The following is a 144,179-nucleotide window of genomic DNA, read 5'->3' on the forward strand; positions in this document are numbered from 1 at the left end:
GCGTTCAACACACGTACAGCCCGACGACGTCTCCCATGCCTTGATCCAGCAAGGGAGAGGGAGAGGTTGAGGAAGACTCCATCCAGCAGCAGCACAACGGCGTGGTGGTGATGGAGGAGCATGGTGATCCAGCAGGGCTTTGCCAAGCACTGCGAGATATGAGGAGAAAGAGAGGGATAGGGCTGCGCCAAGAAAGAGAGATCGAATCGCGTGTCTTGGGCAGCCCAAAACCCCCAATATATATAGGAGGAGGGGAGGAGGGTGCGCCCCCTCTAGGGTTCCCACCCCTAGGGGGGCGGCAGCCCTAGATGGGAAAGGGGGGCGGCCAAGAGGGGGAGAGAGGAGGAGGCACACCAGGGTGGGCCTTAGGGCCCATCTGCCCTAGGGTTTGCCCCCCTTCCCACTCCCTTGCGCCTTGGGACCTTGTGGGGGGGCGCACCAGCCCACCTGGGGCTGGTCCCCTCCCACACTTGGCCCATGCAGCCCTCCGGGGCTTGTGTCCCCACTTGGTGGACCCCCGGGACCCTCCCGGTGGTCCCGGTACGTTACCGATAAAACCCAAAACTTTTCCGGTGACCAAAACAGGACTTCCCATATATAAATCTTTACCTCCGGACCATTTCAGAACTCCTCGTGACGTCCGGGATCTCATCCGGGACTCCGAACAACATTCGGTAACCACATACAAACTTCCTTTATAACCCTAGCGTCATCGAACCTTAAGTGTGTAGACCCTACGGGTTCGGGAACCATGCAGACATGACCGAGACGTTCTCCGGTCAATAACCAACAGCGGGATCTGGATACCCATGTTGGCTCCCACATGCTCCACGATGATCTCATCGGATGAACCACGATGTCAAGGACTTAATCAATCCCGTATACAATTCCCTTTGTCTATCGGTACGATACTTGCCCGAGATTCGATCGTCGGTATCCCGATACCTTGTTCAATCTCGTTAGCGGCAAGTCTCTTTACTCGTTCCGTAACACATCATCCCGTGATCAACTCCTTTGATCACATTGTGCACATTATGATGATGTCCTACCGAGTGGGCCCAGAGATACCTTTCCGTCACACGGAGTGACAAATCCCAGTCTCGATTCGTGCCAACCCAACAGACACTTTCGGAGATACCTGTAGTGTACCTTTATGGCCACCCAGTTACGTTGTGACGTTTGGCACACCCAAAGTATTCCTACGGTATCCGGGAGTTGCACAATCTCATGGTCTAAGGAAATGGTACTTGACATTAGAAAAGCTTTAGCATACGAACTACATGATCTTTGTGCTAGGCTTAGGATTGGGTCTTGTCCATCACATCATTCTCCTAATGATGTGATCCCGTTATCAACGACATCCAATGTCCATGGTCAGGAAACCGTGACCATCTATTGATCAACGAGCTAGTCAACTAGAGGCTTACTAGGGACATGGTGTTGTCTATGTATCCACACATGTATCTGAGTTTCCTACCAATACAATTCTAGCATGGATAATAAACGATTATCATGAACAAGGAAATATAATAATAATCAATTTATTATTGCCTCTAGGGCATATTTCCAACAGTCTCCCACTTGCACTAGAGTCAATAATCCAGTTCACATCGATATGTGATTAACACTCAAGGTCACATCCCCATGTGACTAACACCCAAAGAGTTCCGGGTTTGATCATGTTATGCTTGTGAGAGAGGTTATAGTCAACGGGTCTGAAACATTCAGATCCGTATGTACTTCGCAAATTTCTATGTCATCTTGTAGATGCAACTACTATGCTACATTTGGAGCTATTCCAAATGACTGTTCTACTATACGAATCCAGTTTACTACTCAGAATAATCTGGATTAGTGTCAAAGTTTGCATCGGCGTAACCCTTTACGACGAACTCTTTTACCACCTCCATAATCGAGAAAATTCCTTAGTCCACTAGTTACTAAGGATAACTTTGACCGTTGTCCTGTGATCCATTCTTGGATCACTCTTGTACCCCTTGAATGACTCATGGCAAGGCACACTTCAGGTGTGGTACACAGCATAGCATACTGTAGAGCCTACGTCTTAAGCATAGGGGACGACCTTCGTCCTTTCTCTCTATTTTGCCGTGGTCGAGCTTTAAGTCTTAACTTCATACCTTACAACTCAGGCAAGAACTCCTTCTCTGATTGATCCATCTTGAACACCTTCAAGATCATGTCAAGGTATGTGCTCATTTGAAAGTACCATTAAGCATTTTGATCTATCCTTATAGATCTTGATGCTCAATATTCAAGTAGCTTAATCCAAGCTTTCCATTGAAAAACACTTTCCAAATAACCCTATATGCTTTCTAGAAATTCTACGTCATTTCTGATCAACAACATGTCAACAACATATACTCATCAGAAATTCTATAGTGCTCCCACTCAATTCTTTGGAAATACAAGTTTCTCATAAACTTTGCATATACCCAAAAACTTTGATCATCTCATCAAAGCGTACATTCCAACTCCGAGATGCTTACTCCAGTCCTTTAGAAGGATTGCTGGAGCTTTGCATACTTATTAGCATATTTCAGGATTGACAAAACCTTCCGGTTGTATCACATACAACCTTTCCTCAAGAAAATCGTCGAGGAAACAATGTTTTGACATCCTATCTGCAAGATTTCATAAATAATGCAGTAATCGCTAATATAATTCCAACAGACTCTTAGCATCGCTACGAGTGAGAAAGTCTCATCGTAGTCAACTCCTTGAACTTGTCAGAAAACATCTTAACGACAAGTCGAGCTTTCTTAATGGTGATACTTACCATCATTGTCAGTCTTCCTTTTAAAATCCATATGTACCTAACAGCCTTATGACCATCAAGTAGTGCTTCCAAAGTCTACACTTTGTTTTCATACATGGATCCTCTCTCGGATTTTATGGCCTCGAGCCATTTATCGGAATCCGGGCCCACCATCGCTTCTACATAGCTCGTAGGTTCATTGTTGTCTAGCAACATGACTTCCAAGACAGGATTACGTACCACTCTGAAGTATTACGCATCCTTGTCATCCTACGAGGTTTGGTAGTGACTTGATCTGAAGTTTCATGATCACTATCATAAGCTTCCACTTCAATTGGTGTAGGTGCCACAAGACCAACTCTTTGTGCCCTGCTATACACTAGTTGAAGTGACGGTCCAATAACCTCATCAAGTCTCCACCATCCTCCCACTCAATTATTTCGAGAGAAACTTTTCCTCAAGAAAGGACCCGATTCCAGAAACAATTCCTTATTGCTTTCGGATCTGAGACAGGAGGTATACCCAACTGTTTTGGGTGTCCTATGAAGATGCATTTATCCGCTTTGGGTTCGAGCTTATCAGCCTCAAAAATTTTCACATAAGCGTCGCAGCCCCAAACTTTTAAGAAATGACAGCTTAGGTTTCTCTAAACCATAGTTCATACGGTGTCATCTCATCGGAATTATGTGGTTCCCTATTTAAAGTGAATGTGGTTGTCTCTAATGCCTAACCCATAAACTATCGTGGTAATTCGATAAGAGACATCATGGTATGCATCATGTCCAATAGGGTGCAGTTATGATGTTCGGACACACCATCACAGTATGGTGTTCCAGGCTGTATTAGTTGTGAAACAATTTTCACAATGTCTTAATTCTGTGCCAAACTCGTAATTTAGATATTCATCTCTATGATCATATCATAGATCTTTTTATCCTCTTGTCACGACGATCTTTCAACTTCACCCTGAAATTACTTGAACCTTTCAATAATTCAGACTCGTGATTCATCAAGTAAATATACTCAACATATACTCAAATCATCTGTGAAGTAAGAACATAACGATATCCACTACACGCCTCAGCACTCATTGGACTGCACACATCAAAATGTATTACTTCCAGCAAGTTGCTTTCTGGTTCCATTTTACTGAAAATGAGGCTTTCAGTCATCTGGCCCATGTGGTAGATTTGCATGTCTCAAGTGATTCAAAACCAAGTGAGTCCAAACGGTCCATTTGCATGGAGTTTCTTCATGCATATACACCAATAGACATGGTTCGCATGTCTCAAACTTTTCAAAAATGAGTGAGTCCAAAGATCCATCAACATGGAGCCTCTTCATGCGTTTTATACCGATATGACTTAAGTGGCAGTGCCACAAGTAGGTGGTACTATCATTACTATCTTATATCTTTTGGCATGAACATGTGTATCACTATGATCGAGATTCAATGAACCATTCATTTTAGGTGCAAGACCATTGAAGGTATTATTCAAATAAACAGAGTAACAATTATTCTCCTTAAATGAATAACCGTATTGCGATAGACATAATCCAATCATGTCTATGCTCAATGCAAACACCAATCTCGATGGTAGAGGGAGCGTGCGATGCTTGATCATATCAACATTGGAAACACTTCCAACACATATCGTCAGCTCACCTTTAGCTAGTCTCCGTTTATTCCGTAGCTTTTACTTCGAGTTACTAACACTTAGCAACCGAACCGGTATCTAATACCCTGGTGCTACTAGGAGTACTAGTAAAGTACACATCAACACAATGTATATCCAATATACTTCTATCAACCTTGCCAGCCTTCTCATCTACCAAGTATCTAGGGTAATTCTGCTCCAGTGGCTATTCCCCTTATTACAGAAGCACTTAGTCTCGGGTTTGGGTTCAACCTTGGGTTTCTTCACTAGAGCAGCAGCTGAATTGCCGTTTCATGAAGTATCCCTTCTTGCCCTTGCCCTTCTTGAAACTAGTGGTTTCACCAACCATCAACAATTGATGCTCCTTCTTGATTTCTACTTTTGTGGTGTCAAACATCGTGAATATCTCAAGGATCATCATATATGTCCCTGATATATTATAGTTCATCACGAAGCTCTAGCAGCTTGGTGGTAATGACTTCGGAGAAACATCACTATCTCATCTGGAAGATCAACTCCCACTCGATTCAAATGATTGTTGTACTCAGACAATCTGAGCACAAGCTCAACAATTGAGCTTTTCTCCTTAGTTTGTAGGCTAAGAAAATCGTCGAAGGTCTTATACCTCTTGACGTGGGCACGAGCCTGAAATCCCAATTTCAGCCCTCAAAACATCTCATATGTTTCGCGACGTTTCAAAACGTCTTTGGTGCCTCAATTCTAAACCATTTAGCATTACGCACTGAACTATCATGTAGTCATCAAAAACGTGCATGTCAGATGTTCGAAACATCCACAGACGACGTTCGAGGTTCAGCACACTGAGTTGTGCATTAAGGACATAAGCCTTCTACTGTCTGCATAATTGCTACTATCAACTTTCAACTAATTTTTCTCTAGGAACATATCTAAACAGTAGAACTAAAGCGCGAGCTACGACATAATTTGCGAAGACCTTTTGACTATGTTCAGGATAATTTAGTTCATCTTATGAACTCCCACTCAGATAGACATCCCTCTAGTCATCTAAGTGATTACATAATCCGAGTCAACTAGGCCGTGTCCGATCATCACGTGAGACGGACTAGTCATCATCGGTGAACATCTTCATGTTGATCGTATCTACCATACGACTCATGCTCGACCTTTCGGTCTCTTGTGTTCCGAGGCCATGTCTATACATGCTAGGCTCGTCAAGTCAACCTAAGTGTTTCGCGTGTGTAAATCTGTCTTACACCCGTTGTATGTGAACGTTAGAATCTATCACACCCGATCATCACGTGGTGCTTCTAAACAACGAACTGTCGCAACGGTGCACAGTTAGGGGGAACACTTTCTTGAAATTTTAATGAGCGATCATCTTATTTACTACCGTCGTTCTAAGCAAATAAGATGTATAAACATGATAAACATCACATGCAATCAAATAGTGACATGATATGGCCAATATCATATTGCTCCTTTTGATCTCCATCTTCGGGGCTCCATGATCATCATCGTCACCGGCATGACACCATGATCTCCATCATCATGATCTCCATCATCGTGTCTTCATGAAGTTGTCTCGCCAACTATTACTTCTACTACTACAGCTAACGGTTAGCAATAAAGTAAAGTAATTACATGACGTTTATGTTGACACGCAGGTCATAAATAAATTAAGACAACTCCTATGGCTCCTGCCGGTTGTCATACTCATCGACATGCAAGTCGCGATTCCTATTACAAGAACATGATCAATCTCATACATCACATATCATTCATCACATTCTTCTTGGCCATATCACATCACATGGCATACCCTGCAAAAACAAGTTAGACGTCCTCTAATTGTTGTTTGCATGTTTTACGTGGCTGCTATGGGTTTCTAGCAAGAACGTTTCTTACCTACGCAAAAACCACAATGTGATAAGCCAATTGCTATTTACCCTTCATAAGGACCCTTTTCATCGAATCCGTTCCGACTAAAGTGGGAGAGACAGACACCGGCCAGCCACCTTATGCAACTAGTGCATGTCAGTCGGTGGAACCGGTCTCACGTAAGCATACGTGTAAGGTTGGTCCGGGCCGCTTCATCCCACGATGCCGTCGAAACAAGATCGGACTAGTAACGGTAAGCATATTGAACAAAATCGACGCCCACAACTACTTTGTGTTCTACTCGTGCATAGAATCTACGTAATAGACCTAGCTCATGATGCCACTGTTGGGGAATGTAGCAGAAATTCAAAAAATTTCCTATGTGTCACCAAGATCTATCTATGGAGAGACCAGCAACGAGGGGAAGGAGAGTGCATCTACATACCCTTGTAGATCGCTATGCGGAAGCGTTCAAGAGAACGGGGTTGAAGGAGTCGTACTCGACGTGATCCAAATCACCGGAGATCCTAGTGCCGAACGGATGGCACCTCCGCGTTCAACACACGTACAGCCCGACGACGTCTCCCATGCCTTGATCCAGCAAGGGAGAGGGAGAGGTTGAGGAAGACTCCATCCAGCAGCAGCACAACGGCGTGGTGGTGATGGAGGAGCGTGGTGATCCAGCAGGGCTTTGCCAAGCACTGCGAGATATGAGGAGAAAGAGAGGGATAGGGCTGCGCCAAGAAAGAGAGATCGAATCGCGTGTCTTGGGCAGCCCAAAACCCCCAATATATATAGGAGGAGGGGAGGAGGGTGCGCCCCCTCTAGGGTTCCCACCCCTAGGGGGGCGGCAGCCCTAGATGGGAAAGGGGGCGGCCAAGACGGGGAGAGAGGGGGAGGCGCACCAGGGGGGGCCTTAGGGCCCATCTGCCCTAGGGTTTGCCCCCTTCCCACTCCCTTGCGCCTTGGGCCCTTGTGGGGGGGCGCACCAGCCCACCTGGGGCTGGTCCCCTCCCACACTTGGCCCATGCAGCCCTCCGGGGCTTGTGGCCCCACTTGGTGGACCCCCGGGACCCTCCCGGTGGTCCCGGTACGTTACCGATAAAACCCGAAACTTTTCCGGTGACCAAAACAGGACTTCCCATATATAAATCTTTACCTCCGGACCATTCCGGAACTCCTCGTGACGTCCAGGATCTCATCCGGGACTCCGAACAACATTCGGTAACCACATACAAACTTCCTTTATAACCCTAGCGTCATCGAACCTTAAGTGTGTAGACCCTACGGGTTCGGGAACCATGCAGACATGACCGAGACGTTCTCCGGTCAATAACCAACAGCGGGATCTGGATACCCATGTTGGCTCCCACATGCTCCACGATGATCTCATCGGATGAACCACGATGTCAAGGACTTAATCAATCCCGTATACAATTCCCTTTGTCTATCGGTACGATACGTGCCCGAGATTCGATCGTCGGTATCCCGATACCTTGTTCAATCTCGTTAGCGGCAAGTCTCTTTACTCGTTCCATAACACATCATCCCGTGATCAACTCCTTTGATCACATTGTGCACATTATGATGATGTCCTACCGAGTGGGCCCAGAGATACCTTTCCGTCACACGGAGTGACAAATCCCAGTCTCGATTCGTGCCAACCCAACAGACACTTTCGGAGATACCTGTAGTGTACCTTTATAGCCACCCAGTTACGTTGTGACGTTTGGCACACCCAAAGTATTCCTACGGTATCCGGGAGTTGCACAATCTTATGGTCTAAGGAAATGATACTTGACATTAGAAAAGCTTTAGCATACGAACTACACGATCTTTGTGCTAGGCTTAGGATTGGGTCTTGTCCATCACATCATTCTCCTAATGATGTGATCCCGTTATCATCGACATCCAATGTCCATGGTCAGGAAACCGTGACCAGCTATTGATCAACGAGCTAGTCAACTAGAGGCTTACTAGGGACATGGTGTTGTTTATGTATCCACACATGTATCTGAGTTTCCTATCAATACAATTCTAGCATGGATAATAAACGATTATCATGAACAAGGAAATATAATAATAATCAATTTATTATTGCCTCTAGGGCATATTTCCAACAAGAACCTCCAGGCAGATTGTGCGCCTCGTCTTATGGAAATGAAAGGTCAAATGAACATTATTAGCTTACGGCCAAGGTGGCCTATGTGTCACTTTAGTTCATACACAATTCGTAAAAGAGATGACATCCTCATGATCAAAGACTAGAGGAAAGTTCTGAATGATCGTAGGGAACTACTTGGGGGCAACATCAAGCGCAACCCGCAAATAGGAGATAGGTTCAACTGTATTCTCCATAATGGAGATTCAGGTGTTTACCTGTTTTATGCTATTTTACCTTTGAGGGAGTAGCAGGTCTTAGGTAGTTATGTGCTACATTGTGCTCGAATGATGAGCTAGTTCTTATATGACTATGATTATGAGTTGTTATCATCATGATGGTGCTGAGCTAATTCTTATATGACTATGATGATGAGTTGTTATCATGATGATGATGAGTTATGTGCTACCTTGTGCTAAAATGATGAGCTAGTTCCTATATGACTATGATGATGAGTTGTTATTATAATGATGATGATGATGAATGAGTTCTTATATGAAAATAATGATGAGTTATTATGATCATGTTGAGTTATTATATCATTGGGTGGAAGAAACACGGATTAGATCCATATGACCAAAAGTTGGATTAGTCGTCCTACTAATCCAACTTTTGGTCACATGGATCTAATCCATGTTTCTTCCACCTAATGATCATATGAATAGTAGTGGCATGGGTCAGAGCCAACGCCACTACTACTTAGCAATAGCGCTAGCTCATAAGCACGCTACTGCTATCATACTATAGTAGTAGCACGACCAGTGCTACTGCTAAAGTTAAGTTGTAGTGTCGTAGCAGTAGCGTTGGTACCCGCGCTACTACTAGGCAAAAAACCAACGCTACTACTAGGGTTTTTCCTAGTAGTGTTCTCCTCGCGAGCAACTAACGAAGTACTCCTTCGGGAGCCCCACAAGGGTCATCTGGGGTGGGCTTTGGCGCGCTCTCAGCCGCTGTCATGTGTCGCTCTCTGGGTGCTACCTTTGATTTTTTTTTGCACGTGTTTTTCGTTTTTTAGATAATTTTTTGCTTCTTTTGGCTTTTCGGTTTCCCCCCGATTTTTCTTAGTTTTGGACCCAGAAGATTGATGAATAAACATGTTTTCTTTCTGTTTTCTTCTGTGAGAGGCACAACGTGCCTCTCGAAAATGGAAAAAAATTCATTTTTTTCCTGCGCGAAAGACACGGATTTGCTTTCATGAGGAACAGTCGTGCCTCTTGGAAACTGGGAAAAATGACCGTAAGAAACACAGTCATGCCTCTTGAAAACAGAAAAAATATATCTCTTTTTTCCTTACACGAGAGATATGGATTTGCTTCTGCAAGAGACATAGTCGTGTGCTACCTCTTGAGCACTGCGATGGATTTCCTTGAAGAGGAAAGGGTGATGCAGCAGAGTAGAGTAAGTATTTCCCTCAGTTTTTGAGAACCAAGGTATCAATCCAGTAGGAGGCTACGCGCGAGTCCCTCGTACCTACACGAAACAAATAGCTCCACGCAACCAACGTGATCAGGGGTTGTCAATCCCTTCACGGTCAATTACGAGAGTGAGATCTGATAGAGATGATAGATATTATTTTTGGTATTTTTGGTATAAAGATGCAAAGTAAAATAAAAGGCAAAGTAAAAAAGCAAAGCAATAATAAAGTGATGGAAGATTGATATGATGAGAATAGACCTGGGGGGCATATATTTCACTAGTGGCTTCTCTCAAGAGCATAAGTATTCTACGGTGGGTGAACAAATTATTGTTGAGCAATGGACAGAATTGAACATAATTATGAGAATATCTAGGTATGATCATGTATATAGGCATCACGTCCGAGACAAGTAGACCGACTCCTGCCTGCATCTACTACTATTACTCCACTCATCGACCGCTATCCAGCATGCATCTAGAGTATTAAGTTCAAGAAAACAGAGTAACGCCTTAAGCAAGATGACATGATGTAGAGGGATAAATTCATGCAATATGATAAAAACCACATCTTGTTATCCTCGATGGCAACAATACAATACGTGCCTTGCTGCCCCTACTGTCACTGGGAAAGGACACCGCGAGATTGAACCCAAAGCTAAGCACTTCTCCCATTGCAAGAAAAACCAATCTAGTAGGCCAAACCAAACTGATAATTCGAAGAGACTTGCAAAGATAACCAATCATACATAAAAGAATTCAGAGAAGATTCAAATATTGTTCATAGATAAAATTGATCATAAACCCACAATTCATCGGTCTCAACAAACACACCGCAAAAAGAAGATTACATCGAATAGATCTCCACGAGAGAGGGGGAGAACATTGTATTGAGATCCAAAAGGAGAGAAGAAGCCCATCTAGCTACTAACTATGGACCCGAAGGTCTAAGGTAAACTACTCACACTTCATCGGAGGGGCTATGATGTTGATGTAGAAGCCCTCCATGGTGGATTCCCCTTCCGGCGGAGCTCCGGAACAGGCCCCAAGATGGGATCTCGTGGATACAGAAGGTTGCGGCGGTGGAATTAGGTTTTTGGCTCCATATCTGATCGTTTGGGGGTACGTAGGTATATATAGGAGGAAGGAGTACGTCGGTGGAGCAAAGGGGGGCCCACGAGGCAGGGGGCGCGCCCTCCACCCTCGTGGCCACCTCCTTTCTTTCTTGACGTGGGGTCCAAGTCTTCTAGATCATATTCGGTGAGAAAATCACGTTCCCGAAAGGTTTCATTCCGTTTGGATTCTGTTTGATATTCCGTTTCTTCGAAACACTAAAATAGGCAAAAAACCAGCAATTCTGGGCTGGGCCTCCGGTTAATAGGTTAGTCCCAAAAGTAATATAAAAGTGGAAAATAAAGCCTAATATGGTCCAAAACAGTAGATAATATAGCATGGAGCAATCAAAATTATAGATACGTTGGAGACGTATCATCGTGCCTCTCGAAACAAAAAAATATGTTTCCTTTTTTTCCTTCTATGAGAGGCACAAATTTAGTTCTCGTGGAAGCACAGATTTACTTCGCGGGAGGCACAGTCGTGCCTCTTTCGGATAGGAAAAAAAAGATCGTCAAAACCTATCAACATAAAATCTAGTTTAAAGATCTCGACGCGAAGAATCCAACAATGAAAACGGTTCGAGATTTATACACACGCGAAGGTGGGAGTGACCTATGCATTTATTTATTTATTTTTAGAAGAGTGCTCCTGGTCACTGCGCCCACCAGCCTGTACAGTGGACACGGCCCAGGCCCACGAACAGTACCGAAGCACACCTCCACCAGCCAGTCGCCTCCGACGCCGGCGCCTTCCCCCCTCTCTCGCGCGCGCCCCTCCCCACGGACTCTGGCAACCGGCGGCCACCCCGCCCACCCGATCCACCAGATCCCTTCTCTCCCCCTCGGCCGATTGACAGGACTAATTTGGACAGAGAAGAAATCACACTCAAACTAGCCCCGATTTCATATAGCAGCGGAAAAGTTACATATACAAGTTCAAGGATCTACCTCATCTACCAAGTAGTTCTAGGAGTCTAAGCTATGAACTAATACAACTTGGAGAAGGGGAAAGATGATTTCCAGATCCGCAGGCTAGTCCTTATAACGGAGAGTTGGTGGAGACGGCGTGAGGTTGGTGATGGAGACAACGGTGTGACGGTGAGCAGGTTACAGTTGGGGTGGCTCGGCCGTCGATCTCCACTTATGCTCTTTGATCTCAGCCGTACAGGTACTGAACCCCTCCTCCTGAATGTCATCTTCGTCAGTAAGTGTCGATATCTTCAATTGAGCGGTCAGGGTCCTGACAGTTGCCCCGCTCTGAAGGCGATCCTTGTCCTCGAGGATCTTGAGTCGGAAACCATGAGCAAATGGTGCCGTTGAAGAATTCTGGGAAGGTGAATTTGATGAAATCGGCATCTTCCCAGGTTGCTTCTTCAGGTGACATGTTAAGCCATTGCACGAGCCATTGTGTGACCAGGTGAGGTGGTCTGGGAACAGCCCTGGTCTCTAGCACCATAATAGGAGCTACTTTAATCTTACCAGAAGCATCCACCAAGGGCAGGTCTGGGGCTGGAACTGCATTGGGTCCCAAATGCCTTTTCAACTGACTAACATGGAAGACATTGTGTATCTGTACATTAGTAGGCAGCTGTAACTTGTATGAAGAAATCCCAATTCTCTGTAAGATTCTGTAAGGGCCATAAAACTTTGTGGCTAGTTTGAGGCCTGTTCTTATGCCAAATGCAGCTAACCTATAAGGTTGCATTTTTAAGTAAACCATTTCTCCCTCTTGAAATTGTCTGTCTGTCCTTTTGTTGTCTGCATATTTCTTCATTCTTTCTTGTGCTACTAGTAAATTATGCTTGAGCTGTTGCTGTACATGCTCCTTTTGTTCCAAGAAGGACTTTGCTTCGGCATCAGGAGGTCCTGGAATGGAAACTTCTCCAATTTGAGGTGGAGCAAAACCATACAAGCATTGGAATGGAGTAAATTTTGTAGCAGTGTGATATGATGTATTGAACCACCACTCTGCCATGGAAAGCCAAGAACACCATTTCTTTGGTTCATTGAAAGCCATACATCTGAGATAAGCTTCCAGACACTGGTTCACTCTTTCAGTTTGGCCATCAGACTGGGGGTGGTGAGCTGTACTCATGTTGAGTTTAACTCCCAAGGATTTAAACAAAGCTTGCCAAAAGTTACTGGTAAAAATCCTGTCTCGATCAGTAACTATGGATACTGGCATGCCATGTAACTTGAAGACATTGTCAATGAATGCTTGCAACACATGAGTGACAGTGAATGGATGTGAGAGGGCAATAAAATGGGAGTATTTGGTGAATCTATCCACTACCACCAGAATAACATCTTTACCCTGGGATTTGGGTAGTCCTTCCACAAAATCCATGGATATGTGTCTCCAAGCCATATCGGGAATGGGCAGGGGGTCCAATAATCCTGGATAGTGACAGTGTTCTCCCTTTGCTCGCTGGCAGACAGGGCATTGTTGGACAAATTGTTCCACGTTATTCTTCATATTTGGCCAATAAAAAATTCTCTTGATTCTCTGATAAGTGGCCCTGATTCCTGAATGGCCCCCAAGAGGAGAAGCATGAAATGTATGTAGTAGTTGTTGTTGGAAAGTTGTGTTTGTGCCAATATATATCCTGTTTTTATATCTCAGTATTCCAGCAGTGTAACTATACAAAGGAAGTGTTGAAGTTCCAGCAGTGAGTTGAGCTATCAAGTTTTTGCATTTTTCATCAGCCTTGTAAGAGGTTTCTATTTGATCAGTCCAGCTTGGTATTGCTGTGGAGATGGACATTAGTTGGGGTTTCCTGGAGAGTGCATCAGCAGCTTTATTCTCCTTGCCCTTCTTATACTCAATAGTATAAGTAAACTCCAAGAGTTTTAACATCAGCTTGTGTTGTATTCCTTCAGATATCCTCTGTTCAGTAATAAATTTGAGACTCTGATGGTCTGTCTTGATGATGAGAGAAGATCCCAAGAAATAATGTCGCCATTTCCTGAGGGATTCCAAGATTGCAATTGCTTCTTTTTCATAAGTTGAGAGAGCAGCAGCTTTTGGACCCAATGACTTGCTGTAGTAAGCAATAGGCTTGTGCTGTTGCATTAGGACAGCTCCTACTCCAGCTCCTGAAGCATCACATTCTAACTCAAAAGGAAGTGAGAAATCAGGGAGTGCTAGGACTGGTGCATTAGTTAAGCTGTATTTCAGTTGCTCAAAGGCTGCTGTTTGTGTTGGAGTCCATAGAAAGGAGTCCTTCTTGAGAAGATCATGAAGTGGTCTGCAAATTAAGCCATAGTCTCTGATGAATCTCCTGTAGTAACCAGCTAGGCCCAGGAAGCTTCTTAACTCAGTGGTGTTAGACGGAATGGGCCAATTCTTCACAGCTGTTATTTTTTCAGGATCTGTGGCTACTCCTTGTGCAGATAAAATATGTCCCAAATATTCCACTGTAGGAGTACCAAAAGTGCACTTAGATTGATTCAACAACAAGTTATGTTTCTTGAGTAACTCCATTACTATAGCTAGGTGTTCCTTGTGTTCCTCCACTGTCTTACTGAAAATGAGGATATCGTCAAAAAACACCAAGACAAACTTCCTCAAGTAGGGTGCAAATATTTTGTTCATGAGAGCTTGGAAGGTAGCTGGAGCATTTGTGAGGCCAAATGGCATGACCAAGAACTCAAAATGTCCAGAATAGGTTCTGAAAGCAGTCTTGTGGATGTCTTCAGGTTTCATTCTAATTTGATGATAACCAGATTTCAGATCCAATTTACTGAAAATGGATGCTCCATGTAGTTCATCCAGCAAATCTTCAATTACAGGTATGGGAAACTTGTTCTTTATAGTTTGGGCATTCAATTTCCTGTAATCAATGCATAATCTCCAGGTGCCTCCTTTCTTTCTGACCAATATAGCTGGGGATGCATATGGGCTCACACTGTGTTGTATAATATGTCTTGAGAGCAAGAGTTTTATTTGCTGTTCCATTTCATTCTTCTGCAAATGAGGTACTCTGTATGGTCTGACATTGGGGGGTGTGGAATTGTCTTTGAGTGGTATAGTATGGTCACATTCTCTAGCAGGAGGTAGCTCAGTTGGTTCTCTGAAGAGTTCCTTGTGCTGCTCCAAGACTGGTAAGAATTCTTCTGTGATCTTCTGTTCAGGTTGTATGGCAGGACAACTGTAGTTGCTAGGAATAGTCATGAAGTGTAAGCTCATGGCAAAACCAACTGCTCCCTGGGAGCACAATTTATCCATTTTTTCAGCAGATATTAATTTAGGTGGCTCTGTAGCTGTATAATCTGTGAATGTCACAAGGAGGCTCTTGTCCTTATTGAGAGTGATAGTTCTAGCATCAAAATCCATGGAAATGGGGCTATGTTTCTTGAGGAAATCACACCCAAGAACCACATCGTAACCCTGTAATTCCAGCACTGTGAGATCATTGGAGAATGTTTCCTGATTGATATGGAAGTTCGCCTTAGGGGCAAAAGCTCCAGAGGTAAGTGAGCCTCCTCCAGCGACTGTAACTCTTTGTGTAGGGGTATTGACCAAGTCACAATTACTTTTGAGTGCGAATTTGAGGTCAATAAATGTGTTTGTACTACCAGTATCTACCAGAGCTATGCCACTTCTACCTCCAAGTAATAACTTGACTGCTATTGTTGACTCAGAAGTATTACCTGAAACTGCTTGTGCAGAGATGTGCATGCACTTGTCAGAAGCATCTAAGAACTCTCCTTCTGCAGTTAAAACTGCCAATTGAGCTTCCTCCTCAGGAGAGATATCTTCAGTGTCATTGTCACTAGCAATAGCATGAAGAGCAGGTGCTTGTTTACATTTGTGTCCAGGAACCCAAGGGCCATTGCATCTCCAGCAAACCCCTGGTTTCTTAACTGCTGGAGCTGCTGGAGGAACCAACACTGGTTGTGTCGCAGAAGTGGCAGGTTTATGTAGATTATGTGTTTGCAATTGTCTGTCTTGTTGTGCCACATAAGCTTGGTATTTGGCTTGAAGTCCGCTTTCATAATCCTTGGCCATCCAATAAGCCTGAGTGAGTGTTTTGGTGAGTGTTTTGGGTCTTTGTGGCCTGAGATTACATCTGATGTTAGGCTTCAGTCCATTGACAAAGCTAACAACATAGTAGTGTTCCTGTAAATATGGGTGTTCATCTTAACCACAGCCATAATCTCTTCAAATTTGTCAATGTACGCTGCAACAGACAGTGTGTTCTACTTGACACTATGGAATTTTTCCAAAATCTCATAGATACTAGAGTCTGCGAATCTGTCACAGAGTAGTCTACAGAATTCCTTCCAGGGAATGGCACAATTTTCCAGTTGAGCGCTGCGGATCCAATTATCAGCCCTTCCAATGAAATAAGTTAAGGCCAAGTCAATCTTACATTCTTCAGGTACTTGAGCCAGCTGAAAGTATTTAGTGACTTGCCGAATCCAACCCAAGGGATTATCCCCATTGAAATAAGGGAAATCGATTTTTGGACCCTTAGAAATATTTTTCATAAACTATGATGCACGGTCAGACTTGTACTGCTCAGAAAATTCAGGCGGTTTCTCTGGCTGTTTTGCTTGTGATCCAACTTGCTTAAGATGAAGCTGCACTAGTGATTCAACCTGCTTTTGCAATTCTCGTGCTGTGGTAGTCTGAACCTGAATTATGGGTGGCGATTTTTCTGCAGACCCCATGGAAGAGCTAGGAGATTCAGGGTTGGGCGGGTGGGTGTTTTCACGTTGCATTTGCTTCAACAGAGTGAGGATATCTGTCTGAACTGAAGAATTCTTCTCCACCAGAGCCTCCACCTTACAGATCTGGTTCTCCATAACTTCCACCTTGGACAGGCGAGCGTTAACCTCCGCCATCTGGTCTTGTATCTTGTCTTGTTTGAGTGTCATCGCAGAAACCTCTGCTCGCAGAGCATCGAGCTCATCAGAGATCTCGTCCATGTGCTTGGTTCGCGTCGGCATGGCGAAATCGCGTGCGGCTCCGGAATTTTACCGCGGGAAGAACCCGGAACCCTTGCCGATGATCTTGATTTCGCCCCGCTCTGCGCCTCCCAGAAGTCACCGCCGCCCTGATCGACCGCTAGCGGTGGGATTTTACCAGGGTCCAACCCAACCACTACTGCGTAGATCAATTCCGCCTCTGAGAATCGAGTGGCTACTGATACCAATTGACAGGACTAATTTGGACAGAGAAGAAATCACACTCAAACTAGCCCCGATTTCATATAGCAGCGAAAAAGTTACATATACAAGTTCAAGGATTTACTTCGCGGGAGGCACAGTCGTGCCTCTTTCGGATAGGAAAAAAAAGATCGTCAAAACCTATCAACATAAAATCTAGTTTAAAGATCTCGACGCGAAGAATCCAACAATGAAAACGGTTCGAGATTTATACACACGCGAAGGTGGGAGTGACCTATGCATTTATTTATTTATTTTTAGAAGAGTGCTCCTGGTCACTGCGCCCACCAGCCTGTACAGTGGACACGGCCCAGGCCCACGAACAGTACCGAAGCACACCTCCACCAGCCAGTCGCCTCCGACGCCGGCGCCTTCCCCCCTCTCTCGCGCGCGCCCCTCCCCACGGACTCCGGCAACCGGCGGCCACCCCGCCCACCCGATCCACCAGATCCCTTCTCTCCCCCTCGGCCGATCCACGCGGGCGGCGACCCTCCGTAGCCATGGTGAGTCCATTCCCCTCCCCTTCCTCTCTAGATCCTCCCCTTCCCTGCGCGCCGCCGCCGCCGGATCCTCCCCTTCCCGCGACTCCGTTCAAATGGGTTCTTGTGTCTCCGCAGGCCAACACGCTGCGGCTGTACCTCACCTGCATCCGCAACACTCTGGAGGCGGCCATGTGCCTGCAGGTACGCACCAGCTCCAGGATCGCCATTCCGCTCGGCAATTTCTTGATTTGCTCAAAGAGAAAATTGATGTCGCGCGTGCTTGTTCCTTGTGCCGCTAGAATTTCCCTTGCCAAGAGGTCGAGAGGCACAACAAGCCGGAGGTGGAGCTCAAGTAAGCCAATTCTTTCACCTGGACACCGTCTCTGTATTCAGAGCTTGTGTTGGTTCTTTCTCTAAGTGATTCGGTTCAGACCAGTAGAAGATTCTGCGTATTATAGATCAAAATCGACGCAACCTTTTTCTCCTGCAAAGATAACGGCCTTCCGCTTCTATTTTTCGTATGTGCATTTGTGTGTGAAAACCTAGTAGAAACAAACTGGAGATGTCTCCAGTTTATTCATAGGATGTAAATTTCAAAGACAACAATCTAGATTGCACCGATACGGTTACGCGTACCAGTATGAGCGCGATACAGTTACTTAAATACATCATCTCTGAAAGGGAAAAGCGCCAATACCCGGATACGGTTGACTAAATATGTTATCAATTAAGCATCAAACCATTTAGCATATATTTAGTCAGTGCAGTCCATTATCTTCTACCTTTATCCATGATTCCAACAAAAGCAAGAACCAGCAGCCAAAGGGTAGCCGCAATTTACCAAACATAAAGGTTCAATTAGAGAGAAAGGGAGGAGCAGGAGAAAATCAGCATTCTACAGGATAGTGGGGAAAGGGGAGCAGGAGCACCGGGAAAGGAGCCCCCCACCGGCACTACTAGAGCCTGAGAGGTATCGGGGATGTATGGTGAAAGAATCAGTATCGGAGATGGTATCCGGTACGGATACATTAGTTGCTTGAAGTATCGGTGTTTTCTTGACAACAATAGTGGCACTATCTCTGGCTTCCTTTGATAGTTTATATGCCATTGTATCCCTGCAATCGCATTCACATGTGCCCATGTTCCCTTTTTGTTTACACCTCCCCTCCCTGAAGCTCATGGATGCGAGTAAATCATGTTTTGCTGACATCGTCTTTTTTAATCCCTTTTACAGGACTAGCCCTGAACTTCTGCTGAATCCGGTAAGGGAGATTTCAGATATTGATTCTGTGATGTTGCTAAGAAAATCTTGTGAGAGTAATTCCCTTCTATATATGAATTTGATTTTTATCCATGCGTTCTCCTTTTCTCATACGGATTTTACAGCAATTTTTTTCCCAGCTGCAGAATATTGTGGTGATTAGACGGTAGTGAAAAAATTGTTTGAAATGCCTCTTTGTAATATTTCGTTATGCACCAGTATTGTTCATTCCTCAGAATGGCAACACTTGTTCTCAGTTTGGAGCTAAAATTTCTTTACTGTATTGTGAAGTGAGCAGAATATATATCTGCAGACACCTGCCCAAGAAGTATATGGTAATTGCGTGTCATTTTAAACTTCTAACAGATACACTCTTCATTAGACTATATGCTGGAAATCATGAATACATTGTTCTTAGTACTTTAGTTAACGTTGTTCTTAGGCAAGCAAAATTCAGCCTCACAGGACAGTGGATGTTCTTTCATCTTTCATCCTGTCCTATAGTGAAATTTCCAATGTTCCCTTTATAAGACCTGGTCTTTGGCTAGGCGATGACAAGTAACATAGGCCAGCACTGATGCCAATTAGGTACTTAAATCAAGATATAAACAAGATGCTTATACGATAGTATTAAACTGGAAAAATCACACTTTCTCAATTTTGTACTATTCAAATGGCTGTGAACCCGACATGCTAGAATTTCTGATTTATGTACATGCGTAGCATATTAGAGTATAGGATCGAATATTGTTATTGTGTTCTAGAATACTTGCCTGTAATTATTTATTGCGTTTGAGAACACTTGCCTATAATTAAATAACTCGGCATATCAAAAGTTATTGAATGTATTATTAAAGTTCCCTATGTGAAATTGATATGTGCTACTCCTTCCGTCCCGAATTACTTGTCGCAGAGATGGACGTATCTAGACGCATTTTTAGTTTTAGATACATCCATTTCTGCGACAAGTAATTCGGGACGGAGGGAGTATTTGCAAAACTCTGAAATGGGTGACACAGAGCATATGCGATAAAGCAGAAGTCTAATGAAAACCATATTGTTTAACACTGCTGAAACCTACTGAATCAATTGGTGATATCTTGCATATGTAGTCTGTACCATCTCTTTATGACTATGCTTCTCTGGAGATGAACTTGAAATAAAAAGCAGTTTCTTCAGAATGGTGATTCATAATCAAGGTTTTCCTCTTACAGGTGCTTATATGTCGTAATGAAGCCGAGAAGTGTTTGGTAGAGACTTCAATCAATTCGATCCGTATAAGCTTGAAGGTAGTGAACAATAGCTGGTGGATACTATGATAATTCTTTTCAGAACATTGTAGCTCAATCATTTGTGATCCATTATGCCATCATATACTTGTTTTCTTATTTGGCAGGTTAAGCAGGCAGATGAACTAGAAAATATTCTTGCAAAGAAGTTTCTTAGGTTTTTGTCGATGAGGGCAGAGGCATTCCAAGTGTTGAGGAGAAAACCAGTTCAGGTATTACAATACTGTGTGCATGCATTACTTCTGTACCTCTAGTAATCGACTACTTGTAGTAGTACACAAACTTTATTCAACTGAAGTTGGGCCAGTAGGGCTACTTGATACTAGGGGATTACACATAATTGTCTTTTCTAACTAATTACTCTATCCGCTCTGAAAGTTAAGAGGTCTATACATTTTAGGAATTTAGTTTGATCAGCAGTTAGACTTGGATTAAGTGGTGAAACTGGAAATTTCAAGTGTCAAATTGAAAAAACTTGATATCAGCAATACAGTATTCAGGACAACTAAATAGTAGTCTCTATGTTGCCTGGAGTTTTACCAGCTTTCGAGTTTTCCATCTTGATGACCTTCTCACAACGTTTATTAGCCATGTGGATCGAATTTGTTTTGGTACTTGCGGGAATGTTAGTGTACAGCATTTTATCCAAGGACACCATTGGAAAATGACTAACTTGGTTTTCTTTTGTTTCAGGGTTATGATATTAGCTTCCTCATAACAAACTACCACTGTGAGGACATGCACAAGCATAAGCTCATAGATTTCATTGTTCAGTTTATGGAGGTAAGTAAAGGTCTAGTAAATGAACAGCTGACAGCAAGAGTAAGTTTGGACATGTTTGTAGTTTCTGAAATGTTTGTCTTACGTGCCTCTATGTAAAATAAGCACTCAGCAGTTTGTACTAAAATCACAAATGAATCCCTTATACAAATAATTTTAGAGTACATCTATCATGAAACGGCTGTGCGCCCAGCTTGGCGATTGCCCATAAAGTGTTGCCAGTCTTGGATTGCCCATTTTACAAGTGAAGAAGAACGAAATGCAGCTCTGTTTTTAAGGCGTCCCGCCTTGGACGCTTAGGCGACGCTTAGGCGATAAGGCGCCCCGCCAGCGCCTTACAAATATGCCCGCCTTAGGCGCTTAGGCGTCCGCCTTAGGCGCTTAGGCGTCCGCCTTAGGCGCTTAGGCGTCGCCTAGGCGATAAGGCGCCCCCCCAGCGCCTTAGATCGCCTTACCGCCTTAAAAACATAGAAATGCAGAAGACTCACGATCATGTTTTTCTTTCACAGTAGAGCTAAAAAAAATTGCCCATAAAGTGCTGCCAGTCTTGGACATGCTTTGACACACATATGCTTCTTCGTGTTGTAGGACATTGACAAGGAGATCAGCGAGCTCAAGCTGTCGGTGAACACACGTGGCCGGCTGGTGGCAACCGAGTTCCTAAAGCAGTTCATCTGATCTCGCTATCCGACTTCTCATCGCGGAAGGACCAATTCTCCATTGGGAGTTTCTCAACCTCCTCCTTGGAGGTGTTGGCTGCTCTCCTCAGGTTAATGAGCTTCTGGAGTATTGGTGCACCCGGTCGATGACAAATGCAAGGAACAGTGTGTGTCCTGCTAGGAGCGATGAACTGTTAGAATTGTGGTGCCAGGTTTAACTATGAATGTGTATTCTACTCTACTTAATTGTTTGATAGAGGACAATATTAGTGTATTAGACATGGAAAAAAATGGAGTTCTGCATTTATCAGAGTGTAGCCTTAATGCCTGGAAATAAAATCTTTGGAGGTCCTTTTTCGTCATTTTAGTTCTGAATGTTCCTATGTATGAACTGTAATTTGAAGGAATATTTGTGTGCTTGTATGGATACAGTACACTGTATGCTACAGAGTACAGACCAATATACCAAGTCCAAATGGTACACCATGACTTCAGGCTCTCCCGTGAAACATTACTTGACATCGCAATAATTATTTCAACTGCAACGGATTCAGTTGCAAGCAGGGCTTATATACGAACCTAAGTGAATCATGGAAACTAAAATTAGATCATCTTTGATTTTATTAGCTGCAACTGACCTAGTTTGCGCAGGATGATTTCCAAATTGTAAGATCTCCAGTGCAAAGATAGTACACTGGTTACTGGTAATAAAAAAGACCAACAAAAAGGTAAACAGTACTACGATTTAAAAAAGGGAAGTTGTTTTTGGTATAAAAAAATGCAACTCTTCTCAAGATGCAAGCCTTCTTAACAAAAACAAAATGTACTTGTGCATATTATGATTTTCCTTTTCTGGAAGCACGGTGAAACATTATAGAAGACTGTTCAAAAACTAGAACTACTATAGATGCTAACCAAAAATGACCCCCGTGTGTGCAATTTTTCAATGATCGTGTCCAACTGAAAACAACTATGTGTGCAATTGAAACTACTATAGATGCCAACAAAAAATGATCACCGTATGTGTAACTTCCGAATGACCGTATCTAACTGAGAAAAATTATGTGCGCAATATCTAAAAGTACTATAGATGCCAACAAAAAATGATGGCTGTGTGTGCAACTTCCCAATTATCGTATCCAACTGAGAATAAATATGTGCGCAATTAAAACTAGTATAGATACCAACAAAAATGATCACCGTGTATATAATTTTTGAATAATCATGTCCAACTGAAAACAACTATGTGTGCAACTAAAACTACTATAGATGCCAACAAAAAATAATTGCCATGTAAAATGGTGTGACGATCTGAAGGAGCAAACTCAATCTCTCAAGGAGAATGGAATGACAGAAGAATCAGCTATTAATGTGTAAATATTGAGCAGTAGTAGTCCGTTTGTTCAATCAAGAATTAGTAAAACACTACAAGAAAGAAAGGGGCGTCGATTTCCGCATCTCCCATGCCCTTCCTCGCCGCTGATCGATGAGATTTAGGGGAATTCTGTCTTGACAGCGAAGCCCTTCCTCGCCGCTGATCGATGAGATTTGGGGGAATTCTGTCTTGACAGCGAAGCCCTTCCTCGCCGCTGATCGATGAGATTTGGGGGAATTCTGTCTTGACAGCGAAGCCCTTCCTCGCCGCTGATCGATGAGATTTGGGGGAATTCTGTCTTGACAGCGAAGCCCTTCCTCGCCGCTGATCGATGAGATTTGGGGGAATTCTGTCTTGACAGCGAAGCCCTTCCTCGCCGCTGATCGATGAGATTTGGGGGAATTCTGTCTTGACAGCGAAGCCCTTCCTCGCCGCTGATCGATGAGATTTGGGGGAATTCTGTCTTGACAGCGAAGCCCTTCCTCGCCGCTGATCGATGAGATTTGGGGGAATTCTGTCTTGACAGCGAAGCCCTTCCTCGCCGCTGATCGATGAGATTTGGGGGAATTCTGTCTTGACAGCGAAGCCCTTCCTCGCCGCTGATCGATGAGATTTGGGGGAATTCTGTCTTGACAGCGAAGCCCTTCCTCGCCGCTGATCGATGAGATTTGGGGGAATTCTGTCTTGACAGCGAAGCCCTTCCTCGCCGCTGATCGATGAGATTTGGGGGAATTCTGTCTTGACAGCGAAGCCCTTCCTCGCCGCTGATCGATGAGATTTGGGGGAATTCTGTCTTGACAGCGAAGCCCTTCCTCGCCGCTGATCGATGAGATTTGGGGGAATTCTGTCTTGACAGCGAAGCCCTTCCTCGCCGCTGATCGATGAGATTTGGGGGAATTCTGTCTTGACAGCGAAGCCCTTCCTCGCCGCTGATCGATGAGATTTGGGGGAATTCTGTCTTGACAGCGAAGCCCTTCCTCGCCGCTGATCGATGAGATTTGGGGGAATTCTGTCTTGACAGCGAAGCCCTTCCTCGCCGCTGATCGATGAGATTTGGGGGAATTCTGTCTTGACAGCGAAGCCCTTCCTCGCCGCTGATCGATGAGATTTGGGGGAATTCTGTCTTGACAGCGAAGCCCTTCCTCGCCGCTGATCGATGAGATTTGGGGGAATTCTGTCTTGACAGCGAAGCCCTTCCTCGCCGCTGATCGATGAGATTTGGGGGAATTCTGTCTTGACAGCGAAGCCCTTCCTCGCCGCTGATCGATGAGATTTGGGGGAATTCTGTCTTGACAGCGAAGCCCTTCCTCGCCGCTGATCGATGAGATTTGGGGGAATTCTGTCTTGACAGCGAAGCCCTTCCTCGCCGCTGATCGATGAGATTTGGGGGAATTCTGTCTTGACAGCGAAGCCCTTCCTCGCCGCTGATCGATGAGATTTGGGGGAATTCTGTCTTGACAGCGAAGCCCTTCCTCGCCGCTGATCGATGAGATTTGGGGGAATTCTGTCTTGACAGCGAAGCCCTTCCTCGCCGCTGATCGATGAGATTTGGGGGAATTCTGTCTTGACAGCGAAGCCCTTCCTCGCCGCTGATCGATGAGATTTGGGGGAATTCTGTCTTGACAGCGAAGCCCTTCCTCGCCGCTGATCGATGAGATTTGGGGGAATTCTGTCTTGACAGCGAAGCCCTTCCTCGCCGCTGATCGATGAGATTTGGGGGAATTCTGTCTTGACAGCGAAGCCCTTCCTCGCCGCTGATCGATGAGATTTGGGGGAATTCTGTCTTGACAGCGAAGCCCTTCCTCGCCGCTGATCGATGAGATTTGGGGGAATTCTGTCTTGACAGCGAAGCCCTTCCTCGCCGCTGATCGATGAGATTTGGGGGAATTCTGTCTTGACAGCGAAGCCCTTCCTCGCCGCTGATCGATGAGATTTGGGGGAATTCTGTCTTGACAGCGAAGCCCTTCCTCGCCGCTGATCGATGAGATTTGGGGGAATTCTGTCTTGACAGCGAAGCCCTTCCTCGCCGCTGATCGATGAGATTTGGGGGAATTCTGTCTTGACAGCGAAGCCCTTCCTCGCCGCTGATCGATGAGATTTGGGGGAATTCTGTCTTGACAGCGAAGCCCTTCCTCGCCGCTGATCGATGAGATTTGGGGGAATTCTGTCTTGACAGCGAAGCCCTTCCTCGCCGCTGATCGATGAGATTTGGGGGAATTCTGTCTTGACAGCGAACAGGGGAGGTTGAGCCCTTCCCGACCAGGTGGCACCTGGCACACGCGCCTAGCGATCAGGATGCTATCGTGTGGCCGCCCGAGTCGTCCAAATAGTGCGTATGCACATTTTATTACAGTAGCATTTAGGCAAAATCTTTGCGAGAATCGGAGATAAATTACTGCATTCCAACACATGGTCTAATCAGTTCTACAAAGCGCATTCCGAAACCCGATCTTTCTCCCATATCCATCTCACCATCCCTGACTTTTCCAGTGCCTCAAAACAAACTACAGAGCACAGAGTACATCCATCCATATCACCATAAGTTTTTTTTTTTTTTGCGGGGGGATATCACCATAAGTTAGAGAGGGGAATGAAAGCCAAGGACCACATCAAGAGCCTTGGCGATGAGCGCTTCGAGTTCGAGATAGTTACATGCCGCTGGTCAACCAGTTCAGCCTTTGTAGTGAAGCTGGGACTGCAGGATCTGGTTGTCCTCCAGCAGCCGGTCGTACTCGAGGAGCAGCTCCTCGGACTGCTTCTGCAGGGCGTTGACGTGGGCCTCCGCGTCAGACGCTTTCCTCTGGTGATCTTCAGACTCGGATTTCAGCTTCTTCATGTCCTCGCTCAGCTTGGCCATGTCCTGCTGAAGCTTCTTCATCTCGCTGGCTGACTTCTCCTTCTCGCGCAAGGACCGGTTCTCCATTTGGAGCTTCTCAACCTCCTCCCTTGAGGTGTTGGCTGACTTCCTCAGGGTGATGAGCTTCCGAAGGTAGTGGTGCAACCGGTCGATGACAAATGCGAGGAATAGTGTGTATCCTGCAAGGTGCGATGAGCTGTTAGAAGGTTGAAAAAAGATCCGGCATTCCAACTCAGTATCAACATCGATAAAAATGAATGTATGCTGCATTCCTGTCGAACTACAGCCTATAATGTCCCATGCCAACTGCTCAAAATAAAATCTTCTAGGAAGTGATCTTTCGAGGCCTACCTTTCGACATTTAGTTCTGACCTCCCCATGTTCAAGAATGAAAATTAGCAGACCAGACTAACAGCTTAGAATTTTGGATGAAATGGCATGCATTTCACTTGAAACTAGCTCACATGATTACTTAGCTGATAGTACACGAGATTCTGTTTCTACAGGCCAACAATCCCCCTTTATAGTTGTCTGGAAAAAGTACACTGCAGATTCAACAAATCCTCCACCTGTATAGACCCAAACCATATATACCAAAGTCCAAATGGCCCTAAATTGCAACTGCGCCAGAATCAGTTTTAAACAGACCCTAAATTCCAAGTTCGGTGAATCATGAAAATCAATATTAAATTTGCTCTATCTTTTTGCATGACAAAAATCATCCCTTAATTTTATTAACTGCAACTGCCTACCTTGAAGATGATGATTTCCAAATTGCAAGCAAGATTTATAACGCAAGAACAGTATACTGATATGACTGACTACACAAGTAAACAGTACAATAATTACTAAAAAAAAGTAAGTTGTTTTCTGTACAAATAAAATGCACCTTATTTTCAAGTCCTGTTTATTGATCTAAACCTTCATAAGGAGTCATGAACGAGTAAGATAGTTGCCTATCTAAATTTGCAACGTTTACAGGCCCTAGAGTTAAGACTAAAAGGGGCCTTTGACATACCCCTTAGTCGATGCATCAGAAGCCTGAACATTTTTACAGAACTAGGTGTCCAATCCTCACCAATAATGGACATGATGTTAATTTAAGGCATAATATTGCACGCCATTAATCAAAACAGATCTGTCTCTAGACAGCTTTACTTTCAGCTAAGAATCTGTCACCCAAATTCCGGCCAAACATGAAAGCAGCATAAAGCCTATGCAAGCCTAAGCATATCAGTTCCTGTTATATTGTATCCAACCCAGGCTTGTATAATATAATGGGATCCCTAATATAATATTTCTTGATCAGTTGACCAACACCACATGGAAGACTAATGTTACCAACACGTAAATATAATAGCCACATTCTTTAATTACAGAATCAGATTGCGGTTATATACTAGATTTCCAGTTTCAGATTGAAAATGCACAAGTTACAGATTGCAATTTCTATACTCCGTAGTGGAACCATAAGATACCAAGTGGATTCACAAACATGTATGCTAGGACCTGAGACAACATTTGGTTGATATAACCCTTTATTCAGTACATCAAAATCCTGAACATTTTTACCAAACTATTTGTCCAATCCTCACTTGTAATGTCCAAACTCCGGCCAAACATGAAAGCAGCATAAAGCCTATGCATAATATAGCATGGCATTAATCAAGGCAGATCTGTCCCTGGACAGCTTACTTTCAGCCGTCCAAACTCCGACCAAGCAAGAAAGGAACATAGATCTGATGCAAGCCTAAGCAATATCAGCTCCTATTGTAGTCAACCCAGGCCACTACAATATAATATTTCTTGACCAGTTGACTAACACCACATGAAGGACTAATGCTACAGACACATATAAATATAATAACAGGATTCTTCAACTACAGAATCAGACTGCAGTTTTGTATTGGATTTCTAGTTTGAGATAGAAAATGCACATGTTACAGACTGCAATTTCTATACTCCGTAGTGGAACTATAAGATACCAAGTGGATTCACAAACATGTATGCTAGGACCTGAGACAACATTTGGTTGATATAACCGTTTATTCAGTACATCAAAATCCTGATCATTTTTACCAAACTAATTGCCCAATCCTCACTTGTAAATTGTAATGGACATGATGTTAATCTAAGTCATAACATAGCATGCCATTTAGCAAAGCAGATCTGTCCCTGGACAGCTTACTTTCAGCTAAGAATCTGCCATCCAAACTCCCACCAAGCAAGAAAGGAACATAGATCTGATGCAAGCCTAAGCAATATCAGCTCCTATTGTAGTCAACCCAGGCCACTACAATATAACATTTCTTGACCAGTTGACCAACACCACATGAAGGACTAATGCTACAGACACATATAAATATAATAACAGGATTCTTCAACTATCGAAAAAAAGGATCAGACTGCAGTTTTGTATTGGATTTCTAGTTTGAGACAGAAAATGCACATGTTACAGACTGCGATTTCTGTACCACATATCGGAACTATAAGCTACCAAGGGGATGCACAAACATGCATGCTAGGACTTGAGACTACATTTAGTTTGCGCATTGTTCATGGCCTATTCTAAAGTATACAGTGGAATTATAGATCTATGAGAACGAAAACAGCATCTAAAATGGCACCTTCATCTCCAAAGCTACCCCCCTTCACAACCTAAGCAGCAAATTCCTGCTTGTAGTCCATAACGTGTGATTTACATACTCCTAGAATGGACTGCAAATTACCGGTAGGATCCGAAATGCTAAACGCACAATCTTGAGAGAGGATAGAACCTAATAGCAGATACATTGCATATTGTAAAATACAGATTGGTATAACAACACTTTTCTGTACTTGACAACAGGCGAAAGCATCGGAAATGACTAGTGGTTGCTAACTAGCAGTTGCTCGGCCCCTTCAGCAACTAAGCAGCAGCCACCACTATCCCAATGCTAACTAGTAGGATAGGAGTAGTTGGTAGCTAGCACCATGCCATGAGCAAATCAAGAACTAGTAGCAGAGGCATCTGGTGCTGTGGGAGTAAGAACATGAATCGAAGAAAGAAGGCATGCTGACCGATGAGGGATGCCTCGAGGAGGTGCGTCCGCCAGAGCACCTGGTCCATGGGGCTGACGTTGCCGATCTTGTGGCCCCTGTCCTGGATCCTGACGATGGCGGCGACGCTGGACATGAGGATGACGGAGAGCGTGCAGGCGAGCGTCTTGACGGTGGCGGGGCCCTTGCCGGTCTTGACCTGCTCCACGCCCCGCATCGCCAGCTCCCGCAGCGGCCCGATCTTGACCATGAGCAGCAGCGCCACCGCCCCCTCCGCGAACAGCACCAGGAACAGCAGCGGGATCATGGCGGCGGCCGCTCGCAGATTAACCGGATGTCGGGTCTCCTTGGATTCCGCCCGGGAAGTTAAGGGCGGGGCTTTTCAGCGGAACAACAACCGACCGGGTCTCTTCCACGGCGCGAGGATTAATTGGCGGAGGTCGCTCCGCCGCGCGAGTACGGCGGGAGGTCGTTTTCCGGCGGAGGAAAAAGATGGCGAGCGAATCCAGTCGGCGGGGAGATTCAACTTCAACTCGGAGGCGGAGCGGACAAGAACCCCTGGCTGTCCTGCGAATCGAATCAAGTCAAGAGGGTGGCGCGTCGTCGGCGAGCAAAAGGACGGAGCAGCTAAAAGGGGGAAGCAAATCAATTCATTCTTCGGGAAGGAGGAAGAAACCCCCACCTCGTCTCTGCCAAGAACCAATCCTCCTCCGAGGAGCGGGCAGGGGGCGGCCTGCGGGCGGGCGCGGATCACGGGAGGATGGAGCGAGGAAAGGGGGGTGGGAAAGGGGGCGGAGGGGCGGCGGCGAAAGGCGACGGGGAGGGAGCACGCGCAGTAGCGGGATGGGGGGAGTGGAGTGGGGTGGGGAGTGTGGTTTGGCCCCCTCTGCCTGCCTGCCTGCCTGCCTGCTCATTCCCAGCCAGTACTACTCTTTTCTTTTGGACTTTTTTTTTTCTGTTCTGTTAAATGAAAAATGATAAAGTGAGTAATAATAGTTCTTTTGGCCTTTGGGCTCTTTCTTTTCCATTAACAAAAATGATAAAGTGTGCTTTTCATTCTAGTGAGATTAATTCACAATGTGCTTGATGCCGCTGCAAATCTTGGAGACTTTAGGCTAAATAAAGGTCTCCCCCCACATGCATGCTTAAGGAAAAGATGGAGTGCTACTTATGAGCAATGCATCGCCAAACCTTTGCTGGACCTCCCAACCTTTTGTAGATGGGTAGAATTACCAATGTACTGGTATGATCTCATCTCATCTTTTTGTAATGTGTTGCTTGCTTGCTTCACTTTTGGGAAAAGGGGGTTGGAGGGAGTCTCAATTAAAGTTTTGCATGTTCCAGTTTACTCCTCAATTGCCGCTGGCTTCCCTTTGCTTTCATTCTGGGCATAGTTTTTGTTTGGTCACAGTTGTGAGTGCTATGCTACTCGACTAGTTAATCTTCGGCTCGTTAACCTCGTACCCACTAAGGCTGGTTGTAATGGGGAGTATCATATACTAGTATCATGCATATGATACTAGTGTATGATACTACCTCCCTAATGCATAGTATCACATATTAATATCACGTGGTATTCTATTTATTGACATGCATGACACAAAGTAGCGTAGCATTTATTATGATACGGTATCATGATATGATACTCCACCCTCTCTTTCTTCATTTAATACTATGACACCTCATCAAAACTGCCTAATTGGCATGCATGATACTAGTTATGATACTACCATTACGACCAGCCTAAAGCTCGACTTGTTAAGCTTGTTAACGAGAGAAAAAAACTTTATTCGGCTCTGTTCATTTAAAGCTTGTTAAGCTCACGAGCGCTCATTAACAGACTACAATGTGTTACGGGCCTTATGGCCTATGAGGTCAGAGTGTGGGTGTAATTCTTATGAAGGAGTGTGATGACTATAGGAGGAGGTGCGCTAGTTTGCTTTCTCCCGCGAGTTAGATTAGATCAATTAGGTTGAGTAGATGGATCCGGTATATGCCATGAAATATTATGACGTACGATAAAATTACGTGTTATGATGTACTAACGAGTTGCTCGCGAAACTCGTTAGCTTGTTCGTTAAGCTAAGCTTGTTAAGTTTAACGAGCTGAAATCAAGATTGACTGAAATTACTTTTTCATCCGTGAGACACGTGTCATGTCCTCTACTATTCTAAATTATGAACCAGTAAACCGAACACTAAAAAGACTGCAAAGCCTGCTCCCTAGCAACTCCACTGCTAACATGCCTCAAGCCAAAGAGTAGCTCGAGTCCATAGCAGAAGTGGCACAATGGAACAATCGGCTTAGCAAGCCAAAAACGGTCTGTCGGCTAAACACTCCGCCAATCGCATGCACACGCTTCGCCCGCATAGCGATTCGTGTTCGCATCAACGTTTTTGCTTTTGCGGGCCACCACTATTTCCAGCAAATGCCGATTGCTGGTACAACTTCCATCCCGACCGGCAGTGGTGCACTACCGGGGGTGACTACTGCAAGCCAGCCACACCACTTTTTGGATGCCCCCCTCTAGGCTAGCACTGCCACCGGTGACCGTTGTCGTGGTGAGTGTTGTCTTCGAGGCTACAAGAGGTTGACACGGGGGACTTACAACTGACAACTAAAAGGCTATCAAGCCGCAATCACCCGGGATGCAAACGCGATGCATCATCACCATTTGTGATCTATAGGTGCCGGAGACGACCACCGTCGTTGCTGCAACTAGCCGAGAGAGAAGTTCCGACCACCAATCCGCATTGCCGCAATCGGCCAGCGAGAAGTTGTGATCACGAGTCAACATTTGCTGGAACCGTTCGAACGATAAGTGCAACAGGCTATGGCGGAGCTGCAATGGGCAAATGGGATCCGCCGCAACCCTGTGGGAATAATGCAATGGATGACACCATATTTTGCTGGAACCAGAGAGAATAAGGGAGCTGCAACGACCAGTAAAAATGCTACAACCACTGCAAATTTATGCTGGAATCAGAGAGAGTTGCAACCAGAGCGTGACAGAGTTGCAACCAACTATGGTGAATATACATCCAGAGCATGACAGAGTTGCAACCAGCGACACAAAAATGCTGCTGATGTCAATTTTTGCTGGAACAAGAGAAAAGTGAGGGTTGCGAGTACGTCATCATCTCCACTGATGCTGCAACCATGGGGCAACACCGGCTAAACGCAAAGCTGTGATTGGCGGTGCATTTTTTTCCAGGGACCGGCGAGACACGATGTTGCAACGAGGGGCAGGAGGAAGTGTTGTGATGTCACCAGCAAGGACCAGTGCTGCGGCCGGCGACTAGAGGTGGCTACCCATGGCTGCAACGGAGTATGAAAAAAATCTGCTATTGGCGAACTTTTTTCTGCGACTAACGGTGACAAGGACGTGAGCGTCGACGGCGGGGGGTGTTGGAAATATGCCCTAGAGGCAATAATGAATTGATTATTATTATATTTCCTTGTTCATGATAATCGTTTATTATCCATGCTAGAATTGTATTGATAGGAAACTCAGATACATGTGTGGATACATAGACAACACCATGTCCCTAGTAAGCCTCTAGTTGACTAGCTCGTTAATCAATAGATGGTTACGGTTTCCTGACCATGGACATTGGATGTCGTTGATAACGGGATCACATCATTAGGAGAATGATGTGATGGACAAGACCCAATCCTAAGCCTAGCACAAGATCATGTAGTTCGTATGCTAAAGCTTTTCTAATGTCAAGTATCATTTCCTTAGACCATGAGATTGTGCAACTCCCGGATACCGTAGGAGTGCTTTGGGTGTGCCAAACGTCACAACGTAACTGGGTGGCTATAAAGGTACACTACGGGTATCTCTAAAAGTGTCTGTTGGGTTGGCACGAATCGAGATTGGGATTTTGTCACTCCGTGTAAACGGAGAGGTATCTCTGGGCCCACTCGGTAGGACATCATCATAATGTGCACAATGTGATCAAGGAGTTGATCACGGGATGATGTGTTACGGAACGAGTAAAGAGACTTGCCGGTAACGAGATTGAACAAGGTATCGGTATACCGACGATCGAATCTCGGGCAAGTACCATACCGCTAGACAAAGGGAATTGTATACGGGATCGATTGAGTCCTTGACATCGTGGTTCATCTGATGAGATCATCGTGGAACATATGGGAGCCAACATGGGTATCCAGATCCCGCTGTTGGTTATTGACCGGAGAACATCTCGGTCATGTCTGCATGTCTCCCGAACCCGTAGGGTCTACACACTTAAGGTTCGATGACGCTAGGGTTATAAAGGAAGTTTGTATGTGGTTACCGAATGTTGTTCGGAGTCCCGGATGAGATCCCGGACGTCACGAGGAGTTCCGGAATGGTCCGGAGGTAAAGATTTATATATAGGAAGTCCTGTTTCGGCCATCGGGACAAGTTTCGGGGTCATCGGTATTGTACCGGGACCACCGGAAGGGTCCCGGGGGCCCACCGGGTGGGGCCACCTGCCCCGGGGGCCACATGGGCTGTAGGGGGTGCGCCTTGGCCTACATGGGCCAAGGGCACCAGCCCCTAGAGGCCCATGCGCCAAGATAAAGGAAAAAGGGGAGAGTCCTAAAGGGGGAAGGCACCTCCGAGGTGCCTTGGGGAGGATGGACTCCTCCCCCCTCCTTAGCCGCACCCCTTCCTTGGAGGAGGGGGCAAGGCTGCGCCTCCCCCCTCTCCCCTGCCCCTATATATAGTGGAGGGGAGGGAGGGCATCCATACCTGAGCCCTTGGCGCCTCCCTCCTTCCCGTGACACCTCCTCCTCTCCCGTAGGTGCTTGGCGAAGCCCTGCAGGATTGCCACGCTCCTCCATCACCACCACGCCGTTGTGCTGCTGCTGGATGGAGTCTTCCTCAACCTCTCCCTCTCTCCTTGCTGGATCAAGGCGTGGGAGACATCGTCCAGCTGTACGTGTGTTGAACGCGGAGGTGCCGTCCGTTCGGCACTAGGATCATCGGTGATCTGAATCACGACGAGTACGACTCCATCAACCCCGTTCACTTGAACGCTTCCGCTTAGCGATCTACAAGGGTATGTAGATGCACTCTCCTTTCTACTCGTTGCTGGTCTCTCCATAGATAGATCTTGGTGCTACGTAGGAAAATTTTGAATTTCTGCTACGTTCCCCAACAGTGGCATCATGAGCTAGGTCTATTGCGTAGATTCTTTGCACGAGTAGAACACAAAGTAGTTGTGGGCGTCGATATTGTTCAATATGCTTGCCGTTACTAGTCTTATCTTGATTCGGCGGCATCGTGGGATGAAGCGGCCCGGACCAACCTTACACGTACGCTTACGTGAGACCGGTTCCACCGACAAACATGCACTAGTTGCATAAGGTGGCTGGCGGGTGTCTGTCTCTCCCACTTTAGTCGGATCGGATTCGATGAAAAGGGTCCTTATGAAGGGTAAATAGCAATTGGCATATCACGTTGTGGTTCATGCGTAGGTAAGAAATGTTCTTGCTAGAAACCCATAGCAGCCACGTAAAACATGCAAACAACAATTAGAGGACGTCTAACTTGTTTTTGCAGGGTATGCTATGTGATGTGATATGGCCAAAAAGGATGTGATGAATGATATATGTGATGTATGAGATTGATCATGTTCTTGTAATAGGAATCACGACTTGCATGTCGATGAGTATGACAACCGGCAGGAGCCATAGGAGTTGTCTTTATTTATTTGTGACCTGCGTGTCAACTTAAACGTCATGTAATTACTTTACTTTATTGCTAACCGTTAGCCATAGTAGTAGAAGTAATAGTTGGCGAGGCAACTTCATGAAGACACGATGATGGAGATCATTATGATGGAGATCATGGTGTCATGCCGGTGACGATGATGATCATGGAGCCCCGAAGATGGAGATCAAAAGGAGCAAAGTGATGATGGCCATATCATGTCACTATTTGATTGCATGTGATGTTTATCATGTTTATACATCTTATTTGCTTAGAACGACGGTAGTAAATAAGATGATCCCTTACAACAATTTCAAGAAGTGTTCTCCCCTAACTGTGCACCGTTGCGACAGTTCGCTGTTTCAAAACATCACGTGATGATCGGGTGTTTTATTCAGACGTTCAAATACAACGGGTGTTGACGAGCCTAGCATGTACAGACATGGCCTCGGAACACATGCAAAACACTTAGGGTTAACTTGACGAGCCTAGCATGTACAGACATGGCCTCGGAACACGGAGACCGAAAGGTCGAACATGAGTCGTATAGAAGATACGATCAACATGAAGATGTTCACCGATGATGACTAGTCCGTCTCACGTGATGATCGGACACGGCCTAGTTTGACTCGGATCATGTAATCACTTAGATGACTAGAGGGATGTCTATCTGAGTGGGAGTTCATAAGATGAACTTAATTATCCTGAACATAGTCAAAAGGATTTTGCAAATTATGTCGTAGCTCACGCTATAGTTCTACTGTTTAGATATGTTCCTAGAGAAAAATTAGTTGAAAGTTGATAGTAGCAATTATGCGGACTAGGTCCGTAAACTGAGGATTGTCCTCATTACTTCATAGAAGGCTTATGTCCTTAATGCACCGCTCAGTGTGCTGAACCTCGAACGTTGTCTGTGGTTGTTGCGAACATCTGACATACACATTTTGATAACTACGTGATAGTTCAGTTAAACGGTTTAGAGTTGAGGCACCAAAGACGTTTTTGAAACATCGCGAAACATATGAGATGTTTTGAGGGCTGAAATTGGGATTTCAGGCTCGTGCCCATGTCAAGAGGTATAAGACCTCCGATGACTTTCTTAACCTGCAAACTAAGGAGAAAAGCTCAATTGTTGAGCTTGTGCTCAGATTGTCTGAGTACAACAATCATTTGAATCGAGTGGGAGTTGATCTTCCAGATAAGACAGTGATGGTTCTCCAAAGTCATTGCCACCAAGCTGTTAGAGCTTCGTGATGAAGTATAACATATCAGGGATAGATATGATGATCCTTGAGGTATTCGCGATGTTTGACACCGCGAAAGTAGAAATCAAGAAGGAGCATCAATTGTTGATGGTTGGTGAAACCACTAGTTTCAAGAAGGGCAAGGGCAAGAAGGGATGCTTCATGAAACGGCAAATCAGCTGCTGCTCTAGTGAAGAAACCCAAGGTTGAACCCAAACCCGAGACTAAGTGCTTCTGTAATAAGGGGAACAGTCACTAGAGCGGAATTACCCTAGATACTTGGTAGATGAGAAGGCTGGCAAGGTCGATAGAAGTATATTGGATATACATTATGTTAATGTGTACTTTACTAGTACTCCTAGTAGCACCAGGGTATTAGATACCGGTTCGGTTGCTAAGTGTTAGTAACTCGAAATAAAAGCTACGGAATAAACGGAGACTAGCTAAAGGTGAGCTGACGATATGTGTTGGAAGTTTTTTCCAAGCTTGATATGATCAAGCATCGCACGCTCCCTCTACCAAAGAGATTGGTGTTAAACCTAAATAATTGTTATTTGGTATTTGCGTTGAGCATAGACATGATTGGATTACGTCTATCGCAATACGGTTATTCATTTAAGGAGAATAATGGTTACTCTGTTTATTTGAATAATACCTTCAATGGTCTTACACCTAAAATGAATGGTTTATTAAATCTCGATCGTAGTGATACACATGTTCATGCCAAAAGATAGTAATGATAGTACCACCTACTTGTGGCACTGCCACGTAAGTCATATCGGTATAAAACGCATGAAGAAGCTCCATATTGATGGATCTTTGGGCTCACTCATTTTTGAAAAGTTTGAGACATGCGAACCATGTCTATTGGTGTATATGCATGAAGAAACTCCATGCAAATGGACCGTTTTGACTCACTTGATTTTGAATCACTTGGGACATGCAAATCATACCACATGGGCAAGATGACTGAAAATCCTTGTTTTCAGTAAGATGGAACAAGATAGCAACTTGTTGGAAGTAATACATTTTGATGTGTATAGTCCAATGAGTGCTGAGGCATGTAGTGGATATTGTTATGTTCTTACTTCACAGATAATTTGAGTGGATGTTGAGTACATTTACTTGATGAATCATGAGTCTGAATTATTGAAAGGTTCAAGTAATTTCAGAGTGAAGTAGAAGATCATTGTGACAAGAGGATAAAATGTCTATGATACGATCATAGAGATGAATATCTAAGTTACGAGTTTTGGCACATAATTAAGACATTGTGGAAAATGTTTCACAATTAATACCGCCTGGAACACCATAGTGTGATGGTGTGTCCGAACATCATAGTTGCACCCTATTGGATATGGTGCGTACCATGATGTCTCTTATCGAATTACCACTATCGTTCATGGGTTAGGCATTAGAGACAACCACATTCACTTTAAATAGGGCACCACGTAATTCCGTTGAGATGACACCATATGAATTATGGTTTAGAGAAACCTAAGTTGTCGTTTCTTAAAAGTTTGGGGCTACGACGCTTATGTGAAAAAGTTTCAGGCTAATAAGCTAGAACCCAAAGCGGATAAATGCATCTTCATAGGACACCCAAAACAGTTGGGTATACCTCCTGTCTCAGATCCAAAAGCAATAAAGGATTGTTTCTTGAATCAGGTCCTTTCTCGAGGAAAGGTTTCTCTCGAAAGAATTGAGTGGGAGGATGGTGGAGACTTGATGAGGTTATTGAACCATCACTTCAACCAGTGTGTAGCAGGGCACAGGAAGTTGTTCCCGTGGCACCTACACCAATTGAAGTGGAAGCTTATGATAGTGATCATGAAACTTCAGATCAAGTCACTCCCGAACCTCGTAGGGTGACAAGGATACGTACTACTTCAGAGTGGTACAGTAATCCTGTCTTGAAGGTCATGTTGCTGGACAACAATGAACCTACGAGCTATGGAGAAGCGATGGTGGGCCCGGATTCCGATAAATGGCTCGAAACCATGTAATCCGAGAGAGGATCCATATATGAAAACAAAGTGTAGACTTTGGAAGAACTACTTGATGGTCGTAAGGCTGTTGAGTATAGATGGATTTTAAAAGGAAGACAGACAATGATGGTAAATGTCACCATTAAGAAAGCTCGACTTGTCATTAAGATGTTTTCTGACAAGTTCAAGGAGTTGACTGCGATGAGACTTTCTCACTCGTAGCGATGCTAAGAGTCTATTGGAATTATATTAGCAATTACTGCATTATTTATGAAATCTTGCAGATAGGATGTCAAAACATTGTTTCCTCGACGATGCTTGAGGAAAGGTTGTATGTGATACAACCGGAAGGTTTTTTCTATCCTGAAATATGCTAATAAGTATGCAAAGCTCCAGCAATCCTTCTGAGGACTGGAGTGAGCATCTCGGAGTTGGAATGTATGCTTTGATGATGATCAAAGATTTTGGGTGTATACAAAGTTTATGAGAAACTTGTATTTCCAAAGAAGTGAGTGGGAGCACTATAGAATTTCTGATGAGTATATGTTGTTGACATATTAATGATCAGAAATGACGTAGAATTTCTGGAAAGCATATAGGGTTATTTGGAAAGTGTTTTCAATGGAAAACCTGGATTAAGCTACTTGAACATTGAGCATCAAGATCTATAAGGATAGATCAAGACGCTTAATAGTACTTTCAAATGAGCACATGCCTAGACGTGATCTTGAAGGTGTTCAAGATGGATCAGTCAAAGAAGGAGTTCTTGCCTGAGTTGTAAGGTATGAAGTTAAGACTTAAAGCTCGACCATGGCAGAATAGAGAGAAAGGACTAAGGTCGTCCCCTATGCATAAGATGTAGGCTCTACAGTATGCTATGCTGTGTACCGCACCTGAAGTGTGCCTTGCCATGAGTCAGTCAAGGGGTACAAGAGTGATCCAAGAATGGATCACAGGACAGCGGTCAAAGTTATCCTTAGTAACTAGTGGACTAAGGAATTTTCTCAATTATGGAGGTGGTAAAAGAGTTCGTCGTAAAGGGTTACGTCGATGCAAGCTTAACACCTATCCGGATAGCTCTGAGTAGAGATACCGGATACATATAATGGAGCAACAATTTAGAATTGCTCCAAGTAGAACAGTTATTTGGAATAGCTCCAAATAGAACGTGGTAGCTGCATCTAGGAGATGACATAGAGATTTGTAAAGCACACACGGATCTGAAAGGTTCAGACCCGTTGACTATAACCTCTCTCACAAGCATAACATGATCAAACCCAGAACTCATCGAGTGTTAATCACATGGTAAATGTGAACTAGATTATTGACTCTAGTAAACTCTTTGGGTATTAGTTACATGGGGATGTGACCTTGAGTGTTAATCACATATCGATGTGAACTAGATTATTGACTCTAGTGCAAGTGGGAGACTGTTGGAAATATGCCCTAGAGGCAATAATGAATTGATTATTATTATATTTCCTTGTTCATGATAATCGTTTATTATCCATGCTAGAATTGTATTGATAGGAAACTCAGATACATGTGTGGATACATAGACAACACCATGTCCCTAGTAAGCCTCTAGTTGACTAGCTCGTTAATCAATAGATGGTTACGGTTTCCTGACCATGGACATTGGATGTCGTTGATAACGGGATCACATCATTAGGAGAATGATGTGATGGACAAGACCCAATCCTAAGCCTAGCACAAGATCATGTAGTTCGTATGCTAAAGCTTTTCTAATGTCAAGTATCATTTCCTTAGACCATGAGATTGTGCAACTCCCGGATACCGTAGGAGTGCTTTGGGTGTGCCAAACGTCACAACGTAACTGGGTGGCTATAAAGGTACACTACGGGTATCTCTGAAAGTGTCTGTTGGGTTGGCACGAATCGAGATTGGGATTTTGTCACTCCGTGTAAATGGAGAGGTATCTCTGGGCCCACTCGGTAGGACATCATCATAATGTGCACAATGTGATCAAGGAGTTGATCACGGGATGATGTGTTACGGAACGAGTAAAGAGACTTGCCGGTAACGAGATTGAACAAGGTATCGGTATACCGACGATCGAATCTCGGGCAAGTACCATACCGCTAGACAAAGGGAATTGTATACGGGATCGATTGAGTCCTTGACATCGTGGTTCATCCGATGAGATCATCGTGGAACATGTGGGAGCCAACATGGGTATCCAGATCCCGCTGTTGGTTATTGACCGGAGAACATCTCGGTCATGTCTGCATGTCTCCCGAACCCGTAGGGTCTACACACTTAAGGTTCGATGACGCTAGGGTTATAAAGGAAGTTTGTATGTGGTTACCGAATGTTGTTCGGAGTCCCGGATGAGATCCCGGACGTCACGAGGAGTTCCGGAATGGTCCGGAGGTAAAGATTTATATATAGGAAGTCCTGTTTCGGCCATCGGGACAAGTTTCGGGGTCATCGGTATTGTACCGGGACCACCGGAAGGGTCCCGGGGGCCCACCGGGTGGGGCCACCTGCCCCGGGGGCCACATGGGCTGTAGGGGGTGCGCCTTGGCCTACATGGGCCAAGGGCACCAGCCCCTAGAGGCCCATGCGCCAAGATAAAAGGAAAAAGGGGAGAGTCCTAAAGGGGGAAGGCACCTCCGAGGTGCCTTGGGGAGGATGGACTCCTCCCCCCTCCTTAGCCGCACCCCTTCCTTGGAGGAGGGGGCAAGGCTGCGCCTCCCCCCTCTCCCCTGCCCCTATATATAGTGGAGGGGAGGGAGGGCATCCATACCTGAGCCCTTGGCGCCTCCCTCCCTCCCGTGACACCTCCTCCTCTCCCGTAGGTGCTTGGCGAAGCCCTGCAGGATTGCCACGCTCCTCCATCACCACCACGCCGTTGTGCTGCTGCTGGATGGAGTCTTCCTCAACCTCTCCCTCTCTCCTTGCTGGATCAAGGCGTGGGAGACATCGTCCAGCTGTACGTGTGTTGAACGCGGAGGTGCCGTCCGTTCGGCACTAGGATCATCGGTGATCTGAATCACGACGAGTACGACTCCATCAACCCCGTTCACTTGAACGCTTCCGCTTAGCGATCTACAAGGGTATGTAGATGCACTCTCCTTTCTACTCGTTGCTGGTCTCTCCATAGATAGATCTTGGTGCTACGTAGGAAAATTTTGAATTTCTGCTACGTTCCCCAACAGGGGGAGTGGTTGGAGGGAGTCTCAATTAAAGTTTTGCATGTTCCAGTTTCCTCCTCAATTGCCGCTGGCTTCCCTTTGCTTTCATTCTGGGCATAGTTTTTGTTTGGTCACGTCATAGTTCTGAGTGCTAAGCTACTCGACTAATTAAGCTTCGGCTCGTTAACCTCGTACTCGTTAATGCTCACTCGTTAAGCTTGTTATTGAGCAAAACACTTTTTTTCGCCTTGGTTCATTTAAAGTTCGTTAAGCTCGCAAGCGCTCATTAACGGACTATGATGTGTTACGGGCCTTACGGCCCGGAGCAGGTGTGCTAGTTTACTTCCTCGGTCAGTTGGATTGGGTAGATGAATCTGTTATGCCATGAAATGTTATGACGTGAGATAAGAATATGTGTTATGATGTACTAACGAGTTGCTCGTGAAACTTGTTAGCTTGTTCGTTAAGTTTGTTAAGTTTAATGGGACGAAATCAGTAATTGACTGTTCATTTAAAAGCGAGCTATCAAGCATTTTCATTAAACTCGCGAGCTATGAGCTTTTGATCCAAACCTACTGAGTGCCCCCCCCCCCCTCAAAAAAAGATGATTCGACAGCGGGGCTGCATGGGAATCTGGAACTTGTCTTTGGAATTATCTTTTCATCAGCGAGTGCCCTGCCCCATGCTATTCTGTATTATGAACCGAACACTAAAAAGATCGCGAAGCCTTCTCCCTCACGGTAGCAGCTCCACTGCTAACAGGTCTCAAGCCCAAGACCAGCCTGAGTCCATAGCAGAAGTGGCACAATGGAACAAGTCGCTTAGCAACCCAAAACGGTCGGTCAGCTAAACACTCCACCGGTCACATGTACACGCTTCGATCGCGCGGCGATTCGCGCTCGCATCTACGTTTTTGCTTGTGCGGGCCACCACTTTTTCCAACAAATGCCGACTGGTGGTCACAACTTCTCACACGACCGACGATGGTGCACGATGGGGGGTGACTACTGCAAGCCACCCACACCACTTTTTGGATGTTTCCCCCTCCGGGCCATCGCTGCCATCGATGAGCGTTGTCGTCGAGGCTGTGAGAGGTTGACACGGGGGACCTACAACTAATAGCTAAAAGGCTGTCAAGCCGCGATGGCCCGGGATGCAAACGCGATGCGTCGTCGCCACTTGTGATCTAAAGGTGTTGGAGACAACCACCGTCATTGCTGCAACTAGCCAGGAGAGAAGTTGCCACCACCAGTCTGCATTGCCGCAACCGGCTGGCGAGAAGTTGTGATCACCAGTCGACATTTGCTAGAACTGTTTGAACGATAAGGTACAACAGGCTACGGCGGAGCTGCGATGGGTAAATGGGATCCACCGCAACCCTGTGGGACAAATGCTATGGACGGCCCCATCTTTTGCTGGAACCAGAGAGAAAAAGGGATATGCAACCACCAACAAAAAATGTTATAGTCGGTGCAAATTTATGCTGGAATCAGAGAGTTGCAACTAGGGACACAGTTGCGACCAGCGACACAAAGTGCTGGAACCGAAGAAATGTGAGGGTTGCAAGCACGATGTCATCTCCACCAATGCCGCAACCATGGGGCAACACCGGCTAGATGCAGAGTTGTGACTGGCGGTGCGTTTTTTACGCGGACCGACGAGACAGGATGTTGCGACCGGGGGCGGGAGGAGGTGTTGTGCTATCACCGGCGAGGACCGGTGCTACGGCTGGTGACTGGAGATGGCTACTCATGGCTGCAACAGGGTATGAAAAAAGTTGCTATTGGCGAACTTTTTTCTGCAACTAACGACGACAAGGCGGTGAGCGTCGACGGCTGGGGAGTGGGTGGCCGGTGAGGCAACTGGCTCCTGGGAGAGTATGCGCTACACGATACGAGGAAGTGGCCGCCATTGTTTCCCGTGGGATTTTCTCATACGGAGGTGGTCGCAGGAGGATGAAAGAGTCGGCTAACTCATGTGCAACTGTCGCAAGAGAATGCATCTGACGGCATATTCATGCAAGTGCATACCATATCGATACAGATTCGAAACAGAAATTATCCGTACCATTTACATTTCTGCAGTGGAAACTCTCAATAAATTTATGTGTCTTGAGGGAAAAAAAACACGACCTGGCTCCCTTCAGGTGCACATGCCTTCAGGCTAGATCGAATAAGCTCTGGTGACTTGTAAGCAGTGGAGAATTTTAAAAACTTTGAATAATGACATATTTAAATATATTTTGAACATGTTTATTATAAAACTAAATACTTTTTCGAATGCAAACATTTGTAAAAATGCGAACATTTTTTCAAAACACAAACAATCTTCAAAAAATAGAAACAAAAATTGAAATTCTGAACAAATTTTGAAGAAAGAGAAAAAATGAAATTCCGAATTTTTTTGAAAACATAATTTTTTTGAAACTCCGAACTTTTATGAAAACGCGAACAAAATTTGAAATTCGGGAATGTTCCCAAAAATGTAAAGGCAACGAATATATATTAAAAAGGGTCGCTCGGGCATGTGCGAATCAGCGACTGTTTGAGGCAATAAGCGGCAAATATGGTATCCCCTACGTCTCGCCTACAACTTGGTGCTTTTGTCAGGCCCAATACTGTGTCTGCGCACGAGTGTTTTCTGTGTTTTTTTCCCCTCTGTTTTGCACAAGTTTTTTTCTTTTACTTTTTATATTACATATTCAGCTTTTCCTTTTATTTTGAAATTTTCAAAAAATCTCTAATTTTGTTCATACACATTGTACATTTTTCGTATACATCACGACCATGTTTTCACACACATTTCACATTTTTCTAAAACATGATCAACATTTTTTTCACATATATGTTTTGATGTCTACTTTTTCCATACACATTGTATATTTTTGGCATATCTCTAAAAGATTTTCTATATATGTTTAACATTTTTTAAATACATGATTAACTTTTTTTTCAAACACATGCTTTCTACCTTTTTTTTGAATATGTGCTAAATATTTTTTTCAAATACGCATTGAAACATTTTTTAGTTATATGATTGTTTTAAATACAGATTTTTTTACATTTGTATAAAAGATTTTTAAAATTTCACTAGCATATTTTTTTAATGCATGAGATTTTTAAAAATGTAATGTACATTTTCAATGGTATGAAACAGTTTTTACATCGTATAAACATTTTCTGCCACATACGTGTTTTGAAATGTGTGAACAGTTTTTATATGTCACAAAACTTTTTTTAAAGCTACCAATAGTTTTTGATAATTATGCTAACAATTGTTTTGCACTGCGTTAATATTTTTCAAATCCACAGTTTACTTTTTAAGTAAATTAAGTTTTGAAATATATGTATTTAGATGTTTTTCAAAAATATAAATAAAGGTAAAATATAGGATGGGTGGGCCCCCACACCCTATGTGTCGCGCTTGGATTCGCTGGGGTTTGCATGCATGGATGCGACTGGCCGAAGCTTGGGCCGGTCGGTCGGCAGGAAGCGTTTCCCTTTTCAAAACAAAGGAATATTTCCAGTATGTTTGAGTCACTGGAAAAGTTTCTATATAAATATATTGCAAACAACCCCTGACAAAAATGTAGTTCTAACAAATACATACGAAAAGTCATATTCAATCCTAAAAATCAAACACCCCATGGAAAAATAATCTAAATTTCCTAATCCTCTACTCCTCTAGATTATCAGTAAAAATGCTTTAGATTGATGTGTGACGCTTCTTTTATCTAACACAGTAAACAGAGTTTACCTTCACAGCTAGTCCGATTACTGTTGCATTTCCCTGCTAGTCTGCATTTATATTGCCCTTTCGTACAGAGAAAAGCAAAACAAGTTGGGGACACCCAACTTGAGAAAACAGAACAGAAATTCAGACAAACGAAGCGCCACACCAGGACACGAAGGCGGGGCAGTTTGCCAGTTTCACAGCCTCGCCGAGATCGCCGGAGTAGGCGGAGTAGCTTGGGTCCTCCTGTTCCAGAGCTCCAGGGCTCTTGATGCATACATTAGTTTGGTTACCACCCAGTCACTCTTGGCGAATTTTCTTGGTGCAGCAAACTTTCTCTGAACAAAGCAAGAAACAGATTTGCATCATACATCATGGTTCCATACAACAGCAAAATAAATCAAACGCCGGTAGCTTCCTACCTTATTCCAAGATATGAATGTTGTTTGCACCACAATATGTATGCATCAACTTATATATAGCTAAACAGCTTGAGGCCTACGAGATCGATTCAGCGTGAGGAGGCGCTCCGCGACATCTGTCATCGTGGGCCTTTGATCCGCGTCAAAGTTAATACATTCCACAGCAATCTCTGCAAGATGGCCAAGAATTTCCAGGTCTCCTGTTGTCACTGCAATATCCATGTTCATGTCAAACCGATGGGTTGCTTTCTTCCCCTCTTTGTGAACTTCAACGAACCGCCTCGCCAGGCTGCGACTGCTATCATCATAATGATTGGGCTTCTTCCCGCTAATGACCTCCAAGATCACAATTCCAAAACAGTAGACGTCAGTTTTTTCGGTCAGCAGGCCTGTCTGCGCGTACACTGGATCCCTAATATAACTCCCGCCGCCAACGAGAATGCTACTGTATCGCCAATCACTCAGATCAATCAACTTCGTTATGCTAACGTCTGAGATCTTTGGCACAAAGTCATCATCCAAGAGTATGTTTGCTGATTTGACATCACCATGCACTGTTTTGGCACGGGCTTGTGAATGCAGATAAGCCAGACCTTGTGCGGATTCTGCGACGATATTCAGACGCACATCCAAGTTGAGAGGCATCGCGGCTATGAAGAATTTCATCGAGGCTTCCATTCGAGACGAACTCATACACAAGCATGAGGGAGCCTGCTTCTAGGCAACAACCTATGAGCCTAACAATGTTCTTGTGGCTGACTTGAGACATGATGACGACTTGATTTTCAAATTCTAAATTCTGCAGCGAACTATAAGTAAACGGTATCTTTACCGCAACCTGTGTGTTATCAACATAGCCCTTGTAAACATGAGAGAAGACGCCTCTTCCAATCAAATTCGTACTCTTTATTATTGGCTTGAGCTCCTCTTTTCTGAAGATCTTTGTATTATGTAACTTCGCTAATGTGCACATGTCGATGCTATGGAGGTTCCTGCTTGCTTTCCTGTGGAAGACGTTCAATTTGTTTAACTTGCAGAACACCTTAGGGATACAGCTAGAAATGCTTGCGCCACAACGGTTAACCTTTTGCTTCATATCTTGCACTCCTCGTGATAGTGATGGTAATTGGTCTAGTTTCTGTTGGCCATCCTGGGAATGAAGCCATTCGATACTTTCCGCGACATCTTCCAGTATTTCAGAGTGTTCCTCGACATCCACTTGGAGGCTCCCAGCTGCAAGTTATCCAATTATTTCTCCAGGTTGTTCCTCCCTTGGACAACTTACCCGTGGCTCAAACAATGAACTGCCAATGCTAGTTTTGTGTGAACAGTCTGCACTTGCCATTTTATCAAGCCTGTGAACTATGTGTTGTGTAACTGGTCTCTTCTTTGGGTCCAAGTCCATGCACTCTACCGCTATCTTGCAGCATACACTTACTTGTTCCAACTGTATGTTGCCCTCTAATGCCTCTCGAATCATCCAACTTTGAACTACCTATAAGGTTGCAATCATGAGTTAATATTTATATAATAAAGTTTGATGATATATGTGATTATTACATTACAACTACCAGAGCAAAAAATGATGGAGAATCCTAAGAAAATGGGTCGTCATGATTTTCCTTCATGGGGACTATTTAATTTCAGTCTGCATATTTTAGCTTGATTTGTGTATATAGTGCCTATGTCCATAGTATAGAGAATGGGTACATAGGAATAATGCAATTCACACCTTGGTACATTAAAACTACAACTGAAGTATACAAAACATGATAACAGAATAATGATCAGTTTGTTTAGGTGCCATATCAAAATGTAGGATTTCGTAGTACATACTTCCATAAGTATAAATAGTCCCAAAACTCAACCGCCTCACTGAGGTTGTTTCATAAAGTAAGCATTTAAGAAAATTCAATGGTATTTAAAATCAACAATTCAACTTGGAGCAAACGCCTAGATTATGCTTACATCCTCATCTTCGCGATAGCAACTAACTCCTGCCACTATCTCCATTATTATTACGCCAAGACTATATATGTCTGACGAGAATGAGATTTGTCTTGACACTAGTGCAGAACCGGGCAATAGCACCGTTCGTAAGGCCCTTTAGTGCCGATTCCATAACCGGCACTAAAGTGTGGGCACTAAAGCCCCCCCCCTTTAGTACCGGTTCAGCACGAACCGGTGCTAAAGGGCAACCACGTGGCACGAGCCAGATCCGGGGGCCGAGAGCCCTTTAGTACCGGTTGGTAACACCAACCGGTACTAAAATGTTTGGGGTTTTTTTGGTTTTATGATTTCTTTTTCATTTAATTTTGTGTTTTTCATTTTAATTCTTTTTCGTTTGCTGGTATTTTACGATACTACATATTGTACACGTTATGCATATATATATAAATAGAATTTCTAGTAGAACCAATCATATATATTATCAATGTCTCACAAACCACCATATTAATTCACACATACACACATGTATAGCTATATACAATTTCTCCTACATATGCATGTTGCCTTCGGAGCCAGTGGCATTAGCCTAATTGGTGCCTTCGGAGCACGATGACAATTGGAAGTGGTTCATGACCTGGTCGATGGGGGCGGTAGCGGGTAATAGTATTCTCCCTTCGGATTTATGACCTGGTCGAGCAAAAATCCCGCTATTTCCTCTTGAAGTGCTTCTACGCGCTCCGTTTCTAGGAGCTTGTCCCGCACCTCTGTGAACTGTTAAGAAGGAGATCAATATGCATGTGTATTAGTTGTGTGACTAGATATCGATAATGGTGTAAAAATTGTGAATAGTGTTCTGACAAGCGTACCCATTCCTGTCTTTGAGATCTGCTCCTTTCGGACGCCATCATGCGAATGTTCTCGCAAACGCAGAATGCACACAGATCAGTCCCCTGCGCCTGCTTCAGGGCCTTTATTACGAGAATGGAATTTAATTTGATCAGATAATAATTAATCAAGCATGATAATTAAAGAGATGGCAGCTAGCTAGCTAGCTAGTACTACTTAATTACTTACCTTGGGTCGAAACCATTTCAGCTGTCGTTTCCATTCGCCTTCCGTGACGCTGATGAACCTTGCCCAAGCCCTGCCCGCCGACAAAGAAAATGAATAAAGGGGTTATTAAATAGTTCATATCATGAAATGACGAACTAAATAAGCCGAGATATATAGTTAATAATGATTGAAATTACCTGTTGACTATCCCAAACAAGATGTTATAGTCACTATTTGCTTTGAGTAGTGAGTCCAGTATTTCAACTGTTCCGGCGTCAACTTTAATGATACACAAGATCCAGTGAAATCTGCATGCACACACGTTTGCATGTCTTAATTAAGCGGGCATATGTAAGCAAAAACATGTAGCTAGCTAGTAGGCAAAAATAGAGAATTTGTAGTACAAGAAAGTGTGACTCACTGGAAGTTGTAAGGAAGTAGTATATCTTCATTGTATTTGAGGCGCTTCAAGAACTCTAGCATGCTGTCCTCTACCTGCTTTTCATGATGCTTGTTTATTTTCCATGTGTATTCATTAACGGTGTTTGGGTCAATGAACCCAATGCCATAGCGTCCACCTTTTCTCATTTCATACATCTTCATCCTGCATAATACCACAGAAAAGAATATAGTGAGGATAATTACAGGTAATGATTGATCAAAAGGATCACTACAGCTAGCTTGAGACTTAAATTACAGAAAGAAATCACTTACAGACAATAGCAACTGACGATAGATTTGTCGAGTGCGTCTTGATTGTATAACTGAAACAGTTCAGAATACTCAACGGTCACAGGTTTCTGATGGTAGTAATGATCCTTCTTGACTTGCACCATGAGGGACTCTCGATCGGATCTCTTGGTAATGTCCATGTACCATTGATGCAATTCATACATTCTCGTTGGGAGCTTCTTGACCTCTTCTGGCTTGACCAAAGGTTGGCCCCGGGCATATTTCCGTTTTATTTCCTCCTCTGTAAGCACAGCCATGTCCTCGATCTCGAGGAGTTGTCCAACAGTGATGTTGAGAGTTTCAGCCTGCATTATATGCTCCTGGCTTATTACCACATCGCCCACCTCGGGAACGTAAACTGTTTGCCCATAATAATATTGGGCGCGCGTACTGTCACGTGTTGTTGGCGGCACAACAAACGGGGGGATCGATTTCGCCACCTGTTCTCCCAGCTGGGCAACGGTTTTCCCGCATTTTTTGACAGTTGCTTGTTGTTTGCTTGAGCTTGAGCTCGCCTCCTTCTATAGACGTTGTCGATGTAACTTCCTGATGTGGTGCTCATAGTCTGTGTCAACAGGCTTAGGAGCTAGTGGTTGAACCATACGAATGAAGTGGTCAACTACTTCCACAGGCACTTTCTCCCTTGGCGGCGGTGGCGGTTTCGGTCCAAAATGGGCGTCGACTTATGCCCGCACTATGGCATTGGTTTGCTCCTTGGTCCTGTCGTAAGCCCTCTCAGGAAGAGGAGTAGTGAGGTTTGGACCATATTTATATCGCTTGCCTCCGCCTGTACTTCCTGTACTATGACCTCGACTCGTACCGCTACGCACCATAGCTGCGGGGTGTCTCTTCTCCGATTGCTGAGGCGGCGGAGACGGCTGACGGGGCTGAGTTGGACAAGGAGGAGTGGCCTGAAGCTGTGCCGGACTTGGAGGAGTGGCCTGAGGTTGTGCCGGACTTGGAGGAGGAGTGGACGTCTGACGTTGTGTTGGACTTGGAGGAGGAGTGGCCTAACACTTTGCCGGACTTGGAGGAGGAGGAGTGGCCTCACGCGTTGGTGGACTTGGAGGAGCGGGAGTCTGCTGACTCGGTGGCGGGCTTCGACGAGGAGTTGGGTGACGCGGTGTCGTGGCCTTCGAAAGATGATGCAATCCTTTCTCCATAGGATGATACGATGTTTGGCATCTCCGAGTGTGTGCTCCTCGTCACCTCCAGGAATGTCAAGCTCTAGCCCCGAATATTGGTCCACCACCTCATCAACCACGACACGAGCATAGCCTGCTGGAATCGGGTTGCAATGGAAGGTTGCGTCGGGGGAATTTGTATAAGCAACGCCGTCCGTCACCTTCAAGGATATGTTCTTAATTTTGAAGTGTAGCTCGCAGTTAGTGTTCTCCGCGATGTCATCCACGGGGTATCTATACAGCATTGCGCCAAATGGGGCGGAACCCATGCTGCTTCTCGGCATGGATGGGGCGGTGGTATCCAATGCTGGATCATCCGCTAGCTGCTGCAGCTGCTGAGACCCCCTTTGCTGGCTAAGTGAGTCGATCTGCTCCTGCTACCACTGGAATTTGACTACCAAGTCCGCGTGCGCTGATTCTAGGCCTTGAAGGCATTCATAGTCCAGCTTCCTTTTCTCCTCCTCCATCTTCCTCTGCTTCTCCTCCGCAATCTTCCTTCTCGCACGGGTTCTGTAGTCGGCGTTCCAGTCCGAAAACCCCTCATACCACGGAATAGCGCCCTTGCCTCGTGTTCTTCCCGGGTGTTCAGGATTTCCCAGGGCACGCGTAAGCTCATCGTTCTCTCTGTTGGGCTGGAACACCCCCGTTCGAGCCTCTTCTATTGCAACAAGTATATTATCATCGGCTCCGTTCAGACATGCCTTCGTCGAAACTTTGCCTGTCTTTGAGTCCAACTCCCCCCATGCGCATAGAACCAAGTCCTGCACCTGGGGGGCCAGCTCTTAGTAACCGGAGTGACACCTGCATCCTCCATCTCTTTCTCAGACTTATCCCACTTAGGCATTGCCACCGCGTAGCCACCTGGCCCCAGCTTATGGAACTTATCCTTTTTTTCGGCATTCTTCTTGTTTATTCTCGACCGTTCCTTAGCTAATTCTGAATCCTTGAATTTCATGAAATCGTCCCAATGAGCACTTTGATTCTCTAGTGTTCCCTCGAATACTGGAGTCTTCCTTCCTCCCTTGACGTACTTGTCCCATTCACGATTCTTGTAGTTCTTGAATGCAACCGCCATCTTCCTAAGAGCAGCGTCCTTGACTTTCTGCACATCTGCTTCTGTGAAATGATCTGGTAGGGTGAAATGTTCCATGAGAGTATCCCAAAACAGACTTTTTTGTCTGTCGTCGACAAAAGTAAGATCTGGACGTGGCTTTGCTGGCTCTCTCCATTCTTGAAGGGAGATCGGGAGTTGGTCCTTCACAAGAACTCCGCACTGATGAACGAACTTGTCTGCAATCTTCTTAGGCGCTAATGGTTCACCATTAGGTTTGATTGCCTCGATATTATACTTTACGCCCTCCTTCAACTTTTTGTTCGGGCCTCGTTTCGTCTTGTTGCCTGAAGATTTGCTTGATCCGGATGGCTGAAAGAAGAAAGATCGATTCGTTAATATATCTTCAACTCATTTAAAACATGTGATGATCACCAGATGTCTGCTTATATAAATATATATACCTTGCCGGTCATGACTTCATCAATTCGTTCGTCGCGATCGAATATCATATCACCCTCTCCGTGTTGTTTAGAAATTCGGAGCCGTCATAATCTTCTTCGTTCTGATCATCATCTGGCCCGCGTATTATATCGAACATGGTCTGTTCTCCCTCTCTGTTGGTATTGTCCGCCATAGCTTTTATTTAACTATGCCAAAAGAAATATAAAACAATTTAGTATTCAAATTACATCGTCTCGAATAATAGATATAATCTCGAATACATCATCTCGAATAATAGATATAATCTCGAATACATCGTCTCAAATAATAGATATAATCTCGAATACATCGTCTCGAATAATATATAATATTGAATAGTACATCACTGGCTAGGTAGCTAATTAAAGATCGAATACTACAGAAGAATCTAGGACACTCGCGGTTCCTGCGGCGCGGGCGGTGGACACCCAAAGAGAAGGAACCCTCACAGGATCATAGCTGAAGTGAGATCCCTGAAGAAACTGCCAGGTATTGGAGAACCCGCCGCCCTCTAACGCAACCATGTAGCGATGGACGTGCTCGTCCTCCTCCCTGACACGGCGACGTACCACCTCCGGCGGGGCCGGCTCCCTCCGCACCGAAACTGGCGCGAACGCCACCAAATGAGATCAGGGTCGACGATGGGACCCGGGGCCGGGTTCCTCATCAAGTGGCGCGCCCCTCCAGGCAGCAGCTCCCAGTACCAGCCCGGCGGAGCCCAGTCCCGGACATGGGTCAGTCGGACATCATCGTGGACGGGTCGACGACGAGGATGCGGGCCGGGCATCGTCGAGAACAAATACTAGCTATATGCCCGCAAAAAGTAACATTTTTTTAATGATTGGATTTTGATAACTGAAATTTCTAACATTTCTATATAACACTAATTATGCGATCATTGCATATGTCAAAATTCTATATGCTATTTCATACTAATTAAGCATCTAACACTAAAAACAGAAAACACAACTTTTATACATCCATTAAAAAACTGAAAAACAACATTATATAAAAAAATTCCATACTAATTAAACACTAATTCTATCCATCTAACATGCATTCATACATATATACTAGTGAAAAAATAATAATATAAAAAATCTAAACTTATTAAACATACAAAATACGTATATACTAATATATACATGCATTAATTCATACATATGTACGTGTGTGTGTGTGTTCATCATGCTTGTGTGTGTGTGTGTGTGTATGGGCTCGGGGAGGGGCGACGCCCATGGTGGCCGATGGGGGCGAGGGAGAGGGGTTAGAGGGGGAGAGCTCACAGCAGGGCGACGGCGATGGCGAGGCGACGACCGGGGGCGGCGGCGGGCCGGGGCGTGACGCGGGGGCGGCGACGCGGGGACAGCGCGACGGGGACGGGCCCGGGGCGGCGACGGAGACGAGGGCGGCGACGGGGACGGGGGCGGCGACGGGGACGGGGGCGGCGACGGCGTCAATCGATCGGGGCGCGCGGGCGGTGCTTCAATGGGGAAACAGAGGAAGAAACAGAAGGAGAATGAAATTTTCGTAAGTGTTGTATATATAGAAGGCATCTTTAGTACCGGTTGGAGCCACCAGCCGGTACTAAAGGCCTGTTTTGGCCGGGCCAAGCGGCGGGAACCGCACCCCCTTTAGTACCGGTTGGTGGCTCCAACCGGTACTAAAGGCCTTTAGTACCTTTAGTACCGGTTGGTGCCACGAACCGGTACTAAAGGGGGTGCACTGGCGCAGGTGCGGTGCGCAAGTTTAGTCCCACCTCGCTAGCCGAGGGGCGACCGCACTGGTTTATAAACCCTCGTGCGGTAGCTCTCTCGAGCTCCTCTCCAAAGCAGGCCTACTGGGCCTACATGTTCTGTGCTGTCCTGTTAGCCTACTAGGCCTTTGCGGGCCTGCATCCTGGCCCAACAACAGGTTGGGTTTCTAGTCGTATGCAGGCCGCTCTGGCCTAGTAGGCGGGTTTTTTTTTATTTTTTTGCTTTATTTATTTTTGAGTTGTTTTTTTGTATTTAGAGTTTCTTTGTGAATATTTTTGCTTTAGGTACAAAAAATTACAAACTTTCTGTTAGTGCCTGTAGTTTTCAAATTTGAATAGTTTAAATTTCAAATTATTTAAAATTAGTGTGAATCACTAGTTTATGAATAACTTAACTTTAAAAATCAGTAAAGGCATGAAAGAATTTGTTTGCACATAAAATTTCTTCGCGTTTCAAATGCCAAAACACATAATTAACTACCCTAACTATTACAGAGATTCCCTTCTGGGTGTGAAACACAAAAGAAAGTGATGATAGTGAAGTCGATCACATCCCAGATCTTTGGGTGTGAAACTTTTTCTTCGCGTGTGTCCCTTTGCGCCGTAACCATGGAAAATCTTCATCATTTAACGGGATGCTCAGGTCAATATTCACTGTGAATGGAGCAATTTCATCAAACTTTTCATAATCTTCTAACTTGTCTGTCTTGTCATCCACTCCCATGATGTTTCTCTTCCCAGAAAGAACTATGTGCCGCTTTGGCTCATCGTACAATGCATTCGCTTCCTTATCTTTTCTTTTTCTTGGCTTGGTAGACATGTCCTTCACATAGAAAACCTGTGGCACATCATTGGCTAGGACGAATGGTTCGTCTGCATACGTAAGATTGTTGAGATCCACTGTTGTCATTCCGTACTGCGGGTCTTCCGTTACCCCGCCTCGTGTCATATTGACCCATTTGCACCGAAACAAAGGGACCTTCAAACCAAGTCGATAGTCAAGTTCCCATATGTCCTGTATATAACCATAATATGTTTCCTTTCCCGTCTTGGTTTCTGCATCAAAGCGGACACCACTGTTTTGGTTGGTGCTCTTCTTATCTTGGGCGATCGTGTAAAATGTATTACCATTTATCTCGTACCCTTTGAAAGACATTATATTCGAAGATGGTAACTGGGACGGCAAGTACAGGTCATCTTCAATAGAGGTGTCATGCATGGTACGTGTCTGCAACCAGCTGGCGAAACTCCTGGTTTGTTCACGTGTAATCCAGTCATCAGACCGCTCCGGGTGTTTGGAGCGTAGCAAATTCTTGTGTTCATCCATATACGGAGTCACCAAGGCGGAATTCTATAGAACTGTGTAGTGTGCTTCAGTGAGAGAATTTCCGTCCATACATATTATTTGTTCCCCTCCTAGCGTGCCTTTTCCATCCAGTCTGCCCTTATGCCGCGATTCAGGAACACTTATCGGCTTAAGGTCAGGAATAAAGTCAATACAAAACTCAATGACCTCCTCATTTTGACGGCCCTTGGAGATGCTTCCTTCTGGCCTAGCACGGTTATGAACATATTTCTTTAAGACTCCCATGAACCTCTCAAAGGGGAACATATTGTGTAGAAATACAGGACCCAAAACGTTAATCTTTTCGCATAGGTGAACTAGGACGTGCGTCATGATGTTGAAGAAGGATGGTGGGAACACCAACTCGAAACTGACAAGACATTGCACCAAATCATTCTCTAACCTTGGTATGATTTCTGGATCGATTACCTTCTGAGAGATTACATTGAGAAATGCACATAGCTTCACAATGGCTAATCGAACGTTTTCCGGTAGAAGCCCCCTCGATGCAACCGGAAGCAGTTGCGTCATAATCACGTGGAAGTCATGAGACTTTAGGTTCTGGAACTTTTTCTCTGCCATGTTTATTATTCCCTTTATATTCGACGAGAAGCCAGACGGTACCTTAATACCGAGCAGGCATTCAAAGAAGATTTCCTTCTTTTCTTTGGTAAGAGCGTAGCTTGCATGACCCTGATGTATGCCGTCTTTTCCGTGCATACGTTGCTGGTCCTCTCGTGCCTCAGGTGTATCTTTTGTCTTCCCATACACGCCCAAGAAGCCAAGCAGGGTCACACAAAGATTCTTCGTCACGTGCATCACGTTGATTGCGGAGCGGACCTCTAGGTCTTCCCAATAGGGCAGGTCCCAAAATATAGATTTCTTCTTCCACATGGGTGTGCGTCCGTCAGCGTCATTTGGAACAGGTTATCCACCAGGACCCTTTCCAAAGACCACCTTCAAATCCTTGACCATATCATGTACATCAGCACCAGTACGGTGGCGAGGCTTCGTTCGGTGATCTGCCTCACCTTTGAAATGCTTGCCTTTCTTTCTTACGGGATGCCTGCTCGGAAGAAATCGACGATGTCCCAGGTACACATTCTTCTTACAATTAGCCAAATATATACTGTCGGTATCGTCCAAACAGTGCGTGCATGCGCGGTATCCCTTGTTTGTCTGTCCTGAAAGGTTACTGAGAGCAGGCCAATCATTGATGGTCACGAACAACAACGCCTTTAGGTCAAATTCTCCCCCATGTGCTCATCCCACGCACGTACACCTGTTCCATTCCACAGTTGTAAGAGTTCTTCAACTAATGGCCTTAGGTACACATCAATGTCGTTGTCGGGTTACTTAGGGTCTTGGATGAGCACTGGCATCATAATGAACTTCCGCTTCATGCACAACCAAGGAGGAACGTTATACAAACATAGAGTCACATGCCAGGTGGTATGGTTGCTGCTCTGCTCCCCAAAAGGATTAATGCCATCTGCGCTTAGACCAAACCATACGCTCCTTGCGTCATCTGCAAACTCCTTACCGTACTTTCTTTCGATTTTTCTCCACTGCGACCCGTCAGCGGGTACTCTCAACTTTCCGTCTTTCTTACGGTCTTCTCTGTGCCATCGCATCGCCTTGGCATGCTCTTTGTTTTGGAACAAACGTTTCAACCGTGGTATTATAGGAGCATACCACATCACCTTGGCAGGAATCTTCTTCCTGGGGCACTCGCCCTCGACATCACCAGGGTCATCGCGGCTGATCTTATAGCGCAATGCACCACATACCGGGCAAGCGTTCAAATCCTCATACTCACCGCGGTAGAGGATGCAATCATTAGGGCATGCACGTATCTTCTGCACCTCTAACCCTAGAGGGCAGACAGCCTTCTTTGCTTCGTACGTACTCTCGGGCAATTCGTTGTCCTTTGGAAGCATATCCTTTATCATTACCAGCAACTTTCCAAATCCCTTGTCAGATACACCATTCTCTGCCTTCCATTGCAGCAATTCCAGTGTGGTGCCCAGCTTTTTCTTGTCACCTACGCAATTCGGGTACAACAATTTTTTGTGATCCTCTAACATGCGCTGCAACTTCTTCTCCAAATCACTTGCGCAGTTTCTCTTTGCATCGGCAATGGCCCGACCTAGATCAACAACGGGCTCATCTGATGCCTCTTCTTCAGCTTCTTCCTGCATTGCCGGCTCAGCTTCTTCCCGCATTACCGGCTCAGCTTCTTCCCCCATTGTTGTATCATCGTATTCAGGGAACCCATGGCCAGGATAGCTGTCGTCGTCCTATTCTTCTTCATTGTCTTCCATCATAACCCCTCTTTCTCCGTGCTTGGTCCAAACATTATAGTGGGCCATGAAACCGGACTTCAACAGGTGGACGTGAATGGTTCTTGACGTAGAGCAATTGTGACCATTCTTACAACCAGCACATGGATAAGGCATAAAACCATCCGCCCGCTTGTTTGCCTCAGCCGCAAGCAGAAAAGTATGCACGCCCTCAACGAACTGGGGAGAGCATCGGTCATCGTACATCCATTGCCGGCTCATCTGTTGGAAATATGCCCTAGAGGCAATAATAAATTGGTTATTATTATATTTCCTTATTCATGATAATCGTTTATTATCCATGCTAGAATTGTATTGATAGGAAACTCAGATACATGTGTGGATACATAGACAACACCATGTCCCTAGTAAGCCTCTAGTTGACTAGCTCGTTGATCAATAGATGGTTACGGTTTCCTGACCATGGACATTAGATGTCGTTGATAACGGGATCACATCATTGGGAGAATGATGTGATGGACAAGACCCAATCCTAAGCCTAGCACAAAGATCGTGTAGTTCGTATGCTAAAGCTTTTCTAATGTCAAGTATCATTTCCTTAGACCATGAGATTGTGCAACTCCCGGATACCGTAGAAGTGCTTTGGGTGTGCCAAACGTCACAACGTAACTGGGTGGCTATAAAGGTACACTACAGGTATCTCCGAAAGTGTCTGTTGGGTTGGCACGAATCGAGACTGGGATTTGTCACTCCGTGTAAACGGAGAGGTATCTCTGGGCCCACTCGGTAGGACATCATCATAATGTGCACAATGTGATCAAGGAGTTGATCATGGGATGATGTGTTACGGAACGAGTAAAGAGACTTGCCGGTAACGAGATTGAACAAGGTATCGGGATACCGACGATCGAATCTCGGGCAAGTATCGTACCGCTAGACAAAGGGAATTGTATACGGGATTGATTAAGTCCTTGACATCGTGGTTCATCCGATGAGATCATCGTGGAACATGTGGGAGCCAACATGGGTATCCAGATCCCGCTGTTGGTTATTGACCGGAGAGTCATCTCGGTCATGTCTGCATGTCTCCCGAACCCGTAGGGTCTACACACTTAAAGTTCGGTGACGCTAGGGTTATAGAGATATTAGTATGCAGTAACCCGAAAGTTGTTCGGAGTCCCGGATGAGATCCCGGACGTCACGAGGAGTTCCGGAATGGTCCGGAGGTAAAGATTTATATATAGGAAGTGCTATTTCGGCCATTGGGACAAGTTTCGGGGTCACCGGTATTGTACCGGGACCACCGGAAGGGTCCCGGGGGTCCATCGGGTGGGGCCACCTGCCCCGGAGGGGCACATGGGCTGTAGGGGGTGCGCCTTGGCCTATATGGGCCAAGGGCACCAGCCCCAAGAGGCCCATGCGCCAAGAGAAGAGGAAAAGGAAGAGTCCTAAAAGGGGAAGGCACCTCCGAGGTGCCTTGGGGAGGTGGGACTCCTCCCTGGCCGCACCCTTCCTTGGAGGAAGGGCCAAGGCTGCGCCCCCCCTCTCCCTTGGCCCTATATATAGTGGGGGGAAGGGAGGGGAACCATACCTAAGCCCTGGCGCCTCCCTCTCCCTCCCATGACACATCTCCCTCCTCCCGCAGCGCTTGGCGAAGCCCTGTTGGAATCTCGCTACTTCCACCACCACGCCGTCGTGCTGCTGGATCTCCATCAACCTCTCCTCCCCCCTTGCTGGATCAAGATGGAGGAGACTTCGCTGCTCCGTACGTGTGTTTAACGCGAAGGTGCCGTCCGTTCGGCGCTAGGATCATCGGTGATTTGGATCACGACGAGTACGACTCCATCAACCCCGTTCTCTTGAATGCTTCCGCGCGCGATCTACAAGGGTATGTAGATCCACTCCTCCCTCGTTGCTAGATGACTCCATAGATAGATCTTGGTGACACGTAGGAAAATTTTGAATTTATGCTACGTTCCCCAACAGTGGCATCATGAGCTAGGTCTATGCGTAGTTTCTATGCACGAGTAGAATACAAAGTAGTTGTGGGCGATGATTTTGTTCAATATGCTTGCCGTTACTAGTCCAATCTTGATTCGGCGGCATTGTAGGATGAAGCGGCCCGGACCAACCTTACACGTACGCTTACGTGAGACCGGTTCCACCGACTAACATGCACTAGTTGCATAAGGTGGCTGGCGGGTGTCTGTCTCTCCCACTTTAGTCGGATCGGATTCGATGAAAAGGGTCCTTATGAAGGGTAAATAGCAATTGGCATATCACGTTGTGGTTTTTGCGTAGGTAAGAAACGTTCTTGCTAGAAACCCATAGCAGCCACGTAAAACATGCAAACAACAATTAGAGGACGTCTAACTTGTTTTTGCAGGGTATGCTATGTGATGTGATATGGCCAAAGGATGTGATGAATGATATATGTGATGTATGAGATTGATCATGTTCTTGTAATAGGAATCACGACTTGCATGTCGATGAGTATGACAACCGGCAGGAGCCATAGGAGTTGTCTTAATTTATTTATGACCTGCGTGTCAACATAAACGTCATGTAATTACTTTACTTTATTGCTAACCGTTAGCTGTAGTAGTAGAAGTAATAGTTGACGAGACAACTTCATGAAGACACGATGATGGAGATCATGATGATGGAGATCATGGTGTCATGCCGGTGACGATGATGATCATGGAGCCCCGAAGATGGAGATCAAAAGGAGCAATATGATATTGGCCATATCATGTCACTATTTGATTGCATGTGATGTTTATCATGTTTTGCATCTTGTTTACTTAGAACGACGGTAGTAAATAAGATGATCCCTCATAATAATTTCAAGAAAGTGTTCCCCCTAACTGTGCACCGTTGCGACAGTTCGTTGTTTCAGAGCACCACATGATGATCGGGTGTGATAGATTCTAACGTTCACATACAACGGGTGTAAGACAGATTTACACACGCGAAACACTTAGGTTGACTTGACGAGCCTAGCATGTGTACAGACATGGCCTCGGAACACAAGAGACCGAAAGTTCGAGCATGAGTCGTATGGTAGATACGATCAACATGAAGATGTTCACCGATGTTGACTAGTCCGTCTCACGTGATGATCGGACACGGCCTAGTTGACTCGGATCATGTAATCACTTAGATGACTAGAGGGATGTCTATCTGAGTGGGAGTTCATAAGATGAACTTAATTATCCTGAACATAGTCAAAAGGTCTTCGCAAATTATGTCGTAGCTCGCGCTTCAGTTTTACTGTTTTGATATGTTCCTAGAGAAAATTTAGTTGAAAGTTGATAGTAGCAATTATGCGGACTAGGTCCGTAAACTGAGGATTGTCCTCATTGCTTCATAGAAGGCTTATGTCCTTAATGCACCGCTCAGTGTGCTGAACCTCGAACGTTGTCTGTGGATGTTGCGAACATCTGACATACACATTTTGATAACTACGTGATAGTTCAGTTAAACGGTTTAGAGTTGAGGCACCGAAGACGTTTTGAAACATCGCGAAACATATGAGATGTTTCGAGGGCTGAAATTGGGATTTCAGGCTCGTGCCCACGTCAAGAGGTATAAGACCTCCGACGATTTTCTTAGCCTGCAAACTAAGGAGAAAAGCTCAATTGTTGTGCTTGTGCTCAGATTGTCTGAGTACAACAATCGCTTGAATCGAGTGGGAGTTGATCTTCCAGATGAAATAGTGATGGTTTCTCCGAAGTCATTACCACCAAGCTGCTAGAGCTTCGTGATGAACTATGATATATCAGGGACATATATGATGATCCTTGAGATATTCGCGATGTTTGACACTGCGAAAGTAGAAATCAAGAAGGAGTATCAATTGTTGATGGTTGGTGAAACCACTAGTTTCAAGAAGGGCAAGGGAATAAAGGGATACTTCATGAAACGGCAATTCAGCTGCTGCTCTAGTGAAGAAATCCAAGGTTGAACCCAAACCCGAGACTAAGTGCTTCTGTAATAAGGGGAACAGCCACTGGAGCAGAATTACCCTAGATACTTGGTAGATGAGAAGGCTGGCAAGGTCGATAGAAGTATATTGGATATACATTGTGTTAATGTGTACTTTACTAGTACTCCTAGTAGCACCATGGTATTAGATACCGGTTCGGTTGCTAAGTGTTAGTGACTCGAAATAAAAGCTACGGAATAAACGGAGACTGGCTAAAGGTGAGATGACGATATGTGTTGGAAGTATTTCCAAGGTTGATCAAAGATCGTACGCTCCCTCTACCATCAAGATTGGTGTTTACGTTGAGCATAGACATGATTGGATTATGTCTATCGCAATACGGTTATTCATTTAAGGAGAATAATGGTTACTCTGTTTATTTGAATAATACCTTCAATGGTCTTACACCTGAAATGAATGGTTTATTGAATCTCGATCGTAGTGATACACATGTTCATGCCAAAAGATAAGATAGTAATGATAGTACCACCTACTTGTGGCACTGCCACGTAAGTCATATCGGTATAAAACGCATGAAGAAGCTCCATGTTGATGGATCTTTGGACTCACTCATTTTTGAAAGGTTTGAGACATGCGAACCATGTCTATTGGTAGATATGCATGAAGAAACTCCATGCAAATGGACCGTTTGGACTCACTTGATTTTGAATCACTTGAGACATGCAAATCATACCACATGGGCAAGATGACTGAAAGCCTCGTTTTCAGTAAAATGGAACTAGAAAGCAACTTGTTGGAAGTAATACATTTTGATGTGTGCAATCCAATGAGTGCTGAGGCATGTAGTGGATATCGTTATGTTCTTACTTCACAGATGATTTGAGTAGATGTTGAGTATATTTACTTGATGAATCACGAGTCTGAATTATTGAAAGGTTCAAGTAATTTCAGGGTGAAGTTGAAAGATCGTCGTGACAAGAGGATAAAATATCTATGATATGATCATAGAGATGAATATCTGAATTACGAGTTTGGCACAGAATTAAGACATTGTGGAAATTGTTTCACAACTAATACAGCCTGGAACACCATAGTGTGATGGTGTGTCCGAACATCATAACTGCACCCTATTGGATATGATGCATACCATGATGTCTCTTATCGAATTACCACGATAGTTTATGGGTTAGGCATTAGAGACAACCACATTCACTTTAAATAGGGCACCACGTAATTCCGATGAGATGACACCGTATGAACTATGGTTTAGAGAAACCTAAGCTGTCATTTCTTAGAAGTTAGGGGCTGCGACGCTTATGTGAAAAAGTTTCAGGCTGATAAGCTCAAACCCAAAGCGGATAAATGCATCTTCATAGGACACCCAAAACAGTTGCGTATACCTCCTGTCTCAGATCCGAAAGCAATAAGGGATTGTTTCTAGAATCGGGTCCTTTCTCGAGGAAAAGTTTCTCTCGAAAGAATTGAGTGGGAGGATGGTGGAGACTTGATGAGGTTATTGAACTGTCTCTTCAACTAGTGTGTGGCAGGGCACAGGAAGTTGTTCCTGTGGAACCTACACCAATTGAAGTGGAAGCTTATGATAGTGATCATGAAACTTCAGATCAAGTCACTAACAAACCTCGTGGGATGACAAGGATGCGTACTACTTCAGAGTGGTACGTAATCCTGTCTTGGAAGTCATGTTGCTAGACAACAATGAACCTACGAGCTATGGAGAAGCAATGGTGGGCCCGGATTCCGATAAATGGCTCGAGGCCATAAAATCCGAGAGAGGATCCATGTATGAAAACAAAGTGTAGACTTTGGCAGAACAACTCGATGGTCGTAAGGCTGTTGAGTGCAGATGGATTTTTAAAAGGAAGACGGACAATGATGGTAAATGTCACCATTAAGAAAGCTTAAGAAGTTTCCCGACAAGTTCAAGGAGTTGACTGCGGTGAAACTTTCTCACTCGTAGCGATGCTAAGAGTCTGTTGGAATTATGTTAGCAATTACTGCATTATTTGTGAAATCTTGCAGATAGGATGTCAAAATATTGTTTCCTTGATGATTTTCTTGAGGAAAGGTTGTATGTGATACAACCGGAAGGTTTTGTCAATCCTGAAAGATGCTAATAAGTATGCAAAGCTCCAGCAATCCTTCTAAGGACTGGAGTAAGCATCTCGGAGTTGGAATGTACGCTTTGATGAGATGATCAAAGATTTTGGGTGTATACAAAGTTTATGAGAAACTTGTATTTCCAAAGAAGTGAGTGGGAGCACTACAGAATTTCTGATAAATATATGTTGTTGACATATTGTTGATCAGAAATGACGTAGAATTTCTGGAAAGCATATAGGGTTATTTGGAAAGTGTTTTTCAATGGAAAGCCTGGATTAAGCTACTTGAACATTGAGCATCAAGATCTATAAGGATAGATCAAAACGCTTAATGGTACTTTCAAATGAGCACATACCTTGACATGATCTTGAAGGTGTTCAAGATGGATCAGTCAAAGAAGGAGTTCTTGCCTGAGTTGTAAGGTATGAAGTTAAGACTTAAAGCTCGACCATGGCAGAATAGAGAGAAAGGACGAAGGTCGTCCCCTATGCTTAAGACATAGGCTCTACAGTATGCTATGTTGTGTACCGCACCTGAAATGTGCCTTGCCATGAGTCAGTCAAGGGGTACAAGAGTGATCTAAGAATGGATCACAGGACAGCGGTCAAAGTTATCCTTAGTAACTTGTGGACTAAGGAATTTTCTCAATTATGGAGGTGGTAAAAGAGTTCGTCGTAAAGGGTTACGCCGATGCAAACTTTGACACTAATCCAGATTATTCTGAGTAGTAAACTGGATTCGTATAGTAGAACAGTTATTTGGAATAGCTCCAAATAGAATGTGGTAGCTGCATCTAGGAGATGACATAGAGATTTGTGAAGTACATACGGATCTGAAAGATTCAGACCCGTTGACTATAACATCTCTCACAAGCATAACATGATCAAACCCAGAACTCATCAAGTGTTAATCACATGGTAATGTGAACTAGATTATTGACTCTAGTAAACTCTTTGGGTGTTAGTCACATGGGGATGTGACCTTGAGTGTTAATCACATAGCGATGTGAACTGGATTATTGACTCTAGTGCAAGTGGGAGACTGTTGGAAATATGCCCTATAGGCAATAATAAATTGGTTATTATTATATTTCCTTATTCATGATAATCGTTTATTATCCATGCTAGAATTGTATTGATAGGAAACTCAGATACATGTGTGGATACATAGACAACACCATGTCCCTAGTAAGCCTCTAGTTGACTAGCTCGTTGATCAATAGATGGTTACGGTTTCCTGACCATGGACATTGGATGTCGTTGATAACGGGATCACATCATTAGGAGAATGATGTGATGGACAAGACCCAATCCTAAGCCTAGCACAAGATCATGTAGTTCGTATGCTAAAGCTTTTCTAATGTCAAGTATCATTTCCTTAGACCATGAGATTGTGCAACTCCCGGATACCGTAGGAGTGCTTTGGGTGTGCCAAACGTCACAACGTAACTGGGTGGCTATAAAGGTACACTACAGGTATCTCCGAAAGTGTCTGTTGGGTTGGCACGAATCGAGACTGGGATTTGTCACTCCGTGTAAACGGAGAGGTATCTCTGGGCCCACTCGGTAGGACATCATCATAATGTGCACAATGTGATCAAGGAGTTGATCACGGGATGATGTGTTACGGAACGAGTAAAGAGACTTGCCGGTAACGAGATTGAACAAGGTATCGGGATACCGACGATCGAATCTCGGGCAAGTATCGTACCGCTAGACAAAGGGAATTATATACGGGATTGATTAAGTCCTTGACATCGTGGTTCATCCGATGAGATCATCGTGGAACATGTGGGAGCCAACATGGGTATCCAGATCCCGCTGTTGGTTATTGACCGGAGAGTCATCTCGGTCATGTCTGCATGTCTCCCGAACCCGTAGGGTCTACACACTTAAGGTTCGGTGACGCTAGGGTTATAGAGATATTAGTATGCGGTAACCCAAAAGTTGTTCGGAGTCCCGGATGAGATCCCGGACGTCATGAGGAGTTCCGGAATGGTCCGGAGGTAAAGATTTATATATAGGAAGTGCTATTTCGGCCATCGGGACAAGTTTCGGGGTCATCGGTATTGTACCGGGACCACCGGAAGGGTCCCGGGGGCCCACCGGGTGGGGCCACCTGCCCCGGGGGGCACATGGGCTGTAGGGGGTGCGCCTTGGCCTATATGGGCCAAGGGCACCAGCCCCAAGAGGCCCATGCGCCAAGAGAAGAGGAAAAGGAAGAGTCCTAAAAGGGGAAGGCACCTCCGAGGTGCCTTGGGGAGGTGGGACTCCTCCCTGGCCGCACCCTTCCTTGGAGGAAGGGCCAAGGCTGCGCCCCCCCCTCTCCCTTGGCCCTATATATAGTGGGGGGAAGGGAGGGGAACCATACCTAAGCCCTGGCGCCTCCCTCTCCCTCCCATGACACATCTCCCTCCTCCCGCAGCGCTTGGCGAAGCCCTGTTGGAATCCCGCTACTTCCACCACCACGCCGTCGTGCTGCTGGATCTCCATCAACCTCTCCTCCCCCCTTGCTGGATCAAGATGGAGGAGACGTCGCTGCTCCGCACGTGTGTTGAACGCGGAGGTGACGCCCGGTTGGCGCTAGGATCATCGGTGATTTGGATCATGACGAGTACGACTCCATCAACCCCGTTCTCTTGAACGCTTCTGTGCGCGATCTACAAGGGTATGTAGATCCACTCCTCCCTCGTTGCTAGATGACTCCATAGATAGATCTTGGTGACACGTAGGAAAATTTTGAATTTATGCTACGTTCCCCAACATCATCTTCATTACACAACACCGAATAGACCAAATTAATACAAGTTCATACATAAAGTTCATACAACACTTAAATGCAACAAACAAATAACTCTCTAGCTAAAGCATTTAAATGCAACAACAAATGCGATCAAGATCGCAACTAAGGTAACAATGGATCCAACAGCATAATGATACCAAGCCTCACTATCGATGGCATATTTTCTAATCTTTTTAATCTTCAAGCGCATTTTCTCCATCTTGATCTTGTGATCATCGACGACATCAGCAACATGCAACTCCAATTCCATCTTCTCCCCCTCAATTCTTTTCAATTTTTCTTTCAAGTACTCGTTTTCTCTTTCAACTAAATTTAACCTCTCGACAATAGGGTCGGTTGGAATTTCCAGTTCACATACCTCCTAGAAAAAAATTCTATGTCAACTTGATGGGCATAATTTGTCATAAACACGAAATGCAACTAGTTTTAAAAGAGAATATATATACCACATCCGAATCATAACAAGGACGAGGGCCGACGGGGACGGATATCAAAACCATGGCACTATATGTATAACAAACAACGTACGGGTAAGATAATTATACGAGTAACTATATATCCAAATCACACAAACATCAATTTTTATATAAAATTTCATGAACAAGAGGCTCACCACAAGGTGGTGCCGGCGACGGGACGGTGCGGGCGATCAACGGTGGTTACGATGGAGATTTAGAAGGCACTAAGTAAACCACACCTACATATGCAAACTAAGTGTTATTTTTGACCTTAAATTGCATATAAATCAAATACTAGCACATATATATATATCCTCCCAAATTACTAAACTCACAAATTAATCACTATATAAAGCATTGCAAGAGCTAATCTAGCAATGAGAGATGAAAGGACAAAGTTGCTAACCTTTGTGATCATTTGAATGGATGGGGGCCTTCAAATCTTGACAAATTTTGAGAAAAATGTGTGATGAGCTCGAGAGGAAGAGGGGAAAGCCAGAGAGAGGAGAGGGGAAAGGGGAAGAACAGAGCGAGCTCGGGTGGACGAAGGGTTTATGTAGGACGACCTTTAGTACCGGTTCGTGCCAAGAACCGGGACTAAAGGGGCTGGAGGGGCCCCAGTCTGACAACATCCTGCCACCACTCTCATTAGTACCGGTTCGTGGCACGAACCGGTGCTAAAGGTTCGCCACGAACCAGTACTAATGAAAGCGGCCCGGCTAGCCGTTGGAACCGGCACTAATGTATACATTAGTGCCGGCTCAAATACAAACCGACACTAATGTGCTTTACGTTTGACCCTTTTTCTACTAGTGTGATCTGATATATTCTGGATCCACGTATCCCCTATGAGAAGATTTATATGTGCGACTAGGCGGAAGCGTCTTACCTCGATGTGAGGGACGCGTTACGTGTTATATGGAGCAGGGGTGCACCTCCCTGATAGCGCATACATGTGGTAGTTTAGATCTTCTAGGAAGATTACATCTTGGGGAGGAAGAGATAAGAGAGAGGTTACAATATGAGATACTCCCTCCGTTCCTAAATATTTGTCTTTCTAGATATTTCAACAAGTGACTACATACGGAGCAAAATGAGTGGATGTACACTCTAAAATATGTCTACATACATCCGTATGTTGTGTCCATTTGAAATGCCTAGAAAGACAAATATTTAGGAACGGAGGGAGTATGAGATAAACATCCAAACAACCTACTCTATTTATCTCTATCATGCGCCGGTGTGGGGCTCAATGAACGTGACATGTTTGCATGTTTGACACCCTCCCTTAATCACAACTTCATCAAGTTGAGATTATGCTTGAAGTCCTCAAAGCTTCTGACAGGTAGGGCCTTTGTGAATCCATCTGCTATCTGATCTCTGGAATGCACAAACCGAATGTCAAATTGCTTTTGAGCCACTCTTTCTCTGACAAAATGGAAATCAATCTCTATATGCTTTGTTCTGGCATGAAAACAGGGTTAGCAGATAAGTATGTGGCGCCCAAGTTATCACACCACAAACAGGGAGCCTTGGCACTTTTCACACCGATCTCCTTTAGCATGGACTGCATCCATATGATCTCAGCTGTAGCATTAGCTAATGCTTTGTATTCTGCCTCTGTACTTGATCTGGAGACTGTGGCCTATTTTCTTGCACACCATGAAATCAAGTTAGGGCCAAAGAAAACTGCAAAGCCACCAGTGGAACGCCTGTCATCTAGGCATCCTGCCCAGCAGAATCTAAGAAGGCACTCACAAGTGTAGATGAAGATTTGCTGAGATTGAGACCAATATTAAGAGTGTTTTTGACATATCTGACTATGCGTTTTGCAGTAGTCCAATGAACTGTAGTGGGTGCATGGAGGAATTGGCAAACTTTATTGACAGCAAATGAGATATCAGGTCTTGTAAGTGTTAAATATTGAAGTGCACCTACTAGACTTCTGTATTTTGTGCTGTCATCTTGGCTCAAGGGCTGCCCTTCTGTAAGAGATAGCTTTTCAGAACTAGACAATGGAGTGGGTGAGGGTTTACAACCTTGTAAGCCAGCTTTCTTCACCAAGTCTGCTGCATACTTTTCTTGGGAGAGATGAATACCATTCTCATGCTTCTTTACTTCTATTCCCAGAAAATAATGCAACTCTCCAAGATCCTTGAGAGCAAACTCTGCACTAAGAGCTTTCAAAAGTCCTGTGACAGCCTCATCAGATGAACTTGTAACAATAATATCATCAACATATATGAGAACAAATATGTGTGTGTTGCATTTATTGTAGACGAACAATGAGGTGTCAGACTTAGACGGGACAAAACCAAGTGTTTGCATTTTTTGATTGAGTCGTGAATACCACGCCCTAGGAGCTTGCTTCAACCCATATAGTGCCTTATCAAGTTTGCACACGTGAGAAGGTGCATTCTTGTTTTCAGACCCAGGAGGTTGTTTCATGTACACTTCCTCTTCCAGAACACCATAAAGAAACGTGTTCTGTATATCAAGTTGTCTGAGACTCCAGCCTCTGGAAACTGCAATAGACAACACAAGACGAATGGTGGCAGCTTTTACAACAGGACTAAAGGTGTCCTCGTAGTCTATGCCACACCGTTGTTTAAAACCCTTTGCCACAAGTCTTGCTTTGTAGCGATCTATGGTTCCATCAGATTTTCTCTTGATCCTAAGTACCCACTTAGAATCAATAAGATTTTTACCTTTCTGTGGGGGAACCAAGTGCCGGGTTTTATTTCTTTTCAGAGCCATGTATTCTTCATTCATGGCTTTTCTCCAATGTTCATAACCAAGTGCTTCTTCAAGTGTATATGGTTCACCTGGTTCACCTGTTGAACAAATCATACCGTATTTTGTTACATGTTTGTAATCAACAGGTTGAATTACCCCTTTTTGCAGCCGTGTACGCCGTGGTGACTGCACAGAGGATCCTGTGCTACGTACAGGAGTTTCTGCATGCGCCGATCCCAAGGAGGATTCGGGGACGGCAGCGGTGTCCAGCGGCGGCAGATCTTCTGTGGCAGGGGACGAAGCAGCGACACACACGGGCGAAGCAGCAGCCGCAGAAGATTTGGGCTCATCATTGCCCGTGGCCCCCCTGGCGCCAGCAGCGGAGTCCGCGCTAGCAGTGGTTGGGCCTGCGCCGGTCGGGCGACGCAGGTCGCGCCGCTTATAGCAGACCGGTTGGACCGAAAAGCGGGCGCGCGTCGAGCCAGTCGAAGGCGGCCACGCGGTTGAGCGGGGTTGGTGCGGGGCGAGGGGCGCGGCGTCAGGCACAGGAGCGGCCCGGTCGGGCACAACCGAGACGCGGGCGGGTGCTGACTCTGAGGCGGATCCACGCAGCCTGTCGTCGGATGCGGATCCCGAGGCGGATTCTGTTGGCCCTACACGCACCGATCCCGAGGGGGATTTGTTCCCCGAGCTAGGGCACATGAAATATGGTGCTGTAGCACCGTTTTCTTTAGGATTTTCACCGATTTCTTCAGAGTTTTCGTTCCCAGATGCATCTGCACTATCTCCTGTATCATCACACAATTCATGCAACGTGGTGAGCGGGTTAGTCATCATAGAGTCAACACAGTTATCATCCCTTGAATCAAGGCCAGTGAGAGTGGATGGGAGAAGAAGAATTTCTTTGTGAAGCAAGGCACCGACATTTGGGTGGAGGTCAGAAAACGGAAACTTGGTCTCATCAAAGACTACATCGCGAGAAATGTAGACACGACCGGAGGAGACATCAAGTCACTTGACCCCCTTGTGTTGAGCACTATACCCAAGGAACACGCACTGTTTGGAGTGAAACATGAGTTTTCTGGTGTTGTAAGGACGGAGATTGGGCCAGCATGCACAGCCGAAAACACGTAGAGAAGTGTAGTCTGGTTTGACATGAAGAAGTCGTTCGATGGGAGTTTCATGATTTATAACACGGCTAGGAAGCATATTAATGATATGAACAGCCGTGAGAAAAGCTTCATCCCAGAATTTAAATGGAAGCACCAGCTAGGAGGGCTAGACCAACCTCAACGATGTGTCTATGCTTACGTTCGGCTGACCCATTTTGCTGGTGAGCATGAGGGCATGACACGTGATGTGATATGCCAAGTGTTTGGAAAAAGGAATTGAGTTTCTCATACTCTCCCCCCAGTCGGATTGGACGGCAATAATCTTGCGGTCAAACTTGCGTTCAACAAGTGCTTGGAAGTTTTGAAAAACTTGAAAGACTTCGGACCTCTTCTTGAGAAGATAAATCCACGAGAATTTGCTATAGTCATCAATAAAGCTAACGTAATATGTGTATCTACCAACCGAGATAGGAGCAGGGCCCCAAACATCAGAAAATATTAATTGCAAAGGTTGAGTAGAAACACTAGTTGATATGGGTACGGTAACTGATGACATTTTGCTCTTTGGCAAGAATCACAAATAGTCTCAATGTTGCACTCACCAACAAATAGGAGCTTATTTTTATTAAGCAAACTTTCAACTAAGGAAAAAGAAGCATGTCCTAAACGATCGTGCCATCGTGTGGACGAGAGCTTGATAGCACCACAAGCTTGTTTATTTGATCTTCAAAGCTCCGGAATCAACGGGTAAAGCCCTCGAACGCATCTACCTCGATAGAGGATTCTCCTCGTGGCCTGATCCTTAATCAAGAAGAAAAAGGGGTGAAACTCAATGAAAACATGATTATCAATGGTGATGCGATGAACGGAGAGAAGATTCTTATTGGCACTAGGAACATGCAAGATTTTCCGAAGATGAACTTTGCGGGAAGGGGTATGAATAACAGAGTGACCTATGTGATGTATGCTCATACCTGCACCGCTGGTTGTATGGATTTGATCATTCCCATGATATTTCTCACGGAGAATCACCTCCAGCTCGCCCGTGAGATGGTTGGTGGCGCCACTATCGAGATACCAGTTGGTATCCACGCCATAGGAGCCATCGGCAGCCGCCGCCACCTTGTCATCTTCTTCAGATGTCGCCTCGTCCTCATCAAACCGGCACCAACAGTCTTTAGCTGTGTGGCCAGGTTTCCCACAGATTTGACAGCGAACGGCGTCGGGACGAGACCGGCCAGATCCACTGCGTCGCCCCCTGTTGCTGGTGGAGTTGGGACGGCCAGAGCGTGAACCGGAGCCGGTGGCGTTGCTGGGGCTGCCTTGCTTGCCCTTGGGACGAGGAGGACTGCGGTGGCGAGATGAGTAGCCACCACGTCCGCGGGTGGCCGCGTTCGCAGATGACTTGAAGCCGCCGCCGGAGTTCTGGAAGTGGGCCACGCGCTGATCGAAGTTGCTGAGCATGGCGAAGAGCTCGTCGAGGGTGATGGGCGTGACGCAGGCGTCGAGAGCTGAGGCCAGGGGCCGGTAGTCCATGTCCAGCCCGTACAGGATGTAGGAGATGAGCTCGTCGTCCTGGATGGGTTTGCCCGCCGCGGTGAGTTCATCGGCAAGCCCGCGCATGAAGGCGAAGTAGGCAGCAACGGACTGGTTGCCCTTTTGAGCGTTGATGAGGGCGGTGCGGATGTTGTTGACGCGGCTCAAGGACTGGGACGAGAACATGCCCGCCAGCGCTGACCAGAGGCCGTGCGCGGTGGTGATCGTGGTCACCGTGATCAGCACCTCCTTGGAGAGGTTGCTGAGGAGGTAGCCAAGCACCTGCTGGTCCTCCCTGACCCAGATGGGGTGGAGAGGGTTGGGCTCGGAGGTTTCCTTCCCATCCTTGTCCTTGGTGACAAGAAGGGGCGCTGGTTCGGGCATGGTGCCAGCGGCATAGCCGGAGAGACCTGCCCCTCTCAGCTGGGGCGTGATATGAGTACGCCAAAGCACATAGTTCGTGCGAGAGAGTTTCTCCGGAACCTGGCCATTGAGGCTTGCGTGGGAGGTGGCGGAGGAAGACATGGAGGCTAGCGCTACTGGATTTCTGGAACCCTAGATGAGATTGGAAGAGGAGGCTCTGATTACCATGTGCAACTAGGCGGAAGCGTCTTACCTCGATGTGAGGGACGCCTTACGTGTTATATGAAGCAGGGGCGCACCTCCCTGATAGCGCATACATGCGGTAGTTTAGATCTTCTAGGAAGATTACATCTTGGGGAGGAAGAGATAAGAGAGAGGTTACAATATGAGATATGAGATAAACATCCAAACAACCTACTCTATCTATCTCTATCATGCGCCGGTTGTGGGGTTCAATGGACGTGACATGTTTACATGTTTGACATTATAAAGTCCGGTCAATATAAAGTAATCATGCCTAGCAAACCAAAGATATGTCGAGAGGGTGGCTTACAGTGTTCCCCATAGGTTTTGAGTAATATAACGGGTTTGCTCTTCACCGAGGCACCTCGATGGACCAAAATCAGCAATTTTGGGTACCAGTGACCATCTAGCAATATATTAGCAGGCATCAGGTCCGAGTGAAGAATTCTCTTCTTGTGCAGAAAAAGTAACCCCTCACATATCCCCCTGATTATTTGATAGCGCTCCCTCCAATTAAGTCCACAAGTTGCAGCTGCACATGAGGAGCAGCCAGGATTTACATTTTCTTGTTTAATTTAGGTACTCCTACATGATTACAATGTATGAATATAAGATACGCTATGTATTTAAATAGCCTTTATAACAAAGTAAATAAAGATGGGAATAGACGTTGTCATCGTACCAGTAATGTGCTTGTCGAGAGTCCCGTTGCATACATACTCAAAACAGAGCAACCAGTTGCGTTGATCTGCCATGACAAGATTCCCCTCAAACTCTTCCATTTTACCCTGCGTGTCAGTGCAATATCCCAGAAACCGTACAATGTTCTTGTGCCTGGCCTTTATTAGGCATTTGACCTCTTCCTGGAATTTGTTCTCGTGAAGAGCAAACGTCTTTGACAGCCTCTTCACGGCGACCATACGTTTCCCGACCACTCCCTACGGTGAGAAAATACATTGTTATTGATCTTTAAAAAAACTCGTGTGCGTGTGTTGGTGTGAATGCTTAATATGATTGTTTACTTTTTAGATTTAGATCAACCGCAACTAAGTAGGACTGGAGAAACTAGCTGACCAGATGTAATTATGCGGTACCTTATAAACCTCTGCCAATTTGGTGAGCGGGAGAGAAACCATTTGTGATGCCTTTGAGAAGTGACAGCGGCAGGTCCGTGGGCTCGGCGTTCTCGTCGAGCAGAGTCCTCTCCAGGACGTGGATGTGGCTTGTGCTGGCCTCACGGTCCATTTGCAATCACGTCTGCGAATGAATGAATCGAGCAGAGCACCGTTAAAACAAGAAGAAGTGCCAACACGATGCAAGCTTGACGTGGCAGGGGGATTAATTAGCTAGCTATATCAAGGAGATTTGGAGAGAAAGTTGAGATGGCCAGGGGTGCCATCCCTCACAAGAAATTAAGATGGAGAAGAAGCTAACTGGTGAATGAAGCTACGAATCAACAGATAGCGTTTAGATTAGTAATTTAGTGATCTAAACGTTCTTATATTAGTTTACAGTGGGAGTATGGATGTGTCAATTCGGCTCACAGCGGCATGGAGACGCGAGGAAGCAAGCAAGGCATCCTCATCCTCCTCCTTGGGCCCTGCCGTGCCTTGCTTTGACTCTTCCCGGCAGCGCCCTGCCATGCCGTTGGCTCCTGACGATCTTTTTTTGTCCGCAACATCACCAATGTTGCACAAGTTCTTTCTATAACATTAGCTATGTTGCAAAAAGATAAAGATGAAAAAATAAATTCTACAACAAAGCCTTGTTAAATAAAATCTGGAACAAAACCTCAATTGTAAAAAGATGAAAACGAAAAAAAAAAATCTACAACAAAGCCTCTGTGGCGAAAAAAAACTACAAGAAAACCTCAGTTGCAAAAAAATTACGTAACAACGCCTCTGTTGCAGAAATTTTCTACAACAAGACCTATATTGCAATGATGGAGAGCGCAGATGCGCCACATCTGATGGCTCGCGAGCCGACCGGTCTTTTAAAAGGACCAGTCGACGGACGTGTAGCAGTCCCCTGTGTACAAAGGAATATTTCCAACATGTTTGAGCGAGTAGTTTTCCTACGCCAACAAATCCATAGGAAGATCCAAAAATGCTAGACATACAAAGACTTACACGCTTTTACACGCTCCTTCTATCTAACAACCAATTACAAACCTTTCTCCCTGAAACTGATTTTCAGGGGGGTGAGCCACCCCGCTCACCTATTAACCAATCAAGATTAATCATCCTGTAAAAATCTGTAAATTGTTTGTACGTGTAGCATTGCCGGGAAGATCCATACTAATACTACCCTTCTCTCAACGGGCCACAAGCGGTCCCACACGGATTACGGCCCAAGGCTCAGACGAGTAACTGCAAGAGGCACGCAGCTCTTGCATCTCAGAGATGTTAAAAACAAAAAAGCTCTTGCATCTCAGTCCGCTGCAGGTTCGGTGAACTGGACGCAGGCGTGACAGAAAAATAAATAAAATAAGAGATCACAGAACGTGCCCTGTATTGGAATGCGCCACTCCTGTCTCTGAAATCGATCAAGTCCATATGAACCTCAACTCATTATAGTACATCAATCTTTCTCTGAACAAAGAGAGACATCGATATGTATGCATTGTATACATCAATACATGATGGTTCTATATATAGCTTCGACTGACATGCATATTTCAGGGATTATGTTCACAACAGCAAAAATAAATCAACACGGACAGTTGCCCATCTTATTTGACGGCATGCATCTTGTTCAGGCTAGAATTTGCATCAACTTGTTTCTTTTCTCTAGAACATATAAATCAAATTATTGGCAAATAACTTTTGACCTACGAGATCGATTCAGTATGAGAAGGCGCTCTGCAACATCTGTCATCGTTGGCCTTTGATCCACATCAAGGTTAAGACATTCCACAGCAATCTTTGTCAGACAATCAAGAATGTCCAGATCTCCTGTTGTTACCGCAATTTCCTTGTCAAACAGATCGGTTGCTTTCTTCCCTTCTTTGTGAACTTCAATGAAACTCCTCACTATGCTTTTCTTATCAGAATGACGGGGCTTCTTCCCGCTAATGATCACTTTTCAAGGTCAGTAGGCCTGTTTGCATATACAATGGATCCATATAGGCCATGTCACCGATGACGACAGAAGTATGCTCCTTATCTCTCACAATCAACCTCGATAGGCCAAAGCCTGAGATCTTTGGTGTACAATCATCATCCAAGAGTATACTTGCTGGTTTAACATTGCCATGTAGGATTCTGGTACGAGCTTGTGAATGCAGATATGCCAAACCTTGTGCTGATTCCGCAACGATATTTAAACGCACATCCAAGTTGGGAGGCACCATGCTGCCGTTGTGAAGAATGTCATAAAGGCTTCTTCTGGGGAGCAACTCGTACACTAGCATGCGAGTATCCATTTCTAGGGAACAACCTATGAGCCTAACGATGTTCTTGTGGCTGACTTGTGAATGGATGAGGATTTCATTCCCAAGATTTTCAATCTCTCTCTCATTATTATTGATTAGTTTCTTTACCGTGACCAGTGAATTATCAACAACGCACCTGTAAATTACAGCGAAAGCACCTTCTCCAATGAAATTTGTGTTCCTTAGTATTGATTTGAGCTCCTCATTCGTGAAAATCTTTATAAAATGTGACTTCTCTAATATATGCATGTTGTGCCTATTGAAATTCCTGTGTGATTTCCAGTTGAAAATGTCCAAATTGTTCAACTTGTAGAACCCAGTAGAGACAGAGCTAGAATTGCTTGTGCCACGATAGTTCGTGTCTTGCACCCCCTGTAATGGTAAGTGGCCAACTTTTCGATGCACAACAAATGAACTTCTGATTTCAGCTTCCTCTGAATAGTCAGCACTTATGTGTCGTGCATGTAACCTATAAGATCGATTCAATATGACAAGGCGCTCTGCAACATCTGTCATCATGGGCCTTTCATCCACACTAAGGTTAAGACATTGCACGGCAATCTTTGTCAGACAGTCAAGAAGCTCCAAATCTCTTGTTGTTACTGCAATTTCCTTGTCAAATAGCTCGGTTGCTTTCTTCCCTTCTTTGTGAACTTTAGTGAAACTTTGCACTACCAGTCATCATCAGTATGAGTGGCCTTTTTCCTACTAATGAGCTCCAAGACCACAATTCCAAAACTATAGACATCACTTTTCTCGGTCAATAACCCTGTTTGCAGGTATACTGGATCCATATAAGTCTTGTCACTGATGATGAGTCTAGTGTGTTGCCCATCCCTCTCAACCAACCTCGACGTGCCAAAGCCTGAGATATTTGGTATAAAATTTTCATCCAAGAGTATACTTGCCGGTTTTACATCACCATGCACGATTTTGGTACGAGCTTGTGAATGCAGATAAGCTAGACCTTGTGCTGATTCTGCAACAATATTTAGACGCACATCCAAGTTTAGAGGCACCTTGTTGCCGCTGTGAAGAATGCCATGAAGGCTTCCTTTGGGGAGGAACTCATAAACGCGAATGGGGCTATCCATTTCTAGGCAACAACCTATGAGACAAGCAATGTTCTTGTGGATGATTTGAGAGTGGATGATAACCTCCTTTTCTAATTGCTTGTTCTGAGCATTAAATGTTTTCTTTACTGCAACCATTGTATTATCAACAACTCCTTTGTAAACTTTAGTGGACCCACTTTCTCTAATGAGATTGCTACTCCTTAGTATTGGCCTGAGCTCCTCCTTTCTCAAGATATTCAGAAAATGCGACTGTTCTAATGTACGCCTGTTGTTCCTATTGAAAATCATGTGTGCTTTCTTGTTGTCAATTCCCAAAATGTTCAACTCGTTGAACCCAGTAGAGGTAGAGCTAGAATTGCTTGCACCATGGCGGTTGACCTTTTCCGTCGTATTTTGTCCACCCCATAATGATAACTGGCCTACTCTCTTTTGGTCTTCATCGTAATGAAGCCTTCCAAGATTTTGTGGAACATCTACCAGTATTTCCAAGTGTTCCTCCACATCTGCCTTCTGGAGGCTCTCGGATGCGAGCTTGCCAATTCCCTGTAATGGAGCTTGCACTACCTGTAATGGTAATTGGTCTAGTTTCTGTTGACCTTCCTCAATATCCACCTGGAGGCTCTCTGCTGCAAGCTTTCCAATTCTTTCTCCAGATTGTTCCCTTGGTAAACTTATCTGCAGCTCAAATACTGAACTGCCAATGCTAGTTTCATCTAAATATTCTGCACTTGTCATTTTATCAAGCCTACTAACTATATGGCGTGCAACTGATCTCTTCTTCGGGTCCAAGTCCATGCACTCTATCGCTATCTTATAGCATACTCTTACTTGTTCCAATTGCATGTCCCCCTCTGATGCCTCCAACCGAATCATCCAACTTTGAACTACCTATAAGTTTGCAATCATGAGTTGGTATTAATATAACAAATTTTGATGATATATGTGATTATTTAAAAAACAACTACTAGAGAAAAAGCTGATGGAATTCCTAAACAGAGATGGACTGATAATGATTTTCTTTCATGACACAGCTACTTAATTTCAGTCTGTGTATTTTAACTTAGTTTGTCTAAATACTGCTAATGTCTCTAGTATAGAAAATAGGTACATACAAAAACAAAACTAAGTGCCCCTATGATTTATATTCATCAAATTCACAACATGGTGTCTTAAAATTACGATCGATGTATACATAACACGATAAATGAATAATGATAAGTTTGTTTAGGTGTTATATCAGAATATTCCACTACATAATACATACTTCCGGAAGTATAAGTAGTCTTTGTTTTGTGTAATGAAGAGCACTCATGGGTATGTAAAGGTGAGCAACATGATTTGTATTCTTGTGGGTGGAGCTATGCCCCACAACTCAACCATCTCACTTTTTTTTTCTTTTTTCCAAAAGGAGGATAATCCCCGGCCTCTGCATCGGGCGATGCAAACAGCCATATATTATTTATTATTCAAAATCCAGCAGCTGAACAAATTCGACGCAGAAAAGAAAACCCCGAGGCAGCATGCCTCATCACAGTAACTCGACCAGACAACCACTAACCCTATGATAAAAGACTGCAACAAATCAAGAGATACACAACTCCTAGGCTAAGCCTTCAAGAAGAAATCACTACACGTGCACCGATGATGGCAAGTCCAACCCTAGGTCGATCTCAGGATTTTCATCCCCAAAGCCAAGCTTCAAGCCACCAACTTCAGCAAGGAAATGATGCAGAAGGGCGTCGACATAGCTTGATCAGAGATCTAGTGTTTCACCAGAGTGCGCATGCTCGTCGTTGAAGCTGCCTCAACCATCATCCTTGTTCGGCTACCGACACCTCACTTGCCGGATACCACAGGAGGAGAAACCGGAAGTCAAAGACGTCCCATACCACCTCGCCTCCAGTAACTGTCGCATCGCCTTTGATCCAGCAACAACAGGCAAAACATGATACCGCCGCCAGAGCTACATGCATCACTTGCCAGCAGCAAGCATGACTTAACGTCTCGGCGACAAGCATGACTCAACGCCTTCGGAAGAGACGGATGTGTCACCCGCTGAGCCACATCGAACCTGGTCTGTTGGTGGAGGGCGCGTCCTATATCACCACCAGCCTCAGAAAGTCCGCCACCACCTCAAGACTGTGTCGACCAACTAGGGCCGCCGCCCCAAGTACCAAACTCCCGCGCCAACACTGGAGACGCCACAACGAGCAGATCGCGGCCAGATCCGTCGCACCACTTGACCTGCTACCACCACCATTCCACCGCAAGCCCCTACAAGCCCTACTTCGTAGGCACGTTGGCCCGAGGAACCGAGCTGCCACGGAATCAACATTCCGTCGGGCCAGCACAGTCATAGCAGCAGGGCCACCACTGAAGGATCTCGCGGCCACTGCCCCAGCGCCCGTGCTCTGCCAGATGCGGCCGCCATCCAGGGCCGACTGTCGTGCATCAACTATAGGTGGCCAAAAGGGCCGGGATAGCTGGGCCGGCACGGCACGGGCCAGGCACGGCACAACACGTGCTAAACGGGCCAGGCCCCGCACGCGGCACGCCAGGGGCCGTGCCTGGGCCTGAAGTCCGAGCACGCGGGCCGGCACGACACGACCCGATTATTATTTTTTATTTTTTTATGTATCCTAATGTGGCCCAATAGGTAAAAATAGGCTAAAAACGACCAATGCGCAAAATATGAGGCAGATTAGTGGGCCTAGCGTGCCTGTGGGCCGGCCCGATTAGCATATGGGCCGTGCCTGGGCTGCAGGCTGCAGCACGCGGGCTGGCACGGCACGGCCCGTATAATAATCGTGCCTCGGCGGGCCGGGCCGTGCCAGGCACGATTAGGATGGGCCGTGCCGTGCCGGGCCGGGCCGGCCCGTTTGGCCAGCTATAGCATCAACCAGGGATAGGTGAGGACACAAGTACCCGTCGACCGCCGTTCACCGTGCGGGGCTTTACCCGCCGGCTTCCTCCGAGGGCGGCGAGTGGAAAGACGGCGGCTAAGGTCCCCCCCCCCCCCCCCCACACACACACACACAGCACCAAGGAGAGATGCGAGCCTCAACGAATTTATCCTAAAGGCAATAGTATGACAACCACCTCATTGTGATGTTGTTTTCATAAATAGGTATATAAGAAAAAAATCCTTCAAAAAAAAGGAATGGTATGTTGGTAAGTTAAAGTATAACAAAATTATTTAAAATCGGCAATTCAATGGAGCAAATGCCTACATTATTCTTACGTGTTCATCTTTGAGATACTGCCTCACGCCTGTCAGTATCTCCATTATTATAACACCAAGACTATATATGTCCGACGCGTGCGTGATTTGTCTTGATCTGATGTATTCTGGATCCATGTATCCCCTATGAGAAGATTTATGAAGTCCGGTTAACCTAAAGTAATCATGCCTAACAAAACAAAGATCTTTCAAGATGCTAGTTTTTTTTGTGATAATTCAAGAGGTTAGCTTACAGTGTTCCCCATAGATTTTGAGTAATAGAACGGGTTTGCTCTTCACCGAGGCATCTTGACAAACCAAAGTCAGCAATTTTGGGTACCATGTGACCATCTAGCAATATATTAGTGGGCTTCAGGTCCAAATGAAGAATTCTCTTCTCGTGGAGAAAAAGTAAACCATCACAGACCCCCCTGATTATTCGATACCGCTCCCTCCAATTAAGCCCACAAGTTGCATCTGCACACAAGGAGTATTTTCTTACTTAACTTAGGTACATGGCTATAATGTCACGTAAATCTACGAATGCTAGGTATAATAAGCATACGACATGCTATGTATTTGGATAACCTTTAATAAGAGTAAATGATGATGTGAATAGACATTGTCATCCTACCGGTAATGTGCTTATCAAGAGTCCCGTTGCATACATACTCAAAGCAGAGTAACCAACTCCGTTGATCTGCCATGACAAGATTCCCCTCGTACTCTTCCATTTTACCTTGTGTGTCAGCGCAATACCCCAGAAACCGTACTATATTCTTGTGCTTGGCCTTTATAAGGCATTTAACCTCTTCTTGGAATTTATTCTCATGAATACCAAACGTGTTTAACAACTTCACGGCAACCATGCCTTTCCCGACCACTCCCTACAGTGACAAAAATACATCGTTAAGAAGAACTCGTGCATGCGGTGGTGTGAATAACTGAATATCTGATATGATTATTTACTTTTTAAATCGACTGCAACTAGGATTGGAGAAACGAGCTGACCAGATCTAGTTGTGTGGTAGTACCTTATAAACCACCGCATAACCGCCAGTACCAATTTTGTTACCAAGAGAAAAACCATTTGTTATGTCTCTCAGAAGTGACAATGGCAGGTCTGTGGGCTCTGCACTTTCATCAAGCAGAAGCCTCTCCAGGATGTCGATGTGACTTGTACTGGTTTTGCGGTCCATTTGCAATCACTGTGAATGAAATCCTTCGCAAAAAAAAAATCACTGTGAATGAAATGAATAGAACACCCTTAAAAAACAAGAGCAATGTCTGAGGCTAGCTACTACAGGTAATTACACAATTGATTAGTCATGAAAAGAAAAATTACAGAATTAATGAAGATCCCATGCACCAGGAAGTGACAGAATTACCCAAACTGCATGCTAGTTAAATTTATTTCAGTATATTCAGGCGTCAAGTTTGAAATCAATGGACATGCTTCTGTGGTCCGCAGTACCCAACACCCCTGACGTGGTCTCCTCTGGCTCTTCAGATCCGAGAAACTACTAATTAACTTCCACATTCAGTTTTCCTTTATCCAGCTTTTCCACTGCTTGTCGACCTAATACATATTTTTTACATGTGTGGTTGAAATTAAAAGGTCAATTAAGCAGGTGTGTTGTTGGTTTCTCTGCTTGTTCACAGAGTCTAAGATGTGATCAGGAGAATTTATTACCACATCTTGGTGTAAGCTACTTTGGCCATTCTGTGTTTACCAAAAAACAAAGAGGCTTGAAGATGTAAGCTTCTCCAACGAGTGTTTTTTACCAAGATGAATGGCTGACATGTCAAGGAAATTAGCTACTACTAGCTAGCTAGCAAGAATACTTGGAGAGAAAATTAAGATGAAATCCAAACATGGCCGCCTTCGATCTGAAGAAAATCAGATGGAGAAGGAACTGATGAGTTAAGCTACAAATTAACACACAGATACCTTGGCTACAGCAATCGATCAACGAATTGATAAAGCAATCCTCGGCATGTTCCTTTTGCGAGTACTGAAATGGATCTTGCTCACTGCTTCAAGGTCGATGGATGGATATGTGAGGAAGGGGAAAGTCAATGCCAGGACGAGCGAGCTTAACCCTCCTGCCTGCCTTGCTTTGATTTTTCCCGTCACTGCCTGGCTAATTGCATGTGTTTCTATGTGGAGTGGTACTAGTAGTAGTATAATGTGCAATTTGTCATTTGCGGTGGCAGCTATCAGAACCATAATTAATAAAACGATTATATATAGCCATGGTCCACTCTCGGTACGTGGAACACCCACCCCTCCCACTCCCAGGGAGGAGGATTCATGCAGTGGAGCTTGATTAACAATTGGCCCTCACTAATCAATGGAGCTTAATTAGTAACTTGCCGGAATTGTCAAAACACCATGACAATGGCTACACTATGATCATAGACTGGTCAAGAATCAGAACACCCGAATCACAGAATGAACCCCCCCTGATGATATACCAAAGTGCAGTACAACTTCTCAAGTCTGTTAAAAAATTCCTTCACCAAAAGCACAAACATATCTGCCCCCCTGATGATATACCAAAGTGCAGTACAACTTCTCAAGTCTGTTAAAAAAATCCTTCACCAAAAGCACAAACATATCTGACTCGTTCACTGTCACCAGAAATTTTGGAGAGCTTGACTCAAGATTGCACAAATTTTGTTCTCTCTCCGTGAACATGAACTAGCAATATGCAATTACCAGCCATAAGCACACGTTAGGCACCACATGAACTAATAATTCTTCGATCTGAACAAACATCAATTGAAGAAAACTGCATATAGTCCTGTTAATATGAAACTATTTCTCACTTGACTACTAATTTCCCACCAGTGTGGACCAGGACCAACAGATGATCTACAGAAGGAGTTTGAAATGGAAGTACCAAAAATAGTTCAAATCGACAGCATCATGGCCGCCTGGGCAGATGGGATATGGATAACAGAGCAGATGGGAGGCGACGTCCTGGGCGGCGCCGCAAGGCCGCCTGACGCGCTACCGCCGGGCGCGCAGCCGTCCGGCGCACTTTGGCCGCCAGTCGCACGGCTGACCCCATCACCTCCGCCGGTGATCTCAGAGGATATCACCGGGGATGATGAGATCCGGGTCATGGCGGATCAGTGGGTGGTTTGTTTCTCGGATCCGATCCGCGGATGGATCGAGGGACGGCTACAGCACTCTCCGTCATCGCGCTGGACGTCACTTCGTGATATGGATAACGACATACTTGCCGGCGACTACCTGGCGGCGGACGTTCAGATCGAGGTAGGGATGCGTTTTATTTTAGTTGACTTCGATGTCCATGTGTTGTCAGTTTTGCAGGAGGTTCACAGAGAGGAGATCGAAATGATCGATTTGACGACGACGCATGAGACGATGCGGGAGGCGTCTGCGGCCATTGCACAGGTACTCCACCTTCCGAGCGACCGGGGCGACCGGGGCGACGCAACCGCCCGGCCGACGAGCGCCGGGACCATGCACTCGGGGGCGGTGGCTCGGGTCGGCGGCCGGTTTTGGGCGCTGGCCGGAGCCGACGAGGATGATGCGGACGGTGACGGTGACGATCCGGACGCTTCTCCACCAACGCCGACCCCCTCCGACCTAGTCTGCGAATTCTTCCATGCAGGCTATGATGAGGACGAGGTGGCCTCGACGGTGGATAGAGTGCTGCCAGTTGAAGATCCGAAAAGGGTGGGGCTTCCTGCGGGAGAGAAGAAGGAGATGGTCCGGCGAGTGGTTCACCGTCGAACGGCGGCGACGGCGGTCCGACCATGGAAGGGTCCCCTTCCAAAGGTTAGTCTACCGAACCTTACTCTTTTCGATCTGATTCATCCGGATTCTTGGATTCAAGTTAAAAGGAAGAAGAGGCTTGTCCGTTCTGGCGGTGTGCCGGCGGCGGCCATGGCGAGATCGCCGGCGAGTCGGTCGATCTCGATCTCGCAGCAGCGGGCGACGCATTTGAACGCTCTCCTAGGCTGTGCGCTCGAGGGCCTTCCTGACGGGCCGGTTCTGAGTGAGCCGGGCTCTGTCTTGGGTGGGCCTGAGATAACCGGGTATGAGGCCCAGGTTAACTTGGATAGTTTTAGAGGGCGGATTGCTACACCCCCATGCACGATCGACGGGACGACAGAGGTATCTCGTTCGAGGCGGCCTAGGGTTCTGCTGCCCAGGCTGCGATCTTGCTTCTCTGATCGTGGGGCGGGGCGCGCTCGTCGGGTTCCCGCGCTTCGTTGCATGGCGGGCGGAGGCCCTCCTCCGGCCAAGGCCGGCGCTCAGGCCGGCGTCCCGGGCAGCGTGGGGCGCGGAGGCTTGCCTCAGCCTGCGGGAGGCGGCCGGGGCGGAGAGGCGGCCTCTATGGCCGCGGGTCGGGGCCGTTCGGGTCTGCGCGCGGCCGCTCCTCCGGCCTCAAACCAGGTGGCCCAGGGGCCAAATGGCGCCCGACAAACGCTGCACGGCGGCCTGCCCAGGCCAGGCGCGGTCGGCCGCGGAACTTTGCCGGCGGGTAGACCCCCGCCTCCTGTCGCCGGTCGGGGCGGACTTAGGCCACCGGCGCCTCTCCCCACGGCGACTGCGGGTCATGGTACACCGTCTCATCGGCCACCTGCTCCAGCGTCGGCTGGAAAGCCGCGTCCTCAGGCGATGCAGGCCGGGGCCCGACCGCCGCAGTTCGTGGCTCGGCAGTCGCACAATCCGACGGCGCCGGCTTTGGAGCAGGCGCAGCTGCAGATGGCTCCGGTGAGGGGGGGTGACTCGTCGGTGCCTCGTGGTCAATGGGGTGATGATGGTCTCAACGCGTATGGTGACGGACAGCACCGGGGATCCTCGTCCACAGGTGGTGGGCGGGGGTATGCTTGGCAATGTGACGGCTCGACCGAAAGACCTTTCCTGGGGCCTACGGGAGGTTTCGTCGAAGGGCCGGCCGGACCAGCTCATAGGAACCGTGGTGGTTTTCGTGGTAACCGTGGTGGACGGGGCGGCCGAGGTGGTCGCTATCGCCCAAGGCAGCAGCATGTTGTCGTGGATCAGACACCGATTGGTGTAAATACCGATGAGACTGCGTTGACTTGTCAGGCTATGGAGGTTGTTACAGCTCTGGCGGAGGCGGTTCCTACTAATAATGGCGAGGTTGAGGTGATGTCAGTGGAGGGATCTGAAAAGGCTGAGCTGGACAGGGCGGCAAAGTATGCGCGAAAAAAAGAAAGAATGTTATGCTATCGCTGTGGCAACAAAGGCCACTTCATTGCTGAGTGTGTGGCAGTCTTATGCGATACGTGTGGTAAGCCGGACCATGAGTCAGGGGCTTGTCCGCTTTTGAGGGAGCAGCTACCAAATCTGATGATGTATGGTGTGTTCTGTTAAGAGCTCACGTTTTTCGAGTCTCCGATGGAGAAGGAGGTCTCGGATGAGGTGCGCAGTGTGACGTCTGGGATTGTTAAAATGACTAAAGGTGAAGTCTCTGAGGCCCAAATTGTGCAGCGGCTCCGGGAGCTGGCACCGGGGGACTTCCTATGGGAGTTAGTCAGTCTTGAGCCAAACTCGTTCAGGGTGGAGTTTCCATCGGTGGAGGATCTACAGAGGTTATTGAGTTTCGGGATGTGTAAGGTGCCAGGTACTGAGGGCATTCTGGAGTTCCACGAGTGGAAATTGAGTGAGCCTCAGGGTATGCCACTTACCCAGGCCTGGTTGCGTTTTTCGGGGGTACCACACAGGCCCTTGCAGGATGCCAGGGTTGTTGCTAGTATGGCTGTTTTGGTGGGGAAGCCCGAGCGAGTGGATATGGCTTTCACCAGAGCTCAGGGAGTGGCTCGCATCCTAGTCAGTATCCTGGACATTGAGTATGTTCCGGACGTGGTGAAGTGGGCTTATCGCGGTCAGGTGTATAACCTTCAGATTGAGTTTGAGGATGACAGTCTGTTTGCCGACACACCAGCTTCAGTGGACGTTGATATGCACGAGGGGGATGATGACAGGGGGCGCAAGGAGCTTCCGGTAGATGATCCTGCTCCAGAGGCCGAGAGACCGGGGTCTCGGGTCAAGACCACCGGCAGGGATACGGCGCCTCCTTCTTCGGTGCCGACGACCACTCTAAGGTTTGGTACCTTTGAGCCAGCTTCGGCACCCCCGAGACTATGGAGTGAGCGGATGGAGTCTTCTGAGGTTTTCGAGCACTCCTTACCTGCGTTGGACCTTGAGGGTCCGAGAGTGGAGGTTCCTGGAGTGGAGGATGTTGGGGAACGTTGCAGAAAATTAAAATTTTTCCTACGGTTTCACCAAGATCCATCTATGAGTTCATCTAAGCAACGAGTCAAGGGAGAGAGTTTGCATCTACATACCACTTGTAGATCGCGTGCGGAAGCTTGCAAGGTGATGAAGTAGTCGTACTCGACGTGATTTGAATCACCGATGACCAAGTGCTGAACGGACAGCACCTCCGCGTTCAACACACGTACGGGACGGGAGACGTCTCCTCCTTCTTGATCCAGCAAGGGGGAAGGAGAGGTTGAGGAAGACAGCTCCACCGGCAGCACGACGGCGTGGTGATGGTGGAGAGGCAGTACTCCGACAGGGCTTCGCCAAGCACACAACGGAGCAGGAGAGGTGTTGGGGAGGGGAGGGCTGCGCCTTGGAGGGTGGTACGGCTGCCCTCCCCTCACCCCTCTATTTATAGGGGGAAGGGAGAAGGGGGCCGGCCCCCTAGAACCCATCTAGGGGGGGTGCGGCGGCCTAGGGGAGAGGGGAGAGGGTGGCTTGCCCCCCAAGCCAAGGGGGCGCCCCCTCTAGGGTTCCCCCCTCAACCCTAGGCGCATGGGCCCAAGGGAGGGGGTGCGGCCAGCCCACCAGGGGCTGGCTCCCTGCCCCACGCAGCCCATGTGGCCCCCCAGGAGGGGTGGCCCCTCCCGGTGGACCCCCGGAACCCTTCCGGTGGCCCCGGTACAATACCGGTATGACCCCGAAACTTCCCGGTGTCCGTTTGACAACTTCCCATATATAAATCTTTACCTCTGGACCCTTCCGGATCTCCTCGTGACGTCCAGGATCCCATCCGGGACTCCGAACAACATTCGGTAGTCACATACTAGTCTTCCTAATAACCCTAGCGTCACCGAACCTTAAGTGTGTAGACCCTACGGGTTCGGGAGACATGCAGACATGACCGAGACGCTCTCAGTCAATAACCAACAGCGGGATCTGGATACCCATGATGGCTCCCACATGCTCCTCGATGTTGTCATCGGATGAACCACGATGTCGAGGATTCGATCAAACCCTGTATGCAATTCCCTTTGTCAATCGGTACGTTACTTGCCCGAGACTCGATCGTCGGTATCCCAATACCTTGTTCAGTCTCGTTACCGGCAAGTCACTTTACTCGTACCTTAATGCATGATCCCGTGTCCAACACCTTGGTCACATTGAGCTCATTATGATGATGCATTACCGAGTGGGCCCAGAGATACCTCTCCATCATACGGAGTGACAAATCCCAGTCTCGATCTGTGTCAACCCAACAGATACTTTCGGAGATACCTGTAATGCACCTTTATAGTCACCCAGTTACGTTGTGACGTTTGATACACCCAAGGCACTCTTACGGTATCCGGGAGTTACATGATCTCATGGTCGAAGGAAGAGATACTTGACACTGGCAAAGCTCTAGCAAAACGAACTACACGATCTTTTATGCTATGCTTAGGATTGGGTCTTGTCCATCACATCATTCTCCTAATGATGTGATCCCGTTATCAACGACATCCAATGTCCGTAGTCAGGAAACCATGACTATCTGTTGATCACAACGAGCTAGTCAACTAGAGGCTCACCAGGGACATATTGTGGTCTAAGTATTCACACGTGTATTACGATTTCCGGATAATACAGTTATAGCATGAATAAAAGACATTTATCATGAACATTGAAATATAATAATACTTTTATTATTGCCTCTAGGGCATATTTCCAACAGAGGAAGGTCCGGAGATAGCGATCTCGCCTACCTCGGATACTGTTGGCACGTCTGAGATGCAGGTAATGACTACGAGCTTGGAGGGGGGTCGCAGGCAGGAGACCTCGATCCCTCATCACTTGATGGCTTCGATCAGGGTTCCTGAGAGGGACGAGTCCTCGTCGGGAGGGCGGCTGGCTGCTGCTTCTTCTGCTGGGCGGGTGGGTGTTTGTCTGGGGCAGGTGGCCCCAGCAACGCCTGCTGCGCTGGCGCTGGCCGGCTCTGAGGGAGGATGTCTGGGGCAGGAGGCCCCACACTCTTCCCCTTCGGCTTCGACGGAGGCGGTTTCGACTGCAGTGATTGGAGGGGGTCCGGGGAGGGTGATCCCGGGCCATCCCTCATCCTCGGCTGGCGGGATGACGACTCCAACAGCACTGAGGGTCGGGGCGGAAGGAGTGCTTGGACAGGTGGTCCCGGCACCTTCTACCCCTGGCCCCCTGACCGCCGGAGGTGGGAGCCGTCCGGCACTTCCTCTCGCGACTGGTGCCTCTCGGGAGGAGGTTGTTGCGTTTGGCGGAATCCCTGATCCGGTCTCCGAGGGGCGGCGGATGAGTTCCCGTCTCCTGGATCATCCGGAGGTTGACGACATGCAGCAGAGGTGCGCTACGAGGGCGGCCAAGCTTCGTGGTATCGAGGCCACTTCCGGTATGTCGGTCAATTTATCCAATTCCATTATGCATTTTTCTACGGATGAGATTATTCATAATGCAAATCAAGTAGGGATTTCGCTAGGGAATAATAATGCTGAAATTTCCAACTCGGTTAATGATCTTTTGGATCTGGAGGCGGATCGCGCATTAGAAACCATTCGAAACCTAGCGGCTGTGCGTCCTATGACTGACGCTGAGTTTGATGCGTTGGGAGTGAGAGTGCTAGACACCTTGTGTGCGGACCTTGCACCATCCTCTAATGAGCCAGACGAGGAGGAGACCAACGTAGAGGTTGAGGTCCTTCAACCAGTGCCCGGTTATGAGGACCGGATGGTGGACAATGACAAATCTAAACATAAGTGGAAGCGGAAGGTGTATCCAGCATCCGCGGTACGTAGAAGCGCTAGGATTCGTACGGCAAAAAAATTCCATGATGAATTATGAAAGGAATCTTTTGGAATAGCAGAGGTCTCAAGGACTTGGCTAAAAGAAGGTTTCTTGCTGAGGCATCTTTGGAGCACAGATTAGATTTTATTGCTCTCTCCGAAACTGGAAGAGACAATTTTTCTCCGCAGTTTCTTTCCTCTCTTGCGGGTGGTGCTGATTTCGACTGGCATTGCCTACCGCCACGTGGACGATCGGGATGCATCTTGTTGGGAGTGAGATGCGATTCCCTTGAGGTCAGGAGTGTGGTAATGGGAGACTTTGCGGTTAAGTTTCGGGTTAGGTCAAAAGTTGATGGGTTCGACTGGGCTTTGGTGGCGGTGTATGGAGCTGCACAGCCCGAATTTAAACCGGAGTTTCTGGCGGATCTTGTTCGCATTTGTGGGTCCGAACAGCTTCCAATGTTGGTCGGGGGTGATTTCAATATCATTCGGAGGAAAGAGGAGAAGAATAATGATAACTTTGACGGGAGATGGTCCTTTATGTTCAATACTATTATTGAGAGTTTGGACCTGAGGGAGATTGAACTTTCTGGTAGAAAGTTTACTTGGGCTAATGCGTTGCCAAACCCGACTTATGAAAAGCTTGACCGAGTTCTCGCCAGCGTGGAGTGGGAACAGAAGTTCCCTCTGGTGACGGTACAAGCTTTAACGCGGGGAATTTCAGATCACACACCACTGTTTGTCGACTCCGGGGAGTCCAACTATGTGGGAAACAAAAACACCTTCTCTTTCGAGATGGCCTGGTTCGAACGTGAAGGGTTCTTAGACCTCGTTGCCAGGGAATGGGCTAAGGGGGTCGGGGGTACGACGGCGGTCGAGCGTTGGCAGAATAAAATAAGACATCTAAGAAGCTTCTTACGGGGGTGGGCTAAGCACCTAAGTGGGGTGTATAAGATTGAGAAGGATAGACTCCTTTCTCTTATACAGGCCCTCGATACTAAAGCCGAATCTATGATTCTGCTGCCTGCTGAGATCCAGGTTAAACATGAGGCTGAAAAGAGGCTGAAAGAACTTCTCCGTGAGGAAGAGTTGAAGTGGGCGTTGCGAGCCAAGGTCCAGAAAGTGGTTCAAGGGGACGCTAATACTCAATTCTTTCACCTCATTGCTAATGGCAAGCACCGTAAGAAACGAATCTTCCAACTTGAGCAGGATGAGGGTACTATTGTTGGGCAGGATAATCTAAAAACTTACATCACCGAGTATTATAGGCAGTTATTTGGACCACCAGAGGTTAATTGTGTAACTTTGGATGAGTCTCGGACTGAGGATGTTCCTCAACTGTCGGCTGTCGAAAATGATATCTTGCTAGCCCCATTTACGGAGAAGGAAGTGTTTGATGCGATTGCACAAATGGAAAACAACAAGGCTCCTGGTCCGGATGGGTTTCCGGCGGAGTTTTATAAAAGGTGTTGGCAGATTATTAAGGGGGATCTGTTACCTATGTTTCATGATCTTTTCTCTGGACAGCTTCAATTATTTCAGTTGAATTTTGGAACTATCACATTGCTTCCTAAGAAAACGGAGGCTGTGCGAATTGAGCAATTCAGGCCAATTTGCCTTCTCAATGTTAGTTTCAAAATCTTCACCAAGGTCGGGACAAACAGGCTCTCACAGATTGCGCTTTCTGTGGTACAGCAATCCCAAACTGCTTTCATGCCGGACAGAAACATCCTCGAAGGAGTAGTTGTCCTTCATGAAACGCTCCATGAAATTCACTCTAAAAAATTAGATGGGGTAATTTTTAAGGTGGATTTTGAGAAGGCGTATGATAAGGTCAAGTGGCCATTCCTTCAACAGGCATTGCGTATGAAAGGTTTTGATGAGGCTTGGCGCCATCAGGTTGAATCTTTTACGCAAAAAGGGAGTGTGGGTATTAAAGTCAATGACGATATCGGTCATTACTTCCAGACTCATAAGGGCCTCAGGCAAGGCGACCCAATGTCCCCCGTTTTGTTTAACATCGTCGTGGATATGTTAGCAATATTGATCGGAAGGGCTAAAGACCATGGTCAAGTGGGTGGTTTAGTACCTCATCTGGTGGATGGAGGTGTATCCATTCTTCAATACGCTGATGATACAATCATCTTCATGGAGCATGATTTGGCCAAGGCGAGAAATATGAAGTTGTTGTTATGCCTCTTTGAACAATTATCGGGGTTAAAGATTAATTTTCATAAGAGCGAATTGTTCTGCTTTGGTAGGGCTAAAGACGAACAGGACTCTTATAGGCAACTGTTTGGGTGCGAGTTGGGAAGTCTGCCCTTTTCCTACCTTGGCATTCCGATTCATCATCGTAGGCTAACAAACAGAGAGTGGAAGTGTATCGAGGATCGATTTAAAAAGAAACTGAGCTGCTGGAAGGGTAAGCTCATGTCATATGGAGGCCGGTTAGTTTTGATAAACTCGGTACTCACGAGTATGCCTATGTTCCTCTTATCGTTCTTTGAGGTTCCAGTGGGAGTGAGGAAAAGACTGGACTTCTATCGATCACGCTTCTTTTGGCAGGGTGATGAGCTTAAAAGAAAATACCGGCTTGCTAAGTGGGATATCATCTGTCGACCCAAAGACCAAGGCGGGCTTGGCATTGAGAATCTTGAGGTTAAGAACAGATGCCTTCTTAGTAAGTGGTTGTGGAAGCTCGCTAGCGGTTCGGAAGCTATGTGGGCGCAAATCATTCGCAGCAAGTATCTCCAGACTAGGACTTTGTCCCAAGTAACAGTTAGGCCGATGGATTCGCCTTTCTGGAAAGGGCTCATGAAAGTCAAGCAATTAATGTTCAATAGGACAAAAGTTGTCATTGGCAATGGGGCCACTACACGTTTCTGGGAGGACGCTTGGCTGGGCGACTCGCCCCTGGCCATTCAGTATCCGTCTTTATATCGTATTGCTCAACGACGTGAGGTGCTCGTGGCAACGGTATTTCAATCTATCCCCCTTAATATTCAGTTTAGACGGTCATTAGCGGGCAATCGTTGGGAGGTTTGGCTCCAGTTAGTTAGGAGACTAATGGAGGTTCAACTTTCTGACCAACCGGATAAATTACGCTGGAAGTTGACTACGTCTGGGGTATTTACAGTCAGGTCAATGTATACTGATGTTATTAATACAAGCTCCATTCCAACTTCCAAGAGTGTCTGGGATGTCAAAGTACCTTTGAAAATAAAAGTGTTTATGTGGTTTGTTCATAAACAAGTTATTCTAACAAAGGACAACTTAATAAAGCGTAATTGGACAGGACCTACTAGGTGTAGTTTCTGTGATCGAGATGAGACAATTAAACATCTCTTTTTTGATTGCCCGCTGGCCAAGGTTCTTTGGCAGACGGTCCACATTGCTTTTAATATAACTCCACCGAATACTGTTAATGCTTTATTTGGGAATTGGCTATATGGGTTTGACTCTACAATAGCAAGACATATTCGGGTTGGAGTCTGCGCTTTAATATGGACCATCTGGCTGTGCAGAAATGATTTGGTTTTTAACAGATCATCACGAATTCATTTTTTGCAGGTTATCTTCCGAGCTACGGCGCTGATCCGCTCATGGTCATTACTCACTCCGATGGAGGCCAGGGAGCATTTGGTTACTGGGTCTACCCGGTGGGAGATGGTTGCTCGGGATATTTTCAACCGGTTTGGATGGCGGTCATGTAATAGGATAGGCAATTAGTTTCCCTATCTATATAGCCAGCCGGTTGTGGCTCCTTTATTGGCTAGTTAGTGTTTCTAGCCTTCTGCGCTCTGTGTGGGCTGCTTTTTATTGTTTTCAGTTAGAGACTATGGAACTTTGTATGCACTTTTTGTTGCTTCATTAATAAGATGGCTGTATGCATCACTCCTGATGCAGAGGCCGGGGAGTCCCCCTTTTCCAAATAAAAATCGACAACATCATAATAATCAGAAAACAGACATCAGTATACACTTGTTTTCAATTCTTGAAAAGCAAACACCATAGTCCTTCACGCCAAGCAGCATCAGGGCTCCGGTGATCAGCAACAGTTCATTGAACAGGAAACGATCATGTTGGACTAATCAGCTGGCCATGTGGTGCCCAAAAGTTGTGCTCTGATATCTCTGCAGCAAGTAGTATTCATATGCTTCAAGGATTTTGTTCACAAAAGCAAAATAAATCAACATTGATAGCTGCCCATCCTATTTGAGGATATATATGCATGTTGTTTAGACAGCAGCATCAAACTTGTTGGTGAACAACTCTTGACCTACGAGATCGATTTAGTATGAGAAGGCGTGCCACAAGTTCTATCATCGTGGGCCTTTGGTCCACATCAAGGTCAAGACATTCCACAGCAATCTCTGCAAGACAGTCAAGAAGCTCCAAATCTCGTGTTGTTACTGCAATTTCCTTGTCAAACAACCCGGTTGCTTTCTTCCTTTCTTCATGAACCTCAAGGAAACTTCTTGCTAGGCTGTTATTACCAGAATGACAGGCCTCCTTCCTGCTTATGAGCTCTAAGATCACAACTCCAAAACTGTAAACATCACTTTTCTCGGTTAGCAGGCCCGTTTGCATGTATACTGGATCTGCATAAGACATGTCACCGATTTAAGTACACTGGATCCACATCTCTCGCAATCAACCCCCACAGGTCAAAGTCTGAGATCTTCGGTGTAAAGTAATCATCCAAGAGTATACTCGCTGGTTTAACGCGGCCATGCAGAATTTGGTTAAAAGCTTGCGAATGCAGATAAGCTAGACCCTGTGCTGATTCTGCAGCAATAGTTAGACGCACATCCAGGCTGAGAGACACCTTGTTGTTGCTGTAAAGAATGTCATGAAGGCTTCCTCGGGGGACAAACTCGTATACTAAGATGAGGGTATCCATTTCCAGGCAACAACCTATGAGCCTAACAATGTTTTTGTGGTTGACTTGAGACCAGATGATGATCTCATTTGCAAATTGGTCGTCCATTATGGCATTACCATTATATAGTTTCCTAACTGCGACCTGTGCATTATCAACCACGCCCTTGTAAACTTCATCAAAAGGACCTTTTCCGATCAAATTGCTACTCCTGAGTACTGGCTTGAGTTCGTCCTTTGCAAAGATCATTATAGTAGCTGACTGTTCTAATCTATGTCGCATGAAGTTTCTATTGAAACACATGCGTGTTTTGCTGTTAAAGATGTCCAAATTGTTCAGCTTGTTGAAGACGGTTGAGATAGAGTTGAAAATATTTGCAATATGCTGGTTTGCCTTTTGCTTTGTATCTTGGGCTCCGCATGATGAATCTTCCAATATTTTAGAGTGTTCCTTGGCATCCGCTTTGCGGAGTCTCTCGGTTGTGAGCCTTTCTCCCAATTGTTCACTTGGTAAACTCGGATGCAGCTCAACTAATGAACTGTTGGTGCCAGTTTCATATGAACAGTCAGCAGTTGCCATATTGTCAAGCCTATCAATTATATGGTGTGCAACTGGTCTCTTCTTTGAGTCCAGGTTCATGCATTCTATACCTATCTTATAGCATACTCTCACTTGTTCCAACTGCATGTCCCCCACTGATGCCTCCAACCGAATCATCCAACTTTGAACTACCTATAAGGTTGCAATCATGAGTTAGTATTTTTATAACCAATTTTGATGATATATGTGATTGTTATATTACAGCTACTACAGTAAAAGTGCTGGTAACCTAAAAAAATAGACCATGATGATTTTTACTGCAGTCCAGTGCATGTAGCTCCCGCTTGCGCAGGGTCCGACCACTTTGGGTCTATTGTACGCAGTCTTTCCTTACATTTCTGCAAGAGGCTGTTTTCAGGACTCGAACCCGTGACCTCATGGTCACAAGGCAACAACTTTACTGTTGCGCCAAGGCTCCCCTTCAGCATGATGATTTATATTGGAACCATTTAATTTCATTCCACATGTTTTAGCCTAATTTGCGTATATATTGTTTATACCTATAATGTAGACAAAGGTTTAATTTAATGGAATTTGCATCGGTTATCTTTGCGATTAAAGTATACATAATATCACACATGTATATTGTCAGTTTATTTAAGTGGCATACAGGATGCGAGACTACATCGTATGAATATGTTTTTCTTTCATAGTGAAAACACACACATGTTTATCTAAATGTGATTTGAATTCTGATGACTAGACTCATGCCTCACAACTCAACCACCTCACTGACAGGCTGTTTTCATAAACTAGGAACAAAGAAAATATCATAAAATTATATTTTTGCTAAGTTAAAGCAGAACACAATTATTTCAAAATATACACTGAAGCTTGGAGTTAAAGCCTTAATTGTACTTACGGTCTCCTCTTCGAGATACCACTTCACTCCTGTTAGTATCTTCAAGATTACAGTACCAAGACTGTATATGTCTGACGCAAATGTGGTTCTTCCTGATCTGAGGTACTCTGGATCCATATATCCCCTGTGAGAAGATTTTAAAGGTCTTAGGATAAATGAATGTGCAAATAAATACAAAGTAATTAAGCCGTGCATAAAAAAATGAATAGCTTTCAGGAGGTTGTCTTACAGTGTTCCACACCGGCTTTTAGTAATTAAACGGGTCTGACCTTTATCAAGGCATCTTGATAGACCAAAATCACAAATTTTGGATACCATGTGAGCCTCTAGCAATATGTTAGCAGGCTTAAGGTCTAAGTGAATAATCCTCTTCTCATGGAGAAGAAGTAAACCCTCACATATCCCCCTGATTATTTGATATCGCTCCCTCCAGTTAAGACCACAAGATGCATCGGCACAAAAAGCGACCGAGATACGTATTTTCTTACTTAATTTAGGTCCTGGCGATAATGTGACATAATAAGTCAACAACATGTTATGTATTTAAACCTTTAACTAAGTAAATATGGGAATAGACGTTTTCAACCTACCGGAAATGTGCTTATCAAGACTCCTGTTGCATACATATTCAAAACAGAGCAACCAGTTCCGTTGATCTGCCATGACAAGATTCCCCTCGTACTCTTCCATTTTTCCTTGCATGTCAGCACAATAGCCCAGAAACCGTACTATATTCTTGTGCTTGGCCTTTATCAGGTTTCTAACCTCTTCATGGAATTTATTCTCGGGAACAGCAAACGTGTTGGACAGCTTCTTCACGGCAACCATGCATTTGCCGACCACTCCCTACAGCGACAAAGTACATTGTTTAACAAGAACTCGTGCGCGTGTGGTGGTGTGAGTTTTTGATATGTCTGTTTAGCTTTTAGACCAACTGTGATTAGGATTGGAGAAACAAGCTGACGGGGTCTAGTTGTGTGGTACCTTATAAACCACCGCGAACCCGCCGCTACCAATTTGGTGATCAACAGAGAAATGATTTGTGATGTCTTGCAGAAGTGAAAACGGCAGGTTTGTGGGGTCTGCATTTTCATCAAGCAGAAGCCTATCCAGGACATGAACTTGGCTTGTGCCGGCTTCATGGTCCATTTGCAATCACTGCAAAAGAAATGAAAGGACACTTAAAACAAGAGCAGTGATGATCTAAAAAAACAAGAGCAATTAATGCCTACATTTTACAGTGAGGGTAGCTACCAGTATACATAATTACACGATTAATCAATCATGGAAGGAACAATTAAAGAATGAAGACCTGATGCATCACACAGCAATAGAATTGATCAAGTGCATGCTATTTTAAATTTATTTTGAAGGAGTCATATTTCAAGCTTTCCATCAAGGGACATACTATCTGATTGACTAGTTTGCCATATTGAACACACAATGTGATCTCCTCTGGGCATCAGTTCTTATCGAGACTACTCATTCACCCCCACATTAATTGTGTATTTACTCAGCTTCTCGACCATTTGTCAACACAGTACTGGGTGGAAACCATATTTTTGACATATGTGGTTGAAATTAAAAGGTAAATAATTAACAGGTGTGCTCTTGGTTTCTTTGCTTATTCACAGAATTGATGATGCGATCACGATAACTAATTACCACACCCTGGTGTCATCGCAGGATACTTTGAGCACTTTGGTTTGACCAAAAAGGGAGAGTCTTGAAGATGTAAGCTTCTCCAACAGGTGTTTTCACAATATGTACGCTTGACATGCCAAGGAATTAGCTACTACGTACTACAACCACTGTAACTTAATGCAAGGCGTTTTTGCAGTTTAAAGGGAGTACCTAGCAAGGAGACTAAGAGAGGAGATTAAGATGAAATCAGAACATGGACGCAAGATAATGCACTACCTAGAGTGCCTTCCATCCGAAGAAAATCAGATCGAGAAGAGACTGGCCAATTAAGCTACGAATTAACACATAAATACCTCAGCTCCAAAGACCGGTTGATGAATGTGCAAAGCAATCCCTCGGCAGGTGACTTTTCTCTGGCGAGATATGAAATGGATCTTGCTCACAGTGGCATGGCCGATGGGGTCGATGGATATGTGAGGAAGTAGAGAGTCAATGCCCAGCCGAGCGAGCTAGCCTCACTGCTGCCAGTCTTGCTTTGATTCTCCCTGACAATGCCTAGCTAACCACACGCCCTTCTATGTTTAGTGACACTAGTATACTCCCAGCATGGATAGGTGGAACACCCCTCCCAGCATCCGCGCAGTATAAATGTATAGTAATACAAACCGGCGAATTGGCACAAGCTAATCAATCGAGCTCAACCAGTTTGTATCTCGAGCAAAAATGGATTGATTAATTTGTGCGCATCGATTTCCAAAAGACACTACAGTACTCTCACCGATGGGGGGGTGGGGGCTGGAGGCGTGCAGGGATTCATCTTCCTCGATTCCGCCTTAAATCCAGGGACCGGCGCAAGTAGCAATGGAGGTTCGGCGCAAGAATGCTGATGGGTTGCGACGGCGAGGAGGGAGAGCGACGGAGTGGCTGGCACTTGGGAACCCCCGTTCTTCAGTGAGTATACCCTCTCTCTCTCTCTTTTTTTTTTGAGGGAGTATACCCTTTTTCGCAGGGAAAGAAACATATGGTTTATCTTTGATTTAAAATTGCTTTCCTAAGTATTTTAAGGATTTCATTTTTCAGGAAAGAAATGCATGGTTTATTTTTGGAACAGGTGATACGCAGAATTCTGCCAATCTACAGATTTACATAAACCGGTCAAGAATCACAACACCTGAATCACATAATGAATCCTGACAATATACCAAAGCACAATACAACTTCTCAAGTCTGTTCAAAATGAAATTCTCGCACCAAAAGCACAAACAAACCTGATTCATTTACTGTTTTTTCGACAAATTTCCCATTCACTGTTTGGAGAGCTTGACTGAAGATTGCACAAACACTGTGTGCTCTCTCCTTGAACACAAATACTCATGCAACTATCACTCTACCAGTCTAGTTAATACAAAACCACTGCTCACTTAACTACTGATTTCCCACCAAAGTGGACCAACAGATGTTCTACAAACGAATTTGGAAAGAAAGTACCGAAAATAGTCCAAATCGACAACCATCATAATTGTTAGAAGGGATACAGGGATTGGCGGAACATGATGGATGTATTACTGAGCCTCGAGGGCGAGTATATATTGAGTACAAGACTTGGAGGGCAAGATATATCTCTAACAATAATAATCAGAAAACACAACACCATATCCTTTGTTTGTTTTCAGTTCTTGAAAACCAAACGTTAGTAGTCTTTCACGCCAAGCAGCATCAGGCCTTTTGATATTAGTATAAAAGATTCATTAAGACCAGAGTTGATCTGCAGCAGTTCATTCGAAACACGAGGCAAAAGCTTTGCCCGTTTCATTAATTAAGAAGAAGGTTGCCCAGTTAATAACGGAAAACCGGGCGAAAACCGATACAAACAGGGCCAAGCCCCACTCGCCACATGGCCAAGCCAACTCAAATCGCCACACCACAAGGCCACACCACACTTGCCAACGATGCCACAACCATCATTGGAGCATACTAATGCCATACACAGATGAACCCACTGTTGCCGGAGAGAAGAAGCCACGACTGCTATGAGAGGAGCAGACCTGGGATGCTCCCAGCGCCGGTCCTCGAGTTTCGGAGGCCCCGGGGCGAACTCAAATGAATGGGCCCAGTGGCGACATTGGAGGAAAAAAATGAACCCATACATTGATAGAAAAAAAAATCTTGCAAAGCTATAATAAACAGTAGTAATTTTCCTTGGTGAATAATACTCCAGGTCATAAATAACAACGTCATACTTCAGGTCTAAATCAAATATCATAGAAGTTATAGAGCATAACAAAAAGTAAATCATATGCTAACGAACCTCCAAGCCTCCAGCAATCATGAGAAACGGCTCCTTCGTGCATTTTTTGATGCAAAATCATTAATGACAGTATCAAGATCAATGTTATCCAACACATCCTTCTCAACACAACATATTGCCAATCCATTCAATCTTTCTTGCGACATAGTTGACCTCAAGTAATTTTTCAACAACTTCAATTTTGAAAAACTCCGTTCGGCTGATGCTACCGTCACAGGCATAGTTAAGAGAATTCGGTAAACAATTGACACGTTTGGATAGCAATCTGCAGCTCTAACAAACTCAAATATCTGATCTGCTGGCATGAGTGTATTTGGCAATGTCATTTGCAACACTTTCAGTTCAGAAACAAAATCATCCAAGTCAACATCTGCTGAGTTGTCATGAGAAAAAGTCTTTGCAAAATTAGTGCAACATCTTCTCAGGTCATTATCATCCAAGGATTTCAATTTTTTTAGAGTTGAATAAGAAGCCAAATATACTCCCAAATGACTTAAGCTCATCAAATCTGGTGGTCAGGGAATTAATTGCAACATCTATCCTCACGAGAAAGTATTTAACTCTAAATGATTCCTTTGCAACTGCTTGCGCTTCTTCCATTTGATTATTTTCTTCACTACCATTAGTTTCATCAAAGTGCTTTTTTCTGATAACATGACGTTTTACAGGAAATATAGGGTCTATATCCATGTCAGATGCAATAGATTTTGCAATGTTCACATTGGATGTAAAGCCGTCATTTCTGTACTTCTTAAAAAATGAGATGGCACCTTCAATTTGCTTAAGGGTAACATCAATGCACATAAACTCAAGCTGCAACTTCTTACCGACCATGTTGATAGTAAATAAAATATCATGCCAAATGACCATGCCAACTAAGAATTCAAAATTTCCAAGTGCAGTAACCAAAGATTTTGCATCACTCTTAGTTTTGGGGTCATCATTAGAAGTTCTCTGCAACTCCAATAGAGCTTTTCTTAACTGAGGTGCTTGATATCTAATAGCTTGAACACTCTTTATCTGACTCTCCCAGCGAGTATTACAGAGAGATTTAACAGTAAGGTTTGGAACATTATCAAGCAATACCTGCCATCTTTTAGTAGAGCCTGAAAACAATATGTAGATCCGTTGCACAACTCCAAAGAAAGTAATAGCTTTGCTGCAAGATTTTGCCATATCGCATAGAGTAAGATTCAGGCTGTGACAGGCACATGGCATGTACAATGCTCTCGGATTTATTTCAAGTAACCTCTTCTGGACACCTTGGTGTTTTCCCTTCATGTTTGAACCATTATCATATCCTTGACCTCTAACATCATTAACATTCAAACCAAGCAACCCAAGTGCAGTTATTAACTCTTTATAAAGTCCAAGTCCTGATGTATCATCCACCTTTAGGAACTCTAGAAAATACTCATTTATTTTTGTAGTGGCACTTGACATGTTTACACATCTCACAATTAGAGTCAATTGTTCTTGATGGCTCACATCAGGGGTACAATCAAATATAACAGAGAAATACTTGGCATCCTTAATTACCTTTAAGATAGAATCTTTCACACTCTGAGCAAGAAGGCCAATTAACTCATTCTGAATCTTATGCCCAAGATAATGATAGTGAATTTCACTATTTTGAATGCGCCTAAGATGATCTTGCATAACTGGGTCAAATTCTGCTATCATTTCAATTACTCCCAAAAAGTTTCCATTGCTAACTTGGTATAGTTTCTCATTTGGTCCTCGAAAAGCCAAATTATGCTTGGCAAGAAACTTCACTGCAGCAACAATTCTAATCAGAACTTGTCTCCATCGCTCTTTCTCTTTTGCAATTTCTTACTGCAGATCTTTATCAATTGTCACATTTTTACTTAGCCTCAGTCTTACCTCATTCCAAGTATTCATGTTAGTGATATGCTGAACACTATTCTCATGAAGTTTGAGCTTCTCACAGATGCTTCCAGTCCATTAGTCCTTCAGATGCTAGTAAACTTTTGCTACTTTCAGACTTGAACAATTTGCAGCCAAAACAGTAAACTTTATTCACATGTTTAGAGTACACCAACCACTTCCGATCACTGACCTCCCCATTACTAAGCTTTCTTGAGTAGTAAGCATACGAAAAATGTCTTCCAATATTATCCGTTTCGAATACAAGATTGTATTCCCTTGTAGGCCCTTTTTCAATCAGAATATCTCTTGCTTTATTGTCAAGAGCGTCCCAGTGTCGAGGGTCATAGATATCAAAAGGAGAAGACCCTTGTTCATCAACACTTGTAGGATTCTCACGGCCACTCAAATTTATAGGAGTCTCATGCGCATTGTTTTCCTCAATTATGGTCTCATTCTCAGCAGGTTGTTGTTTTTCAGCACCATTGCCATCTAATTCATCAAGATTATCAGTAGTGTCATTTCTCACAGCAAATTTATGCATAGCTCCCTTCTGAGTTCCAATTAACTTATCTATTCTTTTCCTCTTTGTTCTTTTCTGGAAACCAGATAAATGTTTTTTGGGCAGCATGTTTGCAAGAAAAGGATTGAAGGCACTTGAAGGCTGAAGGTTGCAATAAATCAGTGAAAATCTGTGTTCTTCAGGCTGCAACTATCCATAGTCAATCATCAAGGAACAAGAAGTCCAGGACCAAGTCATCAACAACAGATCGGACTCTACTCCAAGAACACTACTGTTGTAAAAAGAAGAATATAGATTAATCACTAGATTAAGATTGAGGGCTAAGAGAAATTAATCTTGAGATTTACCTTTGTCTCCTGCTATTCCTTGCGAACGCATCTGGCGGCAGCCGCTGTCGAAGACTCGCAGTTGCCCGGTCGGCCAATCTGTGAAGGCGAACAGGCGAGAAAACGAACCGGCGTTCAGACTGAGGAGGAGGAGAGTCGCTCGCCTCTGTGCCCCTTGGTGAGAAAACGAACAGGCTAGAAAACGAACCGGCGTGACTTCGGGCCTCTTGGCAGTTGGGCTTCTGTTGGAGATGGGCCTCCCTCCGACCCTGCCTACAGCCCCTTACTTTTTTATTTGCGCTAATTCATATGGGCTTTTATATATACACTGTACCCTACAGGTCGGGGCCCCTAATTTCACTGGGCCACGGGCCGTCGCCCCTGCTGCCCTGGCCCAAGGCCGGCCCTAGATGCTCCCACAAGGTGAAGGTGCCTGCAATCCACCAAACGTGACGCTTGAGACGCCGCCGACAATATCGAGAGCAACCTCGCCGCCCAAGCGATACGAGGTGAACGCAATCGATGTTGCCAAACTCTTGAGGCCGCCGCCTCGACCTCCCCTGCTCCGTTGTGCCCTGCATAGTCCACCAGCAGTTCATTCAGAAGGAAACAACCATGTTGGACTCATCAGCTTGCCATGCGGTGTCCGAAAGCTATAGTCTGATATGTCCCCAGCAAGTAGTATTCATCTACAGAAAATTTCTCTGAACCAAGAGAAAGCATTACACATCATGGTATTTCAGTGTGTGTTTCAAGGATTTTGTGCACGGCAGAAAAATAAATCCAACGCCGATAGTTGCCCATCTTATTCATCCACATGCATATTGTTCATACCACACAATACACATCAACTTATTGGCAAACAATTTTTGGCCTACGAGATCGATTCAGTATGAGTAGGCGCTCTGCAATATCTGTCATCGTGGGCCTTTGATCTACATCAAGGTTAATACATTCCACGGCAATCTCTGCCAGACAGTCAAGAACCTCCAAATCTCCTGTTGTTACTGCAATTTCCTTGTCAAACAGCTCGGTTGCTTTCTTCCCTTCTCTGTGAACTTCAAGGAAACTGCTCACTAGGTTGTTATTATCAGAATGAGTGGCCTTTTTTCTGCTAATGACCTCCAAGATCACAATTCCAAAACTGTAGACATCACTTTTCAAGGTCTGCCGGCCTGTTTGCAGGTACACTGGATCCATATAACACATGTCACCGATGATATGGACAGTGTGTTCCTTATCTCCTGTAATCAACCTTGATATGCCAAAGCCTGCAATCTTTGGCATACAGTTTTCATCCAGGAGTATATTTGCCGGTTTAACATCACCATGCAGGATTTTGATACGAACTTGTGAATGCAGATAAGCTAGCCCTTGTGCTGATTCTGCAACAATAGTTAGACACACGTCCAACTTTAAGGGCGCATTATTGCCGCCATGAAGAATATCATTCACGGTACCATTGGAGACGAGCTCGAACACTAGCATGGGGTGATCTGCTTCTCGGCAACAACCTATGAGCCTGACGATATTCTTGTGGCTGACTTGAGACATGTTGATGACCTGATTGTGAAATTGTGGATGCTCTAACAAACTGGAATTAATCGGTATCTTTACCGCAACCAGTGTGTTATCAATAAATCCCTTGTAAACTTCACCAAAGGCACCTCTTCCAATACTATTGGCACTCCTTATTATTGGCTTGAGCTCCTCCTTCCTGAAGATCTTTATAAAATGTGACTTTCCTAATGTATGCCTGGTGTTCCTATTGAAATTTCTGCGCCCTTTCCAATTGAAAATATCCAAATTGTTCAACTTGAAAAACCCAGTAGAGACAGAGCTAGAATTACCTCCACCACGACCGTTTGTATCTTGCACTCCCCATGGTAAGTGACCTACTTTCCGTTGCTCAGCAAATGAAGAACTAATGTCAGTTTCCTCTGAATAGTCAGCACTCGTATGTCGTGCATGTAATCTACGAGATCGATTCAGTATGACAAGGCGCTCTGCAACTTCCGTCATTGTGGGCCTTTGATCCACATCAAGGTTAACACAGTCCACAGCAATCTCTGCAAGACAGTCAAGGATCACCAAATCTCTCGTTGTTACTGCAATTTTCTTGTCAAAGAGCTCGGTTGCTTTCTTCCCTTCTCTGCGTAATTCAATGAAACTCTGCACTAACCAAACACTGTCAATATAGGTGGGCTTCCTGCTAATGAGCTCCAAGATCACGACTCCAAAACTGTAGACATCACTTTTTTCTGTCAGTTGACCTGTTTGCATGTATACTGGATCCATATAGGTCATGTCACCGATGACGAAGGAAGTGCGTTCATTATCTCTCGCAATCAACCTCGATAGGTCAAAGACCGCGATCTTTGGCACAAAGTTATGATCCAAGAGTATATTTGCTGATTTGACATCACCATGCAAGATTTTGGTACGAGCTTGTGAATGTAAGTAGGCTAGCCCTTGTGCTGATTCTGCAACAATATTTAGACGCACATCCAAGTTGAGAGGCACCTTGCTGCCGCTGTGAAGTATGTCATGAAGGGTTCCTCTGGGGAGGAACTCGTAAACCAGAATGGGGTTATCCATTTCTAGGCAACAACCTATGAGACAAGCAATGTTCTTGTGTATGATTTGAGACTGGATGATGACTTCATTTTTTAATTGCTTTTCATCAGCATTAAACATTTGCTTTACTGCAAGCAGAGCATCATCAACAACGCCTTTGTAAACTTTAGCGGAGTTAACTTCTCTGATGAGATTACTACTCATTATTATTGGCCTGAGCTCCTCCGTTGTGAAGATATTTATAAAATGTGACTGTTCTGATATACGCCTGTTGTTCCTATCGAAAATCCTGTATGCTGTCTTGTTGTACATGTCCAAAATGCTAAACCCATAGAACAGAGTAGATATAGAGCTAGAATTGCTTGTTTCATGGCGGTTGAGCTTTTCCATCGTATCTTGCCCACCACATAATGATAACTGGCCTAATTTCTCTTGGCCTTCTTGGAAATGAGGCCTTTCAATTGTTTTTGCGGCATCTTCCAATATTTCAGAGTGTTCCTCGACATCCGCTTGGAGGCTCTTAGCTGCAGGGTTTCCAACTCTTTCTTCAAATTGTTCCCTTGGTAAATTTACCTGCAGCTCAGTGAATGAATTGTTGATGCCAGTTTTGTCTGATTTGTCAGGACCCTCAATTTTATCAAGTCTATCAATTATATGGCATGCATCTGGTCTCTTCGCTGGGTCCAAGTCCATGCACTCTATCGCTATCTCACTGCATACTCTCACTTGTTCTAATTGCATGTCCCCCTCTGATACCCTCAATCGATCCATCCATCTTCCGACTGCCTATAAGGTGCAATCATGAGTTAGTATTTATTATAATGATATATGTGGTTATTACATTACAGCTACTAGAGAAAAAAATGCTTGAATCCTAAAAACAGGACCACAATTATTTTCTTTCACATGTTTTAAGTTTAATTTGTGTATGTACTGCCTATGTCTGTCGCACAGAAAATGGGTACCTAAAAACAAGTGCGCCTGTGATTTATTTTCATGCAATTCACTTGGAGTATCTTAAAATGATCAGTTTGTTTAGGTGGTATACCTAAGGGACTACATGTTACTTCCAGAAATATAAATAGCCTTTATTTCGTACAGAAGTGCACACATTTTTTTTAACAAATGAGGTGAATGCATGTATATGTAAATGTGAGCCACATGTTTTGAATTCGAATGGGTAGATCCATGCCCCATAAGTCGAACACCTCTCTAAGGGATTGTTTCCATAAAATATGTATAGACAAAAAAAAAGGAAAGATATTTTGCTAAGTTAAAGCGTAACACAATTATGTCAAAATCTATAGTTCAACTTGGGGCAAACGCCTAACTCATTCTTACATGCTCATCTTTGCAATATCTCCTTGCTCCTGTCAGTATCTCCATGATTATAACGCCAAGGCTATATACATCTGACGCGAATCCAATTTGGCCTGATCTGATGTATTCTGGATCCATATATCCTCTGTAGGAACATTCATAAAGCCCCGACAATAAATATGCAGATAAATGTAAAGTCGTCGTGCCTAACAAAACGAAGAGCTTTCAAAAAGACTGGCTTACTTTGTTCCAAATATATTTTGAGTAATAGCACAGGTTTGTGCTTGACTAAGGCATCTTGATAGACCAAAATCAGCAATTTTGGGTACCATGTGACTGTCTAGCAATATATTAGCCGGCTTCAAGTCCAAGTGAAGAATACCCTTCTCACGGAGAAAAACTAAACCTGTAGACACCCCCCTGATTATTTGATACCGCTTCCTCCAATTAAGTCCACAAGTTGCATCTGCACACAAGGAGCAGCCAGGATTTGTAGTTTCTTACGTACTTTAGGTACATGGCTATAATGTCATGTTAATCTATGAATACTAGGTAAAATAAGTATACACCATGTTGTGTATTTAATAACCTTTAACAGATTAAACAAAGATGGGAATAGACGATGTCATCCTACCGGTAATGTGTCTATCGAGACTCCCGTTGCATGCATAATCAAAACATAGCAGCCAGTTTCGTTCCTCTGCCATGACAAGATTCCCCTCGTACTCTTTCATTTTACCTTGCGCGTCAGCGCAATACCCCAGAAACCGTACAATATTCTTGTGCTTGGCCTTTATCAGGCACTTAATCTCTTCCTGGAATTTATTCTCGTGAACACCATACGTGTTTGACAGCTTCTTCACAGCAACCGTACCTTTCCCGACCACTCCCTACGGTGACAAAATAGATTGTTAAAAACAACTCATGTGTGTGTGGTGGTTTGAATATCTGATACATATGCTTAGTTTTTAAATCAACTGTGGCTAAGACTAGGGAAGCTGAATAGATATAGTTGTGTGATACCTTATAAACCACCGCAAATCCGCCGCTGCCAATTTGGTGATCAAGGGAGAAACAATTTGTGATGTCTTCCAAAAGTGATAACGGCAGGTTTGTGGGCTCTGCGCTTTCATCAAGCAGAATCCTCTCAAGGACATTGTGGCTTGTACAGGCTTCACGGTCCATTTGCAAATTGCAATCACTGCAAACGAAATGAGTGGAGCACCCTTAACAATAACAATGATGATCTAAAAAAAGAGCAATGACTTCATTTTAAGGTGACCATGAGAACTAATTACCGTGCCACTTGTTGGCGGTGGCTACTTTGACCAATTTGTTTTCACCAGAAACGTAAGAGGCTTGAGGATGCAAGCTGTTTTCAGTATGTCTTCTCCAACAGGTGTTTTTACCAAGATGTACACTTCACATGACAAGATGCTATGTTTTATTCAAAATGTAAAAAGGATTAGTAAGGTAGTGATCTAAACGGTGTTATATTTCTTTACGGAAGATTAATTAACACACGAATACCTTAGATTCAAAAAAAAAACATGAATACCTTGGCTATGCGAGGAAGGACGAAGTCAACGCCGAGCGGATTCCGCCTCCGTCGCGCACGGGAAAGGTGGTGTTTTTCAGCGGAACAAGCAGCTCGGCGGCGACGGCAGCGGCAGCAGCTTCCCTCCTTATTCAGCATCAGATCCAGGAGAGCCGGCGCAGGGATTAACGGAGCTCCAAAGGACCGGTTACAGCGAGAAGGGGAGGGGAAAAACTACTCAGAGGAAGAAGGAGAAGAAGAAATCCAATAAGCAATTCGCCCGAGAAACTCAGATCAAGAATCTGCGGACCCGGGAGAGTAGAACGGGATGGATAAGAAAGACGGAGCTTCTACTGACCCTCACTCAGTGGCGCTACACCCTCCGTTACATCATGCAGTGCCTATAGATTTTTACAAAATTCAAACATTACAAACTTTGATCATATTTATTAAAAAAAGTAGATACATCTAGAATACCAAATGCATATCATTAGATACATCGTGAGTTATATTTTCAGAATGTACATGTTTGGTATTGTAAATGTAGACAATTTTTTCTATATACTTGGTCAAAGTTGGTAAAGTTTGACTTTCACAAAAATCTATAAGCACTACATTATGAAATAGAGGGAGTACTACTTATCACTGGTGCTTGCCACTGTGGCATAATTGCATCCTCAAGCTATCCTCTCTGTACAACCAAATTCAAAATATTTGCGAATTTAAAAAAAAGTTCAACAAATCATAAAATGACTGTGAATTCAGAAAAAACAAATGTTCAAAAAATCATAAAATGTACTACGTGCATTAAAAGAGTGTCCCGACTTTGAAAAAAATGTTCACAATTTTGAACAATGTTTATGTATTCAAAAATTGTTCATTGGTTTAATTTTTTCTGCAAATTCAAATAATGTTCATGGATTTTTTAGAAGTGTTCACAAAAAACGAAAAATGTTCGGAAATTTCGGTAATTGTTCCAAAAATTTTAAAATACACTTCATCGATTCAAAAAGTGTTCGCTGATACAAAAAATGCATGAATTCGAATAACATTCATGCATTTCAAGAAAATGTTCGTGAAGTTCTAAAAATGTTCCCAAATTTCAAAACATGTTCTTCGATACAAAAAATATTCACGGGTTTCATAAATGTTCACAGATTTGTAAAAAAATCATGGTTTTTAAAAATGTTCGCAGATTTGTATAAAATATTCATGAATTTGAAAAAAAAAGTTTATGATTTCGAAAAAATCTTCACACGGGAGTGGGAGATATGAAAAAATATTACCGAAATAGTTTTGAGAGTAACCTTAAGTGTTTTGGGGTTACCGGAAGGGTTTACGGGAATATCGGGTAATATCGGATAATGATATATAGGTAGAAAATATTTTCGGGGACCTAATATAAATAATAGATGGCTCTGGTAATGATCCGGGAGGTCCCTAGGATTTATTTAGTGCCAATGGGCTAAAGAAAAATACTAATTAGGCCTAATAGGGGAGAGTTAATGGGCCTATGGGTCCAATACGAAGGTCGCGCCCCCTAGCTTGTTGGACAAGCTTTGGGGGGGGGGGGGGGCTAGTTGGAGAGGGACTTATCTCCCTAGGCCGTTGTGTCAAGGGGACGAGCCCTCCCCAAGTCAGTGGCCCCTCCGCCCCTCCACCTATATATACTTGAGGGGGGGTGCACTAGAGAAACAACTCCCTTTGATCTTGGGCGCCCCCCTCTCTAGCTCTCCCCTTCTTGATCTAGATTTGAACTAATTTTACTATTTTCTAGTCCTCGTAATTGAGAAGCCTTGTGAGTTCTCTTCTCCCTCCTCTAGTTCTTCGGTGACGCAAAGCTCTGGACGGCGAAGCACTACCGGATTGTGAAGCCCGTACGCGTGCAACACGTAGAGAGGTCGGGCTTTCGGTCTTTTGTTCGAGGTATCATTGTGGATGGTTCAAGGGATTACCGTGTACGGTTCGAGGGATCATTGTGGATGGTTCAAGGGATTACCGTGTATGGTTAGAGGGACTTCAAGAATGATCTATGCCAACTGTTCTTCCGCTGCAACTCAAAGTTGGTAACTATCCGATGTAACCTTGTATGCATCTTCATAGTGACGTCTTCGACATCGTTGTCATAGAAGCCTAACCGCACACATCGACGGACAAACATCAACCGAACGCAATGTCATGCACGTCCAACCCGCGGGAAGCATCAATGGAACAAAGCTCTTCAAGACAACACCCTAAAGAGGGGAAACAACGCTGAAGATGATGACAATGCCCGACCCTGCAGCAGGATCTAGGCTTTCGCTCAGAGATCTTTATCCGAGAGCTGGGGATGTATAGATCTGCCCAACGACGCCTCCAAGGAGGATAACGTCGCCGCCTGCCGACAAGCACCGACCAGGCTTTCATCTGGAGCAGCACAACCACCACGCCCACAGTACCGGCCAAGGCCAACAAGTACCTCCACTGGACCAGGCACCCGTACGCAACGAGTACGCTGGCGGCGCATGGGGCCTGGTCGGCCTGCCCACCCCTACCGCCACACACCCACTAGAGGCAAGACAGAGTAGTTATTGCCTCGAACCTCCAACACAATGAGTTGAGCCCAAATCTAGTCGGTGTGCCCCCCACAACGCCACACCACGCCCATGCTAGGCAGCAATGCTAGCGAATCCTCCGCGCTGGGCGGCGCCTGCGCACCAAGCCATTGACCCCCAGCCACAGGCCCGCAGGAGCCCAGGACAGGGCCGACTTCCTGCAACTACACGCCATTGCGGCACTCGCACCCTCGTTGCCCCGGCAACGTGTGTGTGCACCATCGCGCCATCTAATCCGAGGCCGCCAGCCCGCAGAGCCCAGATCCGGCCCTGCGGCTGCGACCCCTACTCACACAGGGTGCTTGTGGGCGCATCACCGAATGTAACAAGAGATGCTAGACTAACCGGACTTTACCGGGGGATTATGAGGTGGTTAGGAAGTGAGGCGGGGCCACTAATGAAAATTGGGTGGGGCGGGGAAGGGCATTTAGAGAAGCGAAAATCCTACACGTACGAAAGAACCTACGTACAGTTACGAAACCTTGTGTGTAATCTAAACATCCTCCCTGATTTCAGGCCGGTGGGCCCCGGCCTCACCCAAAGACCAATCCTAATCATCCACGCTTGTTATTACTTATTGCGTAAGTTACGTAGCCAGGTTTACGTAGGTGTAGCATTGCTCTTAGAGAAGGGCACGCAACGCAGGGTGTTGTCTTGAAGTATTATCTGAATGTAACACTTAAGTAAAAAAAAAGACGAATGTAACACTCCACAAAGTAAAGCTAAAATTCACCAACATGCATGCTAGATACTACATGAACGGTAAATATGATTTCTTGTTTCCACATTAGTATGGCAAGAAGCAGTCAGCCAGTACTAGTCTTCTCTCTTGTGTCACTCTACTGTTGACGATAGGTTAGCGGCAGAGGTAGCTAGCCAAAGTTAACACCATGATTGATGGAGACTACTCCCTCCCTCCAGCACAGCAGCAGGCAGTATTATTAAGGCGATAGGTATAGTAGGAACTAGGAACAGGAAGCAGCAGCAGCAAGAAGAAGAAGGATCCGACGCCATAATGGTCAAACAACCACGACTCTTCTCCCCTCCTCTCCTCTCCCAGCTACTCCCTTTTCTCCCTCGCCTAGTCTCGCTAGTCCGGTCCTCCTCCTCCTCCTACCCCCTCCCCTCCTATTGGCCCTCCCGATTTCCTCCTCCTCATCCCTTGAATGACGCGGCGGTTGCTTCTTCTCTGAATCCCATCCATCCATCCAGGAGGCCGGCAGGGGCGAGACTCGCCGCCGACGCCCTTCTCCGGCGGAAATGGCCGTAAGTCCTCGCTCCATTCATGATTGGTTGGTTGGCAGGCTCGCCGCCGCTGTCTCCGAGGTGGGGGTGGGGACGTGGGGTGGCCGTGTTTGCTCGGATCCGTGGGCTGACTGGTGTCGTAGGGAAGATTCTTCTTTTGGGCGGCCGCCGCTCCCTCTTGCCGTCTGCGCCATGTGGGATTTCTTCTTGGAAGGAATCGCCTTCGGATGGCAGAGATGCCCTTCCCTTTCTTCCCCTTCAGATGGTTTGACCAACTTGTCATACTCTGCTTGCTGCCTGGCTGGCTGGTGGGGAGACAGATTGCGTCAATTTCTTCTCCATGGAATCAATTTCTTCTCCATGGAATAAATGTGCCGATTTTTCATTTTTGACCAAAATGGCAACCAAGATCTAGTCTTTCTGTTTGTGCATCCAGAAATGTGATTTTGTTGCGTATCCCGTGGTACAAGGATAGTTGGTGCCAAAGCTTGTTTGGGTTGTCTTAGTTGTCTTATGCACTAGGCCACTAGTACAATTTGATCTGATGAAAATATGATTGGTTGAACAAAACTGCAGTTGACACAACAAGACTGAAATGAGCAAACATTATGCTATCAGGCGAGGTCAAATAGCAATCCTTATTTTAGTGATGATTAGTCAAATGGAACTCCCCTCTACATCTTATTCATGTGTGTGTGTGTGTGTGTGCGCGCGTGTGTGTTATACTTATATGAAACAAAACATGCTCAAGTGGCAACATCTTGTATTGTACTCCATTATCTTATCATAATCTTGTGTTCAGAGTAGATTAACATGCCCAAGGAATACTCCATTATCCTATCATAATCTTGTGTTCAGAGTAGATTACAAGGTTCAGTATTCTGTATGCTCTGAACCATTATCTTATCTCTTTGTCCAGTTGTGCTTCTGGTCTCTGGAGTTCATTTAGTATGCCAAGTGCCTTGCCTAGAAAATTACGCGTCTTAATTTAATCTGCTCATCACATGTTAATACTAACAAGTTACTTCCTTGTTCAACCGTACCAGCAACATCAAGGAGTTCCTAAATTTGGGAACTGGGAGGACGAAGGCCAAGGCTACACGCAGTACTTCGAAAACGCCCGCATGGGCAAATCTCCGGGGAGGCCTGTCAACCAAAACGATCGCAATGAAGGCGCTGCACAGGCACCCTCGAACGACCCGCCGTCGGTCAAGGCCTCCCCCTTGAGGCCGGGGTCCGAGCCGGGGCTGCGGAAGAACAGGGACGAAAGGCGTGCCACCCGAGAAGACGACCTCCGTCGCCACGAGGCCGCTGCCCGGAAAACGCATGCCGAGTCACCTAACCACAGATATGGTGACCAGACCAACTACGACGGCGCTGCAAGGAAAGCAAGCAATGAGAGGTCACCCATCCATCCTCGGCAGCAGGCAAGGCTTGCAAACAAAGGTGGGGTTTCATCTCCTATTGCGGATCGTAGGGGTTCTGCTCCCACCACACCTGGAAGGTCCAAGATGAGGCCAACCGGGCGCGGCGATGAAACGGTAAAGCCGTAGCTGCTTCTTTGAGTCTCAGTCAAATGAAAACCGTTCTTTTCCTATACTGAATATGAATGAAATAATATATATTAGGCAGAATGTAATTGCATTATGAGTATTACTGCTGGTACGTGTACTTTCTGAAGTGCTGTTGTGTGATTTTTGCACGTGCAGCCCGAGAGAGGATCAGCTGTGCCAAAGTTTGGAGACTGGGATGAGAAAGATCCTTCGACTGGTGAAGGTTTCACTGACATATTTGAGAAGGTGAGGGAGGAGAAGCAGTCCGGTGCGGATACTGTCGGCACCAGCCATGCATACAAGGACCGCTACAACCAAGGGGACAGATATGAATCTTCGGTGAGTCTGCTTTTAATTTTGTGTACTGCTGCTGGTTTCACCAAAACTATTATCATACATGTGGAGTAAAGATTCCCTATTTTGCTTGTGGAACTAGTTTTCGCCGCTTTAATATCAGCAGCATTGGCCATTGAGAATCAAGATGGTGCACCTAGTATAGATACCTAAGATAATTGATTGCTTCCATCTCCACTGCTTTTAGAGATCATACCGCCATGCTTAGTTCCACAATAACTGAAAATTGGCCAAGCACTAGTTACTTTCAGCGGTGCAAACTACAGTTCCTTTGAATAATTGTCGCAAAATATTGAATACAAAGTCAGCAGTTCCGCCATGCTTTTGTAGTTTTGTTGATGTTGGTTTCACCACAAATGTTGTCATACATGTGGAGTAAAGATTCTCTTGTTTTGCTTGTGGAACTAGTTTTCGCCGCTTCAAGCATTGGCCATCGAGATGCAAGATAGTGCACCATACCTAAGATAATTGCTTGCTTCATCTCCAACATTGCAATATACAGTTCCTTAGCAGAACAATTGCAAAAATATTAAGTAATGTTACTTCTGGACTTCTGGTTGTTAAGGGGTTGTGTTATGCGGTAGAGTAGTTGCTTATGGTAGCGATATCTCAGTCGTGTTTGGTTCATTGAAAATGTGATAGTGTCGATAAATCGCATCTAATAGATGGTACGTGCGTGTCTGCTTCTTTTTCAGGGCTGCTCATGCTTCAGCTGGTTCAAGAAGTGACACCCACCCTGTCTGTAACATACCTGTGGCGATTGTATCTTTGTGAAATGAGTAGCCAAATCTGTTGTTTTGTTGAGATGTTATGTTATAGCGAGACATGTATCGGAGCATGAATTATTCACAAGGCTGTGATTCAGCATTTTCTTGAGCATTTGTAATCAGTGGTTGGTTTCCTGAGTTTTGCAACAATTGTCTCATTCCTGGATTAAAGGGGAAGCAGGTTGGGAAATAAGGACGGTTTGTAAAACTTGTCACAAGCCAACTGATATAGTAAAGGCCGTGAAAAAGAATCAAAAGGCCTTGCATTTACAGACAGTAGTTGATATTCTGATCGTACAACAGCTTAGCAGATTGTCCAGTAAAATTTATATGGTTATTCAGAGAGAAAATGTATGATACACGTTTTGAATATTTCATTGTAAAATCTGGATTCTGGAGGTGACAGACCAGTAAATTCAAACAATGACAGCGATCAAGGTCCAGCGCTCTACTACATAAAAGTCTCACGAATCTCCAAACTAATGAACAACACCAGACATATCTACGCAATCCCAAGGACCTATAGGCAACATGTTCTATGTACTGACAATGTGTTTTACATCAAAACTGGATGCTATCTTGCTTGTCTTTAGGGGCGACGCACTGCCAGAGAGATCTGTAGGATTCAATTTCTCTCGCATCTATTCCCAGGGTGCGAAGGTTCCGCGCATATTCCTACAAACAATGTGTCAGCAGGAGTGCAATGCATCTGATACACATCTGGTAAGGGGAAAAAGATTGTACATAGAAAGAACCAAAAGGGGGAATACCACAAAGAAAAACCAGTTGATGAAAGATGAATCTATATGCTTTATGAGCATGAGGGTAAAAGACAGTTAGCGAACCTGAATATCAAGGAATAGTTGCATGCAGATCTTGTCGGTGTCAGATATGATGTTATCTGAGGCATCAGTACTACCTCCTATTCGTTTTTGTTGTCCTTGGCGCAGTCTTTGCAACGAAGATTCAGTTTTCCTTGCCTTCATATTGAAAAGATACAATCTGAGTAACTCATAGGTAGAAAGGTAGAACTGAAATTTCAAAGGCGGGCGGGCAATCCTTATACTTACCACATTGACTACTTCGGATACCATGTCATAATAAGTTGCCGTGATCTTGTCTGTCGATCCACGGCGCAGCTTAGTTTTATCATCTTCTGTTAAATAGTGCACACGATCTCCTTCAAGAAACACCTAAGAACACAAAGGTATATGGCCATAACTCAAATGCAGACCATACAACTAGTACATGTAATATGACCTTGCTCAGAAGAGAGCAATAAACTCAGAAATTTTAAGCTAATAAAATGCTGTCGGTTGAACAGAAACAGAAAACCAACATGGAAGTTCATTCACCTTAAGTGGATGCAAAATCCCAGATACATACGGAGAATGCCTCACAGGAAGTTTATTGGTCATCCTATATGTGGCCGTTATTCCCTTCAGGTGTTTCAGATCCTACAATCAATTCAGAAAAAATTTAGTTACAATCAGAGAACAAGAGGAACAGTCTTAAATGTTCTCCATTGAATAAAATTATTTACAAATGCAACATTAGCTTCTATATTCAGCAATATTTCATGCCAGAACAAAAGATATGTATGATGATAGTATTGCCCTTCTGTTGGCATTGGTCCACTCACCTCATTAGACCTTTTAACTATGACCCCAATCATGACATCCATTATGCTAGGCAACAACTCCTTCAAAGGCTCAACAGCTTGCAGTATACTTTGTTTCACAAGGGTAAGTAATTCAATGGGGCATGATGCTAGCAATTGATTCACACGTCCCACAAAGTCGCCTGATTCTGAAAGCTCCCCAATTACAGCATTTACATCATGCATTACCTGCACATCAAATTATCGTAACCCTTTAATCCAATGGAAAAAAAGTCTGTCAAGCCTACAAACTGCTACGTGGTCTGCGCAACATTGTTTTATAGCATATTCAGAGCGCAATAAGGACTACAGAAGGACGGGCCAGGACAACAGGAAAGCTGCACCTTGCCCTTTTATTGCCTCGTAGTTGTCAATATGAACCCCGCCATGTATGATGCTGGTAAAGCTAAAGTACAAGTAGTCAGCCAGTCAACTTCACCCTGACTTGAGCACTAAATCTTTAGCATGGAGTCAACTAATCACCTTATTGTCAACTTAATTTCATAAACCACTAACTTAAAACGAAAGCATACACTCAAAAGAGTAACACATGGTGTACACAGCTAAGATGATAACACTCAGTACTGAGAAGTGCTAGGTCTTGGTCACTGAAATGACATGGTAAGACTTCAAATAAATCTGTAGATGCGACATACATATATGAAATCCTCCACAGGTACAGAGAGTGCCCACTCAGGATCTGCAGGAGAACTCGAGCTCCCATCAGAAGCATTACGCGCAGCCAGACCAGAAGAAAGCCATATTGTATACCTTATTGTGCAAGGACATGGAGGAAACTAAAAGGTCAGCCTCCGGATGATAAATCATGAAAAGTAAGTTAAACAAAAATCATTTGTGATAGTTATACCTTGAAATAAGCTGCAAGGACAATCGGAGGAATTTATCAGAGTGAGAAAAAACAAGAACATCATCACTCCAGCAGGACTGCAAACTTTCTAATAGCTTAATACTTTGCTTCAACAATAATGGCTTCTGCTTCATTTGGTTCTCATTCACTCCGACAGGGCTAATTGTGGCTGTAAGGGCACCATCAAGACCACCAGCAATTTCCTGGAATCTTGTGTAGTTGAACCAGTAGAAATGAAGTGAGAAACATTGTTTTAAAGTGTGTGTATAACACTAACAGAGATATTTATGCTTACCTCAGTGAAAAGTAGACACTAACATGCCACAGTCGCATGAAATCTGTGTAAGCAGGCTCAGAGCGGAACTTTGTTACAGCAGACTTGGAAGGACAGTAGCCTACAGAACAAATAACAGGTCAACCATGAGTTCAAATAATTGTAAGCATCATCCTCATAGAACTTAGAAATGGAGATGTGTTGTGCTCTGCAACTCTCTGTAACACAACAAGTAATAGGATACAATGCAAACTTCAATGCCAACACCATTGCTAGCTGATTTTACCACTTGATTACGTATCAAGGTGCTAGAGACATTACTTGCTCAGCTGAGCAACGACCTTCTTCCCTTTCACCAATTTAATTGTCGTTACACACACACAATCAAAAACATACAATAGCAGGCTTTGCAGGCAAGCATAGTACTGTAGTAGACTTAGCAGACCAAATCACATAAAACAAACCACCTTGTGCCAGAATAATTAGCATACCTTCAAGAAAGTCAAGAAACTTTAAGCTCGCTTTGTAGTTTCTCAGGAACTCTTTAGGTTTTCCAGGAGAACAGGCCCCAGGCTTTCCCTTCATGATTGCAGAATGGACTTCCTTGAGTATTGAATTGGCCAGAAAATCAAAAATATGAAGTACAGAGTTTGCTGCAAATGAAACAAAAATCGATAAGATGTTATCTATCTAAGTCTATATGCAGCATTTAGGCTTCATCAGAATATGAAGTAACAGAATTTACAGCTACCTGATGAAGATATTTCCAAAATAAATTTGCAATCTTTTTCTACACATTGCATTATCTGCTCATAGTCATCCTCCAGGTCATCAGAAGATACCCCAGAAACAGCTTTTGCATAGTTTTGAGGGACAATTTTCTGAATCAATGGGGAGACCACTGTTGTACGGAAAAGCTCTTCAGCTGAAGATGTGTTGTCAATGGCAGCATAAGCACGCAAGCAGTTGTATATCACTTTTGCGTCCCGATGTTCTAGACCAACCACAAAGCAACGCTCCAAGCTACCATCAAGTAGTTTTGTAGCACCTTGGACCCTCTTCTCCATGTTCTCAATAAAAGGAAGGTTCTGTACTGCCATAATAACAGAATAAGAATCATATATATGTTGCATTAAAATGTACTCCCTCCGTAAAGAAATATAAACATTCTTATATATTTCTTTACAGAGGGAGTATATGATGTATCCAGTTAGACATAAAATGAGTGCTACCAATACAAAATTGGGTTGGTGCTTTGGCAGTTTGAGAATAAGATTCTAGCACAAACTTCAAGAAGTGAATGAACTTAATCATGGCCATGAAATACAACTGGCTATTTCTCATACTTTATTAAGACATGATTACACATATTATGATGACAATATATACTGCCCTTTCAATGGTGACACACGTACCAAATATTTTCGTGTGAACTATCTGTAAACATTTTACGTTGTAATTTTCCTAGGGTTCTGTTCGACAACTTACATAAACCATAGAAAAACTCTATATATTAGAAGCTAGAGATGCCCAAGGAGAAAAGGACCAGTACTATCTGTTGGCACAAACCTGTGCATGGCTGATGTAAAATTTGAGTCGGTTCATCTCGCTTGCGATTCTTTCTAACAGAATGCTTTGTGTTTCTCTGACATCTGTCCCTGCCTCCACATTTGGTGACGTAGTATCATTGCCGGAGTAGCCCTTATCAACTGAACGAACCTCAACATCTGATGAATCAGATGGTGCTGTTGGTAATTCCTTGATCAGTTTCTCAACCTGAATGAACAAAACAAACCGTTAGGTTTCATAAACGACACGACATGAGCTAAAGCAATTTGGTGAACACATATCAAACTTGCTTTGATGAAACAATCTGGAGGGTCAACGGATGACAAGCCAGAGGAGTTATTTCATTGGAAGAAAATCTCAGCATCATGATACGCCGCAAATTTCGATAAGTATGCAGTGGCATGTGACCGTTTATACTAACTGTGAAATTTTAGTCAGTAATTTATTTATGCAGTCAGACCCAGCAGTGTTAATGAACTAGCTACATTGGCATTTAGATTTCAGACACAATGGGCAAAATCTCTACCTAAAAATGAAGCAATGGCTGGTACAAATTGGTAAACATGTACTATCAGACTTGCTTTAGTGGCCAGCTTGATAGAAACCCTCTTGATGGTCAACGGTTCAATGGCGGAGATTTTTTTTATAGCCGAGAAAAAAATCTCAGCATTACAATGTGTTCTGATGATAAGTACGCAATGGCATATGTATATATGATCATTTATTCTAACATTATGATATTGTTGCAAATTTGGATAAGTATGCAATGACATATGATCATTTATTCTAGCATCATGATATGTCACAATTCCGATGATAAGTATGCAAGGACATGTGATCATTTATACTACTAGGTGCTGAAACTGCAGTGAGGTGAATGAGATGATGCATCTGTATGCAGGGACAACCCAGAATGGCAGATGATAGTCTACTAGTTATGCAGTCGGATCGACCACCAGTGGTGTAAACTGAAGTACAGAGCAGCGAATTAGCCACATTGGAGTCTGTTCAAAGCGGGAGCAAGTCCGAGATCGGAAACCTTGGAGACGACGTGGGAGGTGTCGAGCAGCAGCTCGAGGAGCTCGCGCGCCTGGGTCGCGGCGGCGCGCTGCTCTAGCCCGGCGCGGAGGGCGGCGAGCGCGGCGGAGGCGGCGGCGCGGAAGGCGGCGACCTTGTCCCTGAGGTCGGCGAGCGGGGCGCGCATGCGGGCGGCGGCGGCGTCGACGCCCTTGAGGCGGGCGCTGAGGCCGACGAAGTCGGCGTAGTCGCGGTTGATGAGGCCGACGAGCTCGGCGCGGAGGGCGGCGAGGTGGGAGCGCAGCTCGGCGGCGAGGCTCTCGAGGGGCACGTAGGAGCGCAGCTCGGCGACGTAGGCGTCCGGGTCGAAGCCCGCGCGCAGGAAGGCCTCCGGCCGGAACCACGGCGGGTGCGCCTCGATCGTCTCCCCGAAGAGGTCCTTGGCCGCCGCCGCCGCCGGCGGCGGCTGCGGCGGGGCGGGCGCGCGCGGCGGCGCTACGGCGAGATCCGCCATGGGGTCGGGTGGGTGGATCTGGGGGGGAGGGAGGGAGTGCGGTGGGTTTCAACGGAGATCTAGCGGGTAGCGGCGACGAGACGACGCTCCATTTCTTGTGCTACGGAGGAGGCTGGACCGTCGGCCCGGGTTTTACTGCTTGGGCTTGCTGCAATTTACAAAACCGAACTTCTTATGAAATTTTCAAAATTGTCTCAACAAAAATATGAAATTTTCAAACATTTTTCTGATTGTTCTTCATAAAAAGGGAACACTGAAAAAGATGTAAAGAAAGAATGGAAAAAAAAACTGGGCCATAACTTTCTAGAGGGTTCCGGAAACCGAAGAAACCTGGGAACAAAACCTACTAAATGGGCCAGCCAGTTGCTCGGCTCATCTTTGTGCGATACGCAGACAATTGTCGCAGCAAGCGGCAAATAGGACATATGCCCTCTTCATAGGATCAAATCCGATGCATTTTTTCCTGCCAGGAAAAAAACTGTGTTGTACTGTCGAATTCTTAGGAAATGGTGTTTCGGCCCTTGAGGGCAACCAGAACACCTAGGGCATTTTGGTTGAACTAATAGACCGAAATCTCTACTCCTAAAGGGGGAGTTCGTACGTCGTTCGTTCGTTTGCTCATGAGTCCCTTCGATATTTTGTAAGATCTCCCCCTCCACCCCCCTCCCTCCGCGCGCGCGCGTTCCATCATCTTTTTCTATCCCTATAAAAACCTGTGGAGAAAACCCCGCAAAAGAATGATGTGTTCAATGGGAGTTTGTGTGTCGTTGTTCCCTCCTTCTAACCCTATGGATCGATTCGAGAAATTTTCTCTCCCACCGATTCCTTTTCTTCCTCCAGTTTCAGCTTTTACTACGTGCTCTTTTTACTTCCCTAATATCTATATATTCCCGATTTTCTAACACAAAGGATGGCTCTTGTCCGAAAATTCCTCGTTCTTTCTTCTCAAATGTGTTATTTTGTGCTCTCCAAATGCTTGCCACTTCACGCAACTACCTTGGGGTAAAATGGAACAGAGAGTGGAAGAAAACAAAAAATGTGTACAACAAAATGAAGTATAACTAGTGGTTGGGGCGCCACCCTGTGGGGTCGCCTGAGCGGAAGCTGGTGGCGGGTGGGATGCGCCCCTTTCACTCACCTTTTTGTACTATATAGTGTTATTGCATAAGACTCAAAGTACAACAATACTCCCTCCGTTCCTTTATGTAGTGCGCCTCTTCTCTAGCTGCAATACCAAGACGTGCGCTGGCACATGTAATTTGGACCATAATAACCCTCCGCTCCTGAGCTTGTCCAGGCCCCATGTGCGCAGCCATCCGCCTCGCATCTCATATCTCCGCATTTTCCTCTCTGCATACAGAGTACTAGTACACCATTTTTCTCTCCGGGTCTCTTTCTCCCCATTTCCTGGTCTTGTTGGCCGCGTGCCCTTGCAGTCATCCGGTCGACAAGCAAGCGTCAGCCGCGGGGACGCCGGAGATGCCGGCCACGGGGACGCCGGCCAAGGACGCGGTGCACAGCTGTGGCCGCGCAACGGCAGGGTGCAGGGGACGGCCACACGCGCGTGTTGCTGGCAAAACTCGAGGCGCAGCTGCTGGGTGTGTTGACGGCTGGTGGACGAGCTCCACGCGGACGCCCAACTCCCGCGGCTGGTTGCGTACTACAACCATGTGGAGATCATGGAAGTGCTCCTCGCCGAGGGCCTCGTCAAGCGCCTCCTCTACCTCCAGCGCGCGCCGAGCTCTAGACCCTGAGACTGGTGGCCCTGCTCCCCACTGGCAATCGTGGCAGGGGCGCGGACACGCCAGCCGTGGCAGGGGCGCACAAGTATCCTTTCGACCTAGAACAGCAGCGTCGCCGCCATGAAAGGCGCCCCTCCATCTTGGCCCCGTCGGACCAACGCCACCGGGCGATTCCGTCGCTGCCGGTCGATTCCCATCAGCGGCGACGCCCATCACCTCCTCTGTCCATCATCCCTGACCGTCGCGGCGGCGCTGCCTCCGCCACCTCTCGCCTCGCCGCTGGACATGGAGACACCAGCCAAGGACACGGTGAGCCCCGCTGGATTTTGAGAACGGAGGCGATGCGGACTCAAGAGAAAGGGATTGCGGAGGAAGAAGATGCGCAACAGAGTAAAGAAAGAGATAAGGGGTATTATCGTCTAAAGTAGCGCAGAAGAGCAGATACGCACTACATTCTGGAATTTTGCTAAAAAAGTTAGGCGCACTATAAAACGGAATGGAGGGAGTATGAAAGTATGGTACATGTAAGTTGGTGATTGGAACAATAAGACAGATGATACGTCTCCAATGCATCTATAATTTTTTATTGTTTCATGCTATTAAAGTATTGTTCTTGGATCTTTTATACTTATTTAGTAGCAACTTTATATCATTTTTTGGGACTAACCTATTGACATAGTGCCTAGTGTCAATGGTTGTTTTTTGCTTGTTTTTTTACTTCGCGGAAAATCAATATCAAACGGAGTCCAAATGCCACGAAACTTTTTTGCAGATTTTTTTCTGCCCAGAAGATACCTAGGAGGCCAAGGAAGTGCACCAGAGGAGGCCCGTGGGGCCCACTAGGCACCAGGGCACGCTAGAGGCCCCAAGCGCGCCATGGTGGGTAGTGGGGCCCACTGGAAGCTTCTCCACCGACCTTCAGCTCTATAAATACTCTAAAATCCCCAAAACCCTAGGGGAGTCGACGAAACATTTTTTCAGCCGCCGCAAGTTTCAGAACCACGAGATCCAATCTAGAGGCATTTTCGGCACTCTGCCGGAGGGGGCAATGATCATGGAGGGGTTCTTCATCATCACCCTTGCCCCTCCGATGATGCGTGGGTAGTTTACCACAGACCTATGAGTCCGTAGGTAGTAGCTAGATGACTTTTTATTTCTTTTTATCTTCAATACAATGTTCTCCTCGATGTTCTTGGAGATCTATTTAATGTTATTACTTTTTGCGGTGTGTTTGTTGGGATCCGATGAATTGTGAGTTTATGATCATATCTATTTATGAATATTATTTGAGTTTTTGCTGAACTCTTTTATGCATGATCTTTATAGCCCCGTATTTCTTCTTCAAAACTTTGATTTGGTTTGGCCAACTAGATTAATTTTTTTTGCGATGGGAAGAGGCGCTTTGTGATGGGTTCGATCTTGCGGTGCCCTCGCCCAGTGACAGAAGGGGTAGCGAGGCACGCATATATCGTTGTTATTAAAAATAAAAAGATGGCGTCTATTCATACATGAATAGATCTTGTCTACATCATGTCATCGTTTTTATTGCATTACTTCGTTTTTCCATGAACTTAATACATTAGATGCATGTTGAATAGCGGTCGATGTGTGGAGTAATCTCTACTATTAAAGAAGAATCGAACGTCGTGATGGTTCGACCAACTCCTCGCCTCCACTCGTATATAACAAAAAGAAAAAATCTGTCGAAAACCTCGCACACCAAACCGACGCAAAATCAGGAAAGAACCCACTTCCTCCACCTTCTCCCCGACCCAATCTCCATCTCTCTCCCAATCCCGAACTACCTGGCATCCCTCCCTCCTGCGAGTCTGAGACCACCCAGCGGTGGCCCCTCTCTCCGCCGAGAAAAATCGCCGACGGTTGGGGTCTCCGGTGTAGGAGGATCCGCAGCCCGCGGTGGGCCTTCTCCCCTGCACCCCGAGCTCGGATGGCCTCAATCTGGGAGCCGAGTGGAGGCGCGGTGGGGCCAAGCATGGCGACGCTGATCCTGATAGCGTCCTGGCCACGGTCGCGGACGCCACGCCCTCACAAGAGTCCCGCACGGGAACCATAGGAGAGGGTGGCACACTGGCTGCACCGATGAGTTCGCAGCCATCATGCACGTCGACATTAGCTGCGGCACGTACGAGCCCTGCAGCATCGACGAGATCGGCCTAGGTTACTGCACCGGCGACCTCTGTGGTACATGCGACGATGCTAGCGCAGATCCACAAGATTAGATGCGTGCACTTGTAATGCGTGCACTTGTAAGGCTGTTCGTAACTCCCATCTTCTACTTTCGCTCTATTTCTATCGCGATCTGCACATGGACATCGTTGACTGGTGCACCGTTTTGTATCTCGGCTGGTGATGATAGCCATCTTGGACGCCTTCTTCGTGGAGCCCGGCTTGCTTAAGGTGATGATTGCTTGTTGACTTACTCTGTCTGTGGCATAGGATGCACACTAAGTGTTTGCTCATTTGTTTGTGTTGCCTTGTAGGTTCCCTGCCTGTCGAATTTTTTCTCTACCGAGAAGTGCATATTGTTGATTGGTCCGGCTTACAAAGAGGAGTACTAGCTTCCCGAGTCTCTCTTACAGAGGCACTCAAGTAAGTCTCTCGTACTAGCATTTGTTGCTCTGTTAAGTTCGTTAGCTTGAGATGCACTGTGTGCATATACAAATACTTGTCTCTGTAAGGTGATTCTTTGACTTGAATTAACACCTGCTGTTTTTCTGAATTTTATCTGAATCTAAGAAATTACCTGATTGCATAATTAATTATGGCTAAATATATATTGTTCAATTCATGTATATGATTTTTGGTTATCAGTGATGTGCTCCTACTTCTATTGTGTGTGTGCGTGTGCGTGCGTGCAAGCATGTGTTATGTGGACAATTAGAGAGGAGAGACTGTTGCACATTAGTTTGATTATCATAGTTTGCACATATACAAGTCTGCTTAGAGCTTTTATACTACTCAAATGTCTTCTAGATTCCTGTGCATATTCATGAATGATTTCTTATTTTCAATTTAGTCCCGGTAGATTGAATACAAGAAGCATGCTCATCGACAATTTCATTTATGTCTATTGCCATTGCGATACAAGGTTAGGTGTGTAATATGTTCAGATATGCGTTGTGAGTTGTGACATAAATTTTTATAGTACCTTTCCATAGATAATTGCTTACAGTGTATAATTCAAAATCAAGCCTCATACCTCGTTATCTATGTTTAGTTTGGATCTTGCATACTAAGGTAACCTGTTTTAAGAAAATTCACACCTGGAAGTATTGTACGGGATTTAGCTTATTTTTCCTTTTCTCCATGATACTACAGATGGTCAAAGCATGACTATATTAGTATAACCAACTACATCAGCCGTGAGGATCTTCAGGTTTGCTCTAGAATTAGACCTTGTAGTTATTCTAAACTGATATATACTGGCATGGCATGTATGCGGAATTAAAAATCTTAGCTTCAATTGCTTCCGACGCATAATACTGTCTTCCAATTCTATAATATTTATTTCCTATGCCGATACTATTAACCTGTTCCTTGGTTTATATCTTCTCTAACTGGTTCATTATGTATGTTGTAACTTCATCAGAGTATATATACGTTAACAAATAGAGATGAATACTCCTAATGCCTTTTCTTACAATTGTATATGGGTGATTGTGATGCACATATTTCTAGCAGCAGCAGTGCTACCTGCTATTGTGAGTCTGTACGAAGGCTGGTGCGACCGTCTTGGAGGTGATGTCGTTTTTGGGAAGCTTGTATTGGATATCTATGCTTTGGGACGGGTGAACAAAACCATGTATAAAGAGTCCAACGCTTGAGATTCTAGCATGGAAAAAAGGATATGCTGACTGAACTTAACCAATCTGGTGCTACATTTAGACTTGAACAGATTAGGTTTATTCATGGTTCAAATCGTGGTTGCCAAAGTGACATTGGACGCACTTTGCCCAAATGTCCAAATAGAACAATACATTGCGTAGCGAAGTTTATTTTTCTGTCATGATTAACTAAAATTATAAACTAATATATAGCAGCCCACAAATGATAACATGTCATCAGCTTTCACAGCTTTTGCAAAGACAAGACTTTGACTTAACAGCATCAAGAGCAGAATAATACATAAACATTTGGCCTCTTAACCAGATGACTAACCTACATACCCATGATCTTCATGCGTCCACTGTTGTTTTTGCCATTCGACTTAGGGAGAGATCATTCATACTCTAATGTTTTGGCCATCATATCTAGGAGATATCACTCATGCGTGAACCATGGCGAATAGGACAGGAAATACATTAGGAGTAAACAAAGATAGAAAAGGTTAGGAAGAAATTAATAATAATTACATCAAAGAAGTTAGGGGGAATAATTAGAGGTGAAACAAGGTCTTTTAAGAGATGAAGCATGTCCCCCCTGATTATGCAGAGCCGCTTAATGCGTCATGTTTTGTTTCCACAATCTGTAAATCCGGAGCCAAGGGTAATGAAGTAAAAGAGAGCATGTAATGGTGTTATGTTGGTGGAGCCAAGGGTATTCCTGCAGGGAAAATGGCATGTGCTCCCATTCTACGAGAGCACTTGGAACGTTGGATGTCAGATCCAACGATGCAGAGAACGCTCGTGAAACATTGCACAAAACCCCCTCAAATAGTCATTGTATTGCATTGAGGTCCACATACTTCGAAGCTAACCGTTGGATGTCACATCCAACTCTCCATCTGCTCCCGTTCATGTAGGCTATGGGAGCACCTAATAATTTCCCTATTCCTGCAGGGACAAGGATGGAAAAAATGACACGTGACAAAGAGGAAACATTAACTCAGTGATTGGGTCTCAAGGGAGAAGATACACAGAAGTTGGTGATTGTTAAGTTGTGGTGGCAAATTTCATGTTGACAACTAATCTATTTCATAATCGGTCGTTATTGAACACCGATGACAAGCGTGACAAGATGGTGCAACTAAAAAACACGCACATGATCGTCTAGGGAAACCTAGACATGGGCGGGAAACCACGCAAGAGCAAGGTTGCAACAATTTGCGTGGCGCGAGGATTCCGGGGGACCAAGAAATATGGCTCCGCAGTGGACGCTGCTAGACATGACTGGGCAGGTGGGCACGACAGAGAGGGCTAAAGAGGGAAAATAAATGGGAGCTCACCATGCCCACAAGATTAGCAATGACATGCGAGCATGGAAACAAGACATCCATCTTTAGCAGTGGAAGCAGTGAGGACATTGCTCCAAGACGATATCTATCCCAACAAAGTCATAAGCTGCATATGACATACACATTGTAAATTTCAATAATATTTGAAATCAATGTCTCTATGTCTATGTTCATTGTCTCGTGGCAACGCGCGAGCATTCAACTAGTAGTAGTAGATGCAGGCAGGAGTCGGTCTACTAATCTTGGACGTGATACCTATATACATGATCATTCCTTGAATATCGTCCTAATTATTTAATTTTCTGTCAATTGCCCAACAGTAATTTGTTTACCCACCGCATGCTATTTTCTCGAGAGAAGGCTCTAGTGAAATCTACGGCCTCCGGGTCTATTTTTGATCATACTAAAACCAAAAATATCTTGCCCACTTTCTCTTTATTTATTTTATTTTGTGTTTTAGTTAGATCTATTTATCAAATCTCATACAATTTAATCTATCTTAATACCGATGAAGGATTGACAACCCCTCCTACACGTTGGGTTGCAAGTTTTTATTATTTGTGTGCATGTGTTGTTTACATAGTGTTGTTTGTGTTATATAGCAGACTTAGTGTTGAGAGGACGAAGTGCATGCAAAAAATTGTTTGTGGGTGTATGGTATGGATTAGTAGATCTCATTATTTGAATGTCTAGGTAGTTGAATCATGAACAACATTTTGAATGACAAACGGTCTTGTGTGGCGTTATTTCACAGAGAAAGGCTAGGGTGGAGAACACGAGGTCTTACCGGTGCGAGCGTCCTGCACTGATACAACAGTTGCGCTCAAAAGACATAGCTGAGCATCATGAGCAACATAACCATTTGCCGTCTCCTACGTACAAACAAACAATACACTGGCCCTCCCACAAATATATAGATGTGTACAATAAGGATTTGGTTGAGCAGCTGCGGCAGAACGATGTGAACCTTGCAAAGGTCTACATTATTATTGGCAGTTTCTTTGGATCGATGGAAAAAAATATCTTTCACAAAAAGAGCTTTGAAGAATTTTTGTGGTAAAATAAGTAGAGAGCAAGGAGATGATGTAACATCCCAATTTTTAATTTGGATGTTATACATAGATCATCATATGCATATCATATTTATTCTTGCATTTTGTTGTGACCCTAGAAATCTTAAGCAACTCAAGGACCCAAGGAGAGAGTTGGAGATTTCACAAAATTCATACTTGAATTTATTTCAAATTTGAAGAAATGATCAATTTGATTTTTTTATTTTTTCTCCAATTATTCTAGTATTAAAAATAAATGAGAGAAGATAATATGACTTCTTCAAACCAAGAGAAATATTGGAGAAAGAATTTTAAAATCAAATTATTATTTTTATTGGTATTTTATTTGAATTAGAAAAATATTGCATTTTTGAAAAATGCATCCTAGTCTAGAAAAATGTTCATCTTGTCCTAAATTTTAGGTTTGGACGGTGAAAATTGTTTCAGGAATTTTTAGAATTTTCTTTATATTTATTTAGGATTTATCCTTCGCGGCGAAATTATTTTAAAAAAACTTCCAGACCGACTCAGCCGAAACCCAGCCGACCCAACTCGCGCGCGCCGCCGCAACCGCCCCCGCCGCCGTGTGGGAGACGGACTCCCGCCGGAGTCCGGAGCCGCCCCGCCCGGCGCCCCCTTCTCCAAGTTGGAGACCCCCGGGGTGTCCTTTATAAGCCGCCGCCGCCCTCCCGATCCACCTCGCCAACCCCGCCGCCCCGCAGCCCCGCCTCCCGCCGCCGAGCGCCACACCACCGCCGCCCTCCCAATCCACCTCGCCAACCCCGCCGCCCCGCAGCCCCTCCCGCCGCCGAGCGCCGCACCACCGCCGCCAGCGCCGCCGCCCCTCGCCGCTGTCGCTGCTGCCAAGCCGCCGTCGTCGTCGCCCGAGTCACCGCCCCGCCTCGCCGCCGTCGCCGGAGCCGCCGCCGCTGTCGACCGATCTGATCCGCCGAGCCGCCATTTTTTTGACAAACCGGTATAACCCCGAACCGTTCCGGTTTTTTAGGTTTTTCTCGGTTCTTTTAGAATAGATCGGTTTTCGTTTTTATTTTAGTTATTAAATGAACGTTCGTTTGTTCGTTCATTTTAACGGATGGTTTTCCTCGGATTAGTTCTGTTAGCGAACGTTCGCGCCGTAGTCTTTTCTTTTAGTTTATTTTTCGGCCAAGGACCTATCCGCGAATAGTTTTCTTGCGATTTAGCCCCTGATCTTAAAACTAGCATAACTTTTTACTCGTTTATCGAAATTAGATGAAACCAGCGCCTAAATCTTCGTATGCTACTGTTTTCTCGTTGTTTTGTTTGAGTGGTTGCTTATGTATGCTACTGTTTTTCTATGCTATATTACCCGGAGTGCGAAGCTTGTTACTACGAATCTCTAGAGTTTGCAGATCGTCAGCAAGGCAAGTTACACTTTGATCGTACTTTTCTATACCCAGTTTTTACTATGCATTAGTATTACCCCTCAAACAATTGCATGAGTAGGATTTGGGAACATGTGGTTTGGTTGTAGTGCTTGAGGTAGGAATCTAATACCTTCTGATCACCCCGGGAATATACGTTATGCTTATTTATTGCTTAGCCATGCTCGTAGACGAGGATTGGATCGTGATTTACACATGGAAGTTTGAGAGTTATTAATCATGGATAATATTAAGGTGGTGATGACCCACAAGTGTAGGGGGTCTATCGTAGTCCTTTCGATAAGTAAGAGTGTCGAACCCAACGAGGAGCGGAAGGAAATGACAAGCGGTTTTCAATAAGGCATTCTCTACAAGCACTAAAATTATCGGTAATAGATAGTTTTGTGATAAGATAATTTGTAACGGGTAACAAGCAATGAAAGTAAATAAGGTGCAGCAATGTGGCCCAATCCTTTTTGTAGCAAAGGACAAGCCTGGACAAGTTCTTATATAGAGAAAAGCGCTCCCGAGGACACATGGGAATTATCGTCAAGCTAGTTTTCATCACGCTCATATGATTCGCGTTCATTACTTTGATAACTTGATATGTGGGTGGACCGGTGCTTGGGTACTGCCCTTTCTCACTACAAGAAATTTGTTCATCGTTGACCCTCCATTTTGGTCACTGAATCGTCATTATTCATGTTTTATGACCTTGTTTTGACCAAATCCAAAAGGTCAACAGTTGGCCGTCAAGAACGAACAAACATGACCTTTCTAAAATTTTGGTCACAGATCTCTATTGACCAAAATTTTGGTTTGGTCATTACCCATTTCTCTGAGCCACGTAGGATCTGATGTGGCTGAGCTGACGTGGCATTGCTAGTGACCAAATGGAATCATCATAAATTTCACAGCCCGGTCCACTAATCTAGCCTACATGGGCCTGGACCAATACATATTTTATTATAAAAAATGTCATAATTTGTTTGGGCTAATGCATTATTTTGTCAGAAGCATGCATATATCAAGATAGGCCCATTAAAAACAAGTACAACAAAATACAATATTGCAAATAAACTGTATATTTCATTTCAGTAACATATCACATGCAATACAATACATCATCCATCGACTCCTCTATACACCAAGGTTCAAGGCCCAACAAGTGCACAACAAAATGATTCTAAAAGTGCACAGAAAAATAGTTCTATATGTGCAAGTGCACAACAAAAGGATCCAACAAGTGCACAAGCGCACATCAACATTGTTCTACAAAGATTGGATGAGAAGCACAAGTTTTAAGTTATCACACATAACATCAATGAGAAACGAAGCTTCTTGTGCCCTCCTTCTACCCTCCACTTCTTCTGAGTGACTCAGATCATCCTGGTAATAGGAATAATCAAACATAAGAAAGCATACAAAATATGAGCAAAAGAAAGACAAATGGTGGTTTTACATTCAGCAGTGAGACTTAAAAATTCACATTAATGAACAGAAACACAAGACATTAAGACATACTCCCATAGAAATTTCAGGACTTACAAGATTATTCGTGTGTTAGCTCTGAACACTTTGTGCAAAAAAAGCACACATCAATAACTTCCAAGATCAAGATATGTGAATCGTGTATCTTTAACACAGTATAATAGACAGCACAACCATGAGCAGTAAAACACAACACAGCTCATAAACAACCAAACCAAACTGATTGCAAACTACTCCCTCTGTCCCATAATATAAAAGCATTTTTTACACTACACTAGTGTCAAAAACACTCTTATATTATGGGACGGAGGGAGTACATGCAAACAACACATGCACACAAAGTATACATGGTAGAAACACAACCTCATATGTAGAACTTAACAAAATTCATCAGTTTACATCTAAGGAGTACCAATCAGAACCATTTCTTGCAGGGATCTCAACCTTTATTATTGAACAGGAAATAGTTACAGAAATAAACTAATGAAATAATCTTCTGAGAAGAGTCCCAACAATTTGCATAAACTATTAACATGGTTGCAAAACTTCAGTAGTAAAGAGGGTACCATGTTTCTTTTGTCTTTACTTGACTGGAATTACAACATGAAGCACATGAACAAATCATACGAACAAGAAACCCCATAAACGCTCTTGAATCTTGTTTATCTTTTCTTGTAGAACGCATGTGGGGGAAGAGCATTACCTTGATGGGATCTCAATCATTAATGATCTCAATCGAAGCATACAACCTGGACAATGTAGACTAAATCTGGAGAAAAAATATTACTTATCCACAAGGGTGAGATTGACCTACACATTGCCAAACAACCCTTTGCAGTCACTTGGTTCAGATCTTCCCTACAAGGTGATGAGCATTCCGCTGCAGCAAACAAATAGAATTAAATTGAAAAAAACCACTTTTATGGAGACTACTACAAGGCAAGTTTAGCTAATAGGACTTCTATAGCATGCAAGATGTTTCTTAGATCAGCACAAACAATAACAAGAGCTATGACAACGAACCCTTGAGCAACATATAATGAGCAGGGTATTCAAAGAAGGTCACATCTTCCACAGAAGGCTGATAAGAACAAGAAATATTCAAGTCTACTAATTTATTAATGAATCACATAGCATCATAGGAGAAAACAATGAGTCAAGTTTAAATAAGACATACATATATGCTAAGGAAAATTGAATCACAACCAAAAGCATTTTGACTTCCATTTATTTGCACACGCAAAATCATTAGGTGCTCACAGTTCAGATCAGGTAAGGTAATTTTGTAGCTCCCCACTGTTGCTGGCCTAACAAGACTCGTCCTCCAGCATAACAACATATTTGAAATCTCCATTATAGTAAATAAATGAGAGGACAGTGCATAAGTCACATCATATTATACAAGCAAGCTAAATCTAAGGTTTGTGGTCGGTGGTGTATATACATGCACATAGAGGAGGCTGGAGTTGTGGAAGTCAAACATACTTGCCACCATGGTAGACTGAGGTGCCATGGGGCAGGTAGCGGAAGGCCGCCGCCATCCAGCACGCACTCATGCCCAAGCCTTCTTTCTTCTCATCATCTTCCTCTGCCCAATATGGCACTCCCGCCATTGCCGTGTACAAGAAAAAAATGATGGTAAGGCTCAAAAAGCAGACCAAGGAAACTAATATGATAGAGAATCAAATACTAATGCATAGATAAGCCTCTATGCAACGAGCCGCATATAATAAAAAAAAGTGCAGTCGACAATAAAAGACTATATTTCATGCACATGTACCACAAAAAATCTCATATTATTTATCTCAAGAATTCCATGTAGATGTTAGACATGCTTGAAAAGAAACCTAGCTTCAAGAGAAAAACAAATCTACAATCTTAGGATAATCAGGACAATCTTGGTATAACAAGAATCTGGCAACAAGCAACAAATCAGGCGACATATAGATAAAAGAATTAACTATTATAATTTCAGCTAATAACCAGTTCTAAAAATTCTACTTAAGCAGATGCTGCTAACAATGGAGAAATTGTGAATAATCTGTAGCAAGTAAGTTTACCCATAGAGGCAAAAGGGAGGGACAAGGCCGGTGTAGAGCTTGTCGTGGACCTAGAAGGCCCTCTAGAAGTCAATGGTGATGGTTTGGAGCTGCACGCCGAGCCTGTAGGGCAAGTGGAGCAAGTGTAAAGGTGGGGAAATCGAGATCTGAGGCAGTAAGGCGCGGTATTGAGGTCCTTGGATGGGGTGGACTTGCCGACATGGCCAGAATCTTGGGTGGATTCTTCATTTGGTGAACAGGGAGGCTATGTTCACAATCACTAGTAATTGAATTTGTGTCATGTTGGGGATTCAGAATGTACACAACATATTTATGTCAGATTGTTCATTATTCAGAGAAGTTAAACTAGGCGCAGGTCACCCAAAACTGAATTTCTTGCAATCCAGACCATACAAACAGGAAGGAGATGGTTGCATAGATACAAATCCATGAGGTGGCAGCCAAATTGACCAATCTGGACCTCATCTTCTCTCTCTGTTTGGCACTAACTAACTAAATAAAAAACTGGACTTGTTCATACAAATCCCTCTTGAATTCCTTGAGGCAACCAGGATTTGCATCAATATTGCTTAACTTAGCATCATTAGTGAGCAGAGGTAGAAGGGGAGGGATATGCTACCTGCCGGAGTGGTTCGTCGCGGCCGTGCTTGAGCTCGGCAGGATCTCTTGGTCGCCCTAGCAGCAGACCCCTCCTGCCCCTCCTCCTTGAGCAGAGCATGGCTGGCGGCTAGGTGCGCCCCTCCTCCTCCTCCTCGAGCAGGGCAAGGCCGGCGCCCTCCTGCCGCCGTCGTCGTCGTTGTCTCCACGTCATGGTGACCTGTAGCAAAGGGGCGGATAGGAGGAGAAGGTGAGATTAGGAGGAGAGGGTGGATCCGGGCAAGGAGGGATGGGAAGGGCCTACCTGGGCAATGCTGGTGACGGATCTCGCGAGCTTCCGCCTCGCCATCGCCGGTTCTGGCGGGTTCCGACGAAGGAACCCTAGCCGCGGGCGAGGTTGCGGGCCTTGAGGCGCGGATCTGAACGGAGGGGGGGAGGGGGGATCTTGGGGAGCTCAGGGTTGTTTTGCGCGTGGCCTGAGCTCGCCGGAACCGGCCGGCATGGTTGGTGGCGGCGGCGAGGAGATCGTAGGTTGGGAAGGAGATTTTCGCACGAGAGAGAGAGAGAGGGAGAGATTGGTGCGGTGGGCTTCTCCTTTTTTTCTCCTTTTCTTTAGATTGGATGGATGGATGGATGGATCATGGGTGGATGGGTGGACGGTGGGAGTGCTCGGAATGAATGGCAGGATGTTTGCCATGTCATCAATCCATGGCACAAATGATTCCACCAATGAGAATTAAGCATATGCAAATTGTGTGTTTTTCCTTTCGTTTCTCTTATACTCGAACGGAGGGAGTATATTTTTACCCTCCAATGCTGGGTAAAGACTCAACATATTACCCTCTTATAGTTTGTTCAAATCACCCAATATTTTTCAAATGGCCTCTTATTTCGGGTAAACAATGTTACCGAATCGAGTTTTTATTTTCATTGCATGATTTTTTTTCTAATTCCAAAGTGCCAAAGATGGGCTTTTTTAAGAACCTACCAAATATTTGTCGAAAAATTGTACCAAAACAATTTAAAAAAAAATATTAGACCACATTTTATGTACAGATAACCAAATGGTTGCATGTGAAAAGCTTTCGATACACCTCTTATCAAAAAGACATATTATCGCCGATTCAGGAGGAACTAGGTCAAATTTGAAGTACAACTGCTTTATAGTTTGATCTTTTTCTCCCAAAAATCATTTCTAGACAGGAAAGTAGTTACTCATTTTTTTTGTCGTCCCTCCTCATTTTTTCCTCATTTTTTTGTTCATTATTATTTCGCATCCCACTTGTCTCCTGTGCCCACGTGATAGCCCTATATGTCAGCTTGGCGGGTCCTGCGTGTCACTTGCAGGAGGTTGATTCGTGGATTCCATATTCCTAATACATCAAAGATAAAATTAACACATGGACATGACATATAGACATGGATCTGCACATGAACACGCCACGTAGGAGAAATTGGTGAGGTGTTCGATCAGTTGTTTTGAAGCATTGTGAATTAGTAGTCATGACCATTTAAATTGCTCGTGATCCGCTTGGCGGGTACCATATGTCAGGTCTGAGGCAATGTTGGTGGCTTGACACATGGACACGCCACATCGGCAAAACTGGTGACGTGTCTGACCAGTCATTTTGAAGCATTGTGAATCAGTAGTCATGACCATTTAAATCGGTCAAGATAGACTAAAATGGAAGGTGTAGATCAGTGTTGTCTATGTTATGACCATTTTAGATAAGAAAATTGTGACCTTCTTGACTAAAATGGTCATGATGATTTAGAGTTTGGACCCTCCCAAACGGCTTACGACCATCTGTCGCACAATGGTCATAGATTTATGACCAATTCACCCACGGTCACTACGAGAAGGTCACAATTAAGCATATTTCTTGTAGTGTCTTGGACAAGCATCCCACTTATGATTAACCCCTATTGCAAGCATCCGCAACTAAAAAAGAAGTATTAAGGTAAACCTAACCATAGCATGAAACACGTGGATCCAAATCAGCCCCTTACGAAGCAACGCATAAACTAGGGTTTAAGCTCTGTCACTCTAGCAACCCATCATCTACTTATTACTTCCCAGTGCCTTCCTCTAGGCCCAAATAATGATGAAGTGTCATGTAGTCAACGTTCACATAACACCACTAGAGGAGAGACAACATACATCTCATCAAAATATCAAATGAATACCAAATTCACATGACTACTAATAGTAAGACTTCTCCCATGTCCTCAGGAACAACGTAACTACTCACAAAGAATATTCATGTTCATAATCAGAGGAGTATTAATATGCATTAAGGATTTGAACAAATGATATTCCACCGAATAAACCAACTAGCATCAACTACAAGGAGTAATCAACACTACTAGCAACCCACAGGTACCAATCTGAGGTTTTGGTACAAAGATTGGATACAAGAGATGAACTAGGGTTTGAGAGGAGATGGTGATGGTGAAGATGTTGATGGAGATTGACCCCCTCCCGATGAGAGGATCGTTGGTGATGACGATGGTGATGATTTCCCCCTCCCGAAGGGAAGTTTCCCCAGCAGAACAGCTCCGCTGGAGCCCTAGATTGGTTCCGCCAAGGTTCCGCCTCGTGGCGGTGGAGTTTCGTCCTGTAAGCTTGCCTATGATTTTTTTCCAGGGTAAAAGACTTCATATAGCAGAAGATGGGCACCGGAGGGCTGCCGGGTGGCCCACGAGGCAGGGGGCGCGCCCAGGGGGGTAGGGCATGCCCCCCACCATTGTGGCCAAGGTGTGGGCCCCCTCTGGTATTTCTTCCGCTCAGTATTTTTTATTAAATCCAAAAATGACTTTTGTGGAGTTTCAGGACTTTTGGAGTTGTGCAGAATAGGTCTCTAATATTTGCTCCTTTTCCAGCCCAGAATCCCAGCTGCCGGCATTCTCCCTCTTCATGTAAACCTTGTAAAATAAGAGAGAATAGCCATAAGTATTGTGACATAACGTGAAATAACAGCCCATAATGCAATAAATATCGATATAGAAGCATGATGCAAAATGGACGTATCAGGTGGCAACTTAAATATACATCTGGGTGGATTGGTTGAGGCACCTGGGGAACCCAGTGTTGCCTATTTGAGGAAATCCCGGAGTACCCGTGTGATTTTTCCTTCAGTTTGCCACCCAGGCTCAAAGGGATTATAAGATCATAAGAAACTTCCGTGTGCAGCCACAAGACATTATGGGCTCTGGCATAGTTGAGTAAGTTGCATGAGCTCTTGAAGAGGTGGACTAGCAGATGTAGGGGAAAGTAGGTGTACCCGTCCGCCCGGAGTAGAGAGTTAATGCTTCAGAAAGACTATGTCTCGATCATCCGATCATGGATGCGGTCGAGTCTTGTGGGAAAAGTGTGCAACCTTTGCAGAGTGTATAAACTAATCATGGTTAGTCGTGTCCCCGATTATGGACATCTTGAGTATCTAGTACCTGAATTATTGATGTGATCTCATCACTTTACTTAATGAATTTATTGGGTTAATGATGATAGTTTTAATTGGGATTTGAGTTGGGGTTATCTTCTCAAATATTGGGCAACTTGGGAGTAGTTAAATAAATTTATTCCTTTGTTGTAGGGAAAAACTAGCTTTATGCAAAATCATAAACTTAGAGCCTCCACCAGCCAAATATTGCATGTAGATTTAGTTCTTGCATTTCATTGCTTTACAGTGTAACTCTGCTAGCATATTCAATGTGCTGACTGATACGTCTCCAACGTATCTACAATTTTTGATAGTTCCATGCTATTATATTACCCATTTTGGATGTTTATGGGCTTTACTTTACACTTTTATATCATTTTTGGGACTAACCTACTAACCGGAGGCCCAGCCCAAATTGCTGTTTTTTTGCCTATTTTAGTGTTTCGAAGAAAAGGAATATCAAATGGAGTCCAAACGGAATGAAACCTTCGGGAGCAATCTTTTGGAACAAACACAATCCAGGAGACTTGAAGTGGACGTCAAGAAGCAGCCGAGGCGGCCACGAGGCAGGAGGGTGCGCCCCCACCCTCGTGGGCCCTCGTGGCTCCCCTGACCGACCTCCTTCGCCTATATATACCTCCATACCCTGAAAACATCGAGGAGCACCACGAAACCCTATTTCCATCGCTGCAACCTTCTCTACCCATGAGATCCCATCTTGGAGCCTTTTCTGGCGCTCCGCCGAAGGGGGAATCGATCACGGAGGGCTTCTACATCATCGCCAAGGCCTCTCCGATGAGTTGTGACTAGTTTACCACAGACCTCCGGGTCCATAGTTATTAGCTAGATGGCTTCTTCTCTCTCTTTGAATCTCAATACAAAGTTCTCCTCGATCTTCTTGGAGATCTATTCGATGTAACTCTTTTTGCGGTGTGTTTGTCGAGATCCGATGAATTGTGGGTTTATGATCAAGTTTATCTATGAGAAATATTTGAATCTCCTCTGAATTCTTTTATGTGTGATTGGTTATCTTTGCAAGTCTCTTCGAGTTATCAGTTCGGTTTGTGTCGTGGAATTGTCACGTCATATGTCCTAGTGAAAGGACTTAGTCATGGAGCCATCACAACTAGGAAGCTTAAAGGGGTTAATCGGGACAAAGGACACGGGGTTTATACTGGTTTGGCCCTTACGGTGAAGGTAAAAGCCTACGATCCAGTTTTGAGTGGGATTGCTTATGTCTCGATTACCAGGGAGAATCCACTTGACCTAGTTCTCGATCTGATGTTACTTGCCCTGAACCGCCACCGGGTCATCCCTTTATATACAGAGGTCGACGCCCAACGGCTCACAGAGTCCCGACCGACTCATAAATAGTGTCCAGCTCGGTCTCTAACTATTCTTGCCTTACAATACAAGTTACATACATATGGTGGTTTAAATCTACGGGCCTTAAGCCGCCCTTGAGCTTTGGGCCCTTTAGCTGAACCGCCATCTTCAAGTGTCGTCTTTGGCTTCAAGAGTCCTCATAGGTATAACCCAGCCCTCCTGGGCGGGTCATACCTAATAGTTATATCCCCAACATTAGGCCCCAGATTGATTTGAACTGGTTCATGTCAATCTTCAACACTTAAGAAAAATCATTGTAACTCGCTGTGATGTCATCCTTTGGATTTGTGGTAACCCGCCATGATGTCATCTGCCATTAATGCACGTTTTGTCCAACATATCTCAACGGATCCTTATCTTAATGACCATCCCAAGAATCGAGGCGTCCTTGTAGCTGGATAACTATGTTTTGGGCCTCCTTGTTTTTCGCGCCCACTTTATCAGTCTTCCCTTATAAATAGACATGACTAGGTCTTTCCTCATTCTCCCCTTTCCTCATCTTCTTCCTCTCACAACCGTACTGCCGCTCGAGCTCCGCCGACGCTGCAGAGCACCTCGTCTTCCTCAACCTCGGCCGCTACATCAACCTGAGTCGATCCAGAGAACGACGGCGACCCTCTGCAGTAGATCTGCAGCTGTAAGTCTTCTCCTTCCCGCACCCCAGATCCGCATTAGGGTTTGCAATTTCCTCTGTGTTCTTCGTGGTTCATCATAGTTTCTTCGTAGTTCTTCCACCACAGCCTCTTTTGATCCAAAAGTAATATGGAACTCATGCGGTAGTTGTTTTGCGTCCATTTTTGATACCAGCAGATCCCTTTTGCCTATAAAGAGGCCTAATTAGAACTCACGAACTCATCTGTACTAGTTTTTTAGGTCTAGAATATTTTCTTTTTCTGAACAGCCGTTGATCCAAAATAATAGCTGCATCCTGTGAAACTTGTTTGCGTAACACTTAGGCAAAACCTGTATTTTGTTAGATCCACCTAGTCATGGCGACTCTTATCACCGGCTTATAATTTGCAATGCTCAATTGATAACCTTAACCACTCATGGCGGTTTAAATAACCTGACTCCTCATGGCGCTCATGGCGGCTTAAATAACTTGACATAATTAGCCATATACCATTAGGCCCCTTTATAAGGTGCCATCTTGAATATGTACTGTAATGTTTCTCTCCGGCTTAAATTTGAACCGGAAATTTTACTCTTTCTTAGGCTTCTATCACAATGCTGCCCAAACAACCCACTTCATGCAATTGGGTCAAATCCATCGTACAGACAGTACGCTTGATGACTTTGTGAAGACCGGCTATCTACCGAAGAAGGAAGTTATGTCATATCATGCTCCTGATCCGACGGAGGAAATTCCTCAGCCCAAAGATGGGGAGGTCATCGTCTTCACTGACCATATGAACCGGGATTTTTCACCACCCGACTCAAAATTCTTCAGGGACGTCCTGCACTTCTTTGACCTCCGTCCTCAAGACATCGGACCCAATTCCGTGTCTAATATTTGCAATTTTCAAGTGTTCAGTGAGGTATATCTTGGAGAAGAACCCAACTTACTACTCTTCAAAGGGTTATTCTACTTGAACCGCCAGAACAAATGTGCCAATGGACCTAGCTTGGAACTTGGCGGGGTCTCAATCCAACGTCGGAGAGACGTCATTTTTCCTTATGCCAATCCACCAAGTCATCCCAAAGACTGGAACCAGACATGGTTCTATTGCCAAGACACTTCTCCGGCTGATGAGAATTGATAACCCACAAGTATAGGGGATCACAACACTTTTTGAGGGTAGAGTATTCAACCCAAATTTATTGATTAGACACCAGGGGAGCCAAAGAATATTCTCAAGTATTAGCAGTTGAGTTTTCAATTCAACCACACCTGGATAACTTAGTATCTGCAGCAAAGTATTTAGTAGCAAAGTAGTATGGAAGTAACGGTAACAGTGGTAAAAGTAACAATAGCAGTTTTGTAGTAATTGTAACAGTAGCAACGGTAAAGTAAATAAGCAAAGCACAATATGTGAAAAGCTCATAGGCATTGGATCAGTGATGGATAATTATGTCAGATGCGATTCCTCATGTAATAGTTATAACCTAGGGTGACACAGAACTAGCTCCAGTTCATCAATGTAATGTAGACATGTATTCCGAATATAGTCATATGTGCTTATGGAAAAGAACTTGCATGACATCTTTTGTCCTACCCTCCCGTGGCAGCGGGGTCCTAATGGAAACTAAGGTATATTAAGGCCTCCTTTTAATAGAGAACCGGACCAAAGCATTAGCACTTAGTGAATACATGAACTCCTCAAACTACGGTCATCACCGAGAAGTATCTTGATTATTGTCACTTCGGGGTTGTCGGATTATAACACATAATAGGTGACTATAGACTTGCAAGATAGGATCAAGAACTCACATATATTCATGAAAACATAATTGGTTCAGATCTGAAATCATGGCACTCGGGCCCTAGTGACAAGCATTAAGCATAGCAAAGTCATAGCAACATCAATCTCAGAACATAATGGATACTAGGGATCAAACCCTAACAAAACTAACTTGATTACATGGTAAATCTCATCCAACCCATCACCGTCCAGCAAGCCTATGATGGAATTACTCACGCACAGCGGTGAGCATCATGAAATTGGTGATGGAGGATGGTTGATGATGACGACTGATACGTCTCCAACGTATCTATAATTTATGAAGCATTCATGCTATTTTATTATCTGTTTTGAATGATTACGGGCTTTATTATACACTTTTATATTACTTTTGGGACTAACCTAGTAACCGGAGACCCAGCCCATATTGCTGTTTTATTGCCTGTTTCAGTATTTCGAAGAAAAGGAATATCAAACGGAGTCCAAACAGAATGAAACCTTCAGCATCGTGATTTTTGGAAAGGATATGATCCGGGAGACTTGGAGTTCAAGTCAGGGAAGGCTCGAGGAAGCCAGGAGATAGGAGGGCGCGCCCACCCTCCCTGGGCGTGCCCCTGTCTCCTGGGCCCCTCGAGGCTCCCCCGACCGACTTCTTTAGCCTATATAAGTCCACATACCCTAAAAACATCAAAGACAAAGATAGATCGGGAGTTCCGCCGCCACAAGCCTCTGTAGCCACCAAAAACCTCTTGGGAGCCCGTTCCGGCACCCTGCTGGAGGGGGAATCCATCATCGGTGACCGTCTTCATCATGCCGGTGCTCTCCATGACGAGGAGGGAGTAGTTCACCCTCGGGGCCGAGGGTATGCACCAGTAGCTATGTGTTTTATCTCTCTCTCTCTCTCTCTCTCGTGTTCTCTCTATGGCACGATCTTAATGTATCGCGAGCTTTGCTATTATAGTTGGATCTTATGATGTTTCTCCCCCCTCTACTCTCTTGTGATGAATTGAGTTTTCCTCTTGAAGTTATCTTATCGGATTGAGTCTTTAAGGATTTGAGAACACTTGATGTATGTTTTGCCGTGTTTATCTGTGGCGACAATGGGATATCACGTGCCACTTGATGTATGTTTTGGTGATCAACTTGCGGATTCCGCCCATGAACCTATGCATAGGGGTTGGCACACGTTTTTGTCTTGACTCTCCGGTAGAAACTTTGGGGCACTCTTTGAAGTACTTTGTGTTGGTTGGGTGAATCTAAGATTGTTTGATGCATATCGTATAATCATGCCCACGGATACTTGAGGTGGCAATGTAGTATCTAGGTGACATAAGGGTTTTGGTTGATTTGTGTCTTAAGGTGTTATTCTAGTACGAACTCAATAGATTGATCCGGAAGAATAACTTTGAGGTAGTTTTGTACCCTACCATAATCTTTTCGTTTGTTCTCCACTATTAGTGGCTTTGGAGTGACTCTTTGTTGCATGTTGAGGGATTGTTATATGATCTATGTTATTATTGTTGAGAGAACTTGCACTAGTGAAAGTACAACCCTATGCCTTGTTTCCTACCATTGCAATACCGTTTATGCTCACTTTTATCATTTGTTACCTTTTTTTGTATTTTCAGATTACAAAAACCTACATCTACCATCCATATTGCACTTGTATCACCATCTTTTCGCCGAACTAGTGCACCTATACAATTTACCATTGTATTGGGTGTGTTGGGGACACAAGAGACTCTTTGTTATTTGGTTGCAAGGTTGTTGGAGAGAGACCATCTTCATCCTACGCCTCCTACGGATTGATAAACCTTAGGTCAGCCACTTGAGGGAAATTTGCTACTGTCCTACAAACCTGTGCACTTGCAGGCCCAACAACGTCTACACGAAGAAGGTTGTGTAGTAGACATCAAGCTCTTTTCTGGCGCCATTGCCGGGGAGGTGACTGCTTGAAGGTATATCTTTAGATCTTGAAATCGAATATTTTTGTTTCTTGTTTTATCACTAGTTTAGTTTATAAAAGAAAACTACAAAAATGGAATTGAGTTTGTCTCATATGCTTCGTCTTTTTCATATCTTTCGTGAGAATGATGGAAAGGAAAATTGTGCTCAAGTGCTAGAAGAAGAAATCTATAGAATGTTTGATACTAAATCTTTGAATGATGAGCATGATTGCAATGTTGTTAGTATGAACTCTTTGAATATCCATAGTACTAGTGATGATTGCACTAGTTATGATGAAAATATCTCTTATAAGCATGTCGATTTTTGTGGAGTAGATTGGGTTTGCATGGACACACCAAATTGGGAAAATAGATATTGCAAGAGGCATAAGTATTTAGAAACTAAAGGGTTGCAAGAAAGGCTAGATAAGAGTGCTGAGAATTTAAGATATCTTTACCGTTGTGAACTTTGCAATGAACATGGTCATTTAAATCTCCAATGCAAATTGTTTCATGATCGAATCGTGTCCAAAAATTATGATAACTTTATTACCCTTGAGCATCATAAAGAGCTTAGTCTTATTTTGGGGTATGAAGAAATGAAACGTATAACTGAGGGTACTCCAAAATTTAGTCTTGATAGATTTCTTGATTTTGATCTAGAGAAGATTTATATGTATTGTGCGGAGAATTGCGTGGAAAATCCTTGTATTGCCAATTACATAAAGAAAAGAAAGCAAATAGAAGATGATGAGAATACTAATGAAAGGGAAGGGACTTCCCAATATCCTCCTATTATTTCTTATGATGAATCAGGTAAGGAGGAGGAGCTTTCTATTCAACCAATCTCGTCAATAAGGAGCTCAAAGAGGAAGGTTGAACCCACACATAATGTGAAGAAGAAAAAGAAAAGAAGGAGCAACAAAGGTAGAAGGGTATCCCTCCCAAATGATGTTGCTCCTACTACTCATTGTGATGATGATAATTGCTATACTATTGGTGCTATCCATAATTTTAATGATGAGAGTGATTATGCTTATGATATGAAAGGGCCCAAGCTTGGGGAAGCTATGTTTGATGAGGATGAAATATTTGAGAATATATTTGCTGAAATTAATGTTTGTCCCAAGCTTGGGGATGCTATGTTTAATGAAGATGATATTTTTAGCATCCCAAGTTTTGATATGCAAAGTTGTTATGATGATAGCATGCCTCTTACCTATGATGATTATATTGATGAAAGTGGGTTTGGAAGAGTGTCAACTTTAGGAAGTTGTGATCCCACTATTTTGGAGGATGTTGAATTTTATTGTGATGAATACAAAAGTGGATTTGGAAGAGTGTCAACTTTATTTAGTGATTCCACTATCTTGGGAGAGGTTTCAATCGATTATGATGAGAACGAAGTTGCTACTTATGATGATTATTGTGATGAAACTTATGCTATAAAAAGTAGTGATGATTAT

General features: G+C 44.7%; 6 protein-coding genes, 1 long non-coding RNA gene and 3 pseudogenes across 10 annotated transcripts; 3 read left to right on the forward strand and 7 right to left on the reverse strand.

Moving 5' to 3' along the window:
* The first annotated feature begins 17,426 nt into the window (after nucleotides 1–17,426).
* Nucleotides 17,427–21,990, forward strand: LOC123087612 (actin-related protein 2/3 complex subunit 4). Its single transcript, XM_044509649.1, has 8 exons — nucleotides 17,427–17,660; nucleotides 17,775–17,840; nucleotides 17,939–17,991; nucleotides 18,874–18,901; nucleotides 20,115–20,189; nucleotides 20,297–20,401; nucleotides 20,883–20,972; nucleotides 21,558–21,990. Exons 1-8 carry the CDS (start codon nucleotides 17,658–17,660, stop codon nucleotides 21,645–21,647), a joined length of 510 nt encoding a protein of 169 aa, XP_044365584.1. The 5' UTR covers nucleotides 17,427–17,657; the 3' UTR covers nucleotides 21,648–21,990.
* Nucleotides 21,991–25,374: 3,384 nt separating this feature from the next.
* On the reverse strand, nucleotides 25,375–29,769 carry LOC123087613 (B-cell receptor-associated protein 31). 3 transcript variants are annotated; one of them, XR_006441450.1, is made up of 4 exons: nucleotides 29,582–29,756; nucleotides 28,921–29,466; nucleotides 25,576–26,039; nucleotides 25,375–25,540 (listed from the first exon to the last, which is right to left on the reverse strand). XR_006441450.1 is itself a non-coding variant. In XM_044509651.1 (3 exons), the coding sequence occupies exons 2-3, from the start codon at nucleotides 29,204–29,206 to the stop codon at nucleotides 25,675–25,677; spliced, it is 651 nt and encodes a 216-aa protein (XP_044365586.1). In that variant the 5' UTR covers nucleotides 29,207–29,461; nucleotides 29,582–29,769; the 3' UTR covers nucleotides 25,375–25,674. The 3 variants fall into 3 exon arrangements, 2 of the variants coding, with proteins under 2 accessions (XP_044365586.1, XP_044365585.1); XM_044509651.1 differs by having other exon boundaries at nucleotides 25,375–26,039; nucleotides 28,921–29,461; nucleotides 29,582–29,769; XM_044509650.1 differs by having other exon boundaries at nucleotides 25,375–26,039.
* A 15,441-nt stretch (nucleotides 29,770–45,210) lies between these two features.
* Nucleotides 45,211–73,572, reverse strand: LOC123084078 (uncharacterized; annotated as a pseudogene).
* A 1,421-nt stretch (nucleotides 73,573–74,993) lies between these two features.
* On the reverse strand, nucleotides 74,994–82,199 carry LOC123087616 (uncharacterized; annotated as a pseudogene).
* An 11,168-nt stretch (nucleotides 82,200–93,367) lies between these two features.
* LOC123084080 (receptor like protein kinase S.2-like) lies at nucleotides 93,368–96,609 on the reverse strand (annotated as a pseudogene).
* Nucleotides 96,610–98,878: 2,269 nt separating this feature from the next.
* On the reverse strand, nucleotides 98,879–102,696 carry LOC123087615 (zinc finger MYM-type protein 1). Its single transcript, XM_044509654.1, has 2 exons — nucleotides 102,170–102,696; nucleotides 98,879–102,093 (listed from the first exon to the last, which is right to left on the reverse strand). The coding sequence occupies exon 2, from the start codon at nucleotides 101,093–101,095 to the stop codon at nucleotides 99,845–99,847; it is 1,251 nt and encodes a 416-aa protein (XP_044365589.1). The 5' UTR covers nucleotides 101,096–102,093; nucleotides 102,170–102,696; the 3' UTR covers nucleotides 98,879–99,844.
* Nucleotides 102,697–102,926: 230 nt separating this feature from the next.
* Nucleotides 102,927–107,953, reverse strand: LOC123087614 (uncharacterized). Its single transcript, XM_044509653.1, has 7 exons — nucleotides 107,604–107,953; nucleotides 107,344–107,482; nucleotides 107,069–107,246; nucleotides 106,680–106,935; nucleotides 106,289–106,511; nucleotides 106,067–106,190; nucleotides 102,927–105,511 (listed from the first exon to the last, which is right to left on the reverse strand). Exons 3-7 carry the CDS (start codon nucleotides 107,228–107,230, stop codon nucleotides 103,001–103,003), a joined length of 3,276 nt encoding a protein of 1,091 aa, XP_044365588.1. The 5' UTR covers nucleotides 107,231–107,246; nucleotides 107,344–107,482; nucleotides 107,604–107,953; the 3' UTR covers nucleotides 102,927–103,000.
* A 3,084-nt stretch (nucleotides 107,954–111,037) lies between these two features.
* On the forward strand, nucleotides 111,038–114,233 carry LOC123087618 (RPM1-interacting protein 4). Of its 2 annotated transcripts, none has more exons than XM_044509657.1 (4): nucleotides 111,038–111,194; nucleotides 112,468–112,962; nucleotides 113,131–113,313; nucleotides 114,024–114,233. In XM_044509657.1, exons 1-4 carry the CDS (start codon nucleotides 111,192–111,194, stop codon nucleotides 114,054–114,056), a joined length of 714 nt encoding a protein of 237 aa, XP_044365592.1. In that variant the 5' UTR covers nucleotides 111,038–111,191; the 3' UTR covers nucleotides 114,057–114,233. The 2 variants fall into 2 exon arrangements, with proteins under 2 accessions (XP_044365592.1, XP_044365591.1); XM_044509656.1 differs by having other exon boundaries at nucleotides 111,165–111,442.
* A 172-nt stretch (nucleotides 114,234–114,405) lies between these two features.
* On the reverse strand, nucleotides 114,406–120,060 carry LOC123087617 (conserved oligomeric Golgi complex subunit 2). Its single transcript, XM_044509655.1, has 12 exons — nucleotides 119,506–120,060; nucleotides 118,467–118,673; nucleotides 117,649–117,985; nucleotides 117,389–117,550; nucleotides 116,919–117,018; nucleotides 116,624–116,833; nucleotides 116,412–116,526; nucleotides 115,738–115,944; nucleotides 115,451–115,552; nucleotides 115,166–115,288; nucleotides 114,941–115,075; nucleotides 114,406–114,770 (listed from the first exon to the last, which is right to left on the reverse strand). The coding sequence occupies exons 1-12, from the start codon at nucleotides 119,995–119,997 to the stop codon at nucleotides 114,657–114,659; spliced, it is 2,304 nt and encodes a 767-aa protein (XP_044365590.1). The 5' UTR covers nucleotides 119,998–120,060; the 3' UTR covers nucleotides 114,406–114,656.
* Nucleotides 120,061–123,469: 3,409 nt separating this feature from the next.
* LOC123082646 (uncharacterized) lies at nucleotides 123,470–126,018 on the forward strand. The gene is made up of 3 exons (XR_006439087.1): nucleotides 123,470–124,157; nucleotides 124,241–124,349; nucleotides 125,079–126,018. It is a non-coding gene; the product is annotated as an uncharacterized lncRNA (long non-coding RNA).
* Nucleotides 126,019–144,179: the final 18,161 nt, after the last annotated feature.

The sequence above is a fragment of the Triticum aestivum genome, chromosome 4A (genome assembly GCF_018294505.1).
Source record: "Triticum aestivum cultivar Chinese Spring chromosome 4A, IWGSC CS RefSeq v2.1, whole genome shotgun sequence".
Classification (NCBI taxonomy): domain Eukaryota; kingdom Viridiplantae; phylum Streptophyta; class Magnoliopsida; order Poales; family Poaceae; genus Triticum; species Triticum aestivum.

Coding starts and splice junctions, on each gene's coding strand:
- LOC123087612 (XM_044509649.1), top strand. Junction 18,902..20,114: donor CTGAACTTCTGCTGAATCCG/GTAAGGGAGATT, acceptor TTCCTCTTACAG/GTGCTTATATGTCGTAATGA. Junction 20,402..20,882: donor TGAGGAGAAAACCAGTTCAG/GTATTACAATAC, acceptor CTTTTGTTTCAG/GGTTATGATATTAGCTTCCT.
- LOC123087613 (XM_044509651.1), bottom strand. CDS start 29,206: ATGATCCCGCTGCTGTTCCTGGTGCTGTTCGCGGAGGGGGCGGTGGCG. Junction 26,040..28,920: donor CCTCGAGGCATCCCTCATCG/GTCAGCATGCCT, acceptor CGCACCTTGCAG/GATACACACTATTCCTCGCA.
- LOC123087615 (XM_044509654.1), bottom strand. CDS start 101,095: ATGATAGCAGAATTTGACCCAGTTATGCAAGATCATCTTAGGCGCATT.
- LOC123087614 (XM_044509653.1), bottom strand. CDS start 107,230: ATGGACCGTGAAGCCTGTACAAGCCACAATGTCCTTGAGAGGATTCTG. Junction 106,936..107,068: donor GATTTGCGGTGGTTTATAAG/GTATCACACAAC, acceptor TTGTCACCGTAG/GGAGTGGTCGGGAAAGGTAC. Junction 106,512..106,679: donor TCTCGATAGACACATTACCG/GTAGGATGACAT, acceptor CCTTGTGTGCAG/ATGCAACTTGTGGACTTAAT.
- LOC123087618 (XM_044509656.1), top strand. Junction 112,963..113,130: donor CCGGGCGCGGCGATGAAACG/GTAAAGCCGTAG, acceptor TTGCACGTGCAG/CCCGAGAGAGGATCAGCTGT. Junction 113,314..114,023: donor GGGACAGATATGAATCTTCG/GTGAGTCTGCTT, acceptor CTTCTTTTTCAG/GGCTGCTCATGCTTCAGCTG.
- LOC123087617 (XM_044509655.1), bottom strand. CDS start 119,997: ATGGCGGATCTCGCCGTAGCGCCGCCGCGCGCGCCCGCCCCGCCGCAG. Junction 117,019..117,388: donor GTTTCTTGACTTTCTTGAAG/GTATGCTAATTA, acceptor TTTGTTCTGTAG/GCTACTGTCCTTCCAAGTCT. Junction 116,834..116,918: donor AGTGTCTACTTTTCACTGAG/GTAAGCATAAAT, acceptor CAACTACACAAG/ATTCCAGGAAATTGCTGGTG.